Source organism: Sorex araneus, chromosome 3 (assembly GCF_027595985.1).
Source record: "Sorex araneus isolate mSorAra2 chromosome 3, mSorAra2.pri, whole genome shotgun sequence".
Classification (NCBI taxonomy): Eukaryota; Metazoa; Chordata; class Mammalia; order Eulipotyphla; family Soricidae; genus Sorex; species Sorex araneus.
This window is the reverse complement of record NC_073304.1, coordinates 89671877-89789140: the sequence shown is the minus strand read 5'-3', so window position 1 is coordinate 89789140 and position 117264 is coordinate 89671877. Positions and strand designations below refer to the sequence as shown.

The window sequence follows — 117264 nt, the reverse complement described above, 5'->3', positions numbered from 1 at the left end:
TTGGCAGGGCGACACCATTTCACTGAAACTCTTCAGTGCCACCCTGGAGAACATCATGTGATGAAGGAATGGGAGTGAAGATAGATGGTTGGCAACTACACCACCTCCGCTTCGCTGATGACATCGTTCTCATAACACCAAATATCAGCCAAGCAGCACGAATGGTGGCCAACTTTGACCATGAGTGTGGAAAGGTCGGACTGCAGCTGAATCTCACGAAGACAATGTTCATGAGAAACAGGCTAGTTCATGATGTTCCATTTGCCCTTAATAGAACGAACATCTCCGAATGCAGCAATTATAAGTACCTAGGTCAAGAACTCATCATGACAAATGACCTGGCACCTGAACTGTGCAGGAGGAAGAGAGTGGCATGGAATGTCTTCAGAGTGTTGAAGAAGTGGTTAAGAGGACAAAGAATCTCTGGCTCCAGGTGCATCTTTTCCTCTCCGCCATTCTTCTTGCACTAACATATGCCTCAGAGACCTGGGTCCTATGAAAACAGGATAAGAATGCTCTTCGGGTATCCCAAAGAAGAATTGAAAGAGCTATGCTTGGAATATCACATTTCACTCAAGTGAGAGAAGGCACCCAGAGTTCCAACCTCTGTCGATGATCGATCAAGAATCAGGGACGCTGTCTTATTTGCCAAGGCATCAAAAGTCAGATGGGCCAGACATGTAATATGATTTAGAGATGACTGCTGGATTAGAGCTACCGACTGGATTCCATGGGATGTCAAAAGACCGCATGGCCGCCCACCTACGAGATGGTCAGACTTCATTGTCAAGACTCTAAATGAATGGTTGAGGCTCTTTGTGTTCCTGGAGTGAGCAGACACCATTAGCACGAGACAGGGATAAACGGAGACATTACTGGTGTCCACTCAAGCAAATCGATGAACAATGGGATGACAAGTGATACAAGTGATGTTTCTTTATACTTTACGTATAAGAGGGATCATTCTCTATCCTTGTGCTTTGATTCACTTAGTTCAGCATGATATCCTCCAGTTCCATTCACATGGTACTGAATTACAGGACTTTGTTTCTTTTCCTTCTCCCCCTCTGTTGAGCCATACCAGTAATGCTCATGGATTTTACCCACCTCTATACTTGAGGGAGTCACTCCTGATGATGCTCAGGAGACCATGCAGTGCTGAGGATCAAACTTAACTCTCTTGAATGCAAAGCATTCTCTCAGGCCCATATGCCACAATTTTTTTTATCTGCTCATCTGTTCTTGGGTGCTTGAATTGTTTCCAGATATATGCCATTGTTAATAGCACTGCAATGAACATAAAGTATAAGCACATGTTGAAATGAATGTTTTTTGACTTTTAGGGTAGATGCCAGGAAGTGGAATCTCTGAGTCATACGGAAATTCAATTCTTAATTTTTTGTTTTTGTTACTTTTTCCCCAAGTTTTTCTTGGGGGCGGAACTTTCCCTAGCAGTGCTCAGGGATTACTCCTGCCTCTGTGCTCAGGAATAACTCCTGGTGGTACTCAGGGGACTATAATGCTTTATAATATAAGGTTGTGCCTTTAAGATCTAGGAAAAAAAAAAGCTTTTTTGTAGCACTCAGCATGCTTATCCTGACTCCACAACCCAGTCAAGTCCTAGTAATCGGCTCTAGGCTGGTCACATATACTTACGTATTCTGGCTGCTCTGCCTAACTTTGTTCAGATTCTCAAAAAGTCCCTCATTTCTTGGATAAGAGTCAAGGACTTACATAAAGTATAAAAATGTCTTTGGGTATTTGTCGTGACCTTCAACTAACCCCATTCTGCGTGGACTTTGTTATCAGCTCTTTTCAAGAAGGAGATGAGGGGTCGGAGTGATAGCACAGCAGGTAGGGCGTTTGCCTTGCACTTGGCCAACTTGGGTTTAATCCCTGGCATCCCATATGGTCACTCAAGCACCGCCAAAAGTAATTCCTGAGTGCAGAGCCAGGAGTAAGCCCTGAGCATCGCTGAGTGTGATCCCAAAAGAAAAGAAATAAATACAAGAGCCAGCATCCATCAAGTGATGTGCCTTTGGTTTACACGATGAGGTCATAGGAAATAAGGGGGAGGTTAAACTCTAGAAAATAGATAAACAAGGTAGGCTATAAAAATAACTCAAGGGAAAGATGACTAAGAAAAGATGACTGAGAGGAATTTTTCACAGAAAGTTTGACAGTGAGTGCAAGAGAATATAAATCTTTTCTTTGGGTCACAACTATCAGTCTTAAGCTTTAGGAATAGCCCAATCCCGGGGATAGGGATGAGATGAGAATGGAACAGGGCAGGAAAAGGATGCAGCTGGGATTGGAGGTAGCAAAGATAATGAGGAAAATGAGATTATCTGGAAAAGCCTTCATGAGAAGAGAGTGGGCAAGAACAGGGAGGTGAAGAGATTGAGTTTTGTAGGAAAGGAATGAACGCTAGTTCTTTGCCTCTTTTTGCCAAATCTTTAGACCTAGCTTCTTCCCCAGCAAGAAGGGAGAAATTGAGAATAAATGGAAACCTTCCTACCCACTTGCTAGGAATTTTTGAGGAAGAGGCACCAAACTATTGGTGTACTAAGAGTAAAGATTCAGTGGTTAAAAAGATAGTATAGAGTGTAAAGCAATTGTTTTGCATGTGACCGGCTTGGTCAATCCCTAGGCATACATGTGGTCCTCTGAGCACTGTCAGGTATGACTCCTGAACATAGAACTGGGAGTCCTCCCTGAACACCGCTGGGTAAGACAAAACTCCCAATCCCTAAAAATTCAAAAACAGTAAGAATTCATGAATCAAATTGGGTTTCAGTCCTGATGCATGATCTATAGCAATAAAGGAAAATTGATAGGATAGCCTATGTATTTCCTTCCTTCCTTCCTTCCTTCCTTTCTTTCTTTCTTCCTTTCTTTCTTTCTTTCTTTCTTTCTTTCTTTCTTTCTTTCTTTCTTTCTTTCTTTCTTTCTTTCTTTCTTTCTTTCTTTCTTTCTTTCTTTCTTTCTTTCTTTCTCTCTCTCTCTCTCTTTCTTTCTTTCTCTCTCTCTCTTTCTTTCTTTCTTTCTTTCTTTCTTTCTTTCTTTCTTTCTTTCTTTCTTTCTTTCTTTCTTTCTTTCTTTCTTTCTTTCTTTCTTTCTTTTGTTTTTTGGGTCACACCCAGTGGTGCTCAGGGGTACTCCTGGATCTGCACTCAGGAATTACTCCTGGTAGTGCTTGGGGGACCATATGGGATGCTGGGGATTGAATCCAGGTCGGCCACATAAAAGGCAAACGCCCTACTCGCTGTGTTATTGCTCCTGCCCCCAAAGTATTTTCTTGATTAATAGAATTTGAGACAATCCCATGTGTTGAATTCATTTCAACAGATTTTTGCTAGGCATTTTTTATGTCCCAGATATAGATCCTGTTCTTTTTTTTTTTTTGATTTTTTTTTTTTATCACACCCGGCGATGCACAGCGGTTACTCCTGGCTCTGCACTCAGGATTTACCCCTGGTGGTGCTCAGGGGACCATATGGCATGCTGGGAATCGAACCCGGGTTGGCCATGTGCAAGGCAAATGCCCTACCTGCTGTGCTATTGCTCCAGCCCTTAGATCCTGTTCTTATGGAATTTAAATGTAGTGGGAACAAACAAAAGAATAAGTTAAATTTAAAAAAAAAGGAAAGGAAGGAAAAAGAGATCTGAAGAGATAGCTCAGTGAGTTGAAATACATATGTTGCAACCAGGAGGCCTAAGTTTGAAACAATGCCAAGAGGAACCCCTGAACATAGACCTAGGGGAACCCCCGAGTACTGCTGGAAGTGACCCAAAAGTCATTAAAAAGAAGGAAATAATAGTTTCAGGTAAGGACCAAGTACCTATGAATAGCAAAGCAGAATATAATAGTGAGTCATCAAGGAAGGACCTTTGGATAAAATGATAAAGGAGGGACAAGGGAGACAGCTCAATAGACCTGGTTTTGATGCCCAGCACCCAAGGATGTCATTGTCAGGAGTGACCCCTGAGATAACTAAGGGGAGTCCCTGAGCACCACTGGGCTGACCCCAACTCCCCCAAAAGATGATTAAGGAGATTATCAAGAGGCTTCTAGTAGATTGTATTGATTTCTGCGCCCAGTGTTGCTACAGGTGTGTTAGATATATTAATTAACTTAATCCTTAGAATAACTTATGAGGCAAGCAAGCGTTGACATTCTCTCCATTTTTACTGGCTATAAAAGCACAAAGAAAACAAGAACTTTGATCAGCTTGCCTCCAGGGGTGAGGGGATTGGGAATGTTTGGGCCAAATCTGCTGATGTTTAGGAGCCGCTCCTGGCTCTGGAGCTAAGAAATTTTAAACTAAAGACCATGGTCTAAATAACCCTTTATCTTGCCCCTCAAAAGCAAAAGCTGTTATAGGTTTTAACAAAGATAATAAATGGATAACCTTAACTGTACTTGACACCTAGCAATGCTACTGATATTTAAAAAATAATTTTTGTGTTTTGGGCCATACCCTGTTATGCTTGGGGGCTATAGTTACTACTCAGAGGTTGGTTGTTGCTTCTGCTAGATGGACCAGTCAGTGTTGGGAATCAAACCCAGACACACACACACACACACACACACACACACACACAGAGTGCTCTACCACTGAGCCACATCCATGATCCTGCTCTTTATTAACTTTTTTATAAGGGGTTATCCCAGGGATGCCTAGGGTCTGTTCAGCAAGGCTGTATAGTGCCAGAGATTGAACTCAGGGCCTACAAATATTAAGCATGTGCTGTTACTTGAACTATCTCCCAACACTATCACTATTTTTGCTTGTTTGTTTAATTTTATTTTGGGGTTTGCATTAGAGGCCACACCTAGAGGTGGTCAGGGACTATTTCTGGCTCTGACCTCAGAAATAATCCTTGGCAGTTCTTGGGCCCCATATGTAATGATGTGGATCAGAAACAGGGCCAGCTACAGGCACGGCAAGTGCCTGACCTCCTGTGCTAGTTCTCTGTCCCCATCACTATTATTAAAGAGACACTGAAGCTCTGGAAGGCAGAACTCTGTACCGTGAGGAGTCTGGAGTACTGGGGGCTTGAGTGATGTTCCATGACTTGCTGTTAGTCCAGACCAGTTACTTCTGTGATGTCACCTGCCTCTCCCATGCAGGGAAGGAGAATCTTCCTTTTCCTGCTAGGGACACTAGATGATCTAGAATCCTTCCGTCTTGGCCCTGCCTGGAAGGGAACATGTCAGGGCAATAAGTTTTCCCCACCCAGTCTCCAGGAAACTGTAAAAGACCTGGAAATTGCTCCAGCTTACTTCATCGGACTCTGTAATCTTTCAAGACGGCAATCTTGAATGAACTTCCAGACGAAGATTGTCTCATTTGTTTATTTGTTTGGACGCATGCTCGGCAGTGCTCAGGGCTTACTCTTGACTCTGCACTCGTGTATTAGTCCTGGAGGGCCCAGGAGACCATCTGGGATGCTTGGGATTGAACCTGGGTCATTCTCATTTTTAAGAGAAACTGCCTGAAAGGTAGTGGATGCTAGCGTGGGTTTTCTTTCTTGCCTGGCTGCTTAAAATCACTATTCAACTTTAGAAATCAGCCAAGCTCTCTGGGCCTCCATTTCTACATGAAGAAAACAAGGGATTAGGTCATAACTTTTTGGGGACCTCAAAGTTTGCTCTTCCCTGCTACACTCATTGTCCCAAATCATTTAATTCCTATATTTGGAAAACAATTCATTGGTTTCTCATCTAAGATTCATTTAGCGATAGGAAAGAAACTAATGTGGAAGGGTTTCTATGTGTTAGATCCTGCAGCTGATTTACACCCCCTCCCTCACTTATTCTTATTTAGAGGAAGCAGAGTTATCTCATCTTACAGAGGAAGCTTCTGAGGATCAGAGAGCAAATTGCCCACAGATATACAACTAGGAGCCAGGAAAATTAGTTTTTAAATCTAGATCCCATACAATTTCAAAATCTCTGCTCCTTTCATCCTTCTGTCTCTATAGGTTAGAAAAAAAGAAGGTGATCAAGAAGCAATGAAGTATTTTAATCATTTGCTTCCCATAGTTCAATCCTCAAGTCAAGTCTGTAGGGTAACTTCTGTGAAGACAGACCATATTAAATTCCATATGGCCCAGAAGGAATGCAAGACCCACTTTCCCCAGAATAGAAAACCAGTTCAGCTCTGGAGAGAAAGGGTGTGTGAAAATCCCTCTCTTCTGTTGTGCTGTAAGCCACAGAAGGCAGGAACTATGCCTCTGTTAGTCACTGTCTTTTTAAAAAAATTTTTAAAATTTTATTGAATCACTGTGAGATAGTTACAAGCTTTCATGTTTAGGTTACAATCTCACAATGATCAAATACCCATCCCTCTGCCAGTGCACATTCCCCACCACCAATATCCGGGGTATACCCCCTTTCCCACCCTCCCCCTGCCTCTATGGCAGACAATATTCCCCATACTCTCTATTTTGGGGCATTATAGCTTGCAACACAGACACCGAGAGCTCATCATGTTTGGTCCATTATATACTTTCGGCATGCATCTCCCATCTCAGCTGGTTCTTCCAGCAATCATTTTCTTTTTTTTTTTTTTAATGTTTTATTAATGAATCACCGTGGGGGTACAGATACAGGTTTACATATTCTCGTGCTTGTGTTTCAGTCATATACAGCTTGAGTATCTATCCCTCCTCCAGTACTTGTTCTCCACTGTTAACCCAATCATCCCTCCCACCCCCTCCCACCCCCTCCACCCCCTCCCACCCCATTCTCATCCCCACTACGCATTATTGGCAGATTATTGGCAGAGCATTCCTCTCTGTTCCCTCTCTCCCTTTGTGTATTGTGGTTAGTAATGGAAGTCTTGGGTGGCCAATGTGTTTGGTCTATAGTCAGCTCCGTGCACGCCTCTCCCATCCCAAACGGGTCCTCCCGCCACATTTTTACTTGGTATTCCCTTCTCTATCTGAGCTGCCCTTTCCCCCAGCATGTGAGGCTGGTCTCCAAGCCATGGAGCAAATCTGGTACTTGTTTCTGTTATTCTTGGGTGTTAGGCCTCCATTCTGTTGTTTTATATTCCGCAGATGAGTGCAATTCTTCTATGTCTGTCCCTCTCTTTCTGACTCATTTCACTTAGCATGATACTTTCCATGTTGATCCACTTGTATGCAAAGTTCATGACTTCATCTTTTCTGACAGCTGCATAGTATTCCATTGTGTAGATGTACCAAAGTTTCTTTAGCCAGTCATCTGTTCTTGGGCATTCGGGTTTTTCCAGATTTTGGCTATTGTAAATAGTGCTGTGATGAACATACATGTGCAGATGTCATTTTGGCTATATCTTTTTACCTCTCCGGAGTATATTCCCAGAAGTGGAATATACTTCCACTGGGTCAAATGGGAGCTCGATTTCTAATTTTTTGAGGAGCGACCATATTGTTTTCCAGAAGGGTTGAACCAGTCGGCATTCCCACCAGCAGTGTAGGAGGGTCCCTTTCTCCCCACATCCTCTCCAACAGCGGTTGCTTTTGTTCTTTTGGATGTGTGCCAGTCTCTGTGGTGTTAGGTGGTATCTCATAGTTGTTTTTATCTGCATCTCCCTGATGATTAGTGACGATGAGCATTTTTTCATGTGCCTTTTGGCCATTCGTATTTCTTTCTTGAGAAAGTTTCTGTTCATTTCTTCGCCCCATTTTTTTTGTTACTCTTTTTTTTTTAATTTATTTATTTTTAATTAGAGAATCACCGTGAGGGTACAGTTACAGATTTATACACTTTTGTGCTTATACTTCCCTCATACAAAGTTCGGGAACCCATCCCTTCACCAGTGCCCATTCTCCACCACCCGTAAACCCAGCGTCCCTCCCACCCTCCCCAATCCCATCTCCCCCCCACCCCACCCTGCCACTGTGGCAAGGCATTCCCTTCTGTTCTCTCTCTCTAATTAGCTGTTGTGGTTTGCAATAAAGGTGTTGAGTGGCCGCTGTGCTCAGTCTCTAGCCCTCATTCAGCCCGCAACTCCCTTCCCCCACATGGCCTTCGACTACAATGTAGTTGGTGATCGCTTCTCTGAGTTGACCTTTCCCCGGAACGTGAGGCCAGCCTCGAAGCCATGGAGTCAACCTCCTGGTACTTATTTCTACAGTTCTTGGGTGTTAGTCTCCCACTCTGTTATTCTATATACCATAGATGAGTGCAATCTTTCTATGTCTGTCTCTCTCTTTCTGACTCATTTCACTCAGCATGAAACTTTTCATGCCCATCCACTTAACTACAAAATTCTTGACCTCCTTTTTTCTAACAGCTGCATAGTATTCCATTGTATAGATGTACCAAAGTTTCCTCAACCAGTCATCCGTTCTGGGGCATTCGGGTTTTTTCCAGATTCTGGCTATTGTAAACAGTGCTGCGATGAACATACATGTGCAGATGTTGTTTCGATTGTACTTTTTTGCCTCTCTGGGATATAGTCCCAGCAGTGGTATTGCTGGGTCAAATGGGAATTCAATATCTAATTTTTTGAGAGTCGTCCAAATTGTTTTCCAGAAGGGCTGAACCAGTCGGCATTCCCACCAGCAGTGAAGAAGGGTCCCTTTCTCCCCACATCCTCTCCAATTCGCCCCATTTTTTGATGGGGCTGGATGTTTTCTTCTTGTAGAGTTCAACCAGTGCCTTATATACCCTTGATATCAACCCCTTATCAGATGGGTATTGGGTAAATATCCTTTCCCATTCTGAAGATCAGCAATCATTTTCTTAGAGTCACTGTATTTTACCCTTCCTCCACTCCCTAGCATAAAACAGATTCTCATGGGTGATGAATTAAATGCCAACGTAAGTGGGAGAGTTTTGAAGACTGAGGAGTTTGGAAAAGATCTCTGGACAAGAAAGGTTATTAGCTGAATATTTGGGGAAAAGTGGGATCAACCCAGCAGTGCTCAGGACCTATTCCTGGCTCTGTGATGCAGTCACATACAAGGACTTATATCCTGTACTAGCTCTCCGATCCCTGAATCTTGAGGAATAAAGGAATAACAGAATAAACTCATCTCTGACTGGACTCCACAACCCACAGGTCCTTTCATAGTTAGACCTTCCTCATCACAGAACCCTCTTAAAGAAAGTGCATCTCTGGGAGGGCTGGAGTGATTGTACAGTACATAGGGCACTTCCTTGCCTTGCGCACAGCTGACCTGGGTTTGATCTCCGTCATCCCATATGGACCCCCAAACACTACCAGGAATGATTCATGAGTGTATAAACAAGAGTAATTTCTGAGCATCGCAGGGTATGACCCCAAAACAAAACAAGACAATAACAACAAAAAACGCATCTCTGGATTCCAATTATCTTTGTTTGGCTCTCCCAGAACCCAGACGACAGTGCTGTTGCCAGCTCATCCGACAGGAGGATTAAGCTTAATTCAGTTGAGACTGAGACCCTGGGAGATGGGCTGGAGGATCACTGAGTGGGAAGGAGAGACTCTAAATTTTACTGGAGATAGGAATGTCATTACCTGTAGTGACATTAGGAGGGTCAGCAAACAAGGTAAAAGAGTTCCCTCTGAGTCAGACCCAGAACATGTTCCTTCATGTTCTCTTATGCAATTTACCCAGTAACTCTACAAACTGTCAGGATCCTCTGGGTGTTCAAAAGTAAGAAAACAAGTAAGCAAACAATACAATCAAATGAAATATTATGTAACCATTAACAAAATTATTATATAAACAGTCTCATATCAAAAAATTTAGTAAAATACTTCAAGTCTTAAAATAAATTTAAGTTTGGGGTCAAAGAGATAATACAGAGAGTAAAATAATCTTGTGTGGTACCAACCCTGGTTTGATCCCTGGCACCCCAAATGGTCCCCTGAACCCTTCTGGGAGTGATTCTTGAGCACAGAGCTAGGAGTAAGCCCTGAACATGGCCAGGTATGGGTCAAGCAACCCCCTCCATAAAATAAATTTGGGGCTTTTGTCTTGCATGTGGCCAACCTGGGTTCCATCTCTGGCATCCTATAGGGTTCCCTGAGAACTGCCAGGAGTGATTCCAGAGTGCTGAGCCAGGAGTAACCCCTGAGAATCGCTGGGCATGGCCCCCCAAAAAACAAAACAAAATAAAATAAATTACTTATACTTTGTCCTCTACTAGTTCCTCTGCCAAAATGTATCTTTCTCCAATAATCTGGAGAAAGATTTACATTTATAGATGAAAGTGCACTATAATGGTAACTGGTTATTTATGTCTTGCAGATTATGGAGGTAAAATGAGATAATGTTTGTTACAGTCAGAGAGCAATATAATCCTCCAAGACATTGCCCTGCACTTCTACTTGTCTTCTCAACAAATCTAAGATGAGTTCAAACAGGAGCCTGTCTATGTGAATACAGAACTTTCTTGCTGAATTGGTTGGTGAGGAGAGAAGGAGGAGCTAGGAAGAGAGATTTTAAGAAGCTAGTAAAAAAAAAAATTTTTTTTTTGAATCTCAGTTCTCAAGCCTGGGATAAAAGGACCTAAAAGAAAGCCCCTACACATTCCCTAAGTTTTTTTTTTCTATAGTAATTAGCTACATAAGGTAAGCATCTCAGTTGATTTTCATGCTTTGGAGGAACATTTCTTCTATGAAGGCTTTGAAAGGACTCATCCACAGAGGTTGCTGTAGAACTAGGCACTGGGAAAGTGGCAGTGTGAACCAAAGAAGTGATCTGAAAGACTAGCTGAGGTCCTGTCTTAAAGACATGAGGTCTAATTAAATGGTGTATCAGATCATTATTATAAGATATTGTGAGATTTCCGAGAAGCATAGATGATTCAACAGGGAGTTTTTTTGTTTATTTGATTTTTCGCCATAACTGACTGTGCTGGGATGACTCCAGGTTTGGTGCTGGGAATCTCTCTTGACAAAGCTCCATGAACTGTGCAGTGTTGGGGATGGAACCAAGGGCTCTTACATGCAAAGCATATGTTTAGCCTGCTAAACTGTCTCTCAGGCCCTTAACAAGGCTTAAAAAAATTTATGACATCACATTTGTTTCAGGTGTACAACATAATGATTCAATATTATGCATATGTTGCCAAATGATCACCACAAAACATTTAATTAACATCCACACTCCACAGTTCCAAAACTTTTTTCTTGCAACAAGCTAGTAGTACATAGTCTTTTACTAATTTTCTAATATGTAGCAATTCATTAGCTATAATCACAACACTACATTATATTCCTTGGACTTATTTTATAAATGTATAATTTATAAGATAAATCATAATTATAAATTTAATTAATTAAAGTATAAGTATAAATTATGTTTCACTGGTATCACTTGTTATCCCGTTGCTCCTCGATTTGCTCAAGCGGGCACCAGTAATGTCTCCATTCAACCCTGTCGCGTGCTAGTGTAGCCCAGTGGTGTCTGCTCGCTCAGGGAACACGAAGAGCATATTTTATCAGCCTCTCCTTACTCATCCTTCCCAACGCTGCCATATTGGGGGCTCTTTCAAGGTCAGGGGAATGAGGTCCATTATTGTTACTGTTTTTGGCATATCGAATGTGCCATGGGTAGCTTGCCGGGCTCTCTGAGAGGGACAGAGTTGTGCTTCAGGAAATAAATTATGTATAATATATGATTATATATTATATGCAATATGTAGAGACTTATTGTTACTTTTTTTGGCATACCAAATATGCCACGGGTAGCTTGCCAGGCTCTGCTGTGTGGGAGGGATACTCTCGGTAGCTTCCCGCTCGAGCAAATTGATGAACAATGGGTCGACAGTGCTACAGTGCTACATGCAATATATAATTATATATTATATATGTTCAAGCGGGCACCAGTAATGTCTCTCATTGAGAGACTTATTGTTACTGTTTTTGGCATATCCAATACACCACGGGTAGCTTGCCAGGTTCTGCCGCGCAGGCTTGATACTCTCGGTAGCTTGCCAGGCTCTCCGAGAGGGGCGGAGGAATCAAACTCAGGTTGGCCGCGTGAAAGGTGAATGCCCAACTGCTGTGCTATCACTCTAGCCCATTGTATATGTTATAAAATATAATTATAAATTATATACTTGTAAATTTATAATTGTATCTTTTGACCACCCATCTCCCCACCTCCTGTTCCCACCACCACCACCCAGCACCCTGTCCATTCCCACCTCTGCAAATCACCGGGTCTGTTCTGTGAGCATATTTCATTTTGGAAGATTCTACATAAAATTGAGATCACGATATTTGTCTTTCTCTGACACATTTTATTTAGTTTATTTTAAAATTGTATCTATTAATTTTTTTAATGAATCACTGTGAGCCATAAGCACCTTTACTACTATCTCACCAACTCAGCTTTGAATTTCTTGCCTATAGTTTATGCATGCAGTTTCCAAAGATGTTAACAGGATTCACTAGTTCTATGCCCTAGATTCCAGTACCTTTTACTCTATTCCCACTATAGTTATAGACCTCATTTTGAACTTAACATTAATTTTATTTATTTATTTATTTTCCGTTTCAATCAGTTGTTTCCTGGCTTTCCCTTTCTATCTGCACCATCTAACTTAAAAGCATAAATGTGATAAATCACTTGCATCACTTGTATCACTTGTAATCCCATTGATCTTCGATTTGCTTGAGCGAGCGCCAGTAATGTCTCCATTTGTCCCTGTCACGAGCTAGTTCAGCCCAATGACATCTGCTCGCTCCAGGAACAGGAAGAGCCTCAAATCATTCATTAAGAGATTTGACGAAGAAATCTGACCATCTAGTTGGTGGGCGGCCACGAGGTCTTCTGACATCCTGTGGAATCCAGTCGGTAACAGCTCTAGTCCAGCGGTCATCTCTGAATCGCATTACATAACCAGCCCATCTGATTTTTGATGCCTTGGCAAATGAGAGAGCATCCCTGATTTTTGACCATCGACGGAGGTCAGAACTCCGGATTCCTTCTCTCACTTGAGTGAGACATGATATTCCCAGCATAGCTCTTTCAATTCCTCTTTGGGATACCGTAATAGCATTCTCATCCTGTTTGCGTAGGGCCCAGGTCTCTGAGGCATATGTTAGTGCAGGAAGAATGGTGGAATCAAAAAGATGTGGCCGGAGTCGGAGGTTCTTAGTTCTCTTAACCACTTCTTCGACGCTCTTGAAGGCATTCCACACTGCTCTCTTCCTCCTTCGAAGTTCTGGCACCAAGTTGTTCCTCATGTTGATTTCTCAACCCAGGTACACATAGCTGCTGCATTCGGAGATGTTCATTCCATTGAGAGCAAATGGAGCTTCAGGGACCAGTTAGTTTTTCATGAGCATTGTCTTGTTGAGATTCAGCTGCAATCCGACCTTTCCACACTCGTGGTCGAAGTCAGCCAGCATTTGTGCCATTTGGCTAATGTTTGGTGTTATGAGAATGATGTCATCAGCGAAGTGGAGGTGGTGTAATTGCCAACTGTCTATCTTCACTCCCATTCTTTCCCATTCCAGTCATCGCATGATGTTCTTAAGGGTGGCACTGAAGAGTGTTGGGTGAAATGGTATCACCCTGCCACATCCCTCTCTTTACATCAATGATCACTTTCTTGTAGAATGGTGAGATCCTGGTGGTGAATCCACAATACAGCTCTTGGAGGATTTTGATATACTGAGTTTGAACGCCCTGTTTGGCCAGGGCTTCGATGACCGCCTCAGTTTCAACAGAATTGAAGGTCTTCTTTAGGTCGATGAATGTTAGACAGAGAGGCATCTTGAACTCTTGGGAAACTTCAATGAGTTTGGTTAATAAGTTTGGTCATCTAATATCAAAGATTAGATGATCATATATTTGAGGGTGTATATAAGGATATTCAACCCTGTTCCATTGGTGTCTGATTCATTTTACTTAACATATCTTCCAGGACCATCCTTGTGGTCATAAGTGGCAGGATTTCTTTTTTTTAGATTGAATAGTTTTTAAATTGCATATTTATATCGTATTTTCTAAATTGCACTTGGTTTTTTCCATATATCTACTGTTGTAAGTAATGCTGCACTGAACATATGAGTGCAGATAGCTTTTCTTTTCTTTCACAATATTTTGAGTAACATTGCATTATAACATTATGTAAATTTTATTATAAATTGTCATCACTATATACTACAAGTAATTAGTGTACAAGTATTTTAGTATATGAAAAGTCCAATACTATCTTTCATTAGAAAATTGAGCCCTGGGACTGGAGCGATAGCACAGCGGGTAGGGCATTTGCCTTGCACGCGGCCGACCCGGGGTTCGATTCTCAGCATCCCATGTGGTCCCCTGAGCACCACCAGAGGTAATTCCTGAGTGCAGAGCCAGGAGTGACCCCTGTGCATAATTGGGTGTGACCCAAAAAGCAAAAAAAAAAAAGAAGAAGAAAATTGAGCCCTTTTATCCACAGCCCATTTTAGGGTGAGTAAAGCTGGAGATGAAAGACTGAAGTCTGTACTTTTCTTTTTTTTTTTTTTTGCTATTTGGGTCACACCTGGTAATGCACAGGGGTTATTCCTGGCTCTGCACTCAGGAATTATTCCTGGCGGTGCTCAGGGGACCATATGGGATGCTGGGAATCAAACCCGGGTCGGCCGCATGCAAGGCAAACGCCCTGCCCGCTGTGCTATTGCTCCAGCCCCCTGAAGTCTGTACTTTTCTAGAGCAAGATATATGACTGGGGTTGTGGGGAGCTGGGTGATAGTTCAAGGGTTTAGGAATTTGCCTCGCATGAGATTGACCTTAGTCCCATGCTCTTTGAGCACTGACAGGAGTGACCCAAAACACAGAGCCGGGAGTAAGAGCTGAGCACAGCTGGGTGTGACCTAAACCAACTCCCATGATAAAGAAATTATTTAAAATATTACTGAAAATGAGTTTAAACATTACTTAAAATGAGTTTAAAACATAAAAATGAGTTTAAAACATTAGGAAGATGAAGGCAGGAGAGATAGTACAGAGGGTAGTGATCACCAGGATTATCCCTATGCACATAGCCCAGACCAAATAAACAAACAAAAAACATTAGAGAGATAACAGAATGAGAAAACATTCTCTTTTTGATTTAGTTTTACAGGATTCACAAAATACAAAATTCTTTTTTTTAAATTTATTTATTTTTTAATTAGTGAATCATCGTGAGGGTACAGTTACAGATTTACACATTTTCGTGCTCGTGTTTCCCTCATACAATGTTCGAGAACCCATCCCTCCACCAGTGCCCATTCATAGACACTCCATGTGAAATAGGGGGTAAGAGGGCTAGAGCTATAGTGCAGTGGGTAGGGTGTTTGCCTTGCATGCAGCTGACCTGGGTTTGATTTCCAGCATCCCATATGGTCCCTGGAGCACCTCTAGGAGTAATTCCTGAGTGCAGAGCCAGGATTAACCCCTGTGCATTGCTGGGTGTGACCCTACCCCTAAAAAAAGAGAGGGAGAATGACGCAAAAAGCTGAAAAAATCTATCTTTGTAAATCACAATGCCTTAATAAAATTTAAAAATATATAGGGGAGCAAGAGAAGGCAGTGACAAAGACATGACTCTGGGACAGTGACACTGTATCCACAAGAAGTAAATGAATACCCAAGGATTTCCTTGAAGTGGGGTCATTGATCTGATTAAAAATTAAAAGTCAGAATTCACAAAAGATGGCTAGGATCAAAAGGTAAAGTGTGAGGAGAGAGAGAGAGAGAGAGAGGGGGGGGGGTTGCTCACTGCTTCTCCCAGTTCCTAGGAACTGGCCAGGGTTCTTGGCATTCTTTTGTACTTAAGTCTGAAAGCCACAGAGAATTGTGACATCCTTACTCAATTATTTTTTTTCCTTGCAATGTATTGCTACACCCATTTTTTACTTTTCTGCAATTTATTACTACACCCAATAGTGCTCAGAACTTATTTCTGGCTCTGTGCCTGGTGAGTATGGGGAGCCTGCTTTGGGTACCATGGATCAAACCCAGGTCATCTGTAATTTCAAGCATGTACTCAGCCTGCTGGACTATTTCTCCAGCGATTATACTCACTTTCTTAAAAAATTGAGTCTATTCATAATGCTAGTTTAAAAAAATCAATTTGCACAATGATCTCTTCCCATCCAACCCTCCCATTCATCTCCTGCAACATTAAGTACTAACAGTTTGAGTCTATCACTCTCAATACTTTCCAACACATTTTCAGACAGATGTGTATGCCATATGGGGCAAACTCATCTCTGACTCCATTTTCTCACATTTCAATGGGGTGAGAATGATACTAGTGCTGTCAGGTGATTGCGAGGATGAAGTGAGCGATGAATCTTGCATTCTCAGCAAAGTCCATGGTGTGTATAAGCATGTAGGGGCTGGTTGATGCAATCAGTCTCTCCTGCCCTGGTGGCTTAGTATTTGATTGTACTTAGACAAGTTTCTCAACCTTCTTCCCACCATAGGGATATCCACCTTGTTCCTGTCATGTGCCCTCTATTTACCATGGTTTGTACTTGTGGGTCCTCAGGACTATCCTGGAGGCCCCTGGAGAGGGGGGTGAGAAATGCTGCCCTTAGATGACAACAATACCGAGAGAAGTTTTACTGACTCCATCACACATGCCCAAGAACATACACAAATTAAATGGTTCTTCAAAATTAATGAGGGGCTGTGCCCACAACTTGTGATCCCAATCCAGAGTTGTTCTTATCATGGGGTCTTTCCACAATCCTCCTTAAATCACAGGTGTCTAGAGGGACAACTGGTCCCATAGGGAAACCCATTGTTTGACTCATTTTATCTGGACCCCGCCCTGGCTCTGATGGGTCTCCAGGGCCTGTGCTCTCAATCTGGGTGAACAACAATCTCTTGCCCTCACCTTCGGGGACATGCCCCTTTGCTTTCTTGGGTTTGGGTTTGATTTCTCTTCTTCATGATAAATCACACTGAGAACTCGACACCGCTCTGGAATTGGCTCGGGAAGATGAGCAGATTGTCTCTGGTCTGGGGCTGAGAGCAAGGTCTGGCTGCTTTTTCAGGCTCCAGACCCATTCAGAGCATGTGTGTGCCACTCGCTGCCCCAGAACAATGAAGGATGCTTCCACTAAGTGAGACACAATCGTGGCCTCTGGGAATCCATCTGGCATGAACCAATTATGCAGGGCTCCAGGATCTGGGGGCAACACAGGAGGCAGCTTTCCACCTCTCTCTGCCTGGCTTCCAGATCAGCTCTGATGCTGTCTCCCTTGTCCTGAAAATGATGGTTCAGTACAGGGGGTTGGGGCTTGCTAGGCTGAGGTGTTTTCTCTCATTCTGGGAAGTTCTCACACACTTCCAAGCACCTTTGTAGGCTCAGAATGAGAGTAGTCTTGGGGATCATCTACCCTACTAGTTTTCCAGGTAAAAAGAGAAAATTTGGTAAGGGAAGGGCAGGGGCACGAGCACATTATAAGCACAATCACAAGGTCATTGATCATGTTACTGCCGAATGGCTTCATTTTGACCCTTTGACAACTCTGACGTAAATACTGTTTTTACCACTTAAAGGTTGAGGGTTCTGAGGCTTGAAGAATGAGCTCCCATGATGGCTGGAGTGATAGTACAACAGGTAGGGTATTTGCCTTGCACGTAGCCGACCTGGGTTCAATTCCCAGCCTCCCAGATGGTCTCCCGAGAAATGCCAGGAGTAATTTTGAGTATAAAGCCAGGAGTTACCCCTGTGCATCACTGAGTGTGACCCAAAAAAGCAAAAAATGAAATCACTGTATTACCAATTTGCTCTAGTGGGCACCAGTAACATCTCCTTTGTGAGACTTGTTACTGTTTTTGGCATATCGAATATGCCACGGGTAGCTTGCCAGGCTCTGCTGTGAGGACGAGATACTCTTGGTAGCTTGTCAGGCTCTCCGAGAGGGATGAAGGAATCGAACCCAGGTCGGCTGCGTGCAAGGCAAATGCTCTACCCACTGGGCTATCGTTCCAGTCCTAAAAATAAATAAATAAAATATTAAATTAAAAAACAATAAAATAAAATATTAAAAAATAAATTAGATTTAACAAATGTGTAGGTGATGAGATTAAAATTGCTGTGCCACTACTATATTTGAATTACTCAGACAACAAAGTACCTTAAGAATCCTGCATAGTGACCATCTTTTGAAGTTTAAGAAACCAGTATTTGTACTTTAATAACTATTTTCATTTGTAAATTTACACTGAACTTAAGATGCCAGAACTAAAAATGAACATTCTATATTGCTTCTTCCTGCTGACACGTTAAAGTTTGGTAAATGGGAGTGAAAAGTTCCCTATCGGGAAGTGGTACTGAGGCTTCCAAAACAAGATTATTACCAAAGTATCCTGTTCCACAAGAACCCACCCATGGTTCCCTGTGACTCCCAGGCCTTTACAGGGATAGACATGTAGTTCCCTTGATGGGGGGTATTGCTATCATGGGCTAGAGCGATAGCACAGCCGGTAGGGTGTTTGCCTTGCACACGGTTGACCAGGGTTCATATTTCCGCCCCTCTCAGAGAGCCCGGCAAGCTACCGAGAGTGTCCCACCCTCACAGCAGAGCTTGGCAAGCTATTCGTGGTGTATTCTATATGCCAAAAACAGTAACAACAAGTCTTACAATGGAGACGTTACTGGTGCCGGCTCGAACAAATCAGTGAACAATGGGATGACAGTGCTACAGTGCTATATTCTGTTCTGGCTGGACAGGTCCCCTGGATTTACTAATAAGGAAACTCACACAGGAAGAAGTGATCATACAACATTGTAGATGACATTATATCCAGCAGAAGTAAATGGGTAACCAAGGATTCCCTTGAAGTGGGATTATTGATCTGATTAAAAATTAAAAGTCAGAATTCACAAAAGATGGCTAAGATCAAAACGTAAAGGGTGAGTCTAGAGAGAGAGATAATGGGTGCTTCTCCCGGTTCCTAGGAACTGGCAAGGGCTCTTGACATTCTTCTGTATTTGAGTCTGAAAGCCACAGAGAATTGTGACACCCTTACTCAGTTACTTTTTTTCCTTGCAATGTATTGCTACACCCAATAGTTCTCAGAACTTACTTCTAGTTCTGTGCCTGGTGAGTTTAGGGTGACATATAGGGTACCATGGATCAAATGTAGGTCGTCTGTAATTTCAAGCATGTGCTCAGCCTGCTGGACTATTTCTCCAGCGCTTATACTCACTTTCTTAAAAAATTGAGTCTATACATAAAGCTAGTTAAAAAAAATCAATTTGCACAATGAAAACAGAAAGTTCTGATCTCTTCCTACCTAACCCTCCCATTCATCTCCTGCAACATTAAGTACTAACAGTTTGAGTCTATCACTCTCAATACTTTCCAACACATTTTCAGACAGATGTGTATGCCATATGGGGCAAACTCATCTCTGACTCCATTTACTCACATTTCAATGGGGTGAGGATGATACTAGTGCTGTCAGGTGATTGCGAGGATGAAGTGAGTGATGAATCTTGCATTCTCAGCAAAGTCCATGGTGTGTATAAGCATGTAGGGGCTGGTTGATGCAATCAGTCTCTCCTGCCCTGGTGGCTTAGTATTTGATTGTACTTAGACAAGTTTCTCAACCTTCTTCCCACCATGGCTCCCTATCCACCTTGTTCCTGTCCTGTGCCCTCTATTTACCATGGTTTGTACTTGTGGGTCTCAGGACTATCCTGGAGGCCCCTGGAGAGGGGGGTGAGAAATGCTGCCCTTAGATGACAACAATACCGAGAGAAGTTTTACTGACTCCATCACACATGCCCAAGAACATACACAAATTAAATGGTTCTTCAAAATTAATGAGGGGCTGTGCCCACAACTTAACTTGTGATCCCAATCCACGGTTGTTCTTATCATGGGGTCTTTCCACAATCCTCCTTAAATCACAGGTGTCTAGAGGGACGACTGGTCCCATTTCTGTCCTTCAGGGAAACCCATTGCTTTAAGATAAGATATCCAATTGCTTTAAGATAAGGGAATGGCAGTGACACGAGCACATTATAAGCACAATCATAAGGTCATTGATCATGCTACTGACTCAGAATGGCCTTATTTTGACCCCATGACAACTCTGACGTAAATACTGTTATTACTACTGAAAGACTGAGGGTTCTGAGTCTTGAAGAAGTGAGCTCCTCCTTAAGAGTCTTAAGGAAATGATGTAGCCCAATGTGTCGCTTCCTCGTCTTACTTCAGGGAGCCCAGAGACATCTCAACATCTCCCTGCCCTCTTTCTTTTTTACTTTCTACAAATGCAGGAGTTTTCTCTCTGTCAGGATCAGGATTAAACACATATTGGGTGGCAGAAACTTTTTTCCCAGATCACTACGCCAGAAATGTCCACTTCCCTTGGAAGCATCATTCTCTTTGGAAGCCAGTTCCAGGGGAAGGTAGCATGACTTTGGCAGGACAGAAGACAAGGTGATCATGTTCCTCAGGTTCAGTTTCTCTGGGCGTGCAGCATACGGAAAAGTGTATTATGTTGGGATCAGGACTGACCCAGTGAGCTCTGGCTACAGCCTGCTGCCCATGGACTCAACTAAAATCCCAGTATTTCCCCAGAACCAGATACCTCAGTTCCTAAAGGCCAGAAATGAGTTTTCACTAGGTTCCCTGGAATACTAGAAATTTTCCCTCATCTTTTTCCTCATTAATTTTTTGTCAGGTCATATGCTGTCCTTCTGCTTATTCACAACAGCTTTTCTCTTAGTGCCCTGAAATTAATATTTGATGTTATCAATGTTGGTATCCCTGTCCATCTCCTATAATAAGTGACTGAGGAGATGATTCACAATCATGTTACTAAAAACAGCACAGCTCAAATATGCAGCCACACCAGAAAATCCACGTTGCTAAGCTATAGAAGCACAACATTAAATATATACAAGTGAAGGGGGTATGGTGCCACCCAGCAGGTCAACCTGTACCTGTGGGGTGAGTGCATCAGCAGCTTGATGATGCCTTCAGACTTCCTGATATACCCCAAAATTGCCACTGTGCCTTTGGCTGGACTACAACAACTTGGGACCAAGTTCACCAAGAAATTAAATGGCTAAAAGTTTCATATGTGGGAGTCACACCCACCAACCACCTCTGGCTCAGCTATATAAGCTCATTTATTGGCCATGATTCAGAGACCCATAAATAAATCTCAAAATAAATCTCAAAATCAGGCTAGTTAAGCACATTAAAGGCCAAATTCACAAATAAATTTCGGAAGAGAGCAGCACATCAGAGATGCCTCCGGACCCCAAATATTAAAAAATTTCAGAATTCCAGGCGTGCACAACAATGACATCTTATACTATTCATAACAAATAACACATTTAGGGGCTGGAGTGATAGCATATCGGGGAGGCATTTGCCTTGCATGCGGCCAAACTGGGTTCGATTTCCAGCATCCCATATGGTCCCCCGAGCACTGCCAGGAGTAATTCCTGAATGCATGAGCCAGGAGTAACTCTTGTGCATTGCGTGTGTGATTCCCCCCCCCCAAAAAAAAAGCAAAATAAATCATTTATTTAGCATCTGCCTATGGGGCAGGCTTGGGCTTACTCAGACAACAAAGTACCTTAAGAATCCTGTAGAGTGACCATCTCTTGAAGCCTAAGAAACCAGTATTTATACTTTAATAATTATTCTCATTTGTAAATTTACACTGAACTTAAGATGCCAGAACTAAAAATGAGCATTCTATATTCCCTTGATGGAGGGTATTGTTATCATGTCCTGACTGGACAAGTCCCCTGAATTTACTAATAAGAAAACTCAGGTCAGAAGACGTGACCATACATTGTAGATGAGGGGCCTTGAGCCTGAAGCTTTACAAGGTTGTCCAGAACCTGGAGAGCCAGTCGTCTCATGGTCCTTCCTCAGCAGTCCCTAAAAGCCACACCCACTGCCACATCAGGTCCCTGAGTCCTCCCACATGGTCTGGGTACCCCAATCTCAGATTTTTTTTCAAGAAAATTTCAATATTTTCTTTCCTTACCTAATCAAATCACCTTTAAAATGCTTTAAAATGTGTCTCTTCCACCAGCTGATTTTTACTTCTGTTTGGGGCCATACTCGGTGGTGTTCAGGGTTTATTCCTGATCATTGTTGGTGATATTTGAGGGACCACAGACAGACTGGGGATCAAAACCAGGTGAACTTTGTGCAAGGCAAGTGTCTTAATTTGTATACTACCTCTCTAGCCCAAACCCAGCTGTTTTTATTTTATTTATTTTATTTTTGTTTTTATTTTAAAGAAAAAAAGATAGTCAACACAGTTTTATTGTAAGACAAAAACTCTGTAGACTTTGCAAATATATGAAGATCCTGACTGGAAATGTCAGTCCTTCTACATAACAAAATAGAACGATTAAAAAAGATGTTCATATTTAATGACAGGAAATAACAATGAAGTGGAAACAAATGCAAAACTGTATAAGGAGAACAAATAACGTAGCTTCTTCAAAATATAGTAAAAACTTAGGGGATTTTTAAAAAAGTAGATTGAAAAAGACTTCAGAGACATACCAACTACATGCAATGTACTTGGATCCATTTTCAAGCAAACCAAATGTTAAAAAAAAAAGAGGTCCCATTTGTATTTAGTTAACTAGGGAAAGTTGGACTTAAATTGTGTATTTGATAAAGAAATTATTATTGTTAAATGTACTCAAAGGAACAAAGATATAAAAAGTCTATTATGCATGAAAATGGGAGAAAAGGGGCCGGAGAGATAATCCAAGGGTTAAGGTGCTTGCCTTGCTTGTGGCCAACCCTTGATCAATCCCTGGCACCCCATATTGTCCCTCAAGTATTGCCAGGAGTTACCTCTGAGCATAGAACCAGGAGTAAATCTTGAATACTAACAGGCATGTCCCAAAACAAAGAAAAAAAAGGGATAAAAATTAAGTACACTCTCGGGGCTGGAGCGATAGCACAGCGGATAGGGCATTTGCCTTGCATGCGTTCGACCCGGGTTCGATTCCCAGCATCCCATATGGTCCCCTGAGCACCGCCAGGAGTAGTTCCTGAGTGCATGAGCCAGGAGTGAACCCTGTGCATTGCCGGGTGTGACCCAAAAAGAAAAAAAAAATTAAGTACATTCTTATTTCTGCTTTCAATAAAAGCATGATTTTGGTCTTCTTTTGGTTGGGGCATGCCTGACAGTGCTGGACGATATACAGTGCCCTGGACTGAACAAGAGTCTCCTGCATACAAAGCATCACTTGTCACTTGTATCACTTGTCATCCCGTTGCTCATCAATTTGCTCGAGTGGGTGCCAGTAATGTTTCCATTTGTCCCCGTTGCGTGCTAGTGTAGCCCAATGGCTTCTGCTCGCTCCAGGAACACGAAGAGCATCAAACGATCTGTTCAGGGTCTTAATAAAGAAGTCTGACCATCTCGTAGGTGGGCGGCCAGGCGTTCTTTTGATGTCCTGTGGAATCCAGTCAGTAACGGCTCTAGTCCAGCAGTTGTCTCCAAATCGCATTACGTGTCTGGCCCATCTGACGCCATCGCAAACGAGGAGGAAGGCAGCGTCCCTGATCCTCAATCATTAGCTGAGGTCAGAACTCCGAATTCCTTCTCTCATTTAAGTGAAACGTGATACTCCTAGCATAGCTCTTTCATGAGTCCTCTTTAAAAGACCCGAATAGCTCTCCGCAGCTGCACAAGCGTGAATCCAGACCCAGCAAAACCTCTTTCGGCGTGGGCAACTCCTCGCAGAATGTCTCCAGTCTGAGAACTAAGCCTCGGCCCCGTGCCCGCCCAGGAGGGGAAAGGTATTTCTCTCTCTCGCCTCTTTCTCTCCGGGGATGAAGGACGCGGTGGCCGCCATATTAAGACGGCCACAGATTGGGTTTTCAAGCCTGCAATTATCTAATATCTGGAAGAAATCTCCCTGGACTTCTTGTTAAAGTACAGAAATTCAAAACCTTATTTGTCTTCACAGTAGGTGAAGACAAATCTAGTGGGGTACTCCTAACAACAATAGTGAGGTTTGTGTTGAAATATTGAATGTAACCAAAGTAAACAGAATGTAAAATGAAACTTATCAGTTACAAGGTAGGGGGTGGGGGGGCGGGATGGGAGGTGTACTGTGTGGGTTTTTTTTTTTTTTTTTTTGGTGGTGGTATATGGGCACTGGTGAAGGGATGGTTGTTTCAGCATTGTATAACTGAGACCTAAGCCCGAAAGCATTGTAATCTTCCACACGGTGATTTAATAAAATAAAATTAAAAAAAAATTAAAGGAATAAAGCCAAATTGACAGATACTTAAAATACATCTACAAAATCTTTTATTTTCAGCAAATAAAATTATATAAACAAATAAAATAAATAAATAAAAGACCCGAATAGCATTCTCATCCTGTTTTCATAGGGTCCAGGTCTCTGAGGTGTATGTTAGTGCAGGAAAACTTTTCGACTCCATAGCATCACTTAGCCGACAGAACTCTCTCATTGGCCCATAGGCATATTTCATATATGTTTGGTATATATAAGGAAAACAAGCACCTTAATTTATGACGATCTTTGAAAATGTTCTGGCTCATTTTTCTCTTAACATATCTGCCTGAATTTTTCTAGCAGCATGCGAAACGTGTGTAATAAGGGAAAGCAATCACCATTATATCTTCTGTGACAAGAGCACTGCAAACAGTTGGATGAGGAGGCCATTGAGATTCCTGCCAAGCAGGAGGAGCTGGGCCAGACCTGTAGACAGAGCCTGCAGACCCAGGAATGCCCAAATGGGCCCACAGCTGGTGGCCAGAGCACATAGAACCTCTGAGGTCAAGACAGACCAGTTGATCTTGACACCACCCACCTGGAGCCTGGAGCTGGTCTTTAAGGAGTTGCACACTCACTGTGCCTCAGTGACCTACCTTCTTCCCACAGATCGCCCCACCCCATGCTGTGAGAGGACGGATATTTCCTCTGTACCCCTAGTCCACGTCTCTGCCTCCAGTCCTGTGCAGAAGGGACATCAGTGCCTACTAGTAGGAACTCAATGATGGCCCGATATTCTTGGGCCCAGCTCCACAGGGAACCTCCCCTCCACCTTCTCCCCCGACTACCAGACTGTCCTGGAGCTTGGGACCCAGGAACTCGGGTGTCCCCAGGATAAGCATAATCCTCAGCAGCCCCTACCCTGCCCTTTCTCCCCTCCCACTTTCAATCAAGTCACTATCAGACACTCGCAACTGGAACTCAAATCCCAGGCTCTTCACATCTCAAGGACACTCTTAAAGAGGCTGACACTTGCCAAGGCCTCTGGAAGGTGGGAGCCCTGAGCAATATCCACAGTGAAAGACCTCCCACACCTTTCATTCATAAGGGAGGAAGCCAGAGCTTTTGGGTGTTGACTTGGTGTCAGTGAACAGAAACCCTTCACGATGGGCTGCCTCGAAGAGGCCCCAGTGGGTCCCCGACTCTGAGGACAGAGGTTTCTCCCCATTCCACCATCCCCACCAAAGAGCTCCTATGGGCTCTGAAGATCTACCAAGCAATCTCTCAGCAGGGACATCACGCACTCATCCATGCCACTTTCAGGTGCCCGAGGAAACAGCGTGGTGTCAGGGCTTTGAGAGGTGAGGAAGGTGGGATGGGGAGTGGATGCCAGGGGGCCATGGACAGCTCCTTCCTCTCCATGCCACCATGGCAGGAGCTGCCCACTGAAGGCACTTCCCTTTGTCAGTGAGCAGCTAGCCAAACCATGTCACTCACCCGGAGCCTGCTTAGAGGCCATCAGTCCTGCTTAAGGCCATGACCTGTCACTAGGTCCAGTTCCCCAAGTCCAGGCTCAGATGACGTGCAGAGGAGTTTGGGAAAAGGAAAATAGCCAATAAATAACCTCTCCCTCTTTTTTCCCCCCTTTTTTGGGTCACACCTGGCAATGCACAGGAGTTACTCCTGGCTCTGCACTCAGGAATTACTCCTGGCGATGCTCAGGGGACCATACAGGATGCTGGGAATCAAACCCATATCAGCCGTGTGCAAGGCAAACACCCTACTTGCTCTGCTATCGCTCCAGCCCCTCTCCCTCTCTTAACCTCTGGCTCAATCCATTTCAGCAGAAACCTTCTTTTGCTCTATCAAAGAAACAAAAAGGGGCCCAGGATGGAAGAGGCCGGACTAGAGAAGCCAGGCTGACACAGCCAGGGAATTGGAGTCAGGAGACTTCACAGTGGCATTTGCTATAGCCAAGGGTGGGATCTTCAAGGTCTGAGAGACAGCCTTCCCCTAGTTCCCTTAGCCCCTGTTCCACATACAGGGTCCTTCTTCCCAGCCGTCGACACTTTCACCCCATTCTAGTGCGAGGAGTGCCAGTTGGGTGGGGTCCTTGGTGTTGACTGAAAGTGAAGTTGGCTCCAGGCACAGGTGACAGAACACAGAGGCTGATGGGGCCACCCGAGGCTTGGAGCTCGAGGGGAATTCACCGTTTTGGTTCCGGGACTGATTCACTGAGTCATCAATATTTACTAAAGATGTTGTGAGAAGAACAAACTCCTGGGTTAACTGCAGTCCTTCCAAACAAAGGGGGAGCATTACAGTGAAGCAAGGGAGCTGGTTCAGTGATGGACTCCTGCCTTCTCAGTACCACATCCCCACATCCACTCGGTGAGCAGCCAGCACTTCCTGGAGCATCCTTCCCTACCTGAAGCAAGCCCAGAAACAGGGTGCCATCTGAGAGAGGGGAGACTTGGTGATGGGAAGTCTCTTGAACTGCTGGTTTTGTTTGTTTGTGGGCTACATCCAGCAGTGCTAAGAGGCCCAGTGGTTGCCCCTGGCAATGCCAGGTATTGAACTTGGGCATCAGTACCAAAAGCGTGTGCTCCAGCACTCTGAGCTATCTCCCCAACCCTGAGCTGCGGTTTTTGGTCTATTCACTCCCCCTCTCAGTATGGCAGGCATCAGGGGGTCCACAAGACACTGACTTAGAAGATTCAACAACATGCCACTGAAACTATGAAACTGCCAGCTCTGCCTCAATGTGGTTCCCTCAGCAGCATTTCAATCCATTTCCAGAGCAGGGACCTCCATCCTCAATCAACCAAGCAGAGGGAAAGCTGTGTCTGTGAAATAAAAGCAGAAACTCTACCCCTTCAAGGGTTTTTCTGGGGGAGGAGCTGGAGCAATAGCACAATGGGTAGGGCGTTTGCCTTGCACGCGGCTGACCTAGGTTCAATTCCCAGCATTCCATATGGTCCCCTGAGCACCACCAGGGATAATTCCTGAGTGCAGAGCCAGGAGTAACCCCTGTGCATTGCCAGGTGTGAACCAAAAAGCAAAAAAAAAGGGGGGGGGGTTTCTGGGGGATCTCCCAACCAGAAAGAGAAAGAGGTTTACTTTTTCTATTTTTTTGAGTTTTGGAGTCATACCTGGTGGTGCTCAGGGAACCATATGCCATGCCCCAGGGGACCCTATGAGGTGATGATGACCAGGGATTGAACCAGGGTCAGTAGCAAACAAGGCAAGCACCTTCACCCCTGTATTATCTCTCCCCCCTATTCATTCAACCTTAGTGGAACTTTTGGGCCCACTGAGGTAGAAGAAAAGTTCTGAGACAAATTTGTCCCTAGGAATTATAGAAGGAAGCACATGTGACCTAATATGTACACACACACACACACACACACACACACACACATACACACACACACGCACATGCACATGCATGATTATTTTACAGTTAAAGAAATAAACAGATAAACCAAGGAATTTACTCAAGGTCATATTCTGCTTCTTATGTAATCTCTGGGAGAGGGTGGGATCTTAAGGCTTCTCATACACACGTGCTTACTTTTACACACATACACACACACGCACAGCTTGCTAAGAGATCAGAGATCATTACTGGACATTGATAATTTCAATTACCAAAGGCTATTTATTTGATGCAAGTAAAGTATCACTTTTCAAAATATCCTGAATTATTTCCTTTATAAAGTGGGGAACCTGAGCCTTTACTTTCTTCATCAAGGGTATACATGGAAACAGTCTACAAGCAGAATTGATTCCCTTAAAGCAATCAGAAATTCCAGGCACTGACATAGCATTTCCTTCTTACAAGTGAAGCAGAACCTCTTCAACTGCTCCTTCTCCTGAAGTGAGGGATGACAGGCTACAGCCCGAGTTATGTCACAGCTACTACATCCTCATTCTTGATTAATAACCTGTCACAAATGTGACTGGGAGACAACATTGTAAAACTGAAGGACTGAAATCAGTCATGTTCAGAGGTACTATCCAGACAGAAAGAGGCCTTGCCTGGCTAAGAAAAATATGGAAAAGGGTTTTCTGTTTTTCATTACCAAAATTTAATAGAATTTTAATAATAGCTGTGAGTTTGCTCCTAGAAGGGGGAGTTTATCCCATGAGGGTGCAAAACATAGGTCTGAACTAATCACAAGCAGGCTCTAAGGTCTGCCAGGAGGACTCCAGTACTCTCTGCATGATTTAGTGAGAAAGAAGCTTGCAGGGCTGATGCTGATCATGAAGTGGATGATGGGACCATGATTATTCTTCACCTTGCACTATAGGTCATATAGGAGTTGAAGAGCAAATGTTCAGTCAGTGTTGAAAAGTTTCCGTTTTCAACATTTGAAGAATGCAAGCAGGTTTCATCTCACATAGGTTTTGGTTTTATTGCTTTGATTGATTTAAAAATGATCTTAAACACAGGAAAGTCAGTCCCATTCATCAAACTAAGGCAGGTAACTCTTAACTCCAAAAACCCTAAGCTCTAAACTAAAGTTGCTGACAATCCTTCACTCTAGACCCTGAGTTGCAGATATTCATGCCAACAAACTTCTTGGGTATCCAAAACCAATCTCTTAATATCTCAGGGTGGAACCAGGAACCCCAAAGGCAGTTTCCCTTCCTTATTTAACTTGGCTGCTCCAGGACATGGAATTCCCAGCACCTAGATGCTCTGTTCGCTGAACTTTGATCAGCACGTACAGCTTGTTTTGACTGTCAGTTCTTCCCAGAACCATTCCCATTGTGTTTGTAAGGTATGACCAACTCCTCTATTCAAGCTATGTTTATTAATGATTTAATTTAATTAACTTTACTACTCAGAATAAATTCCTATGTCAAGGCCCACCACCCATCCAACTATTCAGCCCCAAGGTGCTGAGAGGGTGGGCAGGAAGGTAAAGCCAATTCATTTTAAGGATTATGGTCATTGGGGTCACATTTGAGCATGACTTTCACGCCTAATCCCTTTTTGGATGTTTCAAAGGCTTCCAGAGCTTTTTCCAGAGGAAACCTATGTGTGACTAAGGGTTTTACATTCACAGACTTGGATGCAAGCATTGAAATCGCTGTCGGCCACCTATAAAAGATCATAAGTATTACATTAAAACCTTTAGGAGGAAAAACACATGTTCCTAAAAGCACCAAGACCAAGATGATCTTGGCCATTTTTATTTATAGCACTGTAGTTTTGCAAAGTTAATTCTACACTCTAACAGGACAGAAATGAGCTAGGAATGACTTGCAATTTGGGAGGACAGAGATTATTCCTAAATTCCCTTCCACGCCTGCAGTGTTTACTGTGAACCTATAATTCCTTTGTATGAAGGCAGAAGGCATTTTGGAGGCCATTCCAAATAGAAAAACCTCTGGGAAGTAGCCCTAAATAATATCATCAAACCCCTTAATAGCAGCTTGGAACCATTTGCTGAACTTGGAAACACTTGCTGAAATACTGGATGAAGGAATTATCTTTACTGAAGAAATGGTGAGAGGCTCGAAATGTGGGTTTAAGGGACATCTCTGGGAAAGGCTATCCCAGAGTGGGATCCTTAGCAGAAAGCATGTACAGCAATAGAACAGGAGGTGAGACAACTAAGACCCTCTCACTTCCAAAGGTGGTGGGCAAAGTGGCTCTACACTGGGAATCAAAGGACTTGGATTCTTGTCACGAGTCCTTTCCCTCCATCTTCCTTTTAAATGAGAGAAAATAAGGAACCGGTCCCTTAAGAATGGAGGAGCACAGGCTGAGGTGAGAGAGGCAGATGCCCTAGGAGAAAGTATTCTTTGGAGCCAGAGAGAGAGTATAGTGAGCAGGGTTTGAATCCTGATACCCCTTATAGTTTCCCAAGCCCCACCTGGAGTGATTCCTGGGTGTGGGGCCAGGAGTAAGTCTTGAACACAGTTGAGTATTGCACAATAACCAAAAATAAAAAAAAATAAAAAAGAAGAAAGCATTGCCTAACTTCCCCCAGTCCTCTGGTTCTTCAAGTGAATGCTCTTGGGGCTGGAGCGATAGCACAGCGGGTAGGGCATTTGCCTTGCATGGGGCCGAGCCAGGCTCGATTCCCAGAATCCCATATGGTCCTCTGAGCACCACCAGGAGTGATTTCTGTATGCAGAGCCAGGAGTAACCCCTGAGCATCACCGGGTGTGACCCCCCCAAAAAAAATCAAGTGAATGCTCTCTCTGGATTCCTACCCTACTGTATGGTGCTCACAGTGGTACTCATGAATAGTCAAGAACCCTTAACCCAAGAGGTCATGTGTGTGAGGGCCTGCCCTGGTCCTTTTTGCTGCTCACCACCCAGTTTATCCACAGCATACTCACGTGTTGCAGTATCGAAATACGCCCTTGATATCCACCTCCCGGATGGCTGCATTCACCAGGGGCACCTGGACCATCTCAGCACCCAGTCCCACAAGCACCAGGGTCCCACCAGAACGAGTGGCCTAAAGAGGAGGTAAGGGTAAGAAATCCTAGAGAACTGGAGTGATAGTTCAATGGTTATAATGTTTGCTTTACTAATGGCAGACCCAGGTGTGATCCCTGGTACCACATACTGTCCCCCAAGCACCATCAGGTGTGATCCCTGAGTGTACTGCCAAGAGTAATCCACTTGAGCACAGCCAGATGTGGACAAGACTCAACTACAGCCATAAAAAAATTCCTAGATTTCCCTCTCTGCAAAAACCATAATCTTCACATGGGATCACGTGAGTATTCAAAAATCCCAGAGAGGGGCCGGAGCGATAGCACAGCGGGTAGGGCGTTTGCCTTGCACGCGGCCGACCCGGGTTCGATCCCCGGCATCCCATATGGTCCCCCAAGCACCGCCAGGAGTAGTTCCTGAGTGCAAAGCCAGGAGTAACCCCTGAGCATTGCTGGGTGTGACCCAAAAAAGCAAAAAAAAAAAAAAAATCCCAGAGAATATGATTCTTTCCTTGTACAGCTATACTTTCAACATGTCAACCAAACTCAACAGATCAGAAAACCTGGGGGTTTGAGTTATATATGGTGGTGCTTAGGGTCACTTCTGGGAGGTGCTTGGGGATTGAACAGGGCTCTATCACAAACAAGCATCTGTACTATCTATATATACCATATATCTACATGTGCAGTATAGATATCCCTACTACCTCTTCTGCCCCCAAGCATATTTTTTCAATAATATATGCTGTAATGAGTCATCTTTTTAGAACATCTACCTAATTGGTGCCCCCCTTTTGAACTGGACCCCAGAGACAAATGTCTCCCAACAGTTTCCACATAATTCCACACAAGTGCACTGGCTGCTCCAGAAGTTTGGGGACATCACCATGTTTGGGTGTGTGAGACCCCTAATCACAGGCAATTCATTCATGCTACACTCCCATTCTCATTGGCAAGCACTGACTGGAACCCTTTTAAGTGTTAAACAGTAGAACTATGAAAAGGCACACAATGCAGCCTCTGTCTCTGATGGGAGGCAGGGAGGGTAGGGAGTGGGATGGGGAGGGAGGTTATCTTCTAGAATGTGCACTTTTGACCTGTGTGATCCTATTGGCCAGCTTTCTGCTATTTGAAAAGATGAGCTAATTTCTGCTATATGAAAGATGAGCTAATTTCCAAACAGAGCTGTAACAACCAGTGATTGGCACCAGGATGGGTTCAGAGTTGATGTGTGTTATCAATATTTTTTGGTTTTGTTTTGTTTTGTGTCACACCTAGCAATGCTCAGGACTTAGTCCTGACTCTTCTCAGGGATCACTCCTGGCAGGGCTCAGGGGACCATATGGGATGTCAGGGATCGAACCTAGATCAGCTGTGTGCAAGGCAAATGCCCTACCTGCTGTGCTGTGGCTCCAGGCCCCCTGTGTTACCTGTTTTTACTGAAATAGAGAGTAGTTTACAAACTGACATGAACACAGAGTGGGCCCAAAGGCTTTGAGTGGCTACCGATTGTTCAATGGAATGGGGAACAGGATTAAGTCAGACATGGAGCAAGGGATCAAAACTCCACATGCTGGTCAGAACGCTTGATGCAGAAACTTCCCAAGAAAACGTTGAAGAAACCAGTATTTCTCTCCTGAGGATGAGGAGGATACCACACAGGCCATCCAGGCTGCCTAGAGGCCAGCCATGTGTTGACCACAGACAGAAGAATGCTTGGCCCACCTGACCACCATGCGGTGGGTGTCACCACGAAGATAACATTCATCCTAAGCTTTTGCCCTCAAACATAATCTAGTCATGACCTGGCAGGAAAGGGACTCTCAAGTATGTCCACAAAAGGTGTCTCTTCCTACCCTAGGGTGGCTAGTAGTCGTACAGCACCTGTCAATTGTGAGACTCCATTTGCCACTCAGGAGAGTCTCAGGTTACCCCCATCTCCACATCTACCTCCAGCTACTTAGCACCAGGCTCACACTATCACCAACTGGATATGCCAACTCTTCCCCGCTGGTGTCCAGGGAGGGCCCAAAAGGAAAGAAAGCCTTGAATTATGAAGGCTTGTCTCTCCAGAGACAACCACTTACTCCTTATCATAGCCCTTCAGGTGTGCCTGAAACAAGGTCTGGCACCTAGGCCTGGCACCTAATAGGTACACGGGACACACTGAGCTGATGGGCCATAAGCAGAGCCAATGTCCCTGCCATCAGCAGACCCAATTGTAGTTTCCCTGCCAATGATCCTGAGAGTCGCAAAGTCACCTGGCTCACTCCAGCTGCATCTCAAACCTGGCAGAAGGTGGCACCTGCTCCTGCTTCCTCTGCCACTTTATCGTTCCCTGTTATCATAGTATCCTGGCAGGAAGAGGGTGTGATACCACACTGGCCATACAGGCTGCCAAGAGGCCAGCAGTGTGTTGACCACAGACAGAAGAATGATTGAAGATGCAAGGCATCATTGTTGAGGAGGGGGTGTCCTGAGGACCGTACCACAGAGCTTGAGGAGTGGTCTCTGCACTGGCTGTGTGGCATACCAAGAAGGGCTATCTGTGCCTTCTTTCTGTGTGATGCAGCTGTGACTCAGAAGGAAGAAGGAAGTCAGCTGCAGAGGGGAAGCAGCCTGGCAGGTGAGGTTGGGGTGCTGATGGGGCACAGTTGCTGTGTTTCCCCAGTGCAGCATCTCCCAGCACCCAACCCCCCGCCCCTCACCAGGTGCCCTTCTTCCCTCTCTCTCCGAGCAGGCACACAGGAGAGAAAGCTGGCACTGCAGCAGCGGGCTCCAGGCAAATGACCTGGCCTCTCCCCGTAAACTGAGAACCCACTTCCAGGTTCATTGTAAAGATTAGACATTGTGCCTGGGGCACCCAGTGGGGGGCCTGGTTCAGGGCATGGCTGCTCTCTTTTCCTCATTCTTTGAGCTGTTAAATGATGCTCTGCCCTTTCACCCCCATGGAGGAGTCTACAGGGTTCGGGCTCTTTATCAATTCCTAGTTTGCTTGGCCCACCTGACCACCATGCATGGGTGTCATAACAAAGATGACGTTCATCCTAAGCTTTCCCTTGGTCTACTCAAACACAATCTAGTCATGACTTAGCAGGGAAGATCAATGGTAGCCAGGACTGACCTTAAAAGTTGTTATCTTCATAATAACTCAATCACTAGTTATTTTGCATCAAAGACCAAAGTTTTTCCTCAATAAAAACAAGAGAGAAATTTCCCAATCTCAAGGGAGGTGTGGTTTCTGGTTCCTCCTGTTGATCCTTTCCTGAAGGAGGCTATCTTTATGAGTCTGCATATCAGTGGGGATTTGCATTTTTCAAGGCCCACCACCTTTTGGGAACCTCACAACCACCTTATCTTAAAGTGCTGTCCCTGTTACTTAAGTACTGTGTCCCTGTTACTGTGGAGATAAGCAGATAGAGATACAATTATCTAATGTTCCTCAAAGCCATGTCATGTCAGTGGAGAAGTTTGATCCTATGATGCCTGACTTCTATTCTGTTCCCTCAAGAGTAGGAGTATGGGCTTCGAGGGATAGCACAGGTATAAAGCACTTGAATCCTTGAATCCTGCTGGCCTAGGTTCAAATCCCTGGCATAGGCCCATGGTTCCTGGGAAGAGTCAGGAATAGCCCTGAGCATCAACAGGTATGGCCCCAACCCCTATCCCCATAAATAACTAAAATTTCTTCTTAAAAAAAAAAAAAGAGTAGGGGGCTGGAGCGATAGTATAGCAGGGAGGCCTTTGCCTTGCACATGGCCGACCTGGGTTGGTTCCCCTGAGTCCCACCAGGAATGATCTCTGAGCACAGAGTTCAGGGGTAAGCCCTGAGTACTGCCAGGCATGGCCCCCAAACCAAGAACAAACTAAATAGAGGAGCAGAACTACAGCTTTGCTTCAGCACAGATACCACAAAGCTGCCCTTGGCCCCATATATTCTCATCCCACTCACATAGATGCCCGTTTGGATGGAAGGTTCTGCCCCAGTGCACTCGATGGTGACTTCCGGCTTGCACCCTAGCAGACCTTCCACTTTGCTGGCAATTTCCTGAGGTTTTTCCTTGGAGATCTGGAGGATGAAATCAGCCCCAACTTCCTTGGCTTTAGATAACCGTGAGGCAGACAGATCTAAAGTGGACAAAAGGTTCTTTCAGTGAAAATCTGGATGGCTGAGGAGGGAGAACATGTAAATGGAGATGCAGGTTCTGACCACCTGGAGACTGGTGATCTGAGCGATTACTTAGTCCAACACACAAATTCTCTACACCTTCATATAGTCCCTTATCACACAGCTTCACACATGCCCTCTCACAGGTGGCTTCTCACACAAAACACAGTCTTCTGTGCACACCTCAGGATCCCACAATCACCTACCGACATCTCAGAGACAATCTCTCCCCACAGACTCACTTACAGACCTTTCTCTTTATATGTACATGCTTCTTCTACATGTTCTCATAGCATTTAATTCTATGTACACATGCCTACACATATCTATGATCTCACAGAGAACCTTGCTTCACCCCTGTGTTCACATCTCATCCAGACTACTCACCTCACATACAGACCTCCTCTCCAAATATATCATACCCCAATAATTGCACAACTCATCACTGTCACTGTTACTGTCATCCCGTTGCTCATTGATTTGCTCAAGCAGGCACCAGTAACGTCTCCATTTTTAGACTGGTTGTTACTGTTTTTGGCATATTGAATACACCACGGGTAGCTTGCCAGGCTCTGCTGTGTGGGCAAGATACTCTCGGTACCTTGCCGGGCTCTCTGAGAGGGGCAGAGGAATCGAACCCAGATCGGCTGCGTGCAAGGCCCTACTGCTGTGCACAACTCATACATCTCATAAACATGTCACCCACCTCCCCTCCCCTGTCCAAATTCCACATCACACACATGCAAACATACCCTCATTGCCTCCTGTGATACATCAGTGACCAAGGGCTAAGCCACTCCTCTTGGTAGCAAGTGGGAAAAAGAGCATCTGAGGTGACAAACAACACCCAGGCCCACTGGCTGCCACCTCCTCCCCACAGCTTCATAGCAGCCTCCTCTTGGGCCTGGGCATGCAGCTTAGTAGCAGCGGACTTGCTTGTAGGTACAGGCCACTGCCTATGATCCCCAGTATTGTCCTACCTGCCACCCGTGATCCTAGCACCACAAAAAGTGTGCCATTGCCAGGAGCGCTGCAGCCAAGTCTATGCAAGTGCTTCAAGTATGTGTACAAGTCATTGTAATAACATGGGGAGGGGAGGGGAAGAAAGAGTCTTCCAAGAAAATGGGTCTCACACCCGACTCCAAAACAGGAAGAAAAGGGCTGGAGCAATAGCACAGTGGGTAGGATGTTTGCCTTGCACGCGGCTGACCCAGGTTTGATTCCCAGCATCCTATATAGTCCCCTGAGCACGACCAGGAGTAATTCCTGAGTGCATGAGTCAGGAATAACCCCTGTGCATTGCTGGGTGTAACCCAAAAAGAGAAAAAATAACAAAACAGGAAGAAAAAGGGTTTCATACCCTAATCCAAAACTATAGGCCCTTCAAGGAGTGTGTGTGTGTGTGTGTGTGTGTGTGTGTGTGTGTGTGTGTGTGTGTGTGTGTGTGTGTGTGTGTGTGTGTGTATGTTTTTGAGATTGAACCCAGGGTCTCACTCATGCAAGACAGGATTTGTACCATTGAGCCACATCCCCAGCCCTCAAGGAAGTTAACAAAGAAAACTTTCTTACCAGTCACCACCACTTGAGCCGCTCCCATTGACTTGGCCACAATCAATGTAACCAATCCAATTGGTCCTAAATAAAGCAGGAAGTAGAAGATGTTTGTAGAATATTAAACACTAGCGCCCCCTGTGGTCTATTCTAGGTCCTGGATATGCACACTGTCTACCATGTACCTGTAAGATCTGTCTGGTGCCTGACAAATGATTGGACATAACTGAAAGTAAGAATTGTGGTTTACATGACAACTACTCCCAGTGCTGTGTTCTGCTTGTTTCTTTTCTTTTTTTTTTTAAATTTATTTATTATTTATTTATTTATTTTAATTTATTTATTTTTAATTAGTGAATCACTGTGAGGGTACAGTTACAGATTTATATACTTTTGTGCTCATGCTTCCCTCATACAAAGTTCAGGAACCCATCCCTTCACCAGTGCCCATTCTTCACCACCAGTAAACCCAGCATCCCTCCCACCCTCCCCAATCCCATCTCCCCCCACCCCACCCTGCCACTGTGGCAGGGCATTCCCTTCTGTTCTCTCTCTCTAATTAGCTGTTGTGGTTTGCAATAAAGGTGTTGAGAGGCCTCTGTGCTCAGTCTCTAGCCCTCATTCAGCCCGCAACACCCTTCCCCTGCATGGCCTTCGACTACATTATAATTGGTGATCCCTTCTCTGAGTTGCCCTTTCCCCAGAATGTGAGGCCAGCCTCCAAACCATGGAGTCAACCTCCTGGTACTTATTTCTACAATTCTTGGGTGTTAGTCTCCCACTCTGTTATTCTATATACCACAGATGAGTGCAATCTTTCTATGTCTGTTTCTCTCTTTCTGACTCATTTCACTCAGCATGAAACTTTCCATGCCGATCCACTTATATGCAAAATTCATGATCTCCTTTTTTCTAACAGCTGCGTAGTATTCCATTGTATAGATGTACCAAAGTTTCCTCAACCAGTCATCCGTTCTAGGGCATTCGGGTTTTTTCCAGATTCTGGCTATTGTAAACAGTGCTGTGATGAACATATAAGAGCAGATGTCGTTTTGACTATACTTTTTTGCCTCTCTGGGATATATTCCCAGTAGTGGTATTGCTGGGTCAAATGGGAGCTCAATATCTAATTTTTTGAGAATCGTCCATATTGTTTTCCAGAAGGGCTGAACCAGTCAGCATTCCCACCATCTGCTTGTTTCTTGACAACTGAGAGCAAGACATCTCACTCTTATTCTTGAATAATGATTAGAAAAAATTTCAAAGAACCAGAAGGCCCAGGGCTGGATAGCTCAATGGGCTGGACAGAATACTTTGCATGTGGGATTCCCAGGTTTGATACCCGGCACCACATGGGGTGGGAGCAACCTCCCAATACAAAGTCAGGATTAGCTTATGACCATTACTGGATATGACCCTCTCTAAAGCAAAACAAAACAAAAATAACTAGAGGGTCTAAGGATGTATTTATTTGTTCAAAGAATCTCAGAAGGTCTAAATATTATCTACTGATATGATAAAATAGTCATAATATTGTTTAAAAATAGGTTAAAAAAAGATCTGGAAAGTGGGGCTGGAGTGATAGCATAGAGGGTAGGGCATTTGCCTTGCATGCAGCCGACTCAGGTTCAATTCCCAGCATCCCATATGGTCCCCTGAGCATGACCAGGAGTGATTCCTGAGTGCAGAGCCAGGAGTAACCCCTGTGCATAGCTGGGTGTGACCCAAAAAAGCAAAAAGAAAAAGATCTGGAGAGATAGTACTTGGGGTTAAAACAGTGCTTGTTTTGTATGGGACCAACTCTGGTCTTATCCCTTGGTACTTGATATTTTTCCTTTGATACTACCAGAAGTGATCCCTGAGAACAGAGTCAGAAATTAATTCCTGAGCAACCCCAGGTATGGTCTCCAAAGCAAAACAAAAGGTAGTATGAGGCCAGAGGGACCGTAGGGGAGGAGGGAGCTTGCCTTGCAGCTCTATGACCCCAGTTCTATCTCTGACACGGCACATGGTCTCTTAAACCCTGTGGAGTGACCCTCGAGTACAGAGCCAGGAATATTCCCCGAGTACTGCTAGATGTGGCCCCAAGACGGAACAGAAGGAATAAAAAAAAAACCAAAAACACAGGAATGGATAGAATGAATGAAGGTTTCTGCAGGCTCCACCTGTATGGTTTGGGATCTTTCTCTGCCTACAAAACTAAGTAGAGGGTTTGTTTATCTAATGACAGAATCCTCTCCCAAAACTATGGGGTTGATTTTGGGATTCACAGGAAGAGGAAGATTATTCTCTAAGCCTGAGAGTCTGCTAGGGACTTCAGGGGAAGGAGAAAGACCAGAATATTAAGAGTGGGTGTAGGGCTGGAGTGCTAGCACAGCGGGTAGGGGATTTGCCTTGCACATGGCCAACCCAGGTTCAATTCTCAGCATCCCATATGGTCCCCTGAGCACCACCAGGAGTAATTCCTGAGTGCATGAGCCAGGAGTAACCCTTGTGCATTGCCGGGTGTGACCCAAAAAGCAAAAAAAAAAAAAAAAGAGTGGGTGTTGTTAACCCAGAATTAATCACTGCTAAGCCAGTTTGGGCTTAATGATAGTTGTAGAAGTAGACTCCTTAATAAAGTTATTATATATATAATATGTTCATAAAATAAATAAAAATAGAAACAAAATATTCAGCATAATCTCATTTTTAAAAATTACTGCAAATTTGAACATTAAAATGTAAATAGCAGGTTTCTCAGCTGAAAGGTCAAAGAGCTGCAGGTGAATTTCTCTATGGGAATGCATGCATGCGTTCACATGAAATTACATGTATGGTTTTACTTCTTTACTATGACACAAAGATATTATTACAGGCAGAGTTTAAAATAAAATCTGTCACCTGAATGCTGCGGTGTGCTGATGCAGAGAGGAAAGCCTGCATTACACCCACCAACGCTCTTTGAAGTCCTGCTGTCCCCTACAGAAAATCTCTCCTAACAGGTTCTGAGCAACACCTGATCACACCCACAGGGAGTGTGGGTGTGCTGCCTGGGTCCCCAGCCACAGAAGCCAACAGTAATGCTGTCTGGGTTGCCAAGACTTGTTCCCAATATTGTTGGCTCCCTGGTTCCCTTGGGAGGACCTTCCTCCCTGCAGGAAAACACTGCAAGGTGCCAGAGAGACAGTACAGAGTTTAAAGTGCTTGCCTTAACTACAACACCCTAAAGGAAAGAGAGAACAAAAGGGAATGCCCTGACACAGAGGCGTGGTGGGGTGTGGGGGCAGGGGTGGGGTGGTGGGAGGGATACTGGGATCATTGGTTGTGGAGAATGGGCACTGGTAGAGGGATGGGTACTCAATCACTGTATGACTGAAACGCAAACATGAAAGTTTGTTAAGTATGTAACTATCCCATGGTGATTCACTAATAATTTTTTTTAAAAAAATGTGGCAAAACTCAAAAAAAAAAGTGCTTGCCTTGCATGCAAGTGATCCTGGTTTGATCCTTGGCATCTCATTTGTTTCCTCCCAAACAGCTAGGAGTGATCCCTGAACACAGAGTCAGGAGTAAGCCCTAAGAACCACCGAGTGTGGCCCCCCTAAACCAAAATCAAAACAAAATTTAAAACTTGTAAAATCACCTCCAGGCTGGGGCTGGAGAGATAGTACAGCAGGTAAGGCACTTGCCTTGCATATAGCTGACCTGGTCTGATTCTGTATGGCCATCCCATATGGTCCCCTGAGCATGGCCAGGAATGATTCCTGAGCACAGAGTCAAAAGTAACCCCTGAATATTGCTGGGTGTGACCCCAAAACCCAAATGAATAAATGAATAAAATTAAACAAATTCCAGGGGAAATGAATAAAATAATAGGCTGTGAGGAAAGGGATAAAGGTCAAGCAAATACTTACTTTGTATATTTGAGGTCTGGGTTCATTCTGGGTACCCAAAATTTAAAATGGTAAAAAATAATCCCTAGAGTGAATGACTAATCCATTTACTTGTTGTTGTTTTATTTTGCTTTGGGGCCACGCCTGGCAGCACTCAAGATTTACTCCTAGTTTTTCACTCAAGGATCACTCCTGGCAGGCTCTGGGGACCATATGCTGTGCCAAGGATCAAACCCAGGTCAGCCACATGCAAGGCAAGCACCCAAGTCCTGTAATAGCTCTCTGGCCCCCAGGTTTAATGTTGTTCTTTTCGTTTTTGTTTTGTTCCAAATTCATTCATTCTTTCTTTCTTTCTTTCTTTCTTTCTTTCTTTCTTTCTTTCTTTCTTTCTTTCTTTCTTTCTTTCTTTCTTTCTTTCTTTCTTTCTTTCTTTCTTTCTCTCTTTCTTTCTCTCTTTCTCTCTCTCTTTCTCTCCTTCCTTCCTTCCTTCCTTCCTTCCTTCCTTCCTTCCTTCCTTCCTTCCTTCCTTCCTTCCTTCCTTCCTTCCTTCCTTCCTTCCTTCCTTCCTTTCTTCCTTCTCTTTCTCTCTCTCTCTTTCTTTCTTTCTTTCTTTCTTTCTTTCTTTCTTTCTTTCTTTCTTTCTTTCTTTCTTTCTTTCTTTCTTTCTTTCTTTCTTTCTTTCTTTCTTTCTAAATTTATTTATTTTTTAGTGAATCACCATGAGGGTACAGTTACAGATTTACACATTTTCGTGCTTGTGCTTCCCTCATACAATGTTCGAGAACCCATCCCTCCACCAGTGTCCATTCTCTACCACCAATGAACCCAGTATCCTTCCCACCCCCAATCCCATTCCCCCCCTCACCCTGCCTCTGTGGCAGGGTATTTCTTTTTGTTCTCTCTCTCCTTTTGGGTGTTGTGGTTTGCAATAGGGGTATTGGGTGGCCATCGTGTTCAATCTCTAATCTACTTTCAGCACGCATCTCCCTTCCCGCACGGGATCCCCAACCACATTTTACTTGGTATTCCCTTCTCTATCTGAGCTGCCTTTTCCGCCAGCATGTGAGGCTGGCTTCCAAGCCATGGAGCCAACCTCCTGGTACTTATTTCTACTATTCTTGACTTTCTTTTTTATTTATTTATTTTTTTTTGCTTTTTGGGTCACACCTGGTGATGCTCAGAGGTTACTCCTGGCTCTGCACTCAGGAATCACTCCTGGCAGTGCTTGGAGAATCATATGGGATGCCGAGGATCAAACCCAGGTCGACTTCCTACCTGCTGTACTATCTCTCCGGCCCCAAGTTCCATTCTTACATGATCCAAAGAATTACACTGCCTAAGAAATAACATGAACTCATATCTGCATGAATGATTTCATTTAGCAAAAACAAAACAAAACAAAATCTACTCAATTTCAGGTTGATTTTAGTTCTTGGAGTGATAAGATGGGCAGAGGGTCCCACACCCCAGGCAATGTTTCTCACCAGCTCCACAAACTAAGACTTTCTGTCCCAGGGTGATTCCAGCTCGTCGGCAGGCATGGATCCCCACAGACAGCGGCTCAATCAGTGCTCCTTCTTCAAAGGTGACGTTGTCAGGAAGCCTACGGGGAGTCAATCAACAGTCAGTCCCTCTGGGGTAGCAATAAGAGCTAAGATTTTTTTTTTTTTGGCTTTTTAGGTCACACCCGGCAATGCACAGGGGTTACACCTTGCTCTGCACTCAGGAATTACTTCTGGTGCTGCTTAGGGGACCATATGGGATGCTGGGAATCGAACCCGGGTCGGCTGCGTGCAAGGCAATGCCCTACCCGCTGTGCTATCGCTCCAGCCCCCAAGAGCTAAGATTTTTTGAGTATTAACTTATGTGCCAGGCCATATGCTAAGCAATTTGTATATATTCATTCAAGTAAATCCTTGCAATCGTTTGGTGGCAGGTACCTTTATTGCCATTTTCAAACTGAGGCAGGACTACAGAGAGCTAGTCTAACTGCCTTATACAAGGGAGCAGCTGGGGTCTGGTTCTTAGCACTTCATGGTTCCCAAAACACTGACCTAGGAGTAATCTTCCATCTTGTTTTTGTTTTGTTTTGTTTTGTTTGTTTGGGGGCCACACCCAGTGGTACTCAGGGACCACTACTGGTGCTGCTCCTGGGAACTTATGCAGTGCTGGGGATTGAGCTGGGGTCTGCCATATGCAAGGAATCTTGCACCTTACTCCCCGTGCTATCTGGTAAGCCTTTCCCCCATGGCTGATGAAATAAACTAAAGATGAGCTTGGAGGATGAAGTGGCTGTTTTTCAAAGTTTTATAGCTAGTGAGGGTTGCATAGGGTTTGATTAGGAAACCATATGTGTCCAATTCCAGAACTTTGGCAGCAGAGCCCTGGTCTGAAATGGTTTCTTTAGAGAAGCCACATCAAGGTATGTGAGCTAATGTGGGTTTATTTTTATTAATGGTGTAGCTGCCATTAATAAAAACAGGCTCACTATGGGGTTGGAATGATGATAGCTTTCTGGTCGGTACTGTATTATCCCCTGATTATCATCGGGAGTGATCTCAAGCACAGAGCCAGGATTAGCCCCCCCACCTCCCCCACACACAGAGGCTCACGGCAGTGGTAGAGACCAACCTTGATATCTCAGCTCTGCTCACAGGTAACCCTACCCTGTGACAACTGTCTGTGACTTCCCAAGGAGCACCACAACTAAGTGTGCAGCCTCCTTCATCAAAACAATAAAGGGGGGGGCTGGAGTGATAGCACAGCGGGTAGGGCGTTTGCCTTGTACGCGGTTGACCCGGGTTCAAATCCCAGCATCCCATATGGTCCCCTGAGCATCGCCAAGGGTGATTCCTGAGTGCATGAGCCAGAAGTGACCCCTGTGCATTGCTGGGTATGACCCAAAAAGAAAAAAAAAACAATAAAGGAAAAGGAAGAGGGGTCAAGAAAGAAAAGCTCGGGGGCTGGAGCAATAGCACAGCGGGCAGGGCGTTTGCCTTGCATGCGACCGACCCGGGTTCGATTCCCAGCATCCCATATGGTCCCCTGAGCGCCGTCAGGAGTAATTCCTGAGTGCATGAGCCAGGAGTAACCTCTGAGCATCGCTGGGTGTGGCCCAAAAAGCAAAAAAAAAAAAAATAAAAGAAAGAAAGAAAAAAAAGAAAGAAAAAGAGAAAGAAAGAAAGAAAGAGAAAGAAAGAAAGAAAGAAAGAAAGAAAGAAAGAAAGAAAGAAAGAAAGAAAGAAAGAAAGAAAGAAAGAAAGAAAGAAAGAAAGAAAAGTTCATATAACAGGGTTAGCTTCTTCTCAGCCTCTGTTTCTCAAACTAGAGCCTTTTTCTGCACCCTTTAGCAAACAGTTTCTGCAGGCAGAAGTAGGGCCAAAAGACAACTTAGAAGCTGGCATGACTTTTGAGGAATATCCATATTGTTTTCCAAAAAGGCTTAGGATTAGTCAGCATTCCCACCAACAATGAATGAGGGTCCCTTTCTCCCCACATCCATACCAGCACTGGTTGTTCTTGTTTTTTTAGATGTGTGCCAGTCTCTGTTTTGTGAGAAGATATTTCATGGTTGTTTTAATTTACATCTCCCTGATGATTAGCAATATAAAGCATTTTTTTCATGTGCTTTTTGGCCATTTGTATATCTTCTTTGGTGAAGTTTCTGTTCATTTCTTCTTCCCATTTTTTGATGGGGTTGGTTTTTCTTTTCTTGTAGCCTACATTTTCCTCTATAAACCTTATGGATTCAGGTCTGATATTGAGATCTTTAATCCATTTTGATCTGAATTTTGTGCCTGGCATTATAGAGAGGTCTGAGTTCATTTTTATCTGTTTTCCCAACACCACTTGTTGAAAGGCTTTTCTTTCTCCACTTCATATTTCTTGCTCCTTTATTAAATATTAAGTGATCATATATTTGAGGGTCTATGTCAGGATATTCAACTCTATTTCATTGGTCTGAGGGTCAATTTTCATTCCAATATCATATTGTTTTAATTACTACTGCTTTGTAGTATGAGCTGGAGCGATAGCACAGCAGGTAGGGTGTTTGCCTTGCATGCGGCCGACTCAGGTTCGATTCCTCCATCCCTCTCGGAGACCCCACAAGCTGCATGCACAGCAGCCTGGCAAGCTACCCATAGCATATTCGATATGCCAAAAACAGTAACAAGTCTCACAATGGAGACACTACTGGTGCCCGCTCGAGCAAATCGATGAACAACAGGACGACAGTGTGACAGTGCTACAGTGCTTTGTAGTACAGTCTGAAGTTGGGGAAGGTGATGCCTCTCATATGACCCAGCAGTACCACTTCTAGGAATATACTTCGGGGGCACTAAAACACACAGCAGAAATACTATCTGCACTTCTATGTTCATTGCAGCACTATTCACAACAGCCAGAATTTGGAAACAACCCAACTGCCCATGAACAGACAAATGATTTTAAAAACTATGCTACATCTACACAATGAAGTACTATGTAGCCACCAGGAAAAATAAAGCCATAAAATTCACTTATAAATGGATGGACATGGATAGTATCATGCTGAATAATCCCAGAGATGATGGGACTCTTAAGTTTCTTCGCCATCCCTACCTTCCTTGTCTTTGTAAATCCCAGAATGAGGAGGTATTTTGGTGACTTTCACAATGGAGTTAAGGGATCAGAAAAAAAAAAAACAAAGAATGTTCCAGAAGCCAAGGGGGAAGTAAGAAGAGAGAAAACAGCAGATAAGAACATGCAGAGTCAGTTTTCCAACTATAATACTGCAAATAGTGATAACTTGACCACTTCCTTTCCTATCTATATGCTCTTGATATCTTTTTCTTGTCTAACTGCTATGGCAAATATAGTATTCCAGTACTATATTGAATAGGAGTCCGAAGGAGAGGGACAGACATTGGATGATTACACTCATTTGTGTGTGTGTGTGTGTGTGTGTGTGTGTGTGTGTGAGAGAGAGAGAGAGAGAGAGAGAGAGAGAGAGAGAGAGAGAGAGAGAGAGAGACATGAGACATGCTGGGGGGGAAGTGCGTGCCATAGAGGCAGGATTTGGTGAGAGGGGGATGGCAGGAGGAAACTGAGGACTTTGGTAGTGGAAAGTGTACACTGGTGGAGGGATGGGTGTTGGGATATTGTATGACAGAAACCCGATCATCAACAGCCTCAAAACTGTGTATCTCATGGTGATTCAATAAAAAATAAAAAAAATAAGAAGCTGGCATGGCTTTGCTTGCTGCCTCCTGTAGGACACATTCCAGATGTCAGCAGCTCCCTGCCATGTTGGACTGATGAGGGGAGCTAAGGCCCTGTATCTCCCCAGACCGAGGAAATGCTGTGTCACCTTGGCCTGCCACTGCCAGCTGCTTTCTTCAGGCTAGAAACACCTCTCTGGTTAGATCACACATATTTGCATTAGGCGTTACAGGTTAGAGAAGTTTCTGCTCCATTATCTCAATTTAAGCTTCACTGTGACCTTGCCAGGCAGGAAAGGTAAGCTTTATTTTTGCTTTAATTCTATAGAAGAGGAAATGTGAATCCTGCAAAAGGACACTAAGAACCTTCACCAAGATGACAAGACTGATGGGGGCAAAGCAAACCTGACACCCAAGCCTCCTGACTTCCGTCTGCCCTGTGTCACCTGCCCCATAGGCACAAGCAACTCTGAAGATACTTGTTTCTGCTAATTCCTCATTTTCAGTGGCCTCCAGACCATGAGGTGCAGGAAAGTAAAAGTTTCTCAAGAATCAAAAAGAAAGATCAGAGAGATAGTAGAGGGGATGAGGCCTTGCCTACAACAAACCCTGGGCTGTGGGTCCCAGACTTGGGGGAGTCTGGGGGCGGGGGGGGGGGGTTGAATCCTGCTTCCCCAGTCTTACGGGGGGAGGGGAAGGGCTGAGGGTATTCCAGTACTATATTGAATAGGAGTGGCGAAAGCGGGCAACTTTTTCTTGTGCCCGATCTTAGAGGGAAGGCTTTTAGTTTTTCCCCATGAGAATTATACTAGCCATGGGCTTTTGGTAGATGGCTTTGACTATATTGAGGAAAGTTCCTTCGATGCCCATTTTGCTGAGAGTTCTCATCACAAATGGGTGCTGAATGTTGTCAAATGCTTTCTCTGCATCTATTAATATGATCATATGGTTTTTATTATTTCTTTTATTGATATGATGAATTATGTTGATTGACTTGTGAATGTTAAACCATTCTTGCATCCCAAAAGACTCTACAGAAAAGCTCCTAGAAACAATACGTCAATATAGTAAAGTGGCAGGCTACAAAATCAACACCCAAAAGTCCATGGCTTTCTTATATACAAATAATGAAAGAGAAGAAAGACATTAAAAAAAATCCCATTCACAATAGTACCTCAGAAAATCAAGTACCTTGGAATCAGCTTAACCAAAGAGGTGAAGGACCTATACAAGGAAAATTACAAAACACTACTTCAAGAAATAAAAGAGGACACTAGGAAATGGAGACACATCCCCTGTTCATGGATAGGGAGAATTAACATTATCAAAATGTCAATACTGCCAAAAGCACTATACAAATTTAATGCAGTCCCTACCAGGATATCCATGACATTTTTCAAAGAAATAGACAAGACACTCCTGAAATTCATATGGAACAATAAACCTCCACGAATAGCTAAAGCAATCCTTGGAAAAAAGAAGATGGGAGGCATCACCTTTCCCAACTTCAAGCTCTACTACAAAGCAGTAGTAATTAAAACAGCATGGTATTGGGATAAAAACAGACCTGCAGACCAATGGAACAGAGTTGAATATCCTATCACAGATCCCCAAATATATGGCCACTTAATCTTTGACAAAGGAGCAAGAAATGTGAAGTGGAACAAGGAAAGCCTCTTCAACAAGTGGTGCTGGGAAAACTAGATAGCTACCTGTAAAAAAAAAAAAAAATGAATCCTGACCTCTGTCTAATGCCAGGCACAAAAGTCAGATCAAAATGGATTAAAGACCTCAATATCAGACATGAATCTATAAGGTTCATAGAAGAAAATGTAGGCAGAACTCTCCATGACATTGAAGCTAAAAGCATCTTTAAGAATGAAATAGAACTGACCATACAAGTGGAAGCAAACATAAACAAATGGGACTACATCAAACTAAGAAGCTTCTGCATTTCAAAAGAAACAGTGACCGAAATACAGAAAGAGCCCACAGAATGGGAAAGAATTTTTTCAAATATCCATCTGATAAGGGATTAATATCCAGGATATACAAGACACTACTAGAATTGTGTAAGAAAAAACCTCCAACCCTATCAAAAAATGGGGAGAAGAAATGAACAGAAATTTTCTCAAAAAAGAAATACAAATGGCCAAAAGGCATATGAAAAATGCTCCACATCGCTAGTCATCAGGGAGATGCAAATCAAAACAACAATGAGATATCATCTCACACCACAGAGACTGGCACACATTCAAAAGAACAAAAGCAAACAGTGCTGGCATGGATGTGGGGAAAAAGGGACGCTCTTTCACTGTTGGTGGGAATGCTGACTAGTCCAGCCTTTCTGGAAAACAATTTGGACAGTCCTTCAAAAACTAGACATTGAACTTCCATATGACCCCGTGATACCACTTCTGGGAATATATCCCAAAGATGCAAAAAAGCACAGTAGAAATGACATCTGTACCTATATATTCATTGTAGCATTGTTCACAGTAGCCAAAATCTGGAAACAACCCGAGTGCCCTAAAACAGATGACTGGTTAAAGAAACTTTGGTACATCTACACAATGGAATACTATGCAACTTTTAGGAGAGATGATGTCATGAAATATGCTTACAAATGGATAGACATGGAGAGTATCATGCTAAGTGAAATGAATCAGAAAGGGACAGACATAGAAGGACTGTACTCATTTGTGGCATATAGAATAACATCACATGAGGCTGACACCCAAGGACAGTAGATACAAGGGCCAGGGGGATTGCCCCATAGCTGGAAGACTGCTTCATGAGTGGAGGGGAGAAGGCAGATAGAATAGAGAAGGGGTCACTAAAAAAATGATGGCTGGAGGAATCAGTCAGGATGGGAGATGTGTGCCAAAAGTAGATAATGGACCAAACATGATGACCTTTCAGTGTCTGTGTTGCAAGCCATAGTAGAGAGAGAGTATGGGGAATATTGTCTGCATGGAGGCAGGGGGAGGGTGGGAAAGGCGGAGTATACCCGGGATATTGGTGGTGGAGAATGTGCACTGGTGGAGGGATGGGTGTTTCATCATTGTGAGATTGTAACCCAAACATGAAAGCTTGTAACTATCTCACGGTGATTCAATAAAATAAAGTTGTTGTGCTGTTTTTTTTTTTTTTTAAAAAAAAGAACATACAGAGTCGGACTGGAGCAATAGTACAATGGGTAGGGTGTTTGCCTTACATGTGGCTGACCTCGGTTGATTCCCAGCATGCCATAGGGTCCCCCGAACACCGACAGGAGTAATTTCTGAGCTCTAAGTCAGGAGAAACCCCTGTGCATCACCAGATATGAATCTCAAAAAAAAAAAAAAAAGCCAAAAAGGACATACAGAGTCCGGGGATGAGGAAAGATTCACAAAGAGAAACTGAGTCCTGAGCTGGGAGGGGACACAAGCAGGACATTCCCTGGTAAAAGAGGAAGCACAGGGGTGCATGTCCCCTGGGGGCCCCTCCAGGCCCTCCCACTGCCCAAGCCACAACACTGATCCCCCACATCTCTACCAAACCAGCCTCATTTCTATCCCACATTGCCCCCTCACTGGCCTGCCCCTGTACTACCCCTGATGTCATAAGCAGACCTGACCCTCGCACAGCCTTTTCAGAGCCCAGGCCTCACGCAGAGAACCAGAGTCAACTTTTCGAGGAACCCAGGATCACTTGCATTGCTTTGTACTGCTGTGAGAAAGATCTCTCCCTTTTGCGTTTGGAAAGGCCTGTGATCAACGGGCTGCTTCAGGAGCCTCTTGCTGAAGGAAGGGCTTTGCATGAGTCACCCGTATCTTCCAGAGCCCATCCAGGTGCTGACTTGTGAAGTCTCTGGCCTGTGACTCCTCTCCAGGATTCCGGGGATTGGAGGGGGGGCGGGCACTTGAAAACTCAGCTCCATCAGACTGTCCCTATGGGGGCATCTGGCTGTGTGGCACAGAGCCCAGTCCAGCCCACAGCATATCCTCGACAGCTGGGTGGGGTGGCAGGAAAATGCCACCCAGTCAGGTGAGGAGAGCGGCTTGGAGCTCCGCCGGTTGGAACCCCGCTTCTGACTCCAACGCTTTGCTCTGTGTGTTAGGGTAGGGCAGTGAGCCCAAGACAGGAACTAGACAATCACAGTGGCCCCAGTCAGTCCCTGAACCCACTCCGTGCCAGTTAGTGTCCTGCAGCCTGGGGACCTATACACACAACTGCTGTGCTCTTGCCCACTCCTTGCTCTTCTGCTGAAGGTTAGGTAAGACAAGGCAAGTGAAGTGCTGTGAGCTCAAGGCCAGGCATGTGGTAACAGTAACTGACTTCACAGGCTCACTCTTCAGGTAATTAAAGGAAAGTGGAAGGGGGCTGGAGCGACAGCACAGGGGGTAGGGCGCTTGCCTTACACACGGCTGATCCAGGTTCAATTCCCAGCATTCCATATGGTCCCCTGAGCACCGCCAGGAGTAATTCCTGAGTGCATGAACCAGGAGTAACCCCTGTGCATGGCCGGGTGTGATCCAAAAAGAAAAAAGAAAAAAAAGAAAAGAAAGAAAGTGGAGGGCAAAGGCACTTGTCTTGCATGCAGTTGACCTCAGTTCAGTCCCCCAGCATCATCTATAGTCTCCTGAGCACCACCAGGGGTGATCCTTGAGCATAGAGCCAGGAGTAATCCTGAGCACATCTGGGTGAGGTCCCCAAGTCTCCCCAAAAGAAATGAAAGAAAATGGATCACTATATCACTGTATCCCTGTCATCCAGTTGTTCATCGATTTGCTCGGGCAGCACCTGTAACGTCTCCATTCGTCCCCGTCCTGAGATTTAAGCAGCCTCTCCTTACTCGTCTTTCCCAACGATGGGAGTTTCTTTTCAGGGTCAGGGGAATGAGACCTGATATTTGGCATATCAGGGCACTTGTCAGGCTCTTCTGTGCAGGCAGGATACTCTCGGTAGCTTGCCGGGCTCTCCGAGAGGATAGAGGGAGACAAAGTCATTCCCTGAAAGTCACTAGCTCGGAGTGCACAGGTCCAGTTGTTCCCAGTGCTCCTGCCCGGGTTGCATGCCATGTTTCCTTAGTAAACCTTGACTTGGGGTTGGAGCCATAGTACAGTGGGTAGGGCACTTGCCTTGCATGTGGCCAACCCAGGTTCAATCCCTGGCAACACATATGGTCCCCCTAAGCCCCACCAGGAGCGATCCCTGAGTTCAGAGCCAGGAGTAAGCTTTGAGCACTGCTGGGTAAAACTTCCCCTCCCCCCCAAACAAATAAAAAATAAAACAAAAAGCCCTCTGCTCTTGTGTTTCGTGCTATTGAATGTTCTCTTGTTCTCTTTCCTGTGGTCACAGTGGCTGATAATTAAAAGAAAGGGGAGATCAAATCATGTCCAGGAGGGTGGAGAGGCTGGGCAATGGGGCAACCATTATCTGCTGTGACCCTGGGTTGGGGATGTGAGAGGAAGTGTGGAAACCAAGCCCCACTGTGAGTCAGTCTAGCCAAGCTGGGAACAAGCTGCCCAGCTCCCCTCCCTCATGCCACCAGGCCTGCCAGGAACATGTTTCACATCTGGGTTCAGGGACTGGAAAGAACAACGCGATCACCACAGGGAACTAACAGAAACCCAAACAGCTGGGGGTGAGGTGGAGGGCACTGACTTGTAGCAGAAGTCGGCATTGTGCTTGTAGAATCGGCAGAGGTTCCCGTCATCTGGTGGTGTGGCACAGAAGAAGATGGTGGGTGACAGATTGTATCGGCCTATCTTGCAGAATTCATCAGTGTGTCGGGGAGCCCCGGGCTCAATGGCAACGCGATCACCTGGAGAAAAGGAAAAGAGGCTGTGAGGGGACCTATGCTCGTGGGTTAATGCCACCAGGCAGGGGTGCTGGGCCCAGTGCCCCAGCAAGCACAGCTCTCAGAGCTTCCAGAGGAAACATGGGTGCAACGCAGGCTCATACACTGGGGGGAAACAAGTTGTCCACTTCACACGCTGGCCTGCCCTGCACTTTAACCAACTCAGGCCCCCTGCCCATCTGGCAGTGGCATGGCAGTCTCCCAGTGTGGGAAACACAGACCATGCTCCATCTTGAAAAGAATCCAGGCCCATTTCCCATCCCACGTTTGCGCAAAGCATGCCTCTAGAGTGGAAAATATGAGATAGGTCAGAATCAGTCAAGCCCACTTTCCCTTGTGACTGATAATTTCAGTGATTTCAGGTCCAGAGGCAGCAACCTCTTGGTTGAAGTGAGGAGAGGGAAGATCCTCACCCCCTGTATATCCGAATGGCCAACCTTCAACGCTGGCTGACCAGCCGAAAGTACTTTTGATCTGGACCATTTGAAAAAGTTAAAGGTAAAGTTTTCTTTCCAGGACCAGGAGGACACCCAGACCAGATCCCTTACATCCTGGTCTGGCAGGAACTAGTTGAGACACCCCTTGCCTGGTTAAAAACAAGAGCTTTGTGAAACAGTGCAGAGATGGGGTTTGTCTTCTATAACTCTTCGTTTAATAATAGGTGTAGAAGCCATCAAAATAAAGTTTTCTCATGCTTTCACAAATGTTAACAGTTCAACTGTTTTCTTATGCTGCTATTTAAAAGTTTGGTGAGTATCAGTGGCCTCTTTTTGGGTCTAAAAGTATGTTTGAATTGTGAAATTGTTAAAGTATTGGTGTAAAAAAATTCTTATGATTTGAGATAATTAAGAACTTTTAAAATTTAGCCAAAGAAAGTTTTCTCGTGCTTCATGAAAAATTGATGGTTCAAAGGCTTTCTTATACTGGTGTGCCAAAATGTACATATCTGGTTTGGTTTTGCATTGGATTATCAGCATATCTGACCTAGAAAACTTTATGAGCTGAAGAAAATAAAAATTATGGAACACGAAAACAGGTTCAAAGAGTAATGGTTTGGCTTAAAATGTGTTTAGAGTTATAAGATTGATTGACAAAATTTTTACCCTACCTGTGTTTTATTTGATCTCAGAGATTTTTAACAACTTAAATTTCTGGATCTGCTTAGCAAAAAGTTAATAATGGGTTAAGATGTCAGCGTGATAGTCTGAAAAGTTTCAAAGATATAGAACTTTCACGCTCCAGACCAGTTTTCTTTTTACTGGAGATAAAAAGAGAAAAATTAGTCATTTTAAAATTTAAGAAGCTACAAATAGTCCCTTTGACCTTGGAAAGTGTGTAGGTGAGGTGCAAGGCCCTGAGTCACCCCAGCAACTATGGGTGACGCCCAAATGAAATAACTAGTCCGCTTTCTGTGAGTATTTTTATCTGTTTACATCTTTATATCTAATATATATTTTTATATCTGTTTCTTTAGAAATTGGAATTCTAAAGAAACAACTTAGTATGTTCTGATTAATCCCTAATGTAAACTAAACTTTTGCTAGTTCGTTTTGAAGTTAAGAAATTGATATCTAAGTGTAAAAAACTTTTGAATGCTTCTTGAATGGCGTAACTCTCTTTTTTACCACAAATGGAGTTGAAATTTAAAGCATTCTGGCAGAAGAGTTTTATCTCAGAAAAAATGAGAGGAAAAAGGAGATAAAATCGAGAACTAGCAGAAATACTTCCCCTCTCTATGTTATGGTATTTTCAAGAATTGTTGGAAATGCAGGCTTGAACTGCATATGTGACTATTTGAGTGTGTACTGAAGAGAAAAATTAAAATTGAGGTTAAAAGTCATTTCAAAAATACAAAATACAGTCCACTGGAAGTTAGAGAGTGGGCAAAGATTGAAGGAAAGTGTAGGTAAATGGAACAAATAAATCTTGTGAGTCTTTTGGCCCTGTTTTATTCACATTTTCCTAAAAACATGACATCTATAGGATTGTTCTAGTACCTTTTTGGCAAGATCTATGGAAAAGATAATAGATGAATTATTTGAACTCCTGTTACAGTGCTCTTAGATAATTTAATTCTTCAAAAAGTTGCGGGAAATCAAGGTTTTTTCAACATGGGATTGAATGAATTAAGTATGAAGCTAAACTGCATGCTTTATCCCTTAGATTTCAATGCTTTTGTGACTAGGACTCACAACAAACAGGTACATCTCATTGTGACTAAAGTGAGATGCTTGCTTTTCTCTTCTTTATGCCTTCAGTATTTTTTTTTTCTTCCTAATGCTTCATGGTACTATGTTGGTTTGCATAAACCAGACAAAAATGTCTCTCCTCTCTGTAATAGGGTCTACCCATAAGGCAGACAGAAAAACCAGCTATGGGATACCAAAAGTCCTCTTCCAGGGAAGGAGTCAAGAAATTAGTCTAAATGACAGGAGCAGGTATTTAACAGTTATTGTTACAAATACCCTACAAACCTCAGGAGACCCTAAAAGCAGGCCAGCTCAAGGAAGGACTGGACATCATCTGTGCCGTGGAAAAGTGAAAAATGAGGAAGCTGGAAATCTGCAATGACTGACTGAGCCTGGGCCCTGCCCTTAGTGTCAAAAACCAGAAGCTGAGATCTCTCCCAGCCCTGAAGAAGGGATGGGATGGACTCCTGATTGCCAGGACACTCCTATGGAGGACGAGAGGCCAGAGGCCATATCCAATTCAACCTCAAGTCTCTATCTCTAGTTCCTCATGGGACCTGATCTTCACACCTTAAGGGCGAGCCTGGAGTATCCATGACATGAGGTGAAACATTAAATTCTGTTATTGGTGGTCTCCTCCTGTCTCTGGCCAATCCCCAGGACTTCTCAGTAAATAATAAGGTATCCCAAATGGAGAGTCTTCCAATCTTCTGTGTTTATGCAAAGGAACAAGCCAGGTTTATTAAGTCATCTGGCAAATTTGAAATGAAGGTGGAAAGAAAACCATGCTTCTGTAACTTGCTTTTTATGACTTAGATTCTGATTCTAACGAGATGATTGAATAAATATATTCTAATCTTGATTTAAAAAGGTAATTTTAAAAAAATTAAAAAAAAATAAAAAGGTAATTTTAAAAGGGGATTTAAAAAGGCACCCCCCACTCCCCTTCGGGAAGTTTAGTAAGTAAGCAGCCCAGGCTTTCAAGGTAACTCAATGTTGTACATGCTCTCACCAATCTGACCAGGGTTGTGGAAGCCAGTTTCCAGGGGGAACCTCAGCTCAAAGGGCAAGATTAATTGCTATCCCCCAGCCTGTCAATTGGCTAAAGTACTGAGAGTGGACAAGTATTCATTCTTAGTTAATACATAACAGCTCTCAATTCTTGTTCTATAATGGGATTAATACCCCATGTAAGAGAATATTTCTTCTAGGCTAGAACACTCTACAGAAGAGGTAAAATGGGCATTGGTGCGAGGTTTCCAAAGTGAAGTTGAAAATCTAAGCCCTGGACCAAAGCAGTGAAATGTTTTTATTTTTAATTATTATTATTTTTAAAATTTATTTTATTGAATCACCATGTGGAAAGTTACAAAGTTCTCAGGCTTATGTCTCAGTTATACAATGCTCAAACACTCGTCCTTTCACCAGTGCCCATATTCCACCACCAAAAAAAAAAAACCTCAGTATACCTCCCACCCTCCACCCCCCAACCCCCCCTGCATAACTGATAAATTTCACTTCCTTTTCTCTTTACCTTGATTACATTCCATATTTCAACACAAAACTCACTATTGTTGTGGAGTTTCAACACAGAACTCACTATTCTTGTAGGAATTTATCCCCCAAGAATACAGCCCGATTGACAGGGAAACATTTGGTAATTAGTTTTCCATTGATGAGAATGAAGAGATATAAAGTCTCTTTATGTTTAGGATTACTGTATTTTAATAATTAAGTCCAGGGAGATTTAAGTTGGAAATTGAATCATTTCCCTTCCTGGAGCAGCATGGAGCAAAAGCTTAGTTCACAGTCTGGAGACATGGCTGCAAGCACTCGGTGGGACCCCAAGTCATATAGCTGGCTCTGGATCCTGCTCGTTCAGCAGCAAAGCGGCTGTGCAAAGGCATGGCCAACCGGGTCGAATCTCGGCAGACCTCGAGCGGGCACCGGCCCCAGCCCGAGACCAAAGCAGTGAAATGTTACTGAAAGGAATGAATGGGACAATCAGAAGGAAGTAGCTCAGAACTGTGCTTCCTAAGCCATTAGCATTTGAGCATTTGTCATTTGTTTTTCTGCCTTCAAGTTTGGGTCATTTCAAAGTAGCATTCCTTAGCTTAACTGATCTAATCTTTCAAATTCATTGCCTGGGGCTTATTAAAACCTAAGGTAGCTTGAGATTTCACTCCAATGGCCCTGTGCCAGCAGGAAGCAGCTCCAGAACATGGAACTTTGACCATTTTCCGTTTAAACTTCGACCATTTTCCCTTTAAAGATTTAAGGTGGTGAAATCTCTAGGGGAATATGATATAGGTAAATAGATTAAGGAAACACCCCTCCCCTCTCCCAAAAATCCCTTCCAATTGCCCTGTAGTGAGTGCAAACCCCGTTTATGTAGGAACTCTGCTCCCTTTAAAATCCTTTTGGGTCGACTGCCACTACTCCAACTTAGCCTTGAATGAGGAAGTGTAGGCCAGAATCTGTGATTTCTCTTCTTCAGTCATTACTGGCCCTGCAGGTATCAAGGCCCAGCTCCGCTCGGGGCTTGGAGCACATCTCCAGAGTCAAAGGGAACTAGTAACTCCTCATCCATATGCATTGGAAGAGCAAGTCTGGGTCAGGTGCCATAAGTCTGCCACCCTCGAACCTTGGTGGAGAGGTCCTTACATCATGATCCTGACCACACACCAACTGCTCTGAAGGTAGACGGAATCAAAACCTGGGTCTACAGTAAAAGCTGCCTACCCTCTTGGAAACAGAATGATACCGACTAGTAGCGTGTCCAGACAAAGGGAGATGACTCCCTTCAAGATAAAACTGAAGAAAGTGACTGAAAGGAACCATGGGAAGGGCATGGGTTATTCTCTATTTCTCCATGCTCTCAGTGACAGCTGTAGAACGAGCTCCTGACATGCCCTAGTTTTGTCACTGGATACTTTCTGATACTGAGACAGGTAGAATTGACCTTGATCTGTGCCAGTTATGGCTCACGCTGGGACTTGTGTCTGTTCAGGGACCTACAACTTGCAAAGTTCCCCCTACCAAGCCTATTGTAACCAAACTATACAGTGGCCTCCCAGAGATCATACCACAGGTCAGCTAGAAGAGTCCCTATACGGGGACCCAACAATACTTGACTTGTTTGCACATAATCCCTTGCTTGTTCCCCTCCTACCTTGCTAATTCCAGTCCTTCTGAATTGTGTTTAATGGTAAAGATTGTGCTACAGGTATATTGTTATAGAAAGGGAACTGGAAAAGTCAACTTGTCACCCTGATCCCATCTCACCTGGGACCCCTAGTGCTCCTGTTTTTGCTCCTGACCATGGGCCCCCGAATCCTGAACAAGCTAGTGGTTTTTGTTAAGGACAGAATATGGTTTTGAGGCAGAAATACCAATACATTAATGATCCAGTGGCTGAGGAAGATTCCTCAGTATAGTTCAGAGAAAAGGAGGGAATGTGAGGGCAAGATTAACGCCATGACAGGCTGCAGCTAACATTACGTCTCAACTAGGCCTCAGTTTCTGTTTTCCCAAAGCAGAACTTGCAGTTTCTGATAAACTTCCAGTTGAGTAATTTGCCTAGTTGAGGAACTGGGCAGTGGGGTCTGGCCAGTCATGAGGCCCTTTTCAGAAAAACCTCAAATTGTTCATTGCTGACCACTGTTGTAATAGGGCCAATGTTAAAAATAACCCAGTATATAAACTGCTCTTAACTTTGAAGCCTATATAAACCACACTGGGGTCCTTGTCAAGACTCCACTGTGTTGGATGAGACTTGAACCCCAGCTCTAGCTAGCAATAAAGCTCCTTTGCTTTTGCATTATTGTGTGCGGACTTGATCTCTCCACGACTGGGGATCCGAAACTCAGGCACAACAAATATGAAGGTATTTTTTTTCCTATCTTGGAAACCTGTAGCAAGGCCTTTATAGACATTATAGACATAGACAGTTATATATATATATATAACATATATTTATATATATTATATTATATATATTTTATATATAATATATCCACCTCTCAGAGAGCCCAGCAAGCTACCAAGAGTATCCCGCCTGCATGGGCAGAGCCTGGCAAGCTACCCGTGGCATATTCAATATGCCAAAAACAGTAACGATAGGTCTCATTCCCTGACCCTGAAAGAACCTCCAATCATTGGGAAAGATGAGTAAGGACAGGCTGCTAAAATCTCAGGGCTGGGAGGAATAGAGATGTTACTGGTGCCTACTCGAGTAAATCGACAAACAATGGGATGACAGTGATACAGTGATACAGCCATAGTGATATTAGACATGACTTCTAATATCACTATGGAGCCAGAAACGAGGTTTCCACTCCTGCCTGCTGAGCAGAACTGAAAGTAATGCTCAGGCTTGCAAAACCGCAGACTCCTCTCCCCCTCCTCTCCATCTCACTAGTCCTCCTCTCTCCTACCTTATTATAAAAAATTTCAGATGTACAGCATTATTGTGATAATTTCCCATCATGTAGTAAGGTTGAAAGAACTTGGAACAAGTTAAAGAACTCAGTGCATGGCCAGATTTAGATTCTTCACCAACCACTCACCTAATTCACTTGATCATATCGATCCCACCATCATTCCTCTATCCCAAGTCTTCTTCATTCATCAGTCATCTCTGCTGATACATTTCAGAGAAGGTTGCAGGGACTAGTACATCTTGTGGGTCTAGGAATGTAGCTAAGCAGTACAGTATTTGTCTTGTACTAGTGAGGCCCTAGTAGTAGAGTCTAGCAGAGAGTAGACCCTAGCAGAGAGTCTCTTGCCCACACGCCTGGCTGTCTTCCCCGGGAGCCCATTCCCTCCCCACCCCAAGCAGAGCTCCCGGAGGCTGAAGACTACCCGAACCTAGCTACAGCCATGCTGGAGGCCCCTCTCCACACGTTCGGACAGGCCTCAGACATGATGGTACCGGCAGAGGAACCCAGGTGTGTGTAATCCCATCAACGGCCAACATCCAGAGAGAGACTTAAAAGCAAGCTCTCAGAAGATATCTTGTAGCCTACTTCTCCCTCTGGGAAAAACTGGCAATCTTTTGAGAGTTTCCTGCCCACATGGGACAGCCTTGCAAGCTTCCCATGGTGTATTCATATGCAAAATCCAGTAACAAGCTGGATCTCATTCTCCTGATCCTGAAGAGCCCCCAGTGCAACATCGTTAGGAGGGCCAAGTCAAGATAGACTTCTAAGATCTCAGGGAAAGGACAAAATGAGAGCACGCCTCTCATTTGATGAGCACGCCTGAGAAATCGGTGATTAACGGGATTTTGTGATTCATGATTCGTGAGTAAGGCCCTGGGTTCCCTTCCCGACACCATTTTTTAAAAAATTACATTTAGGGGTTAGAATGTTAGTACAGTGGGTCGGGCTTTTGCCTTGCAAGTGGTGGACCTGAGTTTGATCCCCAGCATCCTATATGATCTCCTGAGCACCACCAGGAGTAACTGCTGAGTGCAAAGTCAGGAATAACCCCCATGCATTGCCAGATATTGGCCCAAACACAAACAAAAGAAAATTACATTTCATCCTTAACTATGTCCACCTGCATATAATTAATTAGGCTTATTAACACCTTTCTGTTTGTGGACCTTTTTCTTGGTGGGGGAGACATCTGTTTGTGTTCAGGGCTGAAGCCTACCTCTATGCTCAAGGATCACTCCTGGTGGGGTCTGAGGGACCATATAAAGTGCGGGGATAAAACCCAGATTGTTGCACCGTTGGGCAGTAATCTGGGTTTTATCCTTTACTATTGTTGGGCAAGTGTCCCTAGCTGTTGCACTGTCTCTCTGGCTCTATGGTCTTTTATAAAGAGGATAATTTGGTAGGTGGAAAAGATAGTTTAACCCCATTCATCACATGGAGTTAAATCCCCAGCACCACAAGGTCCCCTAAGCAAGATAGGAGCTACCCTCACAGAGTCCTGAACACCACCAATATGGTTTCAAAAACCAAAACTTAAAAAAAGGTAAAATTTGGCATCCGAGAGATAGTCCAGGGGGTTTAGGCTCTTGCCTTGCAAGTGGTCACCGGCCACAACCCTATTTGGAATTTCAGGCACCATATATGGTCCCCTGGGCATGGTCAGGGACCACTTTTGAGCACAGAGCCAGGAATAGACCCTGAGTACTACCAGGTGTGACTCCCTCAAACAAAACAAGTAAAACTTGAATACTAATGAAATGCACAAATCTTAAGTGGTTCTTAGATGATTTTGATAAATGCATCGACCTATGTAAAATAGCCCCTATATATATTTTTAAATTTTATTGATTCACTGTGAGATATGGTTACAAGCTTTCACGTTTGGTTACAATCACACAATGATCAAACACCCATCCCTCCACGAGTGCACATTCCCCACCACCAATATTCCCAGTATACTCCCACCTTTCCCACCTTCCCATTGCCTCCACGGCAGACAATATTCCCCATACTCCCTCTCTACTTTTGAATAGCCCCTATCTTGATACAGGCCAAGACCCAGATCTCAGAAATTTCATCCCTTTAGCGTCCCTTCTCCATTAAGTCCCCACCCCCATGCCTAGACCGGTGTTCTAGAAGAGTTAGGATTCTTCTGGGCCTGAGGGGTGGGAGAAAAGGCCAAGAGAGTCTGTGGGAGGTCTGCTCTTTATTGCACAAGCCTGTTAAGTCTTTTGTTAAAAGCAACCACCAAAACTCGTCCAGGCACACTGCATAGTCAGTGCTCATTGAAGGCAGTGGTGGTCAATACTGCCAAGTCAACTTCCTGGCCTAAACTATGTTCCTCTGCCTGTCCATCTATTTTGTTCCTTTTTTAAAATCTGGGGCCAGACCACGCCGGCTGAGGAAGGGAAGTATCCTTCTTTCTCGGTTTTGTTTTCCCTTTTTTGGGAAGAAGTGGCGTGGTGTCTGCCATATTATGAGGACTATTAAGCAGGTATGAACTTGGTGGCGCGGGAAGGAGAAAAAAAGGTGTTATGAACTTGAAACAGTGGGATGCTTGGGCAGTCTCGGGCCGGGACCAATACCGGCTCTCGCTCCGCCGAGATTTGACCCGAGTGGCCACACTTTTGTGAGGCCACTTTGCTGCTGATCGTCCACGATCTGGAGGCCAGCTAGACTACTTTTGGTCCCAGCCATTGCCACATACTGCCCCAGGAAGGGAAATGATGCAATTTCTAACATAAATCTCCCTGGACTTAATTACTAAATTACTAAAATACTGAATTCCTAAACCGCGCGGCCGCGGTAGCTGCATATCTCTTCATTCTCAGCAATGGAAAACTAACTATCAAATGCTTCCTTGTCAGTAGGGCTGTTTTTCTTGGGGGGGTGGGAAACTCCAACAACAATAGTGAGTTTTGTGTTGAAATATGGAATGTAATCAAGGTAAAGAGAAAATGAATTGAAATTTATCAGTTATGCAGTCGGGGGTGGGGGGTGGGGGGTGGGAGGTATACTGGGGTTTTGGTGGTGGAATATGGGAACTGGTGAACGGATGGGTTTTTGAGCATTGTATAACTGAGACTAAGTCTGAGAACTTTGTAACTTTCCACATGGTGATTCAATAAAATAAATAACTTATATGAAAAAAAAAATCTGGGGCCAGAGAGATAAGGCAGCGGGCAGAGAACTTGCCTTGGATGTGATCAACCTGGGTTCAATCTCTAGTACCCCAGATGGTCCCCCTGCCCTGCCAGGTGTGATCCCTAAGTGCAGAGCCAGGAGGAAGCACTGAGCATGACCAGGTGAGGCCCAAGGGAGGGGAGGGGGTCAGGGAAAACAATAAGGGCCACAAGGCTCTTGTTTTTCAGTGGTTGGTGTTTATGTATATGCTGATACTTGGTTCCCTTTACTATAAGCACTTAGGGACTACCTCATTTCAATTTTCTTTCTTTTATTTTTTGTTTGTGTTTGGGCCACATCTTGCGATGCTCAGGGGTTACTCCTGGGACTGTGCTCAGTAATCACTCCTAGAAATGTTTGGGGAACCATATGGGATACCAGGGACTGAAGCAAGGTCAGCCAAGTGTAAGGCAAACACCCTGCCTGCTTGTACTATGGCTCCCACCCCTCAATTTTATTTTTTTTTGTGGGGAATGGCACTCAGGAGGGGGGTGTCCACTGGCAATATTTTTGTGCAGTTGGTGATTGAATGTAATGACCTGAGAATGTGATGATCCTTGGAACCTGTGATGACAAAAGTACCTGGGTCACCTGTAGTGATGAGATCCTCCAGGGCTGCACCCAGCAGTGCTCAGGGGACAAGAAGGGTCTGGGAATTTATCCTAGTGCATGCTAAGGTATGTGCCCTAAATGCTGTACTATTTTACAGCCCCTCAGATTGACTTTTATATTTCCTCAAGGCACCCAGCATAAAGCTGGACTTGTTATAGATGCTTACTAAGCAGCTGTTACCACTTAAATTGAAAGAGCCCCATTCCTTGTAATAACATATTTAGGAACCTCATCCCACAGGAATGACCAATCAGTAGCTGCTGGAAGTCATATGCCTTTCACCTTGAAATCACCTGCAAAACACTTGCACCAAGACCACTTGCACCAATGATGGAGAACCTGACTCAACATCTCAGTGTCCTCAGAGCCCTTCAATTCCTGTCCATGCAACTTGGCTTAGAAATCATTGTAACTAAGCTAGGCCAGCACTCCTGCCAACCGCTGTCCCCCAATCTAATGTCAGCTCCAGGTTGGGCAGTGTCTCATGAGCAGAGGATGATTAAAGCTGATAGCTGGTTAGGCCAAGCCAGCCTGGATTAATTCACTTAATTGCAGCATATCACAGTCTGCCACAGCTGAGAATTCCTTCCACTGGGAGAATACATAAGTAAATAGTGGTGGTTTTCCAGTCATCCCATAAAATAAAATTTACCCAAGGCCCTGGTTCTTGGCAAGTGAAGACAGATTGTGTCTCCCATGCCAGGACTGTTTCCCCAAACTGTTACCTTGTTTGTTTCCCACTTGTCTTCAGGTGTTGGGTTAACTGTCCCATCCTCAGGGAGCCAGGGTCTGGGGACAACACCCAGACCACACCCTGTATTCTGTGTTCTCTTCCACTACTCTAAAAACCACTGTAATGAACCACTGATATGAAGGATCTAAATCATGGGCTGCCTGTCCCCAGGTCTGCTGCCACAGAGGAAGGAAAGACTGAGGCATGTGGGAACACCGCACAGTGCATGTTTAACAGAGGGCCCGGCTCCAAAAAAGTGCATACACACAAGTCTGCATGCAATGATCTAAAAATTAATTCAGCAGAAGGGATTTGCTGACCTGGTTTTAGGTGCTTGACTGACGATCCCACTTTTACAACAGTTCCTGAGGCTTCATGCCCCAGCACCATTGGTTTTTTCACGATAAAATCCCCAATTCGACCATTTTGCCAGTAGTGAACATCTGAGCCACAAATTCCAACCGAGTGCATCTTCAGCAACACCTCTGGAAGAGAAAGGAGAGGAAGATAAGAGAGGGCTGGAAGCAGTCCCCTCCCTCTGACCACCCCAGCACTTTCCCTGAAAAAGAGAGAGGGCATGTTATCAAAGGTCAGGCACAAAGCTGAGAGCAGAGGAAAGCAGCTAAATAACAACTTTAACTATTTCAAAGCATAAAAGAAAAAGAAAAACATACACAGATCAAAGTAACTGCTTCCATATGTCAACTTAGGCGATGGTTTCATAAACATTAGATGTTGTGAAGATTATTTTAAATGTGACTAACACTTCTGCATACTAACACTTCTACTGCATTCATGTTAGCTAAGTTAGAGAGACGATCAAAATATCCATAATGATTAAACATATAAGGTGTGATGTATAGGTTTAGTCAATTTACAGAGATTCATTCCTAGAGATAGAAAGAGTGGAGACTGGGGGCCAGAGCGATAAGATAGTGGGTAGGGCTCTTGTCTTGCATGTGGCCGACCTGAGTTCAATCCCTGGCATCCCATATGGTATCTCAAGCACTGTCAGGAGTAATTCCTGAGTGCAGAGCCAGGAGTAACCCCTGAGTATTGCTGAGTGTGGCCCAAAATACTAAAAAAAAAGAGAAAGTGAGGAATGGGCAAAATGAGGATCAAAATCACAAACTTCCACTTATAAGGGAAAAAATGTGGGGCTAGGGAGAGTTAGAAGAGCTAGAGTATGCTTTGCATGCTGGAGGCCTGGGTTCTTTCCTGGCACCACATGGTCCTGAGCAACAAGCTAGAAATAGCCCCTGAGCACTACTAGGTATGACCCAGAAAAAGGTTCTCATAATAAAAAAAATTGTAGGTATGCATCATGGCACATTTTAACTAGTTTTACCAGAATGATCATTTTGCAATATATACAAATTATTATCAAATCCTAGTCAAAAGGAGCAGGCGCTTTGTTTTTTTCACTGCTGTCTCTGAACACCTGTCCCTGGCCAACTCTGGGATCTTATTAAATATCTTTTGCATCAATAAATAAAGGACAGTAAATAAACAATTTAATTCGCACGGCAGAGTCTGGCAAGCTCCCCATGGCATATTCGATATGCCAAAAACAGTAACTATGATAGGTCTCAATCCCTTGACCCTGAAAGAGCCTCCAATGCAGAAGGACGAGTAAAGAGAGGCTGCTAAAATCTCAGGGCTGGACAAATGGAGATGTTACTGGTGCCCGCTCGAGCAAATCGATGAACAATGGGATGACAGTGATACTGTGATACGTATTGTATATTTGAAATGAACACAATGTTATATGTCAGTCAACACTGAGTATATTACCCTCCATAATGTGGGAAAACCTCACATAACCAACTGAAAGCCTTAAGAAACTGAAGGAATTCTCCTTTAGATAGTATTATCACCTTTACCTGAACGTCCAGACCTCTGATGGGCCCACAAAATTTCAGATTTGTTCATCCCCATATTCATGCGAGCCAATTCCTTAAGACAAATCTACTGAGCCAGAGGTGTGGCTCACACACTTTCCTAATATATGTGAGGTTCTGTGTTTGATCCCGGCATGACACAAAAATAATAAACCTCTTCCTTTTCTCTGTATTACATGTGTAATATCATGCAAAAAGCTATAAAACAAATTAAACTGTCTCTGTTTTTCTGGAGAACCCTGATACACTGAAAAAAAAAACCAAGATGTTATTAGTAAAAATAATTGTATTAACTACACAATAAAAGAGATAACACAGAGATTAAGGCACTTATCTTGCATGTGGTCAACCCCAGTTTGACCCCCTGGCATCATCTATGATCCCTGAGCACTGCCAGGAGAGTGATCCCTGAGTGCAGAACCAGGAGTCAGCCCTGAGCTCTGTTTGGCTTCCAAAATGAAAAAGAGAACAGGGGGAAAAATATTGTGGGTGGTGAGTATGCCCTGATTATTATCTATTTATAGAGAAAACTGGCAGAATCTGGGGCTGTGTCAACACCTAGTGTGAGTACCAGGCTTCGTTCCTCATGCCTACTGTTTTCTTTAAAAGTACTGCTTTAGTTTAAACCATCCAAAGATTTCAACTGGTATTCTCTCTTCAGAGGTTTGAATGAAGCGAGATTTGGTGGTATTTTTGTTGTCAACTTTCCAAATTTAAAATAATGATGCTGTCAAGAGCTTTTACTGAAAAAAGCAATAAAGGATTACTGGCCTCTTTTGACCAAAATGACCATGACACAGCAATCTCCCTGAGAAAAGGCCCTGCCTTAAAAAAACAAAGAGACCCACAGCTCTGCTATTCAGTCAGTTGTCTCACAGGTTACCCTTGCCACGGGCAACCCACTGGGTGTGGCTCTGGAGGACCTGATCTGTCCTTGGCTTTGGGAAAGTGAGTATGAAATGACAAGTGAATTCCTGAGATCCCAGATAGGAAACAATCTTTTGGGTTAGGAAATTTAGCTTAAAGAGTCCTGTCCTGGGGCTGGAGAGATAGCACAGCGGGTAGGGCATTTGCCTTGCACGCGACCGACCCGGGTTCGAATCCCAGCATCCCATATGGTCCCCTGAGCACTGTCAGGGGTGATTCCTGAGTGCAGAGCCAGGAGTAACCCCTGTGCATCGCCGGGTGTGAACCAAAAAAAAAAAAAAAAAAAAGAGTCCTGTCCTGCAGTTACCAATTTGTAATTAGTATTAAATAATTAAATTTGACTAACAAGAACCCTCAGTCTCATGTACCTTAGGGGTCCCCCTTCGAGCCCAAGCATAGCAAGAGACTGGAAGAGCGGGAGCAAAATCCTGGGGTAGAGAGATGCAGCTCCAAGTGTTCTGGGTGAATGATGGGTGACTCTGAGGTCACTATGGGGTGCCTCTTTCACGTGGTATTGTGGTGAAACCACAAAAAGCCCTAATTATACATCACTTTGCTAACCAATGATAGAAATGGCTATTGTCTGTGTTTTTCTCTCTCCAAGTCAATAACTCAGTTGATCTTTGAACCTGCAGGAAAGCTGCTTTCAATCTTCTTTTCACACAGAAGCTTCCTTCAATTGAGGGGTGAGGAGAGCTGAGGTGGGGGGAAGCACATGTGAAGGGAGAGTTGAGTGACTGTCAGCCACTCTGCTCCTGCAGCCTCAATTCAAGGTCCTGTAGACTAGCGGCCAAAGAGAGCCCAACAGGCTGAGTGCATGTTGTGCAGAGGGGAGGCAGGCCTGGGTTTGATCCCAGCACCTCATGGTGTTCAGAGCACTGCAGGAAGTGATTCTCGAGTGCAGAGCTGGGGGTAGCTTCTGAGCAGCATCTGGTAAAGTCCCCAATAATACTGACCCCAGTGTCCTGTGGAGTAGAAATAAGTGGACTCTGGGGATGGGAGGGGTTGAAATCTGTCCTCAGGAATCTGTCTGTATGAACTTTCCAGGTTAACCCCACCGGATTGAGTTTATTAGCTCAATCCAACAGGGTCTTAAGCACTGTGAGAGTCAAGAAGGAATAGAGCAAAGGTATCGTGAGCCCTGCTCCAGTGTGCTCACCCATTTCTGCACCTGATTATCAGGGTAGTGGGAGACACCAGCAGCCCCTCCCATCCCCACCAACCAGATGCTTCTCGGATGCTCCACTCATCGAGAACTGGTCTAGTGCAGACTGAGTCCTGAGGATTCAACCCTTTGCAGAGGTTGGGACTAGACAACCCCTTAGCAGTTTATGATAAGATAACACAAATCAGTCATTAAGACAGAAGAGAAACAATTCTACCTTTGAGCAATAAACTGAAAACAAGCATGGGCATAGGTTTTAGTGGAGAAGATATTAACACGTAGGAAAAGGCAGCAAAGCACATGCAGGATGAACACCACAACATATAAAATACAACCCCCCCAAGGGCTTACCATTCTGGCCTGGTTCAGGGATAGGATAGTTCTCCTAAAGAAAATAAAACAGAAAAAAAATCCTTTAGCATGAACAATAATTTCTATCCTGAATATTTTTTCATCATTTAAAGTGAAAGTGGAGAACTGGAGAAATAATACAGGGGTTAAGATTTTAGGGCTGGAGTCGGTAGGACACTTACATTGCTTGCAACTGACCCAGATTTGATCCCCAGCATACCATATGGTCCCCTGAGCCTGCCAAGAGTGATCCCTGAGTAATTCCTGAGTACTGGCGGGTGTGGCCAAAAAGCAAAAGAAAAAGGCTTTTTCCTTGCACATAGCTGACCCCGATTCAATCCCCAATAGCATATATGGTTCCTAAGAATCACCAGGAGTGATCCTTGTGCACCGGAACAGGAGTTAGCCCTGAACACTGCCAGATGTGGCTCAAAGGCCAAAAAATAAAATAAAATGAGAGTGGAGTTTCATTCAGCTATTTCTAGGCTAGCTTGTATGGTGACTGAAGGGAAGTCAGAGGGACTCCTGAGCACTGTGGCTTCTAATGGCCAACCTCACCGCAGCCCGCCATGGCACTTTGCCCAAGGTTAAGAAAAAAGGGTGCTATATGCACCTACAGGCACAATTTAGAAACTGTACCCAGGTCTCAAGCACTACCTTCTCTACCAGATGCTTCTGTCCAAGAAAAACATTTTTAGATTTGTTTGGTCTGGCAAATGCATCCAGGGAAAGCAGGAGGGTGCCCTGGCACCTGAACCTGAGGGTTTTTCTCACCAGACAGGTTGGAGACAGAGTGATGCTTCCTTCCAAAATATTTGGTGGAATTGGAGGCCCCTGTGAACACTCTCAGAGGTTCAAAATGCAGCCTCTTTTTTTTTTTTTTTTTTTTTTGCTTTGGGTCACACCCAGCGATGCTCAGGGGTTACTCCTGGCTCTGCATTCAGGAATTACTCCTGGCAGTGCTTGGGGAACCATATGGGATGCCAGAGATTGAACCAAGATTGGTCGTGTGCAAGGCAAACGCCCTACTGCTCTACTATTGCTTCGGCCCCATAGCCTGACTCTTTTTTTTTTTTTGAGTATTTTTAAGTATTTTTAAGGTGTAGAAGGCAGAGGAGAGAGAGAGAGAGGGAGAGAGAGAGACAGAGAGAGAGAGAGAGAGAGAGAGAGAGAGAGAGAGAGAGAGAGAGAGAGAGAAATGCACTCAAGAGAGAACAGGACTTCTCCAGGGGCGGAGAGAGCCCCGACACACATTCTAGCATTAGACACGAAAGCATGAAAGTACATCACTCAAGAGGGGAGATGCGGGTGACCATATGCTCAGGCGCCACATGTGCTCGGCCATGTGGGTGAAAGCAGCACATGGGCTCTGGCAGCATATGTGCCATAGATTGATTCTTTTTTTTTTTTTTTCTTTTTGGGTCACACCCAGCGATGCTCAGGGGTTACTCCTGGCTCTGCACTCAGGAATTACTCCTGGCGGTGCTTGGGGGACCATATGGGATGCCGGGGATCGAACCTGGGTCGGCCGCGTGCAAGGCAAACGCCCTACCGCTGTGCTATCGCTCCGGCCCATAGATTGATTCTTTATGTACTTCATACACTCCCTTATTCCTCAGTCCTCAACACAGCAAGTCCTTAAGCCTGCCTCTCTCTAGGTGCCTCTTATCTTATCACTACTAAATGCTTCATAGGATTCAATGTGTGACTTGAAAATTAACATGTGAAATCCTACGAAGATTCATAGGATCCTTCAAGAATCTTTCACTGGTACTGGGAAATGTACACTGGTGGAGGGATGGGTGTTGGAATACAGTTTGACTGAAATCCAATCATGAACAGCTTTGTAAGGGTCTATCTCACACACGCACAAAAGCAGCCTGAGCAATTCTGCCACTGCTGCTGATTATATATAGTCTATTAAGGGCTTTTTGTTGTTGTTGTTGTCATTGCCAAATATTTAGGAATTCCTGATGACAAAGGGGAAAAGCACTGAAGGCCACATCCAAGTGTTTGTTGATTTAATTCTTTGAAGGCAGCCAAGAAGAGGAAGGACTGAGAACTGCACATAGCACCCATAGGCACCAGTTTGGGGGGCTTTCCACAGTAGCAGCCCTGCTGTCTCCTCCGCCCACTGTGCAGATGAATACCCTATGGCTGGGAAGTTAAGTAATTTGGCCAAGGTCAAACCATGAGAGCAGATAAATGATAAATCAGGGCTACATCTGGTTATGTGTGACTCCTAAACCTGCTCCCTCCATATCCCCCAGAACTCTCCAAGATAAAGCAAGCCTTCTATTTTCCTTCCCTAGGGGTGATGCAAGAAGCTATCAGTCAGGCCATGTGAATATGAGAACTGCAAGGCATCACTATTGTCACCTCCAGAAAGTGTCCCTTAGATGCTCTTATAGGTAGCTAGCACCCTGCTACTCTAGTAACATCAGATGCAAACCACAGTCCATGCCTTTGAGCTCTTGCATATCAAGTCCAGAGGCCCAGGGTTCCTACTCGTTGAATACCCACCCAACAGAGGCTCACCACAGAGGTCTGAGGTTCTCTCCTTTCCTATGTTATGCCCTATAAAAAATATAAAGACGATGCGCGCATGGGAGGGGGTGATGTGATGATGTGTTGTGTTGCTCATGGGCTCTCCGGGCAGCACTCTCTCTCTCTCTCTCTCTCTCTCTCTCTCTCTCTCTCTCTCTCTCTCCCTCTCTCTCTCTCTCTCTCCGCTCTCGTTCGGTTCTCTCGAGCTGCTGTGTATGGACTGTATTGGGATGGCTTCACCTTGTGCTCCACTTCTGTGTGTGCCACTGTGCTCTCTTCTGTCTGTCTCTCTATCTTTGTCTCTGTCTTTGTAATCTCTCCTCTGGTCTCTTCTGACCTCTCTCTGTCTCTGTTGTCTGTCTTTTCTCTTGCTTCTGTGTCTTCTCTCCGTTTCTGTGTCTTCTCCTGTATCTTCTGTCTTGCCTCTGTGTCTTCTCTCTGCTTCTGTCTCTTCTCTGTGCTTCTGTCTTACCTCTGCCTTTCTGTCTTGCCTCTGCCTCTAGTCCTCTTAATCTTAGTTTATACAGCAATCATATAGGGTAGTGGCACAAAGGTGGGTTGAACATTAACAAATCAACAAAGAAGGGTAAGACTATTTCTCCAGGAGATTAACAAAATCTCATCTAAGGAGATTACTCCAGATTACTAGGAGATTCGCTCAAGGATCCAAACAAGGGTGTATCACTTTCTTCCTTCTTCAGCTAGTAATCCACTTAAATGGTTATAGTAAATTTATTTCTAATATTTCTAGCAATGTCATTCTGTATGAACATAGTAAGAGATATATCAGATTTAAAGTTTGGTTCTTCCCACAACACCCAAAAGAAAAGAGAGATATCAAATTGGAATGCCCCGCCACAGAGACGGGGTGGGGTGGGGGGATCAAACTGGGGGGGTGGGAGGGATACTGGGTTCATTGGTGGTGGAGAATGGACACTGGTGGAGGGATGGGCTCTTAAACATTGCATGAGGGAAAAACAAGAACAAAAATGTGTGAATCTGTAACTGTACCCTCACTGTGACTCACTAATTAAAAAATAAATAAAAAAAAATAAAGTTTGGTTCTTCCTGAGGACATCTCACTGTATGTTCCGGACCTCAGTCCTCAGGCCAGGTTAGTCTTCCTAACCCCATCAGGGTCCTAGTCTCGTGGTTACTTTTGGATTATGACAGTATTTGTTTATTACTATGCTCTCAACTTATAATTGACTATTGTGGCACTTTGGCCTGGCCCATTTCGATGCCAGGGTAGCTCAGAGCTTGCCCTGAATCCATTCAGTCCCTTGTCAGAACCGTGCTTTTGGGGTGCTAGGAACTAAGGGCAACTGAGTGAGAAAGCAGATGCCCAGGAGTAAATATTATTGGGATCAATCAGCTCCCAAGTTACAAAGCATAATATTAACTGTCTTCCTGTGTCCATACAGAAAGGACATTGCTTTAAGGTAAGCTAAATTCCCTGCAGCAAGGCTGAAAGGACAAACCCAATGTTATCCTACAGTGCCCTTTCAACCGAAACAGCTCAGTGCAAACTTGAACTCCAGTCTCTAGGGATGCCAGTTTCCATGTGGTAATGCTTAGGCTGATGAGCTGACACTGACCAGCTTCTCAGATTCACCTAACTGCTCTTTGCACACAACACCTCCTGTCACCCTCACAGCAACCCTATGATTATTATCCCATCTTCCTTATGTGAGGCTAAGGAATCAGAAATTTAAGACACTGCTAAGATAGTAGATGATAGAGTTGAATCCATCCTGACATGGGTAAACTATTTCAGGCAACTTTTCATCTCTTCGGAATTTAAATGGGAGCAAGGGGAAGGAAGGAGGGAGGGAAGGAGGGAGGAAGGGAGAGAGAGAGGGAGGAAGGAATGAAGAAAGGAAGGAAGGAAGGAAGGAAGGAAGGAAGGAAGGAAGGAAGGAAGGAAGGAAGGAAGGAAGGAAGGAAGGAAGGAAGGAAGGAAGGAGAGAGTGAAGGAGGGAAGGAAGGAAGGAAAGAGAGAAAGAGGGAGGGAAGGAGGGAAGAAAAGAAGGAAGGAAAAAAGGAAGGAGGGAAGAAAGAAAAGAAGAGGGAGGGAAGGAAGGAAGAAAGGAAGGAAGGAGGGAAGAAAGGAAGAAAAGAGGGAGGGAAGGAAGGAAGGAAGGAAGGAAGGAAGGAAGGAAGGAAGGAAGGAAGGAAGGAAGGAAGGAAGGAAGAAAAGAAAAGAGGGAGGGAAGGAAGGAGAGAATAAAGGAAGAAAGGAAAAGAGGGAGGGAGGGAAGGAAGGAAGGAAGGAAGGAAGGAAGGAAGGAAGGAAGGAAGGAAGGAAGGAAGGAAGGAAGGAAGGAAGGAAGGAAGGAAGGAAGGAAGGAAGGAAAGACCCACCTAAAAGCAGGCAAGACAGGTCACAAAAATCTTTTGTTAATGACGTTGCTGGTCTCACATCTAATATTGTATGACATCAGGGACCACTGTGTAAAGATGCTTCTATTATACTGTGTGTAATTTTTTATTTTTAGACCACATCCAAAGGTGCTGAGTAGACTATGCAGTTCTGGAGATCAAACTTGGGCCCCTTGCATGCACTCAGCTTTTTTGATTATCTTACCGACACTAAATGGGGTAAAATTTTAAGCTACAGGTTACATTGAAAGTAAAGATTAAGGCCTTTGTTTTAAGTCTGGAACAACAGCCCACTCTCCTTCTCAATGCTGTACAGTAGGCAACTTCCCAGACACTGGGAATTCCACGGCCCACTCTTCACAGCCTTGCCTCCAACCAGGCCAAGCCTTAACACCCCATTTCCACAGATAAAGAGGCAGTAATATGCAAGCTCAAAACAAGAGTAGGCCCACTAAATAGACTCTAGAGATTACCACCATAAATATTTGTTAGAGATAAGATTCTGGCTACGCCTTGCGGACAAAACTGCAGTGACTCTTCTAGACACTAGAGGGTGGTATGCTCACAGCCTTCTCTCCACAGTGCACGCACAGATTTCTGGAAAATGCATTTTGCTTTTTGGTTTTTGAGCCGCACAGTGCTGTGCTAGTGGGACTTGGGGTGGTGGTTGTGGTGGTGGTGGGGGTTGATGCTCTTGGAGACATGTGGTGCTGGGAATTGAACCCAGGGACTCACACATTCAAGGCAAATGTTCTACCACTGAGCCACACTCCCAGCCACATTCTCGCATTCTGGAGAATTTAAGTACCTCTTCCCCACAAACTAATTTTCCTTCTCTTTCTTTTGTCTTTTTTTTTTTTTTTTTTGCCCACAATGGGATGGGGGGAGTTGGGAGTCACACCCACACACCCAGCAGTGTTCAGGGGCGATTCCTAGCTTTTTGTTCAGGAGTGACTGCTGGTAGTCCTGAGCTTGGGTATGTGGTACTGGGGATGGGAGCAGAATCAGTCACATGCAAGGCTAGCAGCGCCTTACTTCCTTACCCCTCTAGCATTCTTTGTAACTGATTTGCATCACAGAACTGGGCTTGGCTCCTGCATCTCTCTCTCTGCAGGAGACATGCCTCCTAAGCACCCAAGCTGTCTTCAAATTTGTAAATATTATCCCAAGCCTGGCAGTGGAGCTCAGAATGCTTTAAAAAGTTATCACAGCAAGTTACTAAGAAAACTGCTCTTCACTTGTGGGTCCTGAATATGACATTGGTTACAATCCGTCTCACTTAATCTCCTTTTCTAGCTCAGATTTCAGTAGTGATATTCTTTGTTAGCCTTTTTCTCATTTACCCAAGTCCCTTAGCTCCTCGGAGATGTTGGACTAGCATCTTAGTCCCTCAGCTCCTTGCTTCATGCCCAAGGCAATCTGAAGCATGATCATTTATAATCCTGCTCAGATTTCTCATCTTTCTGTGAGTGATATTAATAAGGAGATAAGAGAAGTAACTGTTCTCTCCTGTGGTTTTTGGTCAGAAAAGTCTCTATATATTGGGGCCAAAGAGATAGTGTAATGGTTAGGGCACTTGCTTTGCACATGGCTGACCTGAGATTCGATCCCCGGAATCCCATATGATCCCCTGAGCACCACCAGAAGCAATTCCTGGGTGCAGAGGCAGGAGTAACATTTGAGCATCATTGGGTATGCCCACCACTGCTCCATTCCTCCCCCCGGCCCCACAAATAAAAAGCTTGTATCACACCTCCCTTCTAAGGCCCTCAGGGCCCCCTCACTGCAATTCTCCCCCCCCCCCCCAACACACACATATACACACACACCACATACACAACAACAACTGTTTAAATCAGAAATTCCCAAGCTTATTTGACCTACATTTTTCCCTTTTCAGGAGAAAAAAACACCTCATCCCCGCCCCTCCCCAATCTAATTTTTTTAAGCAAACACAGCAGTCCCCCAACTGCACTGGAGGCTACTACTTCTCCCTCCCCCCTCCACATCATCCTGGGTTGTACCCTGTCCCCTTGGAGAAACACTAATTTAAATCATGGGACTACTTCAAGAAAAACCTCTGTGGGCACATAAAGCTCTCTCAGGTATCCTAACTACCTCATGTGTCCTAAATGGAACTGTCCCTTCCCTTCCCTGAAAACATTTTCTCAGACTAGCCCTTATTCATACTTCCTCACCGTCCCTTTCCTCTCCTGCATCTGAGGCACATCGTCCCTGGTGGCAGCAAGGCATCTCCTCACGAGAAGTCAGAAGAAGATACACCTGCCCTCCACTGGCAGTGCTCAGTGATGTGAAGAACTTGGACTCAGGCATTATCTGCCCATGTGCTAACCACGCTCTCTTCCATTCACTGAGTAATGACCACAGTTACGTAACCTGTTTGTGTGCTCAATTTCTTCCTCTGGACCAAGATCAGAAGAGAAGACAGACACAGACTAAGTTTTGATGACAAAAGAGAAAATCAAAATTGCCATTGATCTATAATTAGCTCCCGGTGAGGCTGACTCTGCTCTGGATAACCTCGACTTTTTCTTTTTGAAAAGAGCCACGTTTTAAAATTTTATTTGGGGGAGAAGTTCTTCCCTCATTTTCATGTCAGTATGAAGAGAATTTGACAGCCCCTTCTAAGACTGGAGTTTGGAATAGTGCAGTTGGATTGCAGTGGAGTTTTTTTTTTCTTCTTCTTTTTTTCTTTTTCTTTTGGGGTTGTATCTGGTGATGCACAGTGGTTACTCCTGGCTCTGCACTCAGGAATTACTCCTGGCAGTGCTCGGGGGACCATATGGGATGCTGAGAATCGAACCCAGGTTGGCCATGTGCAAGGCAAACACCCTACCTGCTGTGCTATCGCTCCAGCCCTGCAGTGGAGAGTTTTTAAGGCTCAACTCTCAGCTGTGGGAAAGAGTCAAAGGCCCTATCATTGCCTTAGCAGAGGACAGCAGGGGAGGTATCCAGCCCCAGCCCACACATTAGTTTCCTGCTCCAAGGCACGAGTCAACCTGTAGGCTGGCTTCCCTACACAATGAAGAACAGAGCAGGAGGCCTTAGTTTTAATGCTTTCTTCCTGCCTCAGTTTTCTCTGTTGATTGCTTTCAGGGTAAGAGCAAAATCTAAAGTTTTCCTCAAAATTGTCCCTTTGGTAATAAGACGCTTTCTTCCAGTTTCTCAGCATGACTGGAGTATGGAAGTTAGCATATGGCAGGTATCTAGAAAGTTTCTTCTTTTTGGGCAGGAGAACCAATAAAAACAAGGCAAGTGCCCTACCTTACATAGATCCCCGAGCACCTCTGGGTATGGTCCTCTGGGTGTGGTCCCCAGTACCACAGGGCCTTTGCACTGAACTGCCACCCTGGTTGGGGAGAATCATCACAGGGGTTCCCCAGAACTTTCTGAGTGGCATCTGGGAACCCACTTCCCCAAAAGAAAGTTTTCTTCTTTCTTCAATCAAGTATTAATGGAAAGAAGTACAGTTGAAACTGCAACAAAAAGAGACAGTATGCTTCAAAAAAAAACCTCAAGGAAAAGTATTCCCAGCAATAGTACTTGCAGTTGGGTCTGACTCTAAAAGAAAGTGGGGAGAGATACAACCAGTTCAGTAAAATTTGGAGACAGTGCTCTCCTACCAGAATATGGGGGTTATGAGAGGACAAGGATTGTTTCTTATGAGAGATGGTGATGTTCTTAGAAAGTTTGTAGGCTGAAATAAATCACCACGGAAATGGCATCCCATGAAGCTGCTTCCGTGGAAGTACTGAAATCTTTAAGTACATAAGTAATTTCCATGCTTCTCTTTTATAATAAATTAAGGCTATCCAAACTAATAGAGAAATGAGAGGGCTGGACACTCTCTGAAAGTCCAGAGCTGGTGGCCTCTAGTTCAGGGCTCTGGGATTCAACCAGTCTTAATCTGTTAATCTTTCTAAGATACAGTCACTGAGTGAGTCCTATAAAAAATAGTCTCAATGGTCCCCTGAGCACCGCCAGGGGTAATTCCTGAGCACAGAGCCAGGAGTAACCCCTGTGCATCGCCGGGTGTGACCCAAAAAGAAAAAAATAAAATAATAAATAAATAAATAAATAAATAATAGTCTCAAATCTCACATGGCAAGTCACCAGACCTCCTGCAATTTTCAAACTCAAACTCACCCACACTCACCTGCTCAATCCCCTTCCCAAGCTCCACTTGCTGATTCAAGATTCCACTTAGGAGAGGATTGAGAAGGGAGGCATCTGGGCTAGTCCCATCCCTATGGGACTCGCGGAGGCTAGTTATGTAAATATTGGGATTGCAGCAACTGGGTTGGGCCATCCAACATGCTACCATCTACTTGGGACTGGTGCCTGGGTATCAGTCAGGGAAAGCAGCTCACAGACACAGACACAAGAATGAGAGTGATCAAACACTTGTCACTGTCTGCCATCCTCAGGCTAAGGAAGGGAGCTGTTCCTCCTTTTGAGATTTCCCTGGCACCTACACTTGGATTCATACGGATTATTAAAAGAATTGTTGCTATGGGCCAGAGCTATAGTAGAGCGCCTAGGGTGCTTGCCTTACAGTTAGTTGCCTTACAGTTAGAGAACTCAGGTTCTCTCCCCGGCATCCCATAGAGTCCCCCAAGCACCGCCAGAAGTAATTCCTGAGTGCAGAGCCAGGAATAAGCCCTGAGCACTGCTAGGTGTGGCCCCAAACCCAACCCCCCTGAAAAAAAAAATCATTGCTCAGTTATGACAGATTGATTAGCTATGTAAACTAATTTAAAATGTACTAACAGATTGGAAGGATACTATAGCAGGTAGGGCACTTGCCTTGAACATGGCCAACTTGGCTTTGATCACCAGCACCACCAGGAGTAATCCCTGAGCACAGAGCCAGGAGTAAGCCCTGAGTACCTCTAGATGCAGCGCCCCCTTCTCAAAAAAAAAAAAAAAACCCTCAGAAAAGAGAATGTACAAGCATCTGCCTACATAAGCCCTACAGGAACATATTAAACAGTTGTCTTTTTCTGAGGGGTGGGAGCACACCCAACAGCACAGAGAGGATCAAACCTGGGGCTTCTGCATGCGGTCTAGCCCTGTGAGCCATTTCTTGGCACTGGTAGTTCATTCTTCTCAACAAAAATATCACTCCAGCCCCCAAGAAACTACCCATTTTTTGGGGGGCCGGAGTGATAGCACAGTGGGTAGGGCGTTTGCCTTGCACACGGCCAACCCAGGTTTGATCCCCAGCATCCCATATGGTTCCCTGAGCACTTCCAGGGGTAATCCTGAGTGCAGAGCCAGGAATAACCCCTGTGCATTGCCGGGTGTGACCCAAAAAGCAAAAAAAAAAAATCCATTTTAATGGTCACACTAGGCTTAAAAAATTGGGGGCTGGAAAGATAGTATATCGGGTAGGGCACTTGCCTTACACACAGACAAGCTAGGTTTGAACCCTGGCTCCCCATGTGGTTCTCCGAACCCTGCCAAGAGTGAGCTCTGAGTGCAGGACCCTGAGCATTGTCAGGGGTGGCCAAGAAACTAAAACAAAATATAAAAAAGACTTAAAAAATAGTTGCTGAACTGTTTGCATACATACTTGTTTCTCCTGCTTAGTTTTCCTGTCATGAAATTTTATAAAAAAAATTTTCCCCTTGCCCATAATTCTAGCTTCCCCCTCAAGATAGAGCTGCTTTTATCAGGTCTGAGTATTCAGACTTAAAACAAAGTGGTAAACTCCACTTGTGCAATTATTGACTGCTCTGGTTGCTTTTAGGAGAAAATGCTAGCTTTGTGCTTTTTTGGCATTTTGCAGACAAAGGCAATGCTCTTCCAAAGCAGTTGGCAGAGAAGAAAGGATTTCCTGGAGTTATTCCCTGTTTATCTCATTTCAGTTTGTTTTACTGTTGAAATTTTAATTTTATTATTGAAAGTTTTGTTATATTATTGAATGAGAAAAAGGGTATTTCTTTGACCAATTTGCTATTATCCTGATTCTCCTTTTTTATAAAGAAGTTTTTGGTCTAGGGGTGGTGATTTTGGGGCCCATACTTGGCTACAATAAGGGATCACTTCTGGTAGTGCTTGGGAGACAATATATGGTGCCAGGGATCTCATGTGGGTTTATGTGCAAGATAGGTGCCTAGCCCACTGTGTTATCTCTCCAGCTGTAGAGTTTTCAATTTTACTTTCAGTCTCAAGAGCATCAAACAAATTTAGCTCAAGAATTGAACGTCAAAGTTATCTTCATGACCTCACTTGGTTATCTCCAGTTCAATGATCTTTAAAGGCTATCAGAAGGGGCCTTAGAGATAGCACAGGGGGAGATAATATAGCTGACGAGGCATTTGTGGCAGATTCCTGTTTGATCCAGCACTGCATATGGTTCCCTGAGTACCATCAGGAGTGACTCTTGAGCACTGAAACAGGAGCAGTGCCCAAACACTGAAAAAAAAAAAAGCAAAATAAATAAAAATGGAGCCTCTCAGGGTTAAATGGAAGCAGCTTGTTTTCTCAGAAGACCTAATGCTTAGATGATCCGGGTTAATAGCCCTTCATTACACAATCCCTTCTCCCCGCTCCAATCTTAACAGTTATGTGTATATGCAAAGAAGTGTATATGGAATGTGTTGTTTTACAGGCATGGAATTATCTTCTCTTTAAAAATGATTAGATTAGGGGCTGGAGCAATAGCACAGCAGGTAGGGCGTTTGCCTTGCACGCACGCAGTTGGTCAACCCGGGTTCCATTCCCAACATCCCATATGGTCCCCCGAGCACCACCAGGAGTAATTCCTGAGTTTATGAGTCAGGAATAACCCCTGTGTATCGCCGGGTGTGACCCAAAAAGAAAAAAAACAAAAAAAAAACATAAAAATGATTAGAGATTCAAAGCAGTTCTTACATAATAAACTTCTTCAAAGAGCAAGAACTGAAGCTCTATCTTCATGGCTCCCCAATTAATGTTTGAACTTGATGCTGATGTGTGGTTTTCTTGGCCTTTGATAATTAAACATCAACTTCTCATTCTAACATGCCTGTGGTTTCCTCATACAGCAGAGCATGCAACAAAAACCTGACTGGCCCCCAGGTGGTCAGTGTCCATGTCCCTAGAAGGAGGCGGGCGGGCTTGCTGCCGCTGTTTAGCCCCTGGCTAGGTGCACGTGTTTGAAGTCTGGCAGACCTGCCTGCCAGGACTAAGGGGGACAAAGTGTACTTGGTATGGTCGATGGGCTGTTGCTGTTAAGTGATGCAACAGAGGAAAAAGGCCAGGAGCATTTAGAAATGTTTACGGCTCTCTGACATTGCAGCAACATTGGCAGGCAGTAACACAAACATATTGTTGGACGGTCAACTGAAAACCACAATAAAATTTGCTTTTTCATCTGGGAAAGTTTGCGAAGTACTGCACAAAAAGCACAACGTGGGGCCAGGAATGTGGCTCGGCAGTAGAGCACATGCCTTGCATGTGTACGGCTCAGCGTTCAATTCCTGGCACCACCTGGTCCTCTGAACACTAAGTCAGGAGTAGCCCCTCAGCACATCTGGGTGCGACCCCAGGAAACAAAGAGAAGTAGTATGCTACAAAGGCCAGGTATGTGACTCAGTGAGGGAAAACAAGCTTTGCAAGTGTGAGGCTCTGGGTCTGGCAAGCCTGTGCAATCTTGCTATCACAACAAAAGGGAGAATAAAGGATACTTCTTTTGTGTGTTTGATTGGTTGGGGCCCACATCTGATGGTACTCAGGGCTTATTACTCCTGGCTCTGCATTCAGTGCATTCAGGGATCACTCCTGGAGGTGCTCGAGGAGGTCATCTGGGGTACCAGCGATTAGACCCAGATTGGCTGTGTGCAAGGCAAGAAAAGCCCCACAGGCTGTACAATTGCTACATCCGAGAGGACATTTCAATAAGAAGATAACTCCTGTCTCTGCATGTATGTGTACGCGTATGTATTCACAGGTTCTCACGACTGACCACCCTGTGTAGTCACTTAGAGCACGCGGTCCCTAGTCCACGGGCCACAGAGTACCGGAGGCTCTGGTCTTCCTCCCTTGCTATGGAGTCAAAATGACCATTGGGTTGATTAATCTTTCTTTTCCTGCAGTCGCACCTTCCAAAGAAGGCAAAGGGAATCCTGCCTTCTCCATAGGCAGGAGGCAGACTGGGTGTTAAGTTTCCTTCCTGTCAGGTGGGGGGACCAAGTTTCAAGCAGCCCAAACCACATTTTCCCACAGAACCAGTGTCCTGGCCTCTGGCCCGTCTTTGGCCTTAAGTGAAGTGGGAAGGCAGAACCGGCAGAAATGAGTGCACCCCTGCTTCTTTCCCGAGAGTGTTTGTGAAAACCACTTCAGATTTAGAAATGCACCTTTCTCTAGATAATCCCCTTGGAAGGTGTTTCTGAAGCAGGAGCCATTTCTCTCTGCAGAGGGTCTCCATGCTCCTAAAGGCCATAGCAGGGAATCTCAGATTTCATTCTTATTCACCCACAGGGAGGAGAACCAGTTGTTCTCCATCAGAGCAATCCCTGCTGCTTTCTCTCCTTTGCTACTGGTTCCACCAACCAAGCCCGAACTATGTGGGCACTATTCACCATAAGGAAGTGGGGAGAGGGTTTGGTACCTGCCATCAAGCTTTTATTACCCCAGCTGCCCACCCTTTCTTTCTCATCAAAACAAAGAAGGTGCTGGAGAGATAATACAGGGGGTGAGGTGTTTGCTTTGCTTGCAATCTACTGCTATTGCATTCCTGGCACTACATTTGGTCCCTCCCAGAACCATGTGAGCACAGATCCAGGAGTAAGCCATGAGCACTGCTGGATGTGTCCTCCCTGCTGCCTCCCAGAAAAAAAAAAAAACCCAAGACAAAAACAAAAAACCTGAGAAGAATTCCTAGTGATTAAGGAAGCAAAACAATGGCTGGAGGTGTGGCTTGGTGAAGAGTACAATGGAACAGTCATACTGCTACATTCTATTGGCTTTGATTGGATTAAGGTAGAACCTAACAAATGCTTTTGTACAGGTTAAGCCCCAAACTCCTGGTGGGGCAAAGGTGATCAGTGAAAACTGCAACGTAACTCTTATTGATCTAGTCCTCATCACATGAAAAATCCCTGCCTCCATATCATTTCTCCCCTAATTCCAGTACATAGGATATACCTAAATGTAGCAACAAGTCTTACAATGGAGATGTTACTGGTGCCCGCTCGAGCAAATACCTAAGTATGCAAGATTATTTACTGTTCATTATTATGTTCATTATTATGTTCCTCAACTATACATGCTCACTGTCCCTCATAAATTGCATGATATTTCCTGGAAAACCTCCTAAGTGTGCAGCGATAGCACCTAATTTTACTTACCATAGAACCTGACTCCCGCTTTCTAAAGCTGGCTCCTCTGCCTGGTCTGGCCAAGCTGTCTCAATTTGTAAACTGTTCTCTTGCCAATAAAGACTTTCCTTTCTTTTTAGCTGCCCCTGTGGTAAAACATACCCTACCTACCCCTGGGATACACTAAGAAGGTGCTGGGGTGATGGCCCACTTAAGAAGGAACACCTGTGGGGTGACAGGAGTCTCAGAAGCAGCTCCCCTCACCACTCCTACTCTTTTTGTTTTTCTTTTTGGGTCACACCCGGCACTGCACAGGGGTTACTCCTGCCTCTGCACTCAGGAATTACTTCTGGCGGTGCTCAGGGGACCCTATGGGATGCTGGGAATCGAACCCGGGTAGTCTGCGTTCAAGGCAAAAGCCCTACCCGCTGTGCTATCGCTCCAGCCCCTCAACTCCCACTCTTTTGGTCTTTTCCCACAGTATTGAGGTTCTCTAAAAGAAATGTCATCCATTCTTTCCTTGGCATGTACACCATGGGTCCAGCCCAGCCTGAGCGAGGGCCCCAACCCACCTCTAGGGCACTATTAAGACAGGACAACTTGTTCCTATGCAAGAAATGGTGAAAACCAAAGTCAGCCCCTCAGGTTGGTCAGCTTCCACATTTCCCCTGGGGAGGGCACGGGCTGCTGTTTGGAAAGCAGAGAAGCCCGAAATCTCCAGCCCACTTACCGTCCCTGTGCTCCACATCCCCCAAACCAAAGGAACTTCTCAAAGATACCATGAAGTCTGATACTGAGACATCGTAAACTCACATTTCAAACCTGACCTCAGCTTCGTTTATTCTCACTAACACATGCTCTGCCTCTCACTCTTAGGCCCGGGAGTTCTCCAAAATCCACTCTGAGCCCTTCCACCAGGTTGGGTACTGGCTCTAGTGATATTCTCTAGCCCGCCACACTTTTACAGCAATACTGCTATAATCAAAGAATTGATATAGCCAGGTTGATATTATCTACCTAAACAAACAAAAAAATAGATCAGGACAAGTCCAGACTCTTTGGCAGTCCCTGGCGATCATTCCTGGCAATGCTCAGAAGTCCATGCAGTGTGTGTATATGTGTGTGTGTGTGTGTGTGTGTGTGTGTGTGTGTGTGTGAGCGAGCAGTATTCCCTCAAGCAATCAATTTTAAGAACTCTCTGGCCCCTTCAGTTTTCAAGGCTTTGTTCCACCAAACCAGGGTCCACAGAATTAGTCTGGTTGAGCAGCTTAACAATATGAACTTAAGAGCTGTAAAAAGTAAGAACCTAGATTTGCCTTTCTAGGTCTTTTTGTTTGTTTGTTAATTTTGGTGTGGGGCCATATCCTGTGCTCAGTGCTTACTCCTGGCCCTATGCTTCAGTGGTGACATGCAGAGCAAGGGATGAACAAGAGTCAGACCTGTGAAAGGCAAACGCATCAGCATCTCTACCATCTTTCCAGTCCTGCAACTCTAGATCTGAAAGCAGGCCCTAAGCAGATGGAGAGATGAGAACTGTCTTCTCCACCTTCCCCACTCAAGCATTCCATTAATCATATCTATTTTCAGGGGCCAGGAAATAGGACCTAGAGTCTGGGACTACACAAACCTCGACACTTGCTCTCCCATTTGCTCCCAGGGATTCCAACTTCAAGCGTTTGTCTCCCCTGTGGTCTCTTTCTGGAGCAAAGGCCTTTTCTGAGAAGCCTATACTCCCTGAGGTTCTCTCTCTCCCTACCACATTATTTACTTCACCTGTCTGACCTGGGGCGAGGAGTTGGAAGTGGGACAGTGTTTCCCTTCTCCTTTATGGACCACAGCCCAGTTAGAACATGGTATGAACAGTCTCATCAGATCTCACCGAACAACTGAACTTGAAATTCCTGGGAGCTGTGTAGAGCTGGACCACTTTCCCTTCCTCATAATACCATCCCATGTATAGTAATAGTGTCTGAAAATAAATAGCACTAATAGTGTCTAACTTCGGTAGAAGGCTCAGGTTCAGTAGAGGCAATGGGAATACAGGAATAAGAATCTGAACTCGTTTTTCTCTGGACTCTGTTAAGCTGTGGGGTGGCCACTTAGCAGAGGAAATGGAGAGTTGGCTCTGGATGATATTTTTTAGTTTGGGTTACAAACCTCTAGAAAATTCAGAGATATGGGGTTCAAAGGAACTCCCTAAACTGGCACCACCAGGGGTCACTCCTGAACACAGGAGTTCTGCCAGGTTTAGCCTAAACCTCCCCACCCCAAAAATGGGGGCTGAAAAGATAGTTCAGGGGTTAATGAACTTGCCTTGCATACAGCCAACCCTGGTTTGAATTCCCAACATCACTCATGGTCCTCAGCACAGAGCCAGGAGTTAGCACTGAGCACAGCTGGGTATGTCAGGGGGATAAACAAATAGGTAGCCAGATAGGTAATAAAGAAATAAAGTCCCCAAACTCCTAGCAATTATTAAATTTGCCTGTTTGCATTCTGTGGAAAGACTCCGGATTCTCAGATAGTCCAGGACTGCTAATCTGCATACCCAAGTGTTTCCTGCAATGCATTCTCCAGAACATTCAGATCCTGAGGCACTTTCTATTTGAGGAAGAAGGGACTAGAGAGAGAGGCCTGGCACCCCTCCCATATACCCCCGGCCACTCCAGGCCTCTTGAGGTGGACTTTGTCAAGGGAGGCCTGACTGCTCACTGAGCTCTGGTGAGCCCAGAAGCTGAGGCAGTTTCTGTGGCAGAAGGCAGACTCTTAAGGAGACAGGGGATCAACATTAAGTAAAAACTGCTAGAAAGAGAACCAGAAGTTAATTAGTGACATCAGTATGGAAGGAACCTTAAAGACAGAGACTATCAAGATCTAGAAGTCCAGATCCTGGTGGAATAGTACCTTAAAAGTGGGGGCTTAACAGCCAGGAGTAGTTACTGAATACAGAGCCAGGATAACCCCTGAGCATCTCTGGGTATGACCCAAAAAACAAAACAACAACAACAACAACAAAAAAGTAGGGGCTTATAAGTATATGGTCATGAGTTCAAATCCCAGTGTCCCACATATATCAGGAGAGACCCTGTTAGCTCAGCTTCTTGAATTGAATAATAACTCTGCATTCCCTGATTGTCCACACACAAGCATCTACTGGCTTCAAAGCATCCAGGTTTGTATAAGAACCACGAGGTGGTAGTTTCAGCAGCACAGTCACTAAAGATGTGCAAGCCCCACACAGTAGGCGCAACCTCTGCAAGCAAACAGTCATCTGTGAGCACCCAATCATTACACGTGCTTCTCCACCAAGGGTGTGAGCCTGGTGTGTAAGCACTGCATCTAAAGGAATACAACCCTCCTGGGAGCTCACAGCAGCAGAGCAGCAAGTGCAACCTAACGAGCACCTCTCAGGAGAGCACCACAGCTAAAACTACAGTGTCAGTGCTACAGCCTGGGATGGGAACCCGCATCTTCCATCGCATCAACAATTGGAGGAGAGATTTCTTTTCTTAAAAGTTCAACCAGAGGCTGAATTACACGCCTGCAGCTGGCAAAGGAGGAAGGGATTCCACCGTGGTTTTGGTTTGGGTTTTCAGGTTTGTTTGTTTGTTTGTTTTGCAACCCTCCTGGACTCCTGCCTCGTGTACCACCACGGAACCAGATTCCCCTCATACTGCAAGAGCCCTGCCTGACAGCACCTAAGCAAACAATCTAATTGCCCCATCCCCCAACCTGGCAATCTGCTGTAATCTGTCAGCCCGGGCGTGCAAGGTGCGGGTCTGCGCACAGCTGGAACTGGGGCGCTGGGGCTGGGGCTGGCCTGGTGTGGGTAGGGGGTCAGTAGGGCGGGGTAGGGATATGCTCCCCACTCCCTTTTCCGTTTTACCAGGCGCAGGTCCCCGACTCCATGAACCACGACGGAAAGGTTCTCAGGCTTGGTCGCCGCCATGTCGTCCCCTTCTGTTCCAGTCCAGTCTACACTCCGCAGGACACGTGAGGGTAGTGGTGACTGCCCTGCAGAGGGTCGATTTTCTAGAAGTCGGAGGGAGGCTGGGCTTAGGCGGGGTGGCGCGTGCCCGGCCGGGGCGGGGCTTCTTTGTCCCTGACAACCCCGGGGCGGGCCTCGCGGGCTGGGCGGGGCTTGCGCCTCTTTCCCTCCTCCCCCCCCCCCACCCACTCGATCTGGACGGGGGGAGGGGGGCGAGGGAGGACTGGGCGTGCAGCGGGTGGTCTAGGCGGCCTAGCGCGATCCCGAGGATACCCTGACAGGAGCCTGCAGAAACAACAGCTACCAAACCAGTTTTCTCATGTTGACTGCAACGGAATAGAGATGAGTCCTGTAAGGGTTTTCCAACATTTAAAATAATTTAGGTGAAACCGGAGGGGTCTGTATAATCAGTTCTGGGAGTGTCGAGGCAATTGAGTGATCCAAGGTGAAGTGCCTTGCTTGCAAGAGAACCTGAGTTTGATTCCTGATGCTGCAAAATAAAAATGATGATAGTTTTTCAAATAATAAGAATTAGGGGTCAGACACTACAAGGGGTAAGGCAGTTTGCCTTGTGTGCTGCACTGTGTATGGTTCCCTGAGCACGGACAGGAGTGGTCCCTGAGCGCAGAACTAGGTAGGAGTAAACCCTGAGCACAGTCAGATGTGGTCCCCCAACAAACTAGTAATAAACATCTTAGATAAAAACCACAAAGTTTTTAATGACATAGGCTTCAGGTGTGTATCAGCAATAAAACATTTGCCTTGCATGCATGAGATCCTGGGGTTGATTTAATAGTAATAATAATAATAATAATAATAATAGACCAATGACATGACAATGAGCAGTCAGGGTTAAATTACTGTTGTACATGGTATAAGACGTCCTTTACCAGAGTCAAAAGGACAGTGAAGGGTTAGAGCACGAGTTCAGTCTGTGACACCTCATATGTTTCCCTAAGCACTGTCACAAGTGACTCCTGGGCACAAAATCAAAGTAACTCCCTGCCCTACTCTTCCACACGTGTTGTGGTTGGGGTCCAAAAGCCCGAAAGGGGATCAAAAAAATGAAAGACGTCATGAAGGGACAGGAGAGATAGCTCTCTGGAGTAGGGCACGTGCTTTGCACGCAGAAGGTTGAGATTTGATCCCTGGAGGCTCATGGTTCCTAAGTGCCTCTGGAAGGGACATTTGAGTACCCAGCCAGAGTAGCCCCTGAACTCTGTAGCCCAAAGTTCAAAATAAATAACTAGATGTCATCACAAAGAATGTCTTAACTTGTTAGTAAATTCCCAATTGAAATAACAGTTATGAAATTTGACAAAATTTTGAAATAAGACTGATCTGGAATAAAATTGTGATTTTATCACTTAATAGCTATGTGATTTTGGATAAGACTGTCAGTTTTCTCATTTTTAAAATAAAAATTACTTTAACTACTTCAAATGTTCATTTGTGGAATTAATGAAACAGTATTTTTACGGTCAATGTGTTAAACTGACATCCTCAAACTATCCTCAAATTTTCAACAATATTCCAATAAAAGGAATGAAAATATTTTTCAGTAGAAATGTCCTGTGTAATGGGATTATTAGTGAATGATAAAAATTAGGTGGGTGGCAAGGACATCTAGATGGAATTAAGGTAACATATATATACTGGTCTGAGCTGGATTAGATTAAACTCTAATGTGACTTATTATATTTTGGGCTTTGGGTCACACCCACCAGTGCTCAGGAGTCAGTCTTGACAGTGCTCAGGGTCCAGGTGGAACCAGAAATCAAACTCAGACTTCCTGATTGCAAAGTGTTGCACTCCAGTCATTTGAGTATCTTCCTGGTCCAGGTTAAGTTTAAAACTAATTAATTGGGGGCTGGAGCGATAGCCCAGCGGGTAGGGCGTTTGCCTTGCATGCAGCCGACCCGGGTTCGATTCCCAGCATCCCATATGGTCCTCTGAGCACTGCCAGAGGTGATTCCTGAGTGCAGAGTCAGGAGTAACCCCTGAGCATCGCCAGGTGTGACCCAAAAAGCAAAAAAAAAACAAAAAACTAATTAATTGTATAATAATATGTATGTTGGGGACAAGATGGAATTATGATAGCATCAGGGTTACTTGGTCTCCAAAAGCATTTTGAAAAGGCTAATGGTCCCAAAGATCCAGATGCTAATCCCTGGAATCTGTGAATGTTACTTAATATGGCAAAACGGATTTAGCAGATGTAACTCAATTAAGGAATTTGAGATGGGAGAATAATCTGAATTAACTTGATGGTGACTAAATGTAATCAGAAAGCAGAGAGTCTCTTGCCCCGGTGCCTGGCTGTCTTCCCTGGAGCCCCTCGGAGATGGTGGGTTTCAGTTTCCCTACCCGCCCTGAGCAGTGCTCCCGAGGCGAAGACCTTCAGAGCCTAGCCACAGCCATGCTCAAGGTCCCTCTCCACATGACGAGCCTCATGCATGAAGGAACCGGCAGAGGAACCCAGGTGTGTGGGACCTCCAAGGAGGCTGAGACCTCCAGACCTCCAAGCCTACTCAGATCGGGACTACTGGGCCTCTTCTGTCCAGATTCCCCATCTTCCAGTAGCTAGGTGGTCACACCCAAGGACTTGCTGCCCACCCCACCCCCCAGCCGTGTAATCCCACCAATGGCCAACATTCAGAGACTATAAAACCAAGCTCCTGGAAGCTTTGTGGCCGTGCAACATCTTATAGCCTAGTTCTCCCTATGGGTGAACATGGCAAGCTACCGAGTTTCCTGCCCACATAGGAAAGCCTCGCAAACTCCCCATGGCATATTCATATGCCCAAAACAGTAACAATGATGGGTCTCATTTCCCTGACCCTGAAGGAACCTCCAATGCGGCGCCACTGGAAAGGACGAGTAAGGAGAGGTTTCTAGAATCTCAGGGGTAGGACGAATGGATACATTACTGAAATCGCTTGAGAAATTCAATGATCAACGGGATGATGATGATCATCATCATCAGCAGCAGCAGCAGCAACAGCCATCTCTTCATCCCCAGAACTTAATCTTTTTATTGCTGAAGTTTAAACTCTTAGAGTAGTATTGGAAAATATCTAGTTTTTCACAAGTCCTGTGTTTTAGGTCCTGTGTTTTATGTTCTGTGTTTTAGGTTCCACATATTAGTGAGTTCTTCTTTTCTTTCCTTTTGTAGGATGGTTCTGAGTCACACCCAGTGGTGTAGAACAGTGAGTGATGGTTTAAAAATAGGGTAAGCACCTTACTTATATGCTATACTATTTCTCTGGCCCCTATTCAGTTTGTTTTTTAAATTTCATTTAGCATAATTCTCTCAAGGTCCTTCCAAGTTCTCACAAATGGCAGAATTTCCTTTCTTCTCATGACAGAATAACATACATTCTTAATATACCTTTATATATACATATATATAATTCCTTATGTATGTTGCTTTTACAAGTTCCTAATACTTATGTATGATTTAACATATACAAATTGGTAAATGTGATGTACTGTGCTAACAGAAAAAAAATGATAAAAATCATAGGGGCTGGGGCTGGAGCTGGAGCAATAGCACAGCGGGCAGGGCATTTGCCTTGCACGTGGCCGACCCGGGTTTGGTTCCCAGCATCCCATATGGTCCCCTGAGCACTGCCAGGAGTCTTAATTCCTGAGTGCAAAGCCAGGAGATAATCCCTGTGCATTGCTGGGTGTGACCCAAAAAGAAAATAAATAAATAAATAAAAAGACCATCTCAGAAAGAAGCAGGAAAAGCATTTTACAAAATTTAATATCCTTACACCTTCTCCAGATGGAGCCCTGGCAACAATGAGCAGCAACTAACATGGCTCCAGGATGCGGGACTGGGACAGCTCCGAACCGCAGCAGGGCACTGGAGTGGGGCGGCGTCAGCCCAGCCTCCAGGTGGCCCCGGCCGCCGGAAGTCATGCCCTCGACCCACCCTCGGTGCCATCTTGCCAACATTCAACAGAGAAGAAGCCGGGTGTTCTGGTGAGCAACACGGCTGGAGAATGCTCTGGGCCCTAGACCGGGCCAGCAACACCGATCCAGACGGAGGAGGTACAACGGTACACCTTCTCCAGATGGAGCCCCGGCGACAATGAGCAGCAACTAACACGGCTCCGGGATGCGGGATTGGGACAGCTCTGAACCGCGCAGCCCCTAACGTGGCTGCGCTGCGTGACCTTTTCTAAAAACTGAAAACATACAATCTTTTAATGGAAAACTAATTATCAAATGCTTCCTTGGTAGTACGGCTGTCTTTCTTGGGGGGAAAACTCCAACAACAATAGTGAGTTTTGTGTTGAAATATGGAACATAATCAAGGTAAAGAGAAAATGAAGTGAAATTCATCAGTTATACAGTTGGGGGTGGGGGGGCGGGGGCGGGGGGGTATACTGGGGTTTTTGGTTGTGGAATATGGGCACTGGTGAAGGGATGGGTGTTTGAATATTGTATAACTGAGACATAAACCTGAGAACTTTGTAACTTTCCACATGGTGATTCAATAAAAATTAAAAAAAAATTTAATATCCTGTCAAAATGTAAATGCTCAGGAACGAAGCAATAGTACAGGGGGTAGGGCATTTGCTTTGAATTCGGCTAAGCCAGATTCAATTCCCAGCATCCCATCCCATATGGTCTCCCAAGCACCGCCAGGAGTAACTCCTAAGTGCAAAGCCAGGAGTAACTCCTGTACATTGTTGGGTGTGACCCAGAAAGCAAAGCAAAAAAAAAAAAAAAAGCTCAAAATATGTATATTCTGATCATCAATAAGCTTAAATATTAATTTTAATTAAGATGCAATATTACCAATTAGGAGAAAACTACATAAAGGAAAAGGATAAAGACCCACTTTTAGTGGTGCTTGTGTGTGAGGAGCCACTGGGGTCATCCCTGATTGGGCTTAGGATGTCATATGGCAGGAAAATCAAACCCGGGGCCTTAAACATGAAAGACATGGGCTCTACCATTTGATCCACATCTTCAGTCCATTATAATAAAAAATATATATTTATAGGAGCTATTCTTCATTTCCACATCAGGTGGTGCTCAGGGAAACCATACCATTTCAAGGATCAAACTTGGGCCTCCAGGGGCTGGAGTAATAGTACAGCAGGTAGGGCATTTGCTTTGCAAGCAGCTGACCCAGTTTCGATCCCTTGCATCCCATATGATCCTCTGAGCACCACCAGAAATAACTCCCAGTGCAGTGCCAGGAACAACCCCTGAGCATTGCCCTGGGTGTGACCCCAAGAGCCAAAAACAAACAAACAAACAAATAAATAAACAAACTTGTGCCTCCTGCATGTGAAGCATGTACTTAGCCCTTCAAGCTATCACTCAGGCCCGTGGTTTATCTACTTTACCATTTAGACACTTGTATCACTTGTCATCCCATTATTCATTGATTTGCTTGAGCAGGCACCAGTAATGTCTCCATTCATCCCTGTCGCGTGCTAGTGTAGCCCAATGGCCTCTGCTCGCTCCAGGAACATGAAGAGCCTCAAACCATTTATTCAAGGTCTTGGTGAAGAAATCTGACCATCTTTTAGGTGGGCGGCCACACGGTCTTTTGACATCCCAAGGAATCCAGTTGGTAATAGCTCTAGTCCAGCGGTCGTCTCTGAATCTCATTAACGTGTTGGGCCCATCTGATTTTTGACACCTTAGCAAACGAGACAGCATCCCTGATTCTTGATTGTTGACAGAGGTCTGAAGTCTGGATTCCTTCTCTCACTTGGGTGGAATGTGATACTCCAAGCATAGCTCTTTTGATTCCTCAATTCCTCTTTGGGATACCCAAATAGCGTTCTCATCCTGTTTGCGTAGGGCCCAGGTCTCTGAGGCATATGTCAGTGCAGGAGAATGGTGGAGTCAAAAAGATGTGCCTGGAGCCGGAGGTTCTTCATCCCCTTAACCACTTCTTTGATGCTCTCGAAAGCGTTCCACACTGCTCTCTTCCTTCTGCACAGTTCTGGTGCCAAGTCGTTCCTCATGTTGAGTTCTCGACCCAGGTACACATAGCTGTTGCATTTGGAGATGTTCGTTCCATTGAGAGTAAATTGAACATCAGGGACTAGTTTGTTTTTCATAAACATTGTCTTGGTGAGATTTAACTACAGTCCAACCTTTCCACACTCGCAGTCAAAGTCGGCCAGCATTTTTGCCGCTTGGCTAATGTTTGGCATTATTAGAACAATGTCACCATTTAGACAAATGTTAAATATTTTCAAATTTCCATTGTGAGTTTTGTATATTTGTTTATTGGGGGAGATGGTTTGGCCACAACTGTAGTCTTCAGAGGTCAGTTCTCATGGTGCTGGGGTCAGAGGTGGTCACTATATGCAGTGATAAGGATTGAACCTGTCCACTGCATCCAAGGCAAGTGTTTAAACCCCTGTGCTATCTCTCCAGCCCCATGATCTAGTTTGGGGTATACAGGTTATTTAGAAGTATAGCTCTTATTACTCAGACATGAGGGTTTAAAATTTATTGTATTTTATTGATTTCTTACCTACTTGCACTCTGGTTAGAGTCCTTTGAATATTTTAGTTTTTTGAAAGTTGTTAAATTGTTAATAGTTAAGAAATGATTTAGGCCTGTATATAGACCATTATATAGCATTTAATATTTTCCATAGATGGTCCCAATGCCCTTTTTCTGATTTTTGTTTTTGAGCTATACTTGGTGATACTCACGGGTTACTCCTGGCTCTACTCAAGAATTATTCCTGGTGGTGCTAAGGGACCATGTGGGATGCTAGAGATAGAACTTGGATGGGGCACATGCAAGGCAAATGCCCTACCCATTATACTATTGCTCCAACCATTCTGGTGCCTTTTCAATGTGATTTTGCAATTTTCTCATCAACAGAAATGTAGGGCTGAAAATATGGCTCAATGGTAAAGCACATGCCTTATATGCAGGAGACCTGAGTTTCATGCTTACTGTCACCATAAGAAAAACAAGCTACAACTCTTCCTTTCTGGGCACAGCATGGCAATCACTGCTTTCTGAGCACAAAATGGAAGTACCAGCCCGGCTGCTGTGGGACGCACGGGAGTTCCTGGGGGGCGGGGAGTACTGGCCCACCCTCCACCAATATTTAAGCACACCGGCCACACGTGTCTGGCCTTTCGGCTGCTGCACAAGCATGATCCTGGAGGCCAACTGAACTATGGACACTAGCAGCTCGCAGAGGGGCCTCTGGACTGTGAACTGAGCCACTGCCCCATGCGGCGCCAGTGGGGAAGGGTTTCTCTCTCCAGGCTTTTCCATCTTATGAGCACCACAAAAGGGAAGTAAAAGCTTGCAGGGATGCAATTTCTGGCAGAATTTTTAAAATAACAGTGAGTTTTTTGTTGAAATATTGAAGGTAATCAAAGTAGCAGCCATTTCTCTAGACTGTGAACTAAGCTATAGTCCCATGCTGGCCGAGGAGAGGAAATATTCCTCTTTCCCAGTTGTATCCAATTTTCGGGGAGAAACGCAGTGTGGCATCCACCATATTATGAGGTCTATCAAGCAGTCAAGCAGGTACGAACTGGATGGCACGGGAAGGGGGAAGAGGAAAATAAAAAGAAAAAGGAAAAAAAAAGTTATGTACTTGGAGCAGTGGGACTTCATATCTCTTCATTCTAAGCCATGGAAAACTAATTATCAAATGCTTCCTTGTCAGTAGGGCTGTCTTTTTTGAGGGGAAACTTCAACAACAATAGTGAGTTTTGTGTTGAAGTATGGAATATAGTCAAGGTAAAGAGAAAATGAAGTGAAATTCATCAGTTGTGCAGGTGGGAGTGGGGGGGCAAGGATGGGAGGGATACTGGGGTTTTTGGTGGTGGAATATGGGCACTGGTGAAGGGATGGGTCATGAGTATAACTGAAACATAAGCCTAAGAACTTTGTAACTTCCCACATGGTGATTCAATAAAAAAAAAGTTAAAACAATGAACATGTGATTAAAAAAAAACAGAAAAACAAGCTAAAAGAAAAAGAGAATGTATACTTCCATCTCCTTTAAATTGAAGAACCCTCTGTAACTAACCAAGAGAAAATAAGTAATCCAGCTGACTTTGCTTCTAGTTTCTTGGAAGATGGCTGCCATGTCAGGAGCATAACAACTCTAGACCACCACAAAGTATGAGATACTGTAAGAAAAAGGCTAAGGATCACCAAGATACCAGGACATGATGGATAGATCACTGTATCACTGTCATCACGTTTTTCATTGATTTTCTTGAGTGGGCACCAGTAACGTTTCCATTAGTCCCAGCCCTGAAATTTTAGCAGCCTTTCCTTACTTGTCTTTCCCAACAATTGGAGGCTCTTTCAGGGTCAGGGGAATGGGACCTGTTATTGTTACTGTTTTTGGCTACCAAGAGCATCCTGCCTGCACAGCAGAGCCTGGCAAGCTCCCTGTGGCATATTCAATATGCTAAAAACAGTTGGATAGATAATCTCTGCAAATCTTCAGATGAGCCTAACCGCAGTCAAAAAGGAGAATGCAAGTGAAAGCCATAATCAACATCCAGTCAACCCACAGAACCTAGAGTCACCATTTTAAGCTTACACTTAAAAATAGTCTTAATGTAGTAATTATTATCCAGAACAGTCTATTTGGATGTTTTGTTTGTATTTAAAAGAATGAATATGAAGGAATGGGTGTTGGGACCATTATATGACTGAAATCCAATTATGAAAAACTTTGTAACTGTGTATCTCACTGTGATTCAATTAAAAAAATAAATAAAATGTTTATTTTATTTTATTTAAAATGTCTATTTTTTAAAAAAAAACTTAAGCATAGAACTGGATGGATAGTACAGCAGGTATGGCATTTGCCTTGGATGGGTCTGACCTGGGTTCAATCTGCGGCACCCCATATGATCCACTGAGCCCACCAGGAGTAATCCCTGAGCACTGCTGAATGTGTCCTATCTCCACCAGAAGAAAAGAATGAACGGCTGAGCTGGAGAGCGAGATTAACACTGATTTGAATCTCTGGAACCATATATGTTCCTCTGAGCACAAATCACTCTCCCAAAAAATAAACACTAGGGCCACACTCAGCAGTGTGGGGCTAATCCCAGCTCAGTGATCACTCCTGGTGGTGCACCAGGAATTATTCACTCTGTGCCAGAAATGGAACCTGGGATTCCTACATGCAGAGTATGTGTTCAGCCAACTGAACTAGCTCTCCAGTCCAGATGTTTATATTTTAGAAGCCTATTATGTATTTTTCTATTATGAATTAATTATATTTTGGTTTGGGGTTCATACCAGATATTACTCCTGGTTTTGTACTAAGGTTGCTCCCAGTGGCACTGAGGGAACCACCTGCAGTACCTGGGTTGGCCACATGCAAGGAAAATGTCTTATCCCTGTACTATCTCTCTGGTACCTAATTGCTTATTTGTTGTTGCCCGTGGATTGAGTAACCTTGGAGGTCAGGATATATAAAAACCTGAATGAGGGGCCGGAGCAATAGTATAGTGGGTAGGGTGTCTGCTTTGCAAGCGGCTGACCCGGGTTCAATCCCTGGCATCCCATATGATCCCCAAGCACTGCTAGGAGTAATTCCTGAGTACAGAGGCAGGAGCAACCCCTGAGCATTGCTGGGTGTGACCAAAAAAATAACAAAAACCAAAAACCGTGCATGAGCTCTGGCACTGCAAAAACCCTGAAGTTTGCTGACCTCACAAAGACAGAGAAAAGCTGTACCTGAAAGCACCATCGCCCCACCTCCCAACACACTCCCCACTCCACCCATCTGTACAAGGGGGGGGAGTATTTGTCCTTCTCACCAAATATTCAGGGAACCATAGTTCTCAGGCTAAGACAAGGTTATCTTTGCAGGAAAATGAAAAGTTTTTCGCTACCAAGGTCCTAGGTTTGTTGTCTTTTTTGTGTGTTTGTTTGTTTGTTTGTGGATACGCTGGTGGTGCTCAGGGGCTACTCCCAGCTTGGTGTTCATGGGTCACTCCTGGTAGTTTGGGGACCATGTGGTGCTGAGAACTGTGAGAATGGTGCCAGGTCTCACATATGAAGAATCCGTTCCAGTCCTTTAGACTGTCTCCCCGGCCTCATCTATGCTTGAAGAAAAGAATTTCAGGAGAAGATGAATAATGAAGAAAAATAGTTTTCTTTAGAAAACAAGAGAAAGGATAAGGGAGCAAGAAATGTGAAGTGGAGCAAGGAAAGCCTCTTTAACAAGTGGTGCTGGCACAACTGGACAACCACATGCAAAAGAATGGGCTTAGATCTCGACCTGACACCATGCACAAAAGTCAGATCAAAATGGATTAAAGACCTCAACATCAGACCACAAACCATAAGGAACATTGAGGACAAGGTCGGCAAAACCCTCTACGATATTGAAGATAAAGGTATCTTCAAAGATGACATGCAACTGGCCAACCAAGTGGAAACAGAGATAAACAAATGGGACTACATTAAACTAAAAAGCTTCTGCACCGCAAAAGATACAGTGACCAGAATACAAAGACTATCCACAGAATGGGAAAGGATATTCACCCAATATCCATCAAATAAGGGGTTGATATCAAGGGTATATAAGGCACTGGTTGAACTCTACAAGAAGAAAACATCCAACCCCATCAGAAAATGGGGTGAAGACATGAACAGAAACTTTCCCAAGGAAGAGATATGAATGACCAAAAGGCACATGAAAAAGTGCTCATCATCACTAATCATCAGGGAGATGCAGAGCAAAACAACCATGAGATACCACCTCACACCACAGAGACTGGCACACATCCAAAAGAACAAAAGCAACCGCTGTTGGAGAGGATGTGGGGAGAAAGGGACCCTTCTACACTGCTGGTGGGAATGCCAACTGGTTCAGCCCTTTTGGAAAACAATATGGACGCTTCTCAAAAAAACTAGAAATTGAGCTCCCATTTGACCCAGCAATACCACTGCTGGGAATATATCTCAGAGAAGCAAAAAAGTATAGTCAAAATTATATCTGGACTTATATGTTCATTGCAGCACTGTTTACAATAGCCAGAATCTGGAAAAAACCTGAGTGCCCTAGAACAGATGATTGGTTAAAGAAACTTTGGTACATCTATACAATGGAATACTATGCAGCTGTTAGAAAAAAAATGAAGTCATGAACTTTGCATATAAGTGGATCAACATGGAAAGTATCATGCTAAGTGAAATGAGTCAGAAAGAGACAGACAGACATAGAAAGATTGCACTCATCTGTGGAATATAAAATAACAGAGTAGGAGAGTAATACCCAAGAATAGTAGAAATAAGTACCAGACGGTTGACTCCATGGCTTGGAAGCTGGCCTCACATTCTGGGGAAAAGGCAGCTCAGATAGAGAAGGGAACACCAAGTAAAAGTGGAGGCCACGCGGGGGGAAGGGTGATGCATGCTGAAAGTAGACTAGAGACTTAACACGATGGCCACTCAGCACCCCTATTGCAAACCACAACACCCAATTGGAGAGAGAGAACAAAAGGGAATACCCTGCCACAGAGGCAGGGTGGGGTGGGGAGAGATGGGATCGGGGGGTGGGAGGGATGCTGGGTTTATTGGTGGTGGAGAATGGGCACTGGTGAAGGGATGGGTTCTCAAACATTGTATAAGGGAAACACGAGCACGAAAATGTATAAATCTGTAACTGTACCCTCACAGTGATTCACTAATTAAAAAATAAATAAATTTTTAAAAAAAGAAAATAAGAGAAAGGAGAGAGTAAAACGAGAGGGATGCAAAGTAAATAATGCAGTCCAAGTTGGGGTGCATGGTGACTCCAGGATGCAGTGCTCAGGGAGCTGTCTTGGGAAGTTGATTAAAGGCCTTTTTTCAAACTGTCGTGGCCTGGGTGTTCTATGCACATCAGTCCAAGGACTTCGACAGTGGTGATTTTCATTCAGAGGCTTATCAGCTAATTATCAGTAGTGAGTGCAGTCTTTGAGTTTGGGCTAGGTCTGTCTTAAGATGAAGCCTCATGCTGGTCCCAAGTACAGGCCAGGTTTTGGTTTTTGTTTCATTTCGGGTTTTGGCCATACCCAAGTGGTGCTCAGTGAGATACTCCTGACTTTGTGCTTGGGGATTGTTTTGCTTGGGAGACCATGTAGTGCCAGGGATTGAGCCCAGGCCTCCTGCATGCAAATCGTTCACTCAGTCACAGCCTTTGTACCCAATAACAGCTGTTTGACTATTATTGAGGAAAATGATGAGGATTTAGTTGCTGGATTTGGTCTTAAGAGCAATGCTGTTGGTTACATTCCTGGAGTCTGTTTAAAGGTTGTTAAAATAGCAAACAGCTCTCTCTCTTGACTTTATGCAAAGTCAAGAATGAAATGTAACCACAAACATCTTGTTCACCTGCCACTCTAACATTAGGGTGACTAGTAGAAAAAGAACTTTGTTGACAGCAAGTCTTCAGAACAGAAGATTGTGAACTCAGGTTCTCAAAGTAATCATCTTGTATGAATAAAGAAATAAACGGGGTTTTATAGAGAAAAAGAACAGGGAAGAACTTTTTAGAAAAGATACATTCCAGACCAGTGGGTGCCAGAAAGAGCAATAAAATACTCTCAAGGGCTGCTATACTATACTCTGTCTTATCTTATCCTCAAATCGAAACAAAGTTAAGGGTTAGCTTTAAGGGCAGAAAGTGTAAACCAAAGACAAACCTTTCTCCCAGTGCACTTAGAAGCCACTCCTGGAAGTGTTGAGGGGATCATATGTGGTGTCAGGAACCAAAACTGGATCATTCATTCACTTGTGAGGTAAGTGTGTTAATCGTTATACTCTATCTCTTCAGCTTCCAGCCCTAACTTATTTGCTATTGTTTTTTGCAGTGCTGGGTTTGAATCCAGAGCCGCACACAGGCAAGGGCTGTGCTTGTGTTGTGCTTCCTAGCGCCATGCTCAAGAGGTGCTTGGGGAAAACTTAGTGCTAGGGATTGAACCTGGCTCCCTGCATGCAAAGCACAGGCTCACTTCACTGAGTTATCATCTGGCCCTGAAACAGCTTTACCCCATTTTCCCATTTAAAGTCCCAAATGAAAAATTTTCAATTGTGCGACAGTTTGGTAGCAATTTACAAAACAAATGCCCAGCTAGAAGAACAATTTAACATTTCCTCTTCAATTTATTTTTTATAGCAGACATGTTAATTTCATCTTGAACATGATATGCCAAATATCCTGAGCTTCCAGGTATGAAGTCATTTAACTCTCCAAGGAATTTCTTCATGACATCAATTGATATATACCCTACAAAATAAAAACAAATAACATATGTGTTTGAAATCCTATCATACTATTTGATTAAATATAATTATTTACTAATGATAGCTAATGATTGAGGCTAGGGATGTAGCTCAGTAGTAGAGTACTTGCCTTGCATGTGTGAAGCCCTGGATTTGATTCCTAGCATTGTAAGAGTGGGGCATGGAGGGTGGGAAAAGATGGCTAATTTTTTTGTTTGGTTCTATACCTGTGATGCTTAGGACTTACTCTGTGCTCAGGGATCATGCCTGATGCAGCTCAGGGGATTATATGTAGTGCTGGGGATCAAACCCTGTCCCCTGTGTGCAGGCAAGTGTCTTAACTCCTGTACTATTTTTTAAAAATTTTTATTTACTTATTTATTTATTTGCTTTTTGGGTCACACCTGGCAATGCACAGGGGTGACTCCTGGCTCTGCACTCAGGAACTACGCCTGGTGGTGCTCAGGGGACCATATGAAATGCTGGGAATCAACTCAGGTCGGCTGTGTGCAAGGCAAAAGCCCTACCCGCTGTGCTATCGCTCCAGCCCCTGTACTATTTTTTTTTAGATCCAAGGCTTTATCTAGGTAAGTAAAAAGAATACATAATAACCAGTGAGAAGATTCTCATGAAACCTGATAATTATTAGGAACACTCTTTCCTCACTCTTTCCATGCAACCTTCTACCACTTTTATTTTAATTGATTTGAGGGGAGGACAGTGCCAGGGATTGAACAAAGAGCCATGTGCATGTTTGGCATATACTCTACTACTTGAGTCATCTCCTTTGCCCTCTACCACCTTTTGTTTATTTGCTGTTTTATTGGGGTCCACACCCAGTAGTACTTAGGAGTTACTCCTCTCTCTGTCCTTAAGGGATTGAGCCCAGGTCTCCTGCATGTAAAGCACTGAGGAACAAAGATATTACTCAAATGGAACAATGCATGTCTTGTATGTGTGAGGGTCTGGGCTCAATCCCTGACACCAAGTATCCTTTTACTATAGTTCTGTTGGCTATGGCCCCACAACAGTAAAAAAAGATGATGGGAAAGTTGATATTAGGGTTAGTCAACAAATGAATAAGACTAATTTTGATGTCACTAATAACTTGAATAGGAATGAGAATCAGAAAGAAAATCAAGAATGAGTTTAAAGACTAATAACTTTAAGCAACATTAAATAGATAGCAATTGCTGCAATCTGAGTAATTATAACATGTAAAGTATTTGTTACTTAGATTAAAATTGAAACATAATTTAAAAGTGAATACCATATGAAAAAAAATCTGGTTATGTTCAAGATTACTGAATTTAGAACACTACCACAATCAATAGATTATTTGCTGCATATGGTTTATTTCTAATAGATCATTAATAGTTAAAAATTATTACTCTGATCATATAAAATTGATTAGTATACTTTTATTAGTACATTTAAAGGATTTTTAATCAGTCATTTACTTCAGATACTCTCTTAAAGCCCTACTACGGTATCCCATATAATTCATGATTCTTGACTTAACGGCTAAAATTCTAGTTCAGTTTATGACCATGCCACCCTGAACATGCCCAATCTCATTAAAAGTAAACTAGTGCATAAAAAAAATCATGTTAGTTAACTATACATATAAACTATATAAACTAAATGTTAGCTTCTAAAGATAGTTGTGAGGATGGGAATAAGAAATAATTACTCCATCCCTCTCAGAGAGCCCAGCAAGCTACTGAGAGTATCCCACCCTCACGGCAAAGCCTGGCAAGCTACCCATGGTGTACTTGATATGGCAAAAACAGTAACAAGTCTCACAATGGAGACGTTACTGGTGCCCGCTCGAGCAAATTGATGAGCAATGGGATGACAATGATACAATGATACAGTTATACTAATAAATTATTTAAATATAAGGACATTTATTGCCTAAAAATAGATTATTATAGTAGGTTTTTTTCTTTGCTTCTTTGCTTTTTTGGGAGGCATCTCCCCTAACCCAGCAGTGTTGGGAGGGTTACTCCCCAAGGTGCTTAGGAAATCAAATTCAGGCCCCATGACTGATCTTTGAAATTGTTTTAGTGGTCCAAATTGTTCTTTAGAATAACTGTAGCTTGACAACTTGATTACAACCTTATAAAAGACTTTGAATCAGAGAACCCAACTAAGATGCTTTTATATTTCTGGCTTTCAGAAACATGAAATAATTTATATCTATACTTGTTCTTTAAAGCTAAGTAAGTTTGGGATTAATTTGTCACATTGAAACAGATAACTTACATACTAATAGTCTATTTTGGATTCACAAACTTTTAATTATTGTAAGTTTTTCATCTGAAATATTTTTTACCTGTAAAATATTAATTAAGCAAAATAGTGTAAGATGCTCAAGCGGGCACCAGTAGCACAGCGGGTAGGGCATTTGCCCTGCACACAGCTCACCAGGGTTTGATTCCTCCATCCCTCTTGGAGAGCCCGGCAAGCTACCAAGAGTATCCCACACGCACGGCAGAGCCTGGCAAGCTACCTGTGGCATATTCAATATGCCAAAAACAGTAACAAGACTCACAATGGAGACATTACTGGTGGCCGCTCAAGCAAACTGATGAACAACAGGACGACAGTGCTACAGTGCTACAGTGTAAGATGACAATTATTAATAAGTCTTTCTTTTAAATCTTTTCTTTTTCTTTTTGGGTCACACCTGGCAATGCACAGGGGTTACTCCTGGCTCGTGCACTCAGAAATTACTCCTGGTGGTGCTCGGGGGACCACATGGGATGCTGGGAATCGAACCCAGGTCAGCCACGCATAAGGCAAATGCCCTACCCGCTGTACTATTGCTCCGGCCCAATAAGTCTTCCTTTAAAAAAAATACTTTTTCCTTTTACCAATCATATATGTAGCTGTCAATTAGAAACTTTAATGGGTGATAACAGTTTTATCAAACTGAAGGGATTTTCGAGTACTGGAGAACAGATGACTGACTGGCTGAAGAAACTTTGGTACATCTACACAATGGAATACTATGTAGCTATTAGAAAAGATGAAGTCATGAAATTTGTATATAAGTGGATTAACATGGAGAGTATCATGCTGAGTGAAATGAGTCAGAAAGAGAGGGACAGACAGAGGAAGACTGCACTCATCTATGGAATATAAAGTAACAAAATGGGAGACTAACACCAAGAAGAGTAGAGATAAGGACAGGAGGATTGCTCCATGGCTTTGAAGCCAGCCTCACATGCTGTGGGTAAAGGATACTCAGATAGAGAAGGAACCACCAAGCAGAGAATGCATGGAGGACCCGCTCGGGGTAGGAGATATGTACCAAAAGTAGACTATAGACCAAGCATGATAGCCACTGAATACCTGCATTGCAGACCACAACACCCTAAAGGAGAGAGAGAGAGTAAAGGGGAATCTGCCTGCCACAGAGGCGGGGAGTGGGGTGTGTGTGTGGGGGAATGGGGTGGGGGTAGTGGGTGGGAGAGATACTGGGAACATTGGTGGTGGAGAATGGACACTGGTGGAGGGATGGGTCCTCAATCATTGTATGACTGAAATGTAAGTACAAAAGTTTGTAAGTCTGTAATTGTATCTCAGGGTGATTAAATTTTTTTAAAAAAATTAAAAAAAAAGCAACAACAAAAACAAAACAAAACAAAAAAAAACACCTGAAGGGATTTTACACATCGACCACAAAAAGACAACCTCACTTCCCGCCCGCCCCCATCACACCCCCCACCCCAAGACTCCCTTGATATTTTACGGGACTTTTGGCAATGTATGGAGTCATCATAACTTGTGTGATATGCTACTGGCATCTAGTGGCAGAATCCAGGATTGCTGTTAAATATTCTACAATGTGGAGTACTAAATTTTCTACACTAGAGACTTTTTACACTAAAATGTTAATAGTTCTAAGACCAAGACAGCCTGTTCTGAGTCATAGCTTCAACTTTTTTGGAGGTGAAGGTGGCACACTTAACAGTGCTGGAGAGCTATTTCTGGCTCTGTACTAGGTGGTTATTCCCAGCAGTGCTCAAGGGACCAGAGGTTCAGAGAGCTGAACTGGGGTCCCTGCTAATTGGGGTCTCTGCTAACATTTTAATTAGTTCCACCTTTAGGAATTTAACATTCATTGAATTGAACTCAACTCACTTTGAGTATAGATATTAAATTTATAGGCATAAAAATATCATTGTCTAAAACAGAATTTTTGCTTTTAAGTTAATACAAGTCAAATTTCCCAAAAAGTTGTTATTCCTTTCTATCGAAACATAGGGCATGGCACAAAGGAAGACATACTTGTCATTTCACATCAAAATTAAATACAAATGTATTTAGTTCTAAAATAATCAAACTTGGGCCAGAGGATAGTGCAGAGGATAGATCACTTACTTGCCTTGCACATGGCCAACTCAGGTTCAATCCTCAGCACTTAAATGGTCTCCTGAGCACAGAGCAGGTGTAACCCCTGAACATTATTAGGTGTGGTCCAAAAAAAGCAAAATAAATATATTTTAAAAAATAAAAAATGAATCTTTTTTCCAAAAACTATCCAAATTTTTATGTAGAAACATGAAGGAAGAAGGGCCAGAGAGATAGCTCTACAGGCGGAGCAGATGCTTTTCATGTGGAAGGCCTGGGTTCATTCATTCCATGGCACCATATGGTTTCCCTAGCCAGAGCCAGTAGTTCCTGAATATCATTGTGTGTGTCCCAAATAGATAAATAAAAATTTTTTTCAACTCTCAATTTTTGTTTATTTGTTTTTTATAAGGGCCACACCCAGCATGCTCAGGGGCTATTTTTGGCTCTGTGCTTTCCCTCTATTTGGGGTTATATACTCTTAACTTTTACGTTAAAATACCTGTTACCATGTTGTTCACTGGATAATTCTGAAGAGGGAAGTACATTTGCTTTTCTGTAACTGGAGTCCCTCTAAAATGCTTTTCTGTGCTGTAAAATTAAACATGCATTGATTCATATTTATATTCTTGGATTTTTTCAAATAAAAAATCATTGCAGAAATATGTAATTTATTGCTATTTTACCATATTTCAGTTTTATTGGGACATGATGGATTTTTTTCTGTTTCTAATTAATACAAATAGTTTTGGTTTTCTTTCTTTTTGGGTCATACTCAGCAGCGATGCCCAGGGATTACTCCTGGCTCTGTACTCAGGGATTACTCCTGGTGGTGCTCGGGGGATCATATGGGATGCTGGGAATCGAACCCAGGCTGGCCATGTGCAAGGAAAACACCCTCCCTGCTGTGCTATCACTCCAGCCCCAGTTTTGGTTTTCTTAGTCATTTCAGAAAAGAAATATTTAAGGCTTAGAGGATGACACAGTGACTTAGTGATTGCTCAGCAAGTAGAAAAATCACATATACAAACCCCAGTGTTGCCTGTCCACATGTGCCTTAGCCACCCTGACAGCCCTATAAACACATCATGAGTTCTAAAATATGTATCTCATAGGGACAGTGGTAGAGGATTTTGGGCACATTATGGTACTAGGGTATGATTTTATACATGAATACCATAAACTAATACTGTTAGCAACCACATTACCTAAACTATAATAATTTTAAACCATGTTACTTAAACTGAAAAACTTTTAAGTATGCAATTAGAAAAAAACAAAATTTACTATTTTTAAAAACTTTAGTTAAAAAAACTTTGGGCTGTGGGCTGGAGTGATAGCACAGGGGGTAGGGCGTTTGCCTTGCATGCGGCCGACCCAGGTTTGATTCCCAGAATCCCATATGGTCCCCTGAGCACTGCCAGGGATAATTCCTGAGTGCAGAGCCAGGAGTAACCCCTGTGTAGAGCCAGGTGTGACCCAAAAAGCAAATTTGGGCCACATCCAAAAATACTCAGGGGTGACTCCTGGCTTGGTGCAGTGCTCAGGACCATATGTGGTAACAGGGATCAAAACTGAGGCTCATGCATGCAAAACATGTGTTCCGGCCTATTTCTAATTTTCTGAACTCTATTTCTAATTTTCTGATGTGCCAGGAATATAACCCCTGGTCTCCATACATATAAGGCAAGTGCTTTATCAATGAGTCATATCCCTGGGCTTAAAGTACCATATCCCTTTAAATATATATGCTGTATGTTTCGCATCTGAGTATTTATAATTAGAAAATTACCTAAAAAGTAGAGAAAGGTTTATTTTACTAAAGGATAAATGTTTAAGAGGGTATGGTCAGAGAGAGTAGGGGGTTATGGTGCCTGCCTTGTGTGTGATCAACCCATCAGAAATGAGGCCTGAGTCTGGAGCCAGGAGTAGTCCCTGAGCACTGCTAGGTGTAGCTCCAAAAACAAAGAAATAAAACGTCTTTTTAAAAAAGCATAAAAACCATAAACTTTTCACAAAATACCATATATAGCCATTACAAATAATATCAAATAGTTTTTCCAAAATGAGGAACTGCCCATGGAAAATCAGGAGAAAGCCTATATTTGTGATCTAATTTAACTGTATTAAATATCTGAATTTTTATAAAACTTGCAAGGGATATACTACTATCGATGGTTACCTGAGTGATGAGGCTGCCCCAGACTAATAAGCCTTCATTGATAATAAGGAAACTAGCCTTACCAACTGTTTTATCCTCTGTGTATTTTTCTTTTGTCTTGTTTTTTTTTTAACATTCTTACTGTCCACACAAGTTTAAAATATTTATAATTGTCATATTTATTAAATTTTTTTCTTATAGTTTCTGTTCTATAGGGCATCTGTTTTTTAATGAATGTTCATATCTGAAATAAGAACTTTTATTTTGTGAGAGAGTTGGGGTTGGGAGATAGTACAGCAGGTAGGGTGCTTGCCTTTAATGTGGCTGGTTGGGGTTCCATCCTGGCAGCCCATATGATCCCTGAGCTTCTAGAAATGATCCTTGAGCACAGAGCCAGGATTAAGTCCTGAGCATAGCTAGGAGTGGCCAAATTTTTTAAAAATATATTTAATTTGCTAAATTAATCCTTGAAGCTGCAGTGCTGGGGATTAAATCTGGGTGAGCCATGGACAAGAAAAGTGCCCTGGGGCTAGAGCAATAGCACAGTGGGTAGGGTGTTTGCCTTGCATGCGGCCGACCCGGGTTTGATTCCCAGCATCCCAGATGGTCCCCTGAGCACAGCCCGGAGTGATTCCTGAGTGCAGAGCCAGGAGTAACCCCTGAGCATCGCCAGGTGTGACCCAAAAAGCAAAAAAAAAAAAAAAAAAAAAAAAAGCGCCCTACCTGCTGACCTGCTGTACTCTTAGGTGCCTAAAATAAATTATTCTTTAAACTCAGAGCCTCATGCATGTGAGGCATACACTCTACCACTGAACTGCATTCTAGGTTCTTATCAATTTATCATAAAAAGCACAACAAATAAGCGCAAAGAAGTGGGGTTTCATTTTGTTTTGTTCTTTAAGGGTGGTATTTGTGCCCTCAATGATGCTCAGAGATGACTGCTGACTCTTTGCTCAGAGATCATTCCTAGAATGGCTTAGGGACATAATGTGGTTCTGGGGAATGAACCATAGTTGGCTGCATACAAGCCGAGTACCCCACCCTCTGCATCATCTCTCTGGCCTTCAAAGAAGTGCTATACATAAGGATCCTAAAGAATTAGAGCAAATAAAACAGCAGATTAAAAAGTATAAGAAAAAAAAAGAAAAAATTAAAAAAAAATTTTTTTCTTTTTGGGTCACACCTGGCGATGCACACACAGGGGTTACTCCTGGCTTTGCACTCAGAAATCACTCCTGGCGGTGCACAGGGGACGATATGGGATGTTGGGGATCGAACCTGGGTCGGCCGCATGCAAGGCAAACGCCCTACCCGCTGTGCTATTGCTCCAGTCCCAAGAAAAAAAAATAATGATATAAGAAAAAATTATGACTTGATGTGCAGTCCCTAGAGAGAGTATTAGTCACAACTAAAAATTGTTTGAGCACCATAGTCAGGCTTGTGTGCAACCTCTGTTCACCACAACATCAACCATAACAGCAAGTGGAAGGGGAGAAGGGAAAAAATAAAATTAGGGGAAGGGGGTTGAAGAGATAGCACAGTAGCCTAGAGTGTATGATTTGCATGTAGGAGCTGGGGATTCAACCCAGCACTGCATGGTTCTCCCAGTACAACCAGGAATGATCCCTAACCCACCCACAACAGAGCTAAGAGCAGCCCATGAGCACCATCCACTGTTACTCCTAACCAAAGAGAAATTAAGGCAGAAAATATTGAAATGGAAAATTTAATATATAATCAAATGTTAATTTTATATTAAACAAAATAAACCCATATTTAATCGTTTTTTAATTTCAGCCACTAAATACTAAAAAATTTTTAAATCTTACCAAAGAAGGCAAGGGGTAGGAGGGATAATACAGTGGATAAGGGTGCTTGCCTTGCACATGACCAACCCAGATTCAATCCCTGGCACCGCATATGGTCTCCTGACACTGCCAGGAGTGATCTCTGAGTGCAGAGTCAGGAGTTAGCCCTAAGCACTATCAGGCCCAAGATGGGGCGGGGGGACGTCAAAGGTGCTTGCCTTGGATGCAGCTGAACCCAGTTCAAACCCCAATATCCCTCAGCTCTGCAGGAGTAATCTCTGAGCACAGAGCCATGAGAAAGCCCTGAACACAGCCGGGAATTAAAACAACCCCCACCCACCAAAAAAGTGAAAAACAGTTCCTTATTAATACTTGAAACTACAGAAATAGTGATAGCAATATCAACCTCATAACATTGTAAAAATTGAGACAATCATATAAGGCTCAAAGAGGTCTATATGAGTTGAGTATCAATAAGGTATATGAATTCAGTACCTTTTGAATACTTCTTTTTTGTTATCTTTAGCTAGTTCACTGCTTTTCTGAAGTATCTTTATTTCATTTGGTGATTCTTTATGCTGCAAATTAAAAAAGAAGTCACATTTTAAAAAAATCAGCATAGTGCCAGGGATATAATCCTGCAGAAGAGTACATGCCTCTCCTTTGTGAGACCCTTCTTCTGATCCCCAACACTGCGAGAACATTCAGTACAATAATCCAGTCAACAATGTGTAAGGCTAAACTGACCATGTGTCTCATGAATGTACTTAGGTGCATTCAATCTATTGTGGTGAGAAAACTCACGAAATTTTGCACATATGTAAATTATACTGTATATTTTTAGAGATAAAGATGACCAGAATTTTAAAAATATCAGTCGTAGTTTCATTAGATAGTAACACTTTAATTTTATTCTCTTTTCATTTTTTTATTGGAGTAAAATAGTTTTATTTAGAGAAACTTATTTAGAAGAGTTCATGAAATAAGGAAGAGAGAGGAGTGGGGTTTCAAGAGAAAACAAGCACTTCTCCACAGGGGGAAACCTTCATTTTTAATTTTTGAATATTTCCCTAATATGGCCATATTACTCTTTAGTCCTAAAATATTGAGGCAAAAAAAAAGTATTAGTGATTTAAACTTTGTTTAGTTTTGGGCCACACCTGGAAGTGCTCAGGGGTTACTCGTGATTTTGCATTTAGGAATTACTCCTGGCAGTGCGCGGGGGAACAAATGACCAGGGATCAAACCCAAGTCAGCCATGTGCAAGGCAAATGCCTTACCCATTGTTCTATCTCTCTGACCCCAGTGATTTAAATTTTCTTAATTCCTTGACTTGACAATTTCTAGGTTTCCTGTGAATTACAAATTTTAAAAAATGGGAATGGACAAATTATATTTCCCTTTCAAAATTTAGTGGAATGTTTAACTATAAGATTAATAAATAGTTAAATAAATAGTTAAATAACTATTTATTAACTATTAATAAATAGTTAAATAAATAAATAATCTTTCCCAAAAGATTATGTGAAAGTAATTGGTAACTATCACATAATATTTTTATCTCTATATTTAGGCCATAGATTTATTCCAAGCAATAACAATATTTCCCAAATTATTTTCCAGATTTATCCTTGCTATTGTTATTCAATAAAGTACTATTTATATATTCAATGGCTTTATTATTATAATTGGTTAAAATTCTACATCAATAATTATTTTTAAATAACAGATTCTTTTATTTGGTAATTATGCAATTTCTAGAATAGAACATACTATGAAGTCATATTCTACTAATTTTTCAGCAGGAGTAAAACATTTGCTTGGGTTGAACTTCAGGAAATTTGCTTCCACTTTGCTAATACAGGGTTATGTGAGCTAACACAAGTCTTTACTTTCTCTTTCAGTTTTCATTTTTTGTTTGTTTGGAGACCAGACAGGACATGACAGTGCTCATGGATTACTCCCTACTTCTTGTTGGGGAATGCTTGCAACTCTTCTGGGGACCATGCAGTGCTGGGGATCAACCAGTGCCTCCTGCATGCAAAGCATGTTTTCCAGCCCACTGAGCAATTTCCCTGGCCAACAAAAAGATTTGTATATTCATTTTATTGTGGTGGCCACACCACACCAGATGTATCAGCTACCAGGGTCACATCAAGAGTTATGGTCTGGGGTAGGGAGGGGCATGAGGTGCAGGGAATTGAACTTAAGGTATAGCATATGCCAAGCATATGTTCTGCACTGCAGTCACTTCTCAGTGATTTCTAAACAAACAAAATTATCTTTATGCTCCTTCAGCTCTAAAGTTTTGGAATCTTTAATCAATAATTACTGTCAAATAATAACCATTCTATCACCACTCATCTATTTTTTTAATTTAATTACTGTGAGATACACAGCTACAAAGTTACTCATGATTGGGTTTCAATATACAATGTACCATCACCCATCACTTCACCAGTGTACATGTGTACATTTCCCACCAATAATGTCCCCAGTTTCCCTCCTGCCTTCACCTGAGTCTGCCTCTATGGCAGAAACTTTTTTTTTCCTCCTTCACCTTCTCCTCCTTCTCTTCCTCCTCCTTCTTCCTACCACCCTCCTGCTCACTCCCCCTACCCTTTGGCCTTTGGGGCATTATGGTTTGCAATACAGGTACTGAAAGGTTATTATGTATATCCCTTTATATACTTTCAGCACCCAGTTCTGGTCCAGAGTGATCATATCCAACTATCATTGTCACAACTACTCACATAAAGACGTGGCATGATTAGATATTTTAGTCCTTACCATAATAGAGTCAAAGATAGCAAACAAACAAACAAAAAAACTATTATTTTCAGTAAATAATATTCTGGGAAAAAATAAGAATGAAAGAAACACAAAATATTCTAATATATTACTTAGCTTTGCAAATACTAAAAAATTTTTTTAAAATTTATTTTGGTTTTGGGGCCACACCTAGTGATGCTTAGGGCTTCCTCCTAGCTCTGCCTTTAGGGATTACTCCTGGAGGGGTTTGGGGCACCATATGGGGAGGGGGCTGATGATTAAACCCAGGTAGGCTGTGTTCAAGATAAATGTTCAACCCACTGTACTATTTCTCCAGTCTCTAAAAAAATTTTCTTCCTAACTCTTTAATTTGAAAATTCAAACTTATCTAAAAAGTTATCACTGTCACTGTATCACTGTTATCCCGCTGCTCATCAATTCACTCAAGGGGCATCAGTAATGTCTCCATTGTGAGACTTGTTGTTGCTATTTTTGGCATATCGAATATGCCATGGGTAGCTTGCCAGGCTCTGCTATATGGGTGAGATACTCTCGGTAGCTTGCCGGACTCTCTGAGAGGGGCAGAGGAATCAAACCCAGGTGGGTCACGTGCAAGGCAAATGCCCTACCTGCTGTGCTATAGTTGAAAAGTTAATATAGGGCCAAAGAGATAGCTCAGCAGACTGGAGCACATGCTGTGCTATAGGAGAAAGGATATGATCACCAGCCCGTGTTCTCCCTTGAACATGTGTCTCATTTGCTTGTCTCTATGCATCTTTGCTTTCTCCAACTCTGAAAAAAATCCACATTCTCTCTTGAATACATATTTCTTCTCTTTCTCTCCCCTCATGTCTTTCTAAGCAAGTTTCATTCAATAAAAACTATAAATTATTTTAGTTTATTCTTACCTCTTTTCTCAGAAAATGTTGATCTTGTTCCCAAATAAAATTACCAATTTTTCTTCTTATTTCTGTAAGAAAAAAATTCCAAAACTATTTTTTAAAGAAATTATATAATTTTTTGAATTTACAACAAAATCATCTAAAAATTTATTTAAAGTTTTGCTTCTACTGCATTTTGAGAACATTGTAGAGTTTCTGTGCTTCATTAAGTGCCAATTTCTTTAATAGAGGTATTATTAAAGACAATTTTTTGGCCAGGGGTGTATCTCAGCAGTAGAACTTTTGCTCTGCATGTGGGACACACACACACACACACACACACACGCACACACACACCGGTTATCCAGTCACAATAATTTTTTTTCTCTTTTGGATTTTGGGCCATACCTGACTGTGTTAAGTGGATATTCCCAGATTTGTGCTCAGGACTTGCTCGTAGTGGTGCTCAGAGGACCAGTTGGTGCCAGGAATTGAACAAGGGTCAAACACATGCAAGGGAAGCACCTTAATTCTTGGGAAATTTCTCCAATCAAAATATTTTTTTCTTTTCTTCAGTTTTTGGGCTATACCTGGTGATGCTCAGGACTTATTCCTGCCTCTGCACTTAGCTATTACTCCTGGTGGGGGCCAGTGAACCATATGGAGTGAATGGAATTGAATTTAGGATAGCTGTATACAAGGCCAATGCCTTACCCACTGCATTATCTCTTTGGCCCTCAAAATAACAATTCTTAAATTTGTAGAGCAGAGGTCATCAACAATCTAATAACTCACTTTGCAAAAAGAATAGATAAGGGAACCAAAAAGATTTTTCAGAGATTAAGGCACTGGCCTTGCATACAGCCAACCCTGCTTCAACATATGGTACTGCATGCTCTCCCAAGCACTGTTGGGAAAAACTCCCAAACACAGAGTTGGGAAAAGACCTACCACCTACCATTAGTGTGTATGGTCCACACATGCCATAAGGAATGGGGAAGGGCCTGAAAGACACAAATGGGAGACCCAGGTTTGAACCCTGGAACCTCATGTTTTCCAGAGCACCACCAGGAAAGACTCCCAGTACCATGCTGGGAGCAGCCTCTAAGCACTGCAGGGTGTGGCCATAAAACAAAAATAAATGAATAAAAGAATGATGGGCAATATGCTTAATGAGCATGGAATTTAAGAATTCTTGCATAATCAAGGACTATATCATCATCTTAACTCAGCGATTTGAAAAGTTTCTAAGGACTCAAGCTATTCATTTAGTTAGCAATTAGTTACATATGGGTGTGGTATTGAAATATATAGCTAGTACAACTGAAATGTGATGCAGAAAATCAATACTGGATGTCAAAGACTTAATATGAAATAAAATAATGAAAAACAAATTATCATACATTATGCACATAAAATGCTATTTTAAATAAAATATATTCCTGAAATTATCTTTATCTATGTTTCTTTTTTATGTAACTATAAGAAAAGTTAAAATTAATATGTGGCTGGGCTGGAGCGATAGCACAGCGGGTAGGGCGTTTGCCTTGCACGCGGCCGACCCCAGTTCTAATCCCAGCATCCCATATGGTCCCCTGAGCACTGCCAGGGGTAATTCCTGAGTGAAGAGCCAGGAGTAACCCCTGTGCATCGCCGGGTGTGACCCAAAAACCAAAAATAAATAAATAAATAATATGTGGTTCACATTTGGTTTCATATTTCTACTAAATAATACCAGTTCAAGTAAATAAAAATACATATTTCTAATTTTTAATATTTTTTGTTTTGCTATGATAGGAATCTCAGCTGGTGGTACCATCAGAGTAACACTCGCAGTGCTGGAGGTGGCAAGGGAATGCAGTACACTTGAGATAAATTTAAAGTCAATATTCTCTATATATGGTCCCTTGAGCACAGAGCTAAGAATAAGGCCTGAGCATAGCCAGATGTGACTCAAAAACCCAAAAGGAAGGAGGCTGGGGAAGTACATTGAGAATAGAGACACTGCTCAAGAAGTTAAATGCATACTTTATGTGTAGTACACTCAGGTTTGTTCTCTGGTACTGATGCCCCACAAACACTGCCAAACAACTCAGCACAGAGTCCATAGCAGTCTCGAGCACTAGGAATGTATGCAACCCTCCAAAAAAAACCAACCAGGTTTTGAGACCAGGAGGGCAAATCAAATCAGCATATTTACATGTATGTGAGACTCTGGGTTCAATAAAAAAAAAATAAAGACACGAATTATGGGAGCTCAGAAACTAGCTTAGGGTTAAAGCACATATGTGACAGGTTTGACACTCTACATGATCAGGTGAGACATCACATCTAATATTAACCAATCAGAACTGCACTACTAGGCAGAATTCCAGGGAGTGGCTACTGGACCATGGCCATGCACTCTAGACTTGAGCCACATTGTCACATTAAATGGAGCTAGGTGACCAGGTGGTGAACTGCTGAGGATCAAACCTGGGTCAGTCAAAGGCAAGGCAAGTACCTTATCCCTATACTGTCTCTGGTCCTTAAGCAGTTTTTGATGTAAGAAACAAAACTCAGAGACTGGAGCAATAACACAGTGGGCAGGGCGTTTGCCTTGCATGCGGCCAACCTGGGTTTAATTCCCAGCATCCCGTAGGGTCCCCTGAGCACGCCAGGGGTAATTCCTGAGTGCAAAGCCAGGAGTAATCCCTGAGTATTGCCAGGTGTGACCCAAAAAGAAAAAACAAACAAACCTCAGAGACAGAAAAAAACTTATGTTTAAATTATATCAGACAGTCATTCTACAATATAAACTTGAAGATGAGTATCCACAGACTGGTACAAGTAAATTTTAATATATCAATTGTCCTAATTAGCGTTTAACCATGAAAAAGTTTACTGTTAGAGTAAGCCTTTCCAGGATATCAACCAGAGGCACTGACCCAGAGCACCCCCCTCTACAACCCTCCCCACTAGGAAAGAGCAAGATCTGAGCACTGCTAGGTGTGGCCCCCAACAAACAAACCTGCAAAGGCTATGTAAGTGGGGAAAATCTAGTTGGTGGGGGGTGTAGGGAGAGCACATGCCTTGCATGTATGAATGTATGAAGCCCATAGTTGCTCCCCCAGAACCACAAACAAAAACCTACACACACACACACACACACACACACACACACTGGGCATGAAAGATAGCTGAACTGACTGAGCACATGCTTTGCCACCACATGGCCCCCTAGCACAGAGCCAGAAATTTTTTGGTTTGGTTTTGGCCATGCTCAGGGCTTTACTCTTGGCTCTCTGCTCAGTTATCATTTCTTGTGGTGCTCAAGAGACATATTAGGTTACTCAGTATTGAACTTGTGTGGGCTGTGTGCCAGGGAAGCGCCATACCACTTACTATCAATCTGGCTCAAAACACAACTATTTTTTGTAAAAAAGCAAACAAAATATGACCAAGAACAAAGACAACAAAAGTTCAGTGATGTGTATCTGGTTTTGTCATTTAGCCCGGACTAGATGAATGGTTTTTGCTAACCTTCTTGCAGGCATGCAGGAGGAAGGATAAAATGGCCTAAAGCCACTGAGCCTTTGATTTCAGAGTGAGCTACTGCAGACAGATAGTAGGCGTGAAACACTGTTGCATTATCTTCGATATATTCGAGGCTCTGATATATTCTAGAAGAGATGAAATGTTTTCAGTTATGCAATAAACAAAAAGGTATTTAGCTTTTCAAAATAAAGAATAAACGTTTGGCAAAAGAGGATCTGCAGGTAATCAAGAAACTGGAGGCAGGGAGTGGGGCAGTTAGAGGATCAGAGCTCTTTGCAAATTGTAGGTTTGAAGTCCAGGAGGGTCTCAGGGTAACAAACTTGAAGCGCCACTTCTCCGGAAGTCACTGATGAGAGTTTGTGGAGGGGCCAAGAACACTTACAGGGACATAATCCTCGCTATTCTCCACGTTTAGCCAACGCCCTGTTGGGAATTGTTAATAAAAAAAGAAAAAGAAAAAGAAACTCCCAGGATTTTAAGTGTGAAAACACAAGCCCAGATTCAGGGATGAGACGAGCTGGAATCAGACGATGATGCCTTCAAGGCACCACATGGAGCTATTGGAGTGGCCGTTGGAAAAATGACTGGCAATTGGGAAGGGGTCAGGGGGCCAGGTCGGACGAAGACTGTGTCACTGTGCCGGGGCAAAGGTTATTTCCAAATCCCAGACATCTAGGGCTGAAAACTTGTTTCCTCTCTCTTCCTCTTATCGACATTTTCAGTGCACGGCAACTTCTATCCCCAACCGAGGGTACCTCCTCGTGTCTGGGTGTGAGGCATCGCAGCTGAACAAGTAGTCGGCGGCCTGAGGATCACTGAGCCTTCCCCCTTCGGCCTCTGTGGAGGCAAGAGCACAGGGTGAGCCTCGCAGAGGGAAGAGGGATGCTCCCTTTAACTTTTCACCCATCCATTCCACACATCATCCTACCCCAGAACCGCCTCAAGTCCCGACTGACGCTGCGGCAGAACCATCCCTGCTGCCCCTGAAACATGGCGCCGCCCGGCGCAGAGGCTTGGGGGTGAAGAGGAAGCGGGTCTGAAGTTCGGGTCGCTGATTGGTCCCACGTCCTGAAGAGGAGCCAGATGGTTGGTTCTCAAGGGAAATGGGCGGGGAAAGCCTGAGGGAGCCGTTTGAGGGAGTCCACTCACTGCAGAGCTAAGACCAGCAACTATCTGTCCCTCAGATGGAAGACCTTATCTGCCAGCTTCTCTTGAGACTGTGGAGGTGGGTCGGTGGTGTTTATGAGTTTTAAATCCAAATTATTCTCCTTTTTTTTCCCTTCCCGTTTTGGGTCACACCTGGCACTGCACAGGGGTTACTCCTGGCTCTGCACTCAGGAACCACTCCTGGCGGTGCTCAGGGGACCATATGGGATGCTGGGAATCGAACCTGGGTCGGCTGCGTGCAAGGTAAACGCCCTACCCACTGTGCTATCTCTCCAGCCCCAGTTTGTTTTATTTTTAATCCTGCAAATGAATGCAATCATTCTATAGTTGTCCAGCCCCTAAATCCAAATTATTAACCAAAGCATTGTGTTCTGGTTTACAGATTCTGTCTATAATGTCAAGTATTATTTGAAGCGAAATTCTATTCTTTTATTTACCTATTTTATCGAGCCTAGGTTGGCCACGAGAAAAGAAAGCGCCCTCTCCATTATGCTAGTACTCCAGTTCCTAGGCGAGCTTTTTGACCCACAAATTATTTGGATTTTGTTTGCTTAGGGGCCACATCTCTTGATGCTCAGGGCTTACGCTCAGGGATTACTCCTGGCAATGCTTGGGGAACCATATGCAATTTTTGGTGATAGAACCAGTCAGTTACATACAAGGCAAATGCGTTAGCCTCTGTATTACCTATTAAGTCTCTCTTTGACTTTTTAAAATTCCGTTTTGGTGAGGGATACAAGAATAACAATTTTTAAAAATTATATTGCATTCCATTGTATGAAAATATGACAATATTAAATACAAAACTGTAGTTGAAAGTATTTCTAGTTGATTTTTTTCTTAATTTTTGTTGCCCAAACCACTCCACATCCTCAAAGGAAATCATACAGCTTCCAGTCATTTAAAATTTAAAAATCAGAGCTAGAAGCTGGAAGTAGCAGATGCTTTGCATGAAGGATACCCGGGTTTGATTAATGGAGCTGCATGGTCCCCACAGCACTTGCAGAAGTGACCACCAAGGATGTTATTTGGGAGTAGTTCCTGAATACCATTGGGTGTGGGACCCCACCAATAGTAGTTTTAAAATCAGACAAAGCAAAACTATGAATTTAAGGATATACATATATGTGATATAGAACAAACTAAATAGTAAATTGGTTGAAAAACATACCTCTTAACTATTTTCAAAAAGAGAAAAATCCAGACACAAAATGTGGGATAGTGATTTCCTCAGGCACAGTAACAATATCTAGGTAGGTTCAGAGTTTTTAGTTTAGTTTTAGGTTTTTTTTTTCTTTTTGCTTTTTGGGTCACAGCTGGTGGTGCACAGGGGTTACTCTTGGCTCTGCACTCAGGAATTACCCCTGGCGGTGCTCAGGGGACCTTATGAGATGCTGGGAATCGAACCCGGGTCCGCCATGTGCAAGGCAAACGCCCTACCCACTGTGCTATTGCTCCAGCCCCTTGTTTAGTTTTTTAAACTGAACCATTTTAATGCTTGTGTAATTGACTATTTATTGTTTTCTGTTGACTGTAGTGCAGATGTTAGATTTTTGGTAGTCAATGGTAGTTTTTCTGACCAGTGTATAGTCTTAAGTAATTACAAGGGGTTATTTGTATAAAACTACTGTCAAAACAGTAATGCAGCATTTATGCATTGATCACTTTGGGGATTGTTGGTAACCTGAACATATTTAAAAAAAAAAAACAAAAAACTTGCCTCTCTGAGACAAGGATCCAATTTGCTCATGTTCTATTTTCATAGATATATGGTTACATTATGAATAGTTTTATATTACTCTTTAAATTATACATATGTTACAATATTACATCTCTCTATGTATAGTTTACATATACATTTAAAAATAATCAAGAAAGTATATCAATTTAGGAGGATTTTAATCAAAATTAATTAATATTTGATCTTGAATAAGCCACTTTTACTCACCTGAATAATTAATTTATCCATTGCATTTCTTTTCCTGGGCTCTGGAGTGATAGCACAGTGGTAGGGTGTTCGCCTTGCATGCGGCCAACCCGTATTCAGTTTCTCTGTCCCTCTCGGAGAGCCTGTCAAGCTACCCAGAGTATCGCGCCCGCACGGCAGAGCTGGGCAAGCTACCCATCGAGTATTCAATATGCCAAAAACAGTAACGATAAGTCTCACAATGAGAGACGTTACTGGTGCCCGCTAGAGCAAATCGATAAGTAACGGGATGACAGTGATAGTGACAGTTTCTTTTCCTGGAAATATCTGGTAATTTGATTTTACTCTCTCAACTAT

General features: G+C 43.7%; 2 protein-coding genes and 1 long non-coding RNA gene across 4 annotated transcripts; 1 reads left to right on the top strand and 2 right to left on the bottom strand.

Moving 5' to 3' along the window:
* Positions 1 to 27818: 27818 nt before the first annotated feature.
* SORD (sorbitol dehydrogenase) lies at positions 27819 to 85136 on the bottom strand. Of its 2 annotated transcripts, none has more exons than XM_004609798.2 (9): positions 84931 to 85136; positions 66790 to 66823; positions 62766 to 62930; positions 51091 to 51250; positions 41725 to 41843; positions 36384 to 36449; positions 34599 to 34774; positions 30545 to 30666; positions 27819 to 29294 (listed from the first exon to the last, which is right to left on the bottom strand). In XM_004609798.2, the coding sequence occupies exons 1-9, from the start codon at positions 84991 to 84993 to the stop codon at positions 29129 to 29131; spliced, it is 1071 nt and encodes a 356-aa protein (XP_004609855.1). In that variant the 5' UTR covers positions 84994 to 85136; the 3' UTR covers positions 27819 to 29128. The 2 variants fall into 2 exon arrangements, with proteins under 2 accessions (XP_004609855.1, XP_054988477.1); XM_055132502.1 differs by lacking the exon at positions 84931 to 85136 and adding an exon at positions 69395 to 69871.
* A 113-nt stretch (positions 85137 to 85249) lies between these two features.
* LOC129403570 (uncharacterized) lies at positions 85250 to 89379 on the top strand. Its single transcript, XR_008629301.1, has 3 exons — positions 85250 to 85383; positions 88208 to 88264; positions 88823 to 89379. It is a non-coding gene; the product is annotated as an uncharacterized LOC129403570 (long non-coding RNA).
* An 8774-nt stretch (positions 89380 to 98153) lies between these two features.
* TERB2 (telomere repeat binding bouquet formation protein 2) lies at positions 98154 to 114805 on the bottom strand. Its single transcript, XM_004609797.2, has 7 exons — positions 114742 to 114805; positions 114569 to 114650; positions 113799 to 113938; positions 110304 to 110365; positions 107119 to 107201; positions 103157 to 103245; positions 98154 to 98296 (listed from the first exon to the last, which is right to left on the bottom strand). Exons 1-7 carry the CDS (start codon positions 114803 to 114805, stop codon positions 98154 to 98156), a joined length of 663 nt encoding a protein of 220 aa, XP_004609854.1.
* Positions 114806 to 117264: the final 2459 nt, after the last annotated feature.

What these genes read in the sequence shown, in the direction of transcription:
- TERB2 (XM_004609797.2), bottom strand. Translation starts at nt 114,805, where the DNA reads ATGTTTCAGGGGCAGCAGGGATGGTTCTGCCGCAGCGTCAGTCGGGAC. An exon ending in TCACACCCAGACACGAGGAG is followed by an intron (nt 113,939 to 114,568) that starts GTACCCTCGGTT and finishes CATCTCTTCTAG; the next exon opens with AATATATCAGAGCCTCGAAT. An exon ending in AAAAAAGAAGTATTCAAAAG is followed by an intron (nt 103,246 to 107,118) that starts GTACTGAATTCA and finishes TTAATTTTACAG; the next exon opens with CACAGAAAAGCATTTTAGAG.
- SORD (XM_004609798.2), bottom strand. Translation starts at nt 84,993, where the DNA reads ATGGCGGCGACCAAGCCTGAGAACCTTTCCGTCGTGGTTCATGGAGTC. An exon ending in GAGTCGGGGACCTGCGCCTG is followed by an intron (nt 66,824 to 84,930) that starts GTAAAACGGAAA and finishes TATTTTCTTTAG; the next exon opens with GAGAACTATCCTATCCCTGA. An exon ending in AGTCAAGCACCTAAAACCAG is followed by an intron (nt 51,251 to 62,765) that starts GTCAGCAAATCC and finishes CCTTTTCTCCAG; the next exon opens with GTGATCGCGTTGCCATTGAG.